General features: G+C 38.3%; 8 protein-coding genes and 1 long non-coding RNA gene across 15 annotated transcripts in view; 5 read left to right on the forward strand and 4 right to left on the reverse strand.

The window, feature by feature from the left end:
- The first annotated feature begins 3,455 nt into the window (after positions 1-3,455).
- On the forward strand, positions 3,456-45,686 carry kcnh7 (potassium voltage-gated channel subfamily H member 7). 4 transcript variants are annotated; one of them, XM_076875031.1, is made up of 15 exons: positions 3,456-3,941; positions 4,283-4,513; positions 14,604-14,759; positions 20,947-21,387; positions 22,171-22,382; positions 25,579-26,004; positions 30,549-30,948; positions 31,201-31,400; positions 32,937-33,189; positions 35,217-35,431; positions 35,569-35,656; positions 35,816-35,977; positions 38,335-38,491; positions 41,608-41,788; positions 42,068-45,686. In XM_076875031.1, the coding sequence occupies exons 1-15, from the start codon at positions 3,866-3,868 to the stop codon at positions 42,353-42,355; spliced, it is 3,486 nt and encodes a 1,161-aa protein (XP_076731146.1). In that variant the 5' UTR covers positions 3,456-3,865; the 3' UTR covers positions 42,356-45,686. The 4 variants fall into 4 exon arrangements, with proteins under 4 accessions (XP_076731146.1, XP_076731147.1, XP_076731148.1 ...); XM_076875032.1 differs by lacking the exon at positions 35,816-35,977; XM_076875033.1 differs by lacking the exons at positions 35,217-35,431; positions 35,569-35,656; positions 35,816-35,977; ... (1 more) ...; positions 41,608-41,788; positions 42,068-45,686 and having other exon boundaries at positions 32,947-33,125.
- A 1,797-nt stretch (positions 45,687-47,483) lies between these two features.
- Positions 47,484-60,205, forward strand: ifih1 (interferon induced with helicase C domain 1). Its single transcript, XM_014409036.4, has 17 exons — positions 47,484-48,048; positions 48,380-48,536; positions 50,429-50,560; positions 50,803-50,853; positions 52,045-52,095; positions 53,711-53,931; positions 54,415-54,625; positions 55,462-55,679; positions 56,111-56,212; positions 56,335-56,458; positions 56,557-56,772; positions 57,953-58,209; positions 58,294-58,443; positions 58,561-58,722; positions 58,807-59,000; positions 59,105-59,198; positions 59,593-60,205. The coding sequence occupies exons 1-17, from the start codon at positions 47,614-47,616 to the stop codon at positions 59,794-59,796; spliced, it is 2,979 nt and encodes a 992-aa protein (XP_014264522.3). The 5' UTR covers positions 47,484-47,613; the 3' UTR covers positions 59,797-60,205.
- Positions 48,621-58,642, reverse strand: LOC143412992 (uncharacterized). Its single transcript, XR_013093538.1, has 3 exons — positions 58,535-58,642; positions 51,232-51,331; positions 48,621-49,380 (listed from the first exon to the last, which is right to left on the reverse strand). It is a non-coding gene; the product is annotated as an uncharacterized LOC143412992 (long non-coding RNA).
- Positions 60,206-60,711: 506 nt separating the features above from the next.
- On the forward strand, positions 60,712-69,911 carry fap (fibroblast activation protein, alpha). Its single transcript, XM_004557648.4, has 26 exons — positions 60,712-60,994; positions 61,190-61,274; positions 61,509-61,598; positions 61,710-61,804; positions 61,936-62,010; positions 62,159-62,211; positions 62,343-62,415; positions 62,571-62,694; positions 62,768-62,922; positions 63,067-63,164; positions 63,270-63,399; positions 63,485-63,523; positions 63,610-63,708; positions 63,809-63,879; positions 63,977-64,030; positions 64,123-64,247; positions 64,413-64,457; positions 65,628-65,726; positions 66,031-66,100; positions 66,183-66,377; positions 66,553-66,607; positions 66,699-66,798; positions 68,781-68,839; positions 68,922-68,994; positions 69,172-69,245; positions 69,442-69,911. Exons 1-26 carry the CDS (start codon positions 60,992-60,994, stop codon positions 69,541-69,543), a joined length of 2,241 nt encoding a protein of 746 aa, XP_004557705.1. The 5' UTR covers positions 60,712-60,991; the 3' UTR covers positions 69,544-69,911.
- A 483-nt stretch (positions 69,912-70,394) lies between these two features.
- On the forward strand, positions 70,395-72,167 carry gcgb (glucagon b). The gene is made up of 4 exons (XM_004557647.4): positions 70,395-70,488; positions 70,594-70,699; positions 71,281-71,436; positions 71,698-72,167. Exons 1-4 carry the CDS (start codon positions 70,410-70,412, stop codon positions 71,807-71,809), a joined length of 453 nt encoding a protein of 150 aa, XP_004557704.2. The 5' UTR covers positions 70,395-70,409; the 3' UTR covers positions 71,810-72,167.
- Positions 72,168-74,793: 2,626 nt separating this feature from the next.
- On the reverse strand, positions 74,794-106,166 carry slc4a10b (solute carrier family 4 member 10b). 2 transcript variants are annotated; one of them, XM_004557646.4, is made up of 26 exons: positions 105,969-106,166; positions 104,891-104,932; positions 100,442-100,523; positions 92,087-92,242; positions 91,836-91,974; positions 91,243-91,403; positions 90,909-91,094; positions 88,070-88,158; positions 86,542-86,699; positions 86,351-86,438; positions 85,661-85,807; positions 84,686-84,789; positions 83,745-83,919; positions 83,455-83,588; positions 83,029-83,274; positions 82,787-82,892; positions 82,284-82,445; positions 81,878-81,991; positions 80,319-80,480; positions 79,959-80,210; positions 79,682-79,750; positions 78,669-78,842; positions 77,891-78,010; positions 77,722-77,789; positions 77,532-77,632; positions 74,794-75,532 (listed from the first exon to the last, which is right to left on the reverse strand). In XM_004557646.4, the coding sequence occupies exons 1-25, from the start codon at positions 106,014-106,016 to the stop codon at positions 77,557-77,559; spliced, it is 3,258 nt and encodes a 1,085-aa protein (XP_004557703.2). In that variant the 5' UTR covers positions 106,017-106,166; the 3' UTR covers positions 74,794-75,532; positions 77,532-77,556. The 2 variants fall into 2 exon arrangements, with proteins under 2 accessions (XP_004557703.2, XP_012776327.2); XM_012920873.3 differs by lacking the exons at positions 104,891-104,932; positions 105,969-106,166 and adding an exon at positions 104,084-104,236.
- A 2,936-nt stretch (positions 106,167-109,102) lies between these two features.
- Positions 109,103-114,227, reverse strand: tbr1b (T-box brain transcription factor 1b). The gene is made up of 6 exons (XM_004557645.3): positions 113,318-114,227; positions 112,859-113,013; positions 112,530-112,651; positions 112,077-112,235; positions 111,647-111,708; positions 109,103-110,761 (listed from the first exon to the last, which is right to left on the reverse strand). The coding sequence occupies exons 1-6, from the start codon at positions 114,007-114,009 to the stop codon at positions 109,918-109,920; spliced, it is 2,034 nt and encodes a 677-aa protein (XP_004557702.1). The 5' UTR covers positions 114,010-114,227; the 3' UTR covers positions 109,103-109,917.
- Positions 114,228-128,371: 14,144 nt separating this feature from the next.
- tank (TRAF family member-associated NFKB activator) lies at positions 128,372-133,241 on the reverse strand. 3 transcript variants are annotated; one of them, XM_004557643.5, is made up of 8 exons: positions 133,055-133,241; positions 131,962-132,103; positions 131,594-131,702; positions 131,316-131,386; positions 130,592-130,650; positions 130,382-130,500; positions 129,479-129,861; positions 128,372-128,800 (listed from the first exon to the last, which is right to left on the reverse strand). In XM_004557643.5, exons 2-8 carry the CDS (start codon positions 132,058-132,060, stop codon positions 128,633-128,635), a joined length of 1,008 nt encoding a protein of 335 aa, XP_004557700.1. In that variant the 5' UTR covers positions 132,061-132,103; positions 133,055-133,241; the 3' UTR covers positions 128,372-128,632. The 3 variants fall into 3 exon arrangements, with proteins under 3 accessions (XP_004557700.1, XP_004557701.1, XP_076731151.1); XM_004557644.6 differs by having other exon boundaries at positions 131,962-132,115; XM_076875036.1 differs by lacking the exon at positions 133,055-133,241 and adding an exon at positions 132,878-133,045.
- A 10,319-nt stretch (positions 133,242-143,560) lies between these two features.
- Positions 143,561-144,179, forward strand: part of rbms1b (RNA binding motif, single stranded interacting protein 1b) — a 20,167-nt gene continuing 19,548 nt past the window's right edge. The window contains exon 1 of the mRNA XM_004557640.3: positions 143,561-143,886. Within this exon, the coding sequence (XP_004557697.2) occupies positions 143,836-143,886 (51 nt within the window). The 5' untranslated portion in view covers positions 143,561-143,835. The remainder of the gene's footprint in view (positions 143,887-144,179) is intronic.

Here is a 144,179-nt window from a genome sequence, read left to right on the forward strand (position 1 = left end):
TGGCACAGCCTCTCAAGAAGTACAGTGCAAAGCAACAAAATAACACACCAGACAAGGTTCAAAGGCACTGTAAATACTAAACTGGAATATGATAATATTGTGATGAAAAAGATTAAATAGGCGCATAAACCACAAAGCAGGTAATTGCATGCTCGCTGGAATTGAAATAAACAGGTATAAATATTTAAGTCCTCACTGACAGTGATGAAGTACACCATGTATGATCTGTGAATGTGATCATGTCATGTGAAGTTATTCATTATGTTCTCTCACTCACAATTGGCCAGCTGTTTGAAGAAGTCAAGCTGAAATACTGGGACAGATGTTTCAAGACTGTAAGTGAGGTTTTGCATTATGCATACATTTTTTTAACCACCTGGTTGTTGTTTGTGTAGAATTGCCAAAGCTTAAGAGAGCGAATGACTGAGTGAGACAGAAAGAAAGAGAAACTGCAAGGATACAATAGCACATCATTATGCTCCATGTCATGTTCGCATGCAGGCAGTGGTACTGAAACTACAGCACCATGGACAGCACCTCAGTTAAAGGCACCTACCGCTAATCTGTGCTCAACTTTTCTGGACAGTTTTTTTTATGTTTGTTAGCTTTTTATGTTTTATGCTTGGTTTGCTTGTCATATATATAGATAAAGATATACACACATATACACATACATACATACGTATACATAACTAAAAGGGTAAAAAAATAAAGGTGAAAGAAAAAAAATTATATTTAACTGTCCAATCAGCATATTTTAAAAATACCTGTGAAATACGTCCCCAGCATAAAATGTGTCACAAGATATATACAGCATACTAAATGCTATTAATTAGTATTAAGTAGTACTTAATAAGCACATTTCTGTATAATTGTATAAAGTGTAATACATAAATTTAAATATTTTATATTAGATTTTACAATAACATCCAATTTGCACATTATATTGATTGATGAAGACCATACACGACTCAGGGATTATCAGGGATTGTAACATCTAGTCCTTTTACTGAATTTTCCTTGACTGGTTGGGCTGAAGGGAAAGCAAAGATAGAAAAAGAGAGCATAGTAAAGTGAAATGCTATATACAGTAACAATAAACACCGGGCAGGCTGGAGAGACAAGTAACTGCAAATCAGGAGCAAGCAGCCACAGAGCCTGAGGCACCTGCAGAAAGGTACAGGGAGAGAGAAAAAAGCTATAGGGGAGAGAAGGCACAATGATAATGACATGATATAGTGGCATATAAATGCATGGACAGCAAAAAAAGAATAAAGTAGAAGATAGATGCTCAGTGCATCGTGGGAAGTTATCCAGCAGTGTCAGCTTACAGCCGTATAGCTACAGGAAGGTTTTAATACTGATTTTGAAAGCAAATTCTGTGTTTACCTAGAAAAATACAATATCAGAGCTAGTTCCACAGAGGAATGTGTCTGCATAAGCTTTAAAAAGTGGTGTCTGAGAGCAACGTTCTCCATTGAGATAATATGGTGATTTTTAAGCTGAGATGGTCATTAAAGGATTTGTATGTAAAGAAAAGAGTTTAAAATTTCATTCTGGATTTTTTGGGACGAACCAAAGGAAAAACACTGAAAAACACTTTGAATCATGGGTTTGGAACATTCTGAAAATAAGAAATAACAATAACCCCTAAAAGTAGTGACCAACTTTTTTAACATCGCTCAAAATGAGAAAGGATTTTCCTCATTTTGACAATGTTTCACAAATGAAACAAATTCACAAAAGACTTGTTCTGTATGTAAGTTTAAGGAGATAGTCTCATTTAAGTAAAATAAATAAAATAAAAAGTACTTTACACTCACATATCCTCTTTTGTCAAGCCAAGCAGAAGCCTACAAACTCGGTCACTCAGTTTATGGCATAAACTGAGTGCAGACGAGCTGAAAAGTTGTCTAGATTCTGGGTTTACATTTATGTGCAGGCCACTGTAAATGTTTCTTGAGCTGATGTCACTGCTTTTTCAGTAAAATAGAATTTTGAAGGAGAAAGTTAAGAAAAACAGCTGTCACACAGCAAAAAGATATGGGGATTGAATGTCTTGGTCAGCAAGGTCTTTTCTGTGTGGTGCTTGCATGTTAGCTTAATTGGCTATTCTCAGTGGACTGTGGATGTATGAGCATTGGCAACCTGTCCAGAGTGTACCCTGCCTCTCGCCCTGCATTTTCACCATCACTTGAATCTATTAGTCTTTTTAACGCAATGGACAGATGTCCGAAGTGATTCTTAAGGGCTTAGCATACCTATAGGATTATTTTTTCCAGTTGCTCAAGCTATATGAATCTACTCAAGCTGCCGTTGATCCATACGGTACAAGAAAACTAACAGAAGAGTCAGGGAGGTCAGTCAAATGCAGCTTGCACAGACCCACTAACCCAAGAAAATGTAAAAAATATAAGAAACGCTGTATGGTTATGTCTGTGAAGATTCTCAGTCATCCAGGTCATCGTAGTCAAAGGAGCTTGCAAAGAAAAGCGTCTGGACTTCTTTAAGTTGCTTGAAGCTGTATGGTTATATATCGAATCTAATTATATGACTTTTGATTGATTTTTGTGTGCCTGTATGAAATATTTAAGCTCATGGTACATGGTGTTTCTGTATAACACGGTGTTTAACATAACTGTTGAAGTTTTACATAAGTTTTACATGTATAATATTTTACACATTAATAAGGTAAGTGCATTTTGTCGGCAAAATTATATGTTTGTTTGCTTGTTTGTTGGGTGGATTCTAGGAGACCACCAGATATCATGAATGCTAATTCTCCTCATTCAAAGAAAAACAGTTCTCCAGTTATAGAAATAAGTCTTTGTTTGTTTTTTCACTAAGGACTCGATGATTAAGATAGAATCCACTCTAATATCTGCCCATTCACTGTAAGGAGTTGCCTAGCTGTAGCCATATTTAGCATAATTCCCCTACCAGCGGTGGGGGTTCGGGTGATGAGACAGTACAGTAGATAGCCTCGGGTTAAAATGTCGCATGTGTTATAAAAAGTAATGATATATGTTAATTAGTGGGCTGCTCAACAAAGCACATAAACATATTTCACAAGCGGTTAGACTCTTTTTGAAATGTTTGCAAATGCTAAGGAACATTAATTCATTAATCAGCGGTCGCTGAGTTAGCTTACATATTCAAATCGGTGAAGTGGAAAAAAGCGCTAAGTAGATGTTGGACAGCAAACATTACAGCAGTCTAGAGTATCAAACATGTATAAACGGTTATTTAAGAGTTCAAAACAGCATGTCAGTTGCCAGTGTTAATATGTGTGCGTTTCAATTTTTATCAAACTGCTGTTAACTATCACCCTCCACTAAAAACTCTCCTGTCATTATGTGGACCCCCCTCCCCCTCAACCACAAACACACACGCACGCACGCACCCATACACACAAGGCAGTATGTAAGCACATACTGTAGTGTATTCCAGCAATGCTCATTGTTGCTCCGCAAGGCTGGGACTTATCCATACGCGGGCTAAGCCCCCTGAGAGCAACGTCATTCCCCTTGGCATATTAACCACTGTCCGCTGTGTCCGCTCAACACACCGCGACAGAGGACGTCAGGATCGCACCCAACCTCAACGCGAAATGCTTTGCGAACTAAACCTAACTCAAGCAATCCTCCCCGATTCCGCGCGTTTCGGAGATGAGCCATTTAGATGCTCAGTCATACAAGCGGGATAAATAACTACGGTAAAGTAGAAAGGTAATTTAAAGTGGAAAGAGTGTTTGCGTGTAGCGAATTTGGTAAAAGAAACCCCATAAACAGCGAACCTTTGCAACTTGGGGATTTACTGTGGAGGCACTTTTTACTGAAGATCTCGGGATATTCTTTGTCTAAATATGCCTATAAGAAGAGGTCACGTTGCACCACAGAACACATTCCTTGGAATAATAATTCGGAAATTCGAGGGACAGAGTAAGTATTTTGTTGATGTACAAATTCTGCTACCAGATGAAGAAATAGCACAAAGTAAACGTTATTGACAGAATAAGATATGTATATACGTGTGTGTGTGTGTGTGTGTGTGTGTGTGTGTGTGTAACTTTATGTTAAGATATTTCTTAAACAAAAGGATAAAACTGAAATGTTAGATTCTTGTTTTATTATTATTATTATTGTTATTATTATTATATAGACTCGGTTTGTTTAGTAGTTGCCATGCACTTCACTTGATTGCTGACTGTTAATATATGTGAGCCATGGTTTACACTGAGATCACATCAGATCATATATATTTGTTCCCCTCTTTCATACAGACCGGAAATTTGTGATAGCTAACGCCAGGGTGGAGAACTGTGCAATCATCTACTGCAATGATGGCTTCTGTGAGATGACAGGCTTCTCAAGATCAGACATCATGCAGAAGCCATGCACGTGTGACTTCCTCCATGGTGACCTCACTGACAAAGAGGCCATCAACCAGGTGACACAGGCAGTGTTTGGGTCTGAGGAGCGCAAGGTGGAGATCACCTACTACCGCAAGGATGGTAAGTAACTGATCTGGTAAAACAGAAGGGGGCTGGCACAGCATGCCCGTAAGCTGAGAGGTGTCTGGAGAGCACCTGGAGTTCTCCTCATTTCATGTTGTGTCAGTCAGTTGGTCACTAACCAACCAGAGGTGCATGTCCACAGTACCTCAGACAGAGGAAAACAGCAAGGCTAGTCTAGTCTAAAATTAGATCTTCCTGTAAGTTTATGCTGGTGTTATTTCATGTGTTCTGCAAAAAATAACTAGATGATGGTTATTAGAGATTTATGAAACGTGTTCTTACGAGAAACAAAAAATATTCTGATCATATAATACAACAGGAATGTTGTTGTTTTTTAATATTATTGGATTGTGTTTATTGTTTTGTTTTTTTCAAATAAAAACAGTGTTTCTGTAATATTGTTAGTCTTACATCTCAAATAATGCACTACACAAAGCAGCTCTGCAGGTGAATTTGTAGGACACAGGTCTTTGACATCAGCAGCTGTAAAGTTTATGTTTTGTCTTTTGAATCTTACCTTGCAGTAAATTCTTTGTCTACTTTACAAATTTCAAATATAGTAAAATACACTGATTGTGTGTTTGAATCTCTATGGTGCATTTATTGATGCGGTGGTTTGTACCAAAGGTTTTCAGTTGTTTCAGTAGACAGTGGATCAGTCCATTGACCTATAAAATTGCTGTACAGATTTGCTTGCAGTGAAAATGCTCTCCCTTAAGCGGTAGACTTTTGTCATTCATTTTTGGCCAGTCCTATTATGAATGGTGTACTGAGAGACAGCAATCCTGAGTCAGAGAGATTTAATACGACGTTACCACTCAGTGGCATAAATCCGCAGATTGACCACCTCCTGCCATGCTCTCACATGAGGCTTTTTTTTTATGGTCAGCGTGACATATCTGTACACAGTTAATCCCAAAGGTACTACTCTTGTGGAGCTGCACATTTTGATCATGCTTTATTGTTTTCATTTAGCACCCGTGTTTGTGCCATGTGAGACCTCTTCTGGTGAGACATTGTTGCTTTGCACTAATATTCTTTAGCATTTGATCACTTTAAATCATGGGCAAACAGCAGTTTTATATATGTGGATTCTAAAATAGAAGAAAAGTGTTAATATTTTATTTAATCCTAGGAGCCTAATTTTTAATCATGAGTTTAATTAGATTCTGTGCCATGGATACATGCTTAATCTTCCATCAGTAACCATCAGGCATGTTTTGGGTTTTTTTTTGCTAATCATGATCCAGCTGCTGCACTGTTAAATAGATTGTTGCAGAAACCTGCAAGACAATTTCACACCAAACTCTAGGGTCTAACTGGAAGTGCTTGGTGTATGGCAAACAGGATTTTAAAGAAACTTCATTTAGGTTCCCATCTTCCCATATTGCATGCTTGTTCTGCACTCTGTTCTAAAAGTCGTGAGCATTCAATGCTTAAAGCATTGTGGATGAGAGTCTGAAAACCTTCCAACGTAATCGTTTGTCCCAGTCCTATCACAATCCTCCCTAGTGTGCATTACGAATCCAAAACATAACTCTTAATACTCCTCAGAGGAATTTATAGTTAGCATGTGTGCTCATGAATAAAGATGTCAGGGCTGACAGTGCAGTGACTGGGAATGAGCAGCTTTCAGAGTAGATGCATTACACGGGTATGGAGGACACCATTCGCCTGCTTTAAGGGAATAAAAGATTCATGCCATCCTTGAGAGAAGTAGCCCTATTGATTCAAGACAGCTGACAAATTGAAGTTGATGGGCAGAAAGTGGTTGCATTTCATGTCTCCAAACTGCATTTGAAGTTATCAGTCCTAATGCAAATCAGTTAATCCTTTGTATTAAAGCCCGAGCACACACTGTTATGAAATTATGAAATAAACCAGTCTCAGCATCGGCAGGTTACCAATGTTCTGTTTCTCCCCTTTTTCATGCATATTTTTCTCCAAGTATTGGTTGATTTTTGATGTGTGCCTAAAATGCCAGAGGTTGAAGGAACTGAAGTGAGGCAGGTGTAGTTTGTTTTCCCCTTCCACCAATAACTGCGGTAAGAAAGTAAGGTTTGGATTTGAGGAAGCTGTGCGACATCAGGAGCAACAAAGCTTTATTTCTCTTTTCACTTAAAAAGCAAAAGTTAAGCAGCTTATGTGAATGCTTAGAAATTAAAAGTAGGGGAACAATAGCAACCATGGGAGCACAGCAAAGGCCTTTTGCACCAGACCATTTGCTTCTAATTTTTGTGCTTCCCTCTATGTGAAGAAGCATGACGTGCTGTTAGAAGAGATACCACATGTGCTGTGTTACACCAGCTATGATACATAATCAATGAGATAAATGCTTTCCCCTGAAGGCTTTGTAGAGCTATCCTATTCCACAGGGTGTAATAATACTTTGTACCTGAATGAGTATTAACAAAAGGAAGCTGACACCATGGAGCAGAGAGAAGTTAAATGGATAATGGCGACATAACAGCAGCAGCTTAGCTAACCATGCTGAATGATGTGGGACATGTGGTATGCTTGGGTGCAGAGTTTCATAGGTGGCACGCCACCAAGGGGACTGCAGGGCCATGTACCCCTGCTGAGGGTTTAGTGGCAGGGGAGTGAGGGGACAGGGAGTGCCTACAGTACATAAGGTGTGCTGCGAGACACTTGGATGACTTCTCTCTAAAATAGCACATCCATTTTTCATCACGCGAGCCTTCTTTGGTGTCTCGTAGTATGAGGTGAAGCAGATAAGGTTTTCTACATCTGGTTATTTTCAGCCCGTGCAAGCAGATGATTTCAAGTCCGGTAAAATGTTTGTTAAAACATGCTGTAGCACGAGCTCCTTTCAAACTCAACAAATCGAGATAAGCTTAATTAATAACTGGAAATTGATAGTGATAGTTACTGACATAACCCTAACAATATTTGCATTAGATAGCAGTAGTAAATCATGGACTATTTTTAATGTCATGAGATTCTTGTAGTGGAGTGTGAAATCCAATGTTCCTCTCTATACCATCTGTATTTTTCTCCTAATTAGCTACCGTACGTTAACCTACATTATATACCCTTCAGTTCATTTAACCTGCCAGCATCTGTACCAAATTAAACATAATTAAAAGATCACAAAGCAAATCTCACCAACTAATAAATATAAATTCAGTACGGCGTGTGCTGGAGCTGCTAGTTATCCCTGATGGCTCTGAAGACACTGATTGAAGATGAAATTAGGCCAGTCTATGTAGCTTACAGCGCTCTCATTGAGGCGAGATATTGCCACAGGGTCTAAGGACTCTAAACAACGGGTTAGCTTGCATGGCCTCTCTCTACATACACCAGTCCTGATGGGCTATGCCCCAGTAATGTTGTATATTGGCTTAAGCAGAATAGCCCTAAAAGAGGAACATGTCAGATTTCATTATACAAGACTCACTAGTAGTTGTGGGGCTGTGTTTAAAAGCTACAGTACAGTTGTGTAGAACATGGTTGGAAGGATACAAATAGAAAAATCTGCATTCAACAATGTTACTCATGCTTCTTCCCAAAGCAGATCAACTTACATAGGAGAATATGAATCCTTAATAAACACTACTGTGTACAAATATGAACACAGCTATGTGCATTTATGCGTCTTTAAGACATCTTAAAGTTGCACCACAGCTTTTTTTTCTTTGTTGCTCATCATTCCAATTGTGTTGAAAGGATCACTTGATTAAGCAGCAATGTTTTAATAATTGATGATGGAAACAGAATCTACAGTAATGAAATTTCCATCATGTATAGGGAGCTAGTCTTAATACAGTGTCCAGTCTTTCAAGCAGGTGTAAATAGCGTCTCTTGGCTCACAGGGAAAACAGTTTATATAAAGATCTCAAAATGAATGCACATTCAGTAAAAAAAAAAAAAAGAGTTTGCTTGTCAAAGATGTTAAATATGTTGATAAGCATTAAACACTTAAAAGGACTGTGACTTAAAACAATTGCATGAAAATGGACTAAATATATATAGAAGTAATAAAACACCCTTATTATTCCATCAACACTAAAAGCCTTTACTGACGTACATTGTGTGATATAAAAATTATCCAAAAAAAGTCAAAATTATTCAAGTATTTCCACAGTTTTTGAGCAGCATGACACATTCGCAATTTTTAACACCTAGAGTACTCCAAGTTCTACAGACATTAACAATTTCCAGGGACGCAGATGGCACGCTTAAACATGTGGAGCTTTCTTCTTTCTTCTTTCGGTATTGAGCAAAATGTGTAATGTATTTTAGAGTTACAGTGGCATTCTAGTCATGTAATACTGATATCAGTAGATATACTGTGGATGGCTGCATACACTAGTTTCATTAACTGACTCAAATTGGCTTTCTTTCCCACCTGTTTGGACTCAGTAATGTCAAAATGTATGTTTTTATCAGTGTGTTTAGAACCTTTGCTGCAGGACAAGTTACAGTCATTTGCATTCAATTGACTTTAATTATATTTTACACATACCTAGTGGAAGAAATTAAGTCATGAGACACTCTGCACACTGCCATGATAACATTTGGTGAGGCATACATCAGGGCAGGGCTTAACCACGACTTTATTCAGGAGGTCTGCTGAGCATGAGGGTGCATCTACTCTTGGCTGCACAAAACACACACAACACACACACACATATTGGCTTTCCTTGTCCCAGTGCTATCCAGTTGCCATGGTTACCATGGGTCATTAAGGGTGCAAACCCTTACTTGTTTGCATCCTTCGTAATTTCTAAAGCTTTGAGTGTTCCAAGGCACAAAATAATTGTGAAATGAATTAAATGTGAAACTGAAAGGGCCTTTCATAGTGCTGGTCATTTGGGCAAATTGAGTAATCAAGCACGTTGGTCTTTGGTAAGAGAATATACCACCAGTATTTTGAAGAAAGCTTCAGAAGCTCTCTGCAGAGAGAACAAAACCTGCAGCACAACCCTTTGGCAGCAGTCCATAAATCAGGACATAGAGATAGACAGAAGTAAAATCTATGAGAGGCTTCTTGGCTTTTGCAAAAAATTGCTTTTAAAGAACTGTGAAAGTCTAAAAATTGAATTATTTAGTCAGAACTGCAAGCAGTTTGTCTGGTGAAAACTCGCATCTGGCTAATACTATTCCCCCAGCAAAGCATGGTGGTGGCAGTATTCTTTAGAGGTGCAGGGTCAGGGACATGGAGCCTGGGTTGAGAGAAGAGTGAACACAACCAAAATTCAGAGTGGCTGGAACAAAAAAGGCCTTGGAGTTGAAATAGGGAGCGAGAATGAGGTTCAAGTTCAAGTTCAACTTTATTGTCACTTCAACCATATACAGTTTAAAAATACACAGTGAGGTGAAACAACGTTCCTCCAGGAACCAAGGTGCTACAAGACAAGACAGGTGAGGATTCAGATTCAGGACCACAGTGAACAAAACATAAAAACACATTAATTCTGCAATGGGTTTGAAAAGTCTCTGGCTGTCCTTGAGTGGACCTGTAAAAGCTCAGGCCTTAATTGCATAAAACATCAGTAAACAGACAAAAAGATGATATTTTATTGATTCTCCTAATAGAGTTTAACAAAATCCTTTTGAAAGAATTGATTTTTTTTTTTTCAGAAGGGCTATAGCTTTTACAAGGCAGTCACTTTATTATTTATTTATTAAAGCAAAAGTGTTTGCTCTGAACTATTTGCAGACATGTTCAGCTCAGGGGCTTCACGAATTTCATTTTGTGTTAAACCTCAGTTTTGTTTCTGACTTGTCGCATTTGTTTATGCAATGTATACTTTGTGCACTATATGCATTCTTCATTTGATTGATAAAAGTTGCAGCTGCTTGAAATAATCTCATTTTTAAGTGTCGCCTGACTGCATCTAAAGGCAAAAATGCTAATCCAAGACACGACAATAGAAAAGTATAAAAACATATACATCGGTAAGACTTGATGGGGCTCACACAGCTTTGATACTCAGTACACCTTGTTTTTAATGTCACTGAGCTTCTTACTCTACTGTTATATATTAATACTGCTTTTTTCTGTTATTTCCTTTCACTCTCTCCTAACTCTGTGATCCAAACATAAATGCTTGTAAATAGGTTAAGTTAGAAATCTGAAAACCTTTCTTGATGAGTTTGAAAAATACCTTAGCTTCATAAAAATTGTCTGGCAGTTTTATTCTAATGATACTTCAGCTGTGAAGTGATGTCTGCCAAGGCAATTTGTTACCCAGCAGGGGGTGGTGTCACATATAATGGGATCTTTTCATCTGAATTTCATTTTTATTCACATATTTTATGGCTTGCCTTTACTGTAACATTTAAATAACAAGCGCACATCCTCAGATAATAAGATTTGATTGAGGTCTGCTATTGTCTAAGTCCCCACTTAATTAACATGTTGGATATTCTAGAATATTAATTTGGTGATAAGCTAAAAAAACTGCTAAATTGATTTATGATTTAACAGTAACAGTTAGTTACAAATAAATTATAACTAATTTTAATTACAATTAATTCAGATTTGTGCCCCTGCAGTAATGTTTACTAAAATACCTTCAGTAGACTTAAACTGTGAATGACACTTCTGTTTTTTCTGGTAACAAATAACTCAGCTGATCACATGGCACACTGCCATTGGGGTTTTTTTGGTCAGAGAAACAAGAACTCCCTGTTCTTCTGACTGAATATGCTTGTTGTTTAACAGGAAGAAGCACTGTGTCCTTTGTTTGGTTCCAAAACAATTAAAATGAAAACGTGAATAAGAGCGTATTATGAGATTAAACTTGGTAACACACTGTCCGTGCTGATTCAACTCAAGAGTTAGAAGAAGCTTTGCTTTCATCCGTTTCGGTAAAGGTGACATTCAGCAGGAGACCAGATGAGAAGGGACCCCCATGGCTTAGCCTTTAAACATGACTATTGTTTCCCATCTGGTCAGGTAAAGCCCAGCCCAGAAATATTTTTTGCTGAATTTACAGTTTCATCCTGGCTGATCACGGAGCCTTCTCTGAAAAACAGACTACACCACTATTTCCACTATCAGCTATTAGTAGTAACTACTACTAATATAAATATTTAGTTATTCTTATTATTCAGGCTAGATTTTACAGCATTTAAGCTTAGCATTTAATTATTTTTTGCTGGTTAGTTATGCAGTTACATCACTCTTCTGTTAATTAGCTATAATGTAAATATAAATGTGCCTAACAGAATGAACACAATGTGTCTTTAACCATGCAAGCCATATGGTGTTTGTTTATTTATTTATTTATACTAGTGCATGCTAGTAGTTTTCCTTGTTCATGCTGTCGGCAAACTGATATGCTTATCACAATAAAAAAAATTTAAAAGAAAGAAAGAAAGGTAGTTAGTGTTCATATGCCAAAAATTGGTAATATTTAGCCTCAGTCACACAGGCCTAGACACCAATGGGCAAACCCCTGGGAAGCTCGGGTGTATTCAGTGTTTGCAAGTGGTTGGTAGAGGGTATTATCTGTTGCTAGGTGAAATAAAGTAGGCAGCTACACCAAAAACATTCATTGCAATTGCTTTGTACATTAGCACATTAACAATTAGCAATTGTAGTGGTCTTGATGCTTTTTCTGCAAACATTGGCCAAGTACTTACCAAGGGGGTAGTCTTCCATGCAAACTATCGCTAACTGTGCCAATCTGCTATAGTGATCAAAGTAATCGCAAGGAAGTTTTCATTGCAGCACTGTGTATCAATTTCACATAGTTACTGGCAGCATCTTCCCTTAACCCATTACGAGGTGGTTGCTCGACATGTATAATTCAGCTTTTGTGGATATAATTAGATATTATTGCTGTAAAATAATGACAGAAGGTATTGTCGGTGCACAGATGCTTAAAATGGGTCATTTTGGGCTGTCGGTGAGTGGTTGCTAGGCAATATGACGATGCCATAATATTTGATATAGATAAAAATCCTTGGATGTATCCTTTATGCCAATTTTGTTTATTTGATTATCTAGGAAGAGTTTGCGGACAAAAAAACACATAATCACACAGAAAGACAGAGATTGAATTAACTGGGTGACCTGATGGCTAAATAGTTCAGGCACATAGCACATGGGTGAAAACTGACCATTTCATTCCTCTTCTCTCTTTCCTCGGTCTTTTTTCCTGTTAATCTCTACTAGAGCTGTCAAATTAAATGAAAATTTAAAGTAAAATTTACAGAAGTCTATTCACGGCTGAGCAATAGAGCAAGGATGGTATCCACATCTGTTCAAGTAAGGAAGAGAAATGAGGAAGTCTTGGCCATATTTTTTCATTCGTCCATGCTAATAAACCACTTTGTCCCTTGTTCTTTGTCTAGGATATATCTTGAAATAACTACAACTAACAGTCTACACTCTACCTTACATATTCTTTATCTTATACTCACCTGCTCTGTACCAGGGTGGATCTTTTTACTTGACAAACTGGTCTACATACTTGATCCGAGTATAATTAAAAGTGAGTCTTAACAAAAACTGTTTTTTTATGTCCATAACACACATCAGAACTGTGACTACAGTTTTCCCACCTTTCTTCTTACTGGTGAACTTTGTTGCACTGTTTTTATATCCTGTAAGCTCACAATTTTTTACTCTTATTCTGTTTATCAGACAATCAGTTCTGAATAACTCTCATCCACTTACTTTCCCTTTCTGAACAAATGAACAGTGTTAACTCAAAGAGATCAAAGTCAATACCAAAGTGCTCCCTTTTACAGAAAGGACAATGCAGAATTAGGTGAAGGATTTCTGGGAAATGCAGGAAAAGTGCTTTTTATGAACAGGGGATTTAAATTGGGCAAGGACTCGAGGTTGCCCTGCTCTCTAAGCGCCACTTTCGACTTTATAACGTAACATGACCAGGAAGCCTTTACACGAGATGAGATTGCACACAGCACACCTTCTGTTCTTAGTAACACATCACATATGTAACTGTGTTTTGTTCCATTTACTCCATTAATTCACTCAGTACCTGTGAAACACTGAATTCCACTATTCTCTAACACCAGCTGGTGCATTTTCAATGTTTTCCATTTCATTTAGATTACATTATCATCACTTCTGGGGTTTCTGATGCTGAAATCTGTCCAAGAGAACTGTGGCATGTAGAGACAGACCAAGCTTGTTATATTTAGTCAGACAGCAAGTCTACTGCTAATGAATGCTGCTGGCAGGGTGTCTGTGAGCCCTGAGGAAATTGCAGCGAACACTGGTAATATGTGTCCTCTGTGAGTATGAGCACAACACAAACAGACAGACAAAATGACGGACAGATCCACACAGAGAGACAAAGGTGTAATTTTACTATGAAACAATTTGATTTTATAGCTCAGTTCAAAATGATGAATATATCTACACGTGTTAATTTTTTATTTTTATTTTTTTAAAAGGTTCAAATGGGGCTGTTTTTTTTTACTGGTTTTTATAATGTAATAATAACTGGAGTAGTTTCAGAGCAAACATTTTTCCTCATACGAGAAAAGGCCACTGATACTATATGTCCCCCAACTGTAAGTAGCTGTTGTGTTATTGCTTCAAGTCCAGTGGGTAGAGAGTTTTATTGGTGAGCACTTATGCCCACAAGCAAGAGTAGATTTTGCTAACGCAGCTTTAACCAGTGCAGTTGAGAAATTGTGATCTCGCTGGATTTTCTGCTCCGCTGCCTCACACAACGGATATTTTTAGTGATTATTTCTATGTGCACACTGCAGTTTCTGTGTTGGCTGTAATCTGTCTTGCTTGTTTGATCTGTTACACTAAATCGTGCTGTCTCAGCCATCGTATTGAAACTTGGTTATTTTATGTAATATATTTCTCATTAAAATATGCATGCAATATATGCATAAGAACAACAACATACAGACATGAACCAATCTAACCTCTGGATGTTTTTATTTTATCTCATCTATTTCATCTATTCTGGCATACAGCCATTGACCTTTAATATTAACGTCTTCTCTGTTTTTCCAAAGGTGTCGTAAGTCATTTTTACAGTTCTTTATAGTCCTCTCACAAGGACTTTTAACTGGCACGTTGTATGTTCAACTCTCTGACACTGATTCTTTGTTTCTCTTTCAGGGTCTGACTTTCAGTGTAACACTCATATAATCCCAGTGAAGAATGAAGAGGGCGTGGTGATGATGTTTATCTTAAATTTTGAGTATGTTGTGGATGAGGGAAGTGACAACTCCACAGAGAAGATAAGCCCCACATCCCCTACAAAGTCTGATCAAAGTAAGTATGTTAAATACTACTGGAATAATTAGTGATATAGCATGACATACCTCCCTAATGACACCAGTATCTAACAAATACTGTGGAGCTGTTTAACTTTGCTGCCATACAAACATCTGTGACAAAATTTCTGCATACCCGAATGAGTAACTGGTGCATTGCAGGATAAACGTTTAAAAAAAAAAATATCAAGAACTCCTGCATGTTTTCTCACTTTCTTATTTCAGTCCATCTGACCTTCATCAGGTATACAAGCAACATATGGACTAAACAAGCATGCACACATGGGAAATTCCTTAGTCATTCCAACATGCAATCAGGGAACTGTATGATCACATAAAACCAGGACAAACAGATTCAGGGATAGCTTCTTTCCCAGAGCTATCACCGTAGTAAATAAGCACAAAAACAATTGAACCTGCTTAGCTATACCATACCGTCACTGCCATTATATTATGCTGCTATTCATACTGTCATTATATTAATGCTGCTATCCTGTATATATCAGACTTACTATTGTTTGAGTACTTGCGATTGTTTTATTGTACTTTTTATATTTTACATTTAGATTTATTATTGAATCTTGCACCAAGGGAGTGGCACTCCAATTTCGTTGTACTCTGTACAATGACAATAAAGGCTATTCTATTCTATTCTATTCTATTCTATTAATCTGAAAAATGAACACTTTGTGTATGTGTGTCAGTAATGTTGAGTGTTTGAAGTGACATCCAGGTAAGTTCAAAACTGTTGAAGTTCAGAGTAAAACAACAGTAGGCTCTTAATACAAACTGTGTGCTTCATCAAAACATCATATTATCAGCCATAGTCCATTAAGAGTATACACAAATCACAAATAATCACAAACATCATACTAAGTAAATATTTCCTATGAAAATGAAAATGACTAGATACTACTTGTTATTACATTTATTCCATTCACTGACTTATGTTACCCGTTGGGTATTTTAATACATTCTGATTCCTATATGGCATATATGGTATATGAATGATACAATATTTTGATGTTTTGAAAGGTTTTCATTTACAGTCTGTCTTGTATTTTGAACTTGAGGAGTTTTGAATTCATTTGGATGTCACTTAAGGTTAGTATTATCACACAGGTGATCCTGCTAATGCTTTTGGTTGACTACTGACAGACATACATGCAAGGTGTTAATCAGTCAGATTAATTTCATTAGTCCTCTCACTGCATGTGATGACGATTGAGATACTTCGCGTGTATGTGGCAATGCAGGGATTGTGCTCATATACTACGAGGTCAAAAGAGAAAAAGAGTTTAATAAATGTAACAGCAGCAAGCAGATCAGTGTGTCTAAGTTCTATTTCTTTTTATGTCTTTGCTGTCATGATTTTTTCTAACACTAGAAATTCCATCTTAATTTTTTTCTGTCTATCAGTCGGCGATGTGGGGAGGCAAATAATAAGGGACCTTTTTTTTATTTGGCTGACAGCAAAGTTCGATCAATAAAGTCCAGAAGGATAACTCAAAACAAAAATCCAAAAACCCGGCATGGGGAGTAATCCAGGAAAACACTGAAGCAAGACAAAGAGCTACATTAGGGGGAGAAAACAGATGGTTTGACAAAGGACAAAGGAAAAAGAAGTCTGAATATACACAGGCTAAATGCTGAGATGAGATGGGAGGCAGGTGGAGAATGAAGAAATTAAACTCATAATTGACAAGATTTATAAGTGAACTAAAAGAAGAATCAAGAAATTCAGCAAGCAAACAAAACAAGCTTCAACCAATCGAACATCTTTTAATAAAATCAGAACCCAAACTCAGTTAACAAAAGAAGACTTGATTTTTTTTCATAAATATGCATCACTATTCATTTATGCATTGCATTTATCATGTAATAACACCATTCACAAAACAAAACCTTCCTCGCTTCTTTAAAGTATGTCAATACCAGAGCAGATGGCTAAAACTAAAATATCCCTCCACATTTGGTAGGCTCTAATTTAGTACTGTGTTCCTTTTCATGCACTGTGTAACTTCTAAACATATTGCTGGCTTTTATTGTTCTAAAAATGGTGCATTATTTAGTTTGCCAGTGTAATATAGTTTACACCAACAGCAATTAAATATACCATCTGCATGCAAGGAGGAAATGGTCGACTTACATAACGTAATCTTGTTAAAAATGTTTAAATATATCCATTTTACACCCTGGGGGAGAGCAGCATATAGCACACCTCTCTTTTTTTTGGTGTATTTCTAGAGGTGTTAATGTCAGTGAAACCTTCCTGCTCTTCTCTGTTTGGAAGCACTCAGCGTCTTTTCTCTTGACCTGAGTTAGGCTATTCGCTCAGGATGTATTCCTCCAGAGTACTGACATTCATCTTGTGCTGTGCTGTGTGTATTTAAGTGTGCATGTGCACGTGTGTATGTCTCTTTTGTTTGTTGCCAGCATTGTTAGTCAGACTTGATTGCTTGTGACTGTGCTTCAGCAGAGGAAACCTGTGGGTAAATTAGACAGATAAACATATGATGTGACATAAGATTAGGAGAGTCAGAGACAATGACTCTTGACTTCATGCACACTTTCACTTTATATATGATAGTAGTATTATTTATTTTTTTCTTTGAGCAGCTCTTAAGTAATAGCAGTGCATTAAAGTGTAATTTTATTCTAGTTGCTTGGTTGAAATGAGTTTTAAAAACTGATGCTAGTCATTTTGAACTGAATCTGCTGGCTATTGGAATGTATTATGTTCAGATATTGCTAAAAGTATTATTTCTCTAAATGAATATGTATTTAATAAGATTCACGTCATAAGTATAGAAGATAGAAAAAAAGAAATGCTTACTGATGAAATTAGTTTTAGGTTATCGGGCATTTAAAGCGCAGTGGCAGACACGTACCATTGGCTGAGAAATAACGTCACTGATTTCAAAATAGAAAGAGCCTTGGAGAAAATTTCCACCATGCCTATTCCTGTGATTTAATATAACAGTCTCTGAAAGGTGATTTTCGTTATACAGGGGTGTTAATTATCATCTGGTGCTGACAGCTGGTTATAGGCCAGCAGGTGTCAACTAGTACTGTACGGAGCTTGGCAGAGAGTAATCCCTCTCGCCTCAAGCTGCTATCTAAAAGGTATCCTCCACTAAATTCAACTGTTAAGGCCTAAAGCCAGAGATGGTACACTTATACTGTGTTATGCAAACCAGACTCTTGCTGCATAAAATGGAAATTGTGTTTTCAGTCAGCGACTTAACAAAAAATCGGTTATTATAGCACTCTATGAATACATAATTTTTACGACTTCTGATAATAGAGACTTTATGAGCTTTTTTCTGAAACTCTGAATCTATGAACTTTTAACTCAATTCTAAATGTTCATGCTTGCTCATATCTGCACTCTGGGAATGAGTCTGATGTTGGCCTCTTGTAACTGCAGTGTTATTCTCTGGAATATTGTCCACAGCTCTCGAACATAGCGTAGAGTCCTGGAAAATCAAACATAAATCCAGGCTCAGCCAGATTTTTTTCAACCAACAACAGTCCAGTACTTTGCTAATATGATTGCCAATGTTGCTTTAATCCAAATGTCAATCTCATACTGTATGTCTAAAGGACACCGGACTTTTATTTGAGGACATTAGTCTTTGATGTAGCCTTTTGCACGTTTACACTTGCATCCAAGCCATAATACTAGAAAGGCAAGGCAAGGTAATTCTAATTGTACAAGACCTTTAATCCACATAGATAGATTTAAGGTGTCTTAATAAATCATAATTTTGGTAATTACCTTTCAAATCTTATAGGCTATATTTTCAATTGCTTCAAATTAAAACCAATTGCTTTAGTAGGTTACATTTTTTTTCCTTTAAAAACTGTTTTAAATTTTGTAGCTGTAATTTTCTGAAAAAAGATTTGTTCTTTTTTATGGCCATCAAACCTTGACGTGGTTAGCTGGAGCAGGTATGACAGATTCAGTGAGAGGAACGCAGCAAATGAGAGAAGGTGCAAATTTAAAGAAGAGAACCAACTAAAAAACATCTCTTGAAATGTTGTGCATGCTGCCAAATGAATACAGCTCAATTATACACATAGGGATGTCCTTGTAAGCCACACTATCATAGTGTCATAAATATGCTAAAATAGATATTTTTTTAAATCCTCTTACTATGATACACAATAATATAATACACTGTCTGACTGAAAATTCCTCCCACATATTCAGAAGGTAAGCAATCTAACTTTGCACACAGGTACACATTAAGCCCCTAAAGTGACTTATCTTATTATGATGTCAGCATTTATGCACTAATAAAAACCTATAAAAGAATTGTATCATTTTGATTTCACAACAACTAATTAATGAATACTGAATACACTTGATATGATATGATATGATATGATATGATATGATATGCTAGACTTACACAATTTGTAGATATCCTTTTTGATATCTATAAATTGTGATCCTTACAGTACTAATATTATATTAATGATTGTTTATGAAGTCAAGCTTACTGTATTTAGGGACTAAATGAAAAGTTTAATGTAATGTATAGTTTAAAATAACTATACAGCATTTCAAGACATGTAAAAAAGTCCAGCCTACAAAATCATCTTTTTATGCATTTATCCAACAATAAGGCATGTAAATATGCCATATGGGTATGTCTTTGATTGATTTTGCATACCATTTTTTCATTATTTCTACTTAAAGGTAGTGGATAGTGCCTGGCTGATAAGTGACATTTTTTTATAGACCCAGTCCTTTAATCATTTTTCATAAAAGCTTTAAAAAGCTTTTGTCAATATAGCAGCATGATAGTAAAAAATATATCCAGCACAGCACACGGGCCAGAGGAGTAGAAATTTAATGTAACATCACAGGTAGTCTATAAAAGGATAGCGTGTCAAAGGAAGTGAGTAGGATCTTTCCAACCTAATAACCAAAGCAAACATTAGCACAACAACAATGATCTGCAGTCCAATTCGAGACTGGCGACATGGAGCATCCATAAAAATAAAAACTGAGGAAGGTGAACTGCATCATATGTTGTCAGTAATTTGCAGCATCATTGTGGTAAACATTTCAGCCTATATAACACTCCTTAACAGCACACCATACTAGACCCCTATGATAACTTTATTAATACTGTGACCTTACTTAATGTCATGTGACATCAAAGTGAGTAAAGTCAGTACACTCAGTTTAAAAGGTTTGGAAACTGCCTAAATCAATAGAACTGATGAAGCCTACTGAATGAGTACAGGCATGTCCTTAAGACTGATGTGTGTAGCTGTCCTTGATTTTTGTGCTTATGAAACAGCCCCCTAATGTCACTGTTACTGAATTTTGTTGTAATGAGATTCACTCTGTGATTAAACAAAGAATTGTTATTTTTCTGTTTCTCTTTTTAAACCTTGAATTAAGTTTTTTATTCATTCATTCTGCTTTCTTTCATACTAGCATTTATGCACCAAAGGAAAGACTCAAGTTAAAATCTAATTCAGAGAATAGTAAATTTACTTCTTTTTTTTTTGTCTTGTTTGTTTGTTTTTACAGACATTTATAAAAGTTATAAAGATAATTTGTCATTTGTATGTAGAGACTAGAGTGGAAAGATACCAAGATATCAAAAACCATTCAAGGAGACAGTTTTCATAGAATGCATGTTATGTGAATATTAACAATACAACAAAACAGAATAAACTATGGATAATGTTACTTTGTTTCACTATATCTAATTCAACTGAAACCATTAGAGTAAAATACCATTTTCCTTAGGCACAATGGATAGATGTATTCGACTGTAATCCTTCAAAGATATGCAGGATGCACCAAATAACAACAACAGACTGCTGCAGTACTGGGGACTTAGGAGATGAGTGCAGGACACAAAGACAGATATTTGCAACAAAAAGAAACCTGTTTATTATATTCTGGAAGGTTCATATATAAATCAACCAACCAAAATAAAGGTTTATTACACATTAAGGACTAGAACACATAAGGAACACAAAAAAAAAAATCACCAGCACTACAGCAATCAGTCAATGATGACACATACACAATAGAAAACTCACAATGGAAAACAATATCAGACATGCTCCTGGGGCTATTAAATATATTTATAGATATACATATTACTGTGCTGTACATTGAGGTCTTCTCTCAATGTCCTTTCTATTTTTAGGGAGGAGTAGATTCTTCCGTTTCCGCCAGGCTGCTTTGAGCCTGATGAATACCAACAAGCAATCTCTTCCGCAAGAGGACCCAGATGCTGTGATGGTGGACTTGCCCAAAGAGGATGAGGACTCAGTGGCCCTGGAGAGTTTCCCATCACCCACCAAGAGCATTTGCAGTCCCATTGAGGCCAATGACACACATGCCCTCATAGGCTCAAGCCACCACTCCTCCCAGGCTAGCATCGGTCCTGAACCACTTGACCATTCATCCCCTAAACTCCCCTGGGAGAAACTCTACCATTCGGAGCCACACCAGTCCTCTACCTCCCTGTCAAATACCTTCCCCAGAGGCAGCATCAGCAGCATGAGAAGGGCCTCATCTGTTCATGAAATTGAAGGCTATAGTTCCAATTCAAAAAACTTATTCAGGGATCGCCATACAAATGAAGGTATGTGCTACACTACGCTCTATAACTTGTAGCGTCTGTCTGTGTTATGTCGTATTAATATATTGGCCCAGCCAACACCTTACAATTGGCTGCTCATGTTTTAACTCTATTATGATAAGTAAAATCTGATCAATATATCAATAGGTTATATGGGCTTACTGCACTGAAATGATTGTAAACTAATGATTGAGACAGATGTCGTCATTTTGTCACAATGTAATCTTAACATCTGTAAAATCGTAGATAATAGCATTGCTTTTAAATAATTTGTCTCAATCCGTGTATAGCTATGAGAAAAACAGAAGGTGAAAACATTGCTTTTTAGGCATATGTAATTTAAAGGCTTGTGTATGAATAAATCAGTTTCCCCCCCGATTCCTAGTAGGCTTTAATTCACAGCCAACCGCAGCTCTAAAAGCACGTTAGATGTGTTGTAGCACATTTTTTCTTGGGTGAAAAAATACTAAAAATTCCCAGTAGTTCCTCCACTATCAGTTGATGTAAGATTACATTAGTCAATGGTGATGTGCATGTACAGTAAATGAGGCTGTTATTCTCTCTGGCTAGAAATAGATTTACAGTATACAAAGCTCAGCTTATTATGGTTATATTGCCATAATACCTAAAAATGGACAGGAGATTAAAAATTTTCTTGTTTAATCAGGGTGAAGCAGGTAATTTCTTAATATTTATTCAACAACAAAAAAACCCACCAAATACTGTGTTAACCTCTACATCTTGCCAAGGTTACTAATGTGGCTGCCATTTGCTCTTGAACACTAGGCCCTTTCAACCACGTGAAGTCCAGCCTTCTTGGCTCTACCTCTGATTCAAACATCAACAAATATAGCACTATCAACAAGATCCCCCTGATTGCACTCAACTTCTCAGAGGGGACAGAGAAGAAGACCCACTCTCCACCAACAAGTGAGAAACCCATCATAGCACCAAAGGTTAAAGAAAGAACTCACAATGTAACAGAAAAGGTCACACAGGTGAGTCTGAAAATTCCAATTTATTTTTACATTGAAGCATCTGTTATTGTTTGACTTGCAAAACTCTCTCAGCTACCATTTCTCTGACCTGGGTCCAACTCTTAGAAATCCATCCATCCACCTTTCCACACATATCCTTGGTTCTCTATTTCAAAGAACGTCACTGAGAGGGATGGATGGGAAGCTTGCCAGTGCACTAATCATTTCAAATGTAGTTCTGAAATTGGATGCCTCCATGAAGATGATGAGATATGATTCACTGACAGCTCATTATATTAAAGAAGAAATCATGTTGCAATCAGATCGCACCAGCCGCAATGCCAATAACTAAATATCATCTAAATTTTTCTCAACTCAACTGAGATAGCAAGACTTTTACATAGAGAGGCATTGAACCAGAGAAGTGTATACCAAAGTGGTCAAAATCATTTTTGCAGTAGTTTTCTCTTCCCCATTTTTCCCATGATGACAGATAGACTCAAAAGATGAAAACAATACAAGCCTTACTTTTGGAGACGCTAACAAACAGCTGACAGTCTATCATGCTGCAGAGATAACATATGGCTACTGCCCATCCACATTAATAGAGGAGTAGTGCCAGGAGTTGAAACAGATATTCAGTCTAGGAATTATTTTCCAGCCCAGCTACACTTTCTTCATGCAAACAAACATGCTGCTAATTTTGTAGGTTTACTCTATGTATTGATTTGGAATGACTCGATGATTTTATTGAATATCTAGTACAATAAGCTGAAAAATGAAACATTAGTATTGCCTATTTTGACAAATAACTTGCTGTCAAAATACAAGTGAATGGAGTTAGAGGAGTCTCAATCCCTAAGTCTAAGACAAAAATGTATGTTTTGTTTTAGTTTACAGTTATTCTGGTGATAAGTTCCAGTTTTGCAATTCTGTTTTGTTTCAAGTCTTACATCTGTACATGTGTGCATCTTTGGAGTGCACCTCTGGGAACCATGGACACAGTTGCACGAGGGCAAGAGTACAAGTGTATTTATTCTGATAGCTCTTTTCATTCCTTCTTGCTATAATATCACTATTCAAGTTGAATATTCACCTGAGCCCTAAACCACCCAGGATACCAGTACATGTCCCGAGTGATGAAAGTACTTTCATCTTGAAGCAAACTTAGTGGCAATATCAGAGAAAAAACATCTATTTCTGTTTCAGAACAACAAGAAGAACATTTCACTGACTCCCTATAGAACCTATTAATTCATTATGTTTACAAGTCACAAGTGGATGTTCTTAACACTTGAACAAACAGGGGTTCTAGGGCTAGCTAGACATGTCAATATTCATTGCGGTTTTATTTTTAAACTAATAAAAAAAACAATGTTTCATAAAATTAAGTGAGGGGAAAAACGTAAAATGTTTACTTGCTGGCCACTTTTTTATGAACACCTTACTAGTATGACCCCGCCCATTTTGCCTTCAGAATAGATTTTGGTCCATCCTGACTTGATAGCATCACAAAGGTGCTCTTTTGGATTGCAATCTGGTGACTGTGGAAGCCATTTGAGTCTAGTCGTGTTTTTCATGTTCAATAAACCAGTTTGAAAGGATCCGAGAGTTGTGGCATGGTGTATTTTATGGATAGAAGCAGCCACTGAAAGATATGTACACTGTAGTCATAAAGGTATGGACAGGGTCAGCAACAATACTCTAGCAGGCTGAAGAGAACATATCCCCCATTACCACCAGCCTGAAATGGTGATACAAGGCAGTGTGGATCCATGGTTTTTGTTGTTTATACCAAGTGCTTCTTCTACATACCTTGGTAAAAACACATGGTTAGTTGATTTACTGTCTTTCTGTCGGTCTGTCAGTCTGGCCTTTCATCTCGGCCTTTGCACATCAACTGCTGGATTGGATATATTCTCTTTTACTAGCCATTCTCTGTAAACCCTAGAGATGGTTGTGTGGGAAAATCCCAGTAGAGAAGCAGATTCTGAAATAGTGTGTATGCCTCCAACAACCATGCCACATTCAGAATCACTTAAAACCCATTTCTTCCCAATTCTCATGCTTTGTTTGGAATGCAGCATGGCATCTTGACCTTGTCTATATGCTTGAATGTATTGAGCTCCTGCTGTGTGATTGGCTGATTAGACATTTTTGTTCGCATGCAGGTGCACACTACCAAACAAAGTATACTTTAGGGATAACGTTGCAGTTATTCTGATAAATAACAAAATGTGTTTTGTTTTGGGATATTTCAGTAAATTAAGAACTCTGTGTAGGACACTATAAAATGCTTTGGGGCCCAGTAACCAAGCAAAAGAAAAGCTGAGAAACTTTATATTTAAACTTCTTTCACCACAGCTTTCTCATCTATAAATGAAAAAGAACCATCATCGTGATTAAATGTTCTCCCTCCCTGCTGATTTTAGTTTGGAGTTTGAAGACACTGCAGAGATGTGAACGCTGCATCTGCTTCCTGACTGCTAGCATGGGGAAATCTATAATTCATGTGCTGAAGATAAGGGAATGTGCTGAAAAGAATAGAAAGACCCATTGCCCTCATCCTCAATCGTACACCATTTTCTGCCATAAGAGAGCCCTTTCTGCTAGTCTGTCGCACATTGTGAAGCCAGAAACAGAGAACGGCTTTGCTTTCCTGACCACATTGAATAATTTACCATCTAACCAGAGCTCATTCATCTGGGGAAATTAAAACAAATATTTGGGTACCACATTGCATAGTAAATTCATATCTATCAGTTAAAATGTATGCAGACTTTACTTTTCTTCAGTCTATCAAGTGCTTTTTCCAAGAGTAATTCAATGTACCTTCTGCAAATGGAGAACAAGTGGTAGTAACATTTATTTATAGTGCCAGGTCAGAGGCAATCCACTTGTCATAATGGCTATCTTTGACTAACTCGGTTTGACTGTAGAGGACACATTGGGTGTCACAGTTGTTATCAATTCATTCCTTAAAGTCTGTGAGCTGATTAAATGACCCGTGGAATTGATATATGAAATGGGAAACTGTGTTTAATCAAATTATAGATTTAAAATATATTGTTTTATACCAAAAAAGCACCATAAGCTTAAAACCTATAGCTTGTAATATTATCAATTATTCTAAGAGGTTGACCCAAAATAAAAATTGACAGCGATGTAATCAAGTGATTTTTGTAGCTCTTCTGACCCTCTCTCACCATTCCTGCAGGTCCTGTCCCTCGGAGCAGATGTGCTGCCAGAGTACAAACTCCAAACACCTCGCATTGACAAATTCACGATCCTTCACTACAGCCCATTCAAAGCCGTCTGGGACTGGCTGATCCTGCTGCTGGTCATCTACACGGCGATCCTCACTCCGTACTCAGCTGCTTTTCTTCTCAATGACCAAGAGGAGCAGAAGAGACGAGAATGCGGATACTCCTGCAACCCTCTCAATGTAGTAGATTTAATTGTGGACATCATGTTCATCATTGACATCCTCATAAACTTCAGGACAACTTATGTAAACCAAAACGAGGAAGTGGTCAGCCACCCAGCCAAGATAGCAATCCATTATTTTAAAGGATGGTTCCTTATAGACATGGTGGCAGCAATTCCGTTTGATCTTCTAATATTTGGCTCAGGATCAGATGAGGTATGTAATCTTTTGTTAATTTTGTACATGTATTTAGTTTTTTTTCAGCTAGTTGTTTTTTTCTCCCAGGGAGCTTTACTGCACATCACCCCAGGGATGCTTGGACTGTTGTACTTGCCCCTGTTCCACTACTTAAAGCCTGAATATTTTGGCTTCATAGAGATTACTTTAAATTGCATGTTTTTTTCCTTTCATTCTTTCTTTCTTCTTTTTTTTTCCCTTTTTTTGAATGGTCCTCATTCTAGAATCCATTTACACGGATTAATGGCTTACCAAATGGCAATCAATGATGCATTTATGTGAGGAGCAGGCCAACAGGGCTGTGTGCACAGCTTACATGCAAATGTGAGATGTCCATTGGTAGGCTGGCTGCCAGGACTGCTGGCTTGTTTGTTGGTAGGATATGTCCCCTAAGGCTCTGGATCCACTTCAGGGCTTTATCGTGCTTTGTAGACACTCCATTACACCCGGAAAGCTCCTGATTATACAGTAAACCATAATAATCTTTTCCATCAATGCGGCTGCTGCTGAGTCAGTTCAGTAAATGACAACAAATCAAAAAGAACATGGACATCTGTTTCACTCATCAGACAGTGACAAACAAAACGAGACCATGATTTGAAACTAAAGCACATCCTCACTACGAGTATGTGACTATGTTTACTTAACTTCCACTTTTGCCAAAAATGAAAAACCAATTGACTCCTGTTCTATAAATAGATAGATAGAGTTATACAGTGAGAACATGTGCTTGCATGACTTCTATTTATAGCTTTCCATCTTGATGTTTATGTCAGATTGAACATGAAAATTCCCGCTCAGCAGCATTCTCATTCAGAAAACAAAACCAGCCGAGACAGTGGCAGATGGTTTTTCACAAGGCTCATTCAATTTAGCAGCTTAATAAGACGGTTTTAACCTACAATCGCTTAAGTAAACCTTTTGATTAGAGTAGGAAAAATATGTGAAATAGATTTCAGTGTCTGTTTGCTTTAAAAACAACTTCGTTTTACCATAGTATTGAACATATTGGGAAAGTTATCATGCAAAACTGGGCAATATGAAAAACTGAATGTTTTGAGAACGTTTATTATATAAACTACTGTCCAGTGTCCAGCAGTTTCATTGTGAATTTGGTTGCTTTGTCCTGACTTGAACCTGTAAATGTTGTTTCTGATAGAGATTAGTAGAATGACAGAGTGATGAGGCTGTGTAGCCCTGTGTAACCATAAAACCCAGCTACCTGTGAAGGTACAGTTAATGCTGTGATTTCATTCAGTTCACTTTGATTACGTTTCAGTTGTCTGTTTTTTTTTTCTTTTTGGATGAATCACATCTATCAGTAAAACAGGCGCTGTTAGCGGTTGAGAAGGAGACTAATGTTCATTTACCATCACACTGCAATTATACGCAAACATAAGCCTCACATTTTAAATCAGTTTAGGACTTTAGATTTAATGAAGATCTAACATACTTAAGGGGAAAAGGGACTTTGTAAGTGGAAAGTGAGTTTTAAGTAAGTAAATAAAACATAAAAAAGTAAACTGTAGCATAGATTTGCAATGTTTTCGACAATAAATTTTGAGTCAGTGTGACAAGCACAGGCTATCATTTTAAAACATCTAAGTGCTTTAAGCTTCAAAAAAAATCTTTGTGGAGCTGCCTATATATTTACATTAACATTACATTCAGCCTTACATCACACTTGGATATGAGGTTCAAATTCCTCCCTGAGTCTTCTTTTCCTTCTTTCTGGACCGGTGATGCTCTGATTTTCTCTTGCTGCCCTTTTTGTGTGTTGGCTTTTCTGTATATATCTCTGTTCAGATTTATCAGTGTAAAACTGGCCCTGTGATATTATTTCTGACTTTAAACACCTTGTCTAAATCTGACTGACATTCAGACTTTTAATTAAAGCACAGCCAAGAAATTCTTGACTTAACTGGAGAGATTGAACAAGAGAGTATAGACAGGGAATGAGAAAATGATCACCAATTGCTACAATACTTTAAGGCAATTAATGGTTCTGTCCTAGTGTTGGTTAGAAAAGGATGATTTGAATTCAACAAATACAGGCCACAGAGACACAAATTTAGTTAACCCATAGCCAATGCCCCATAAGTGTTTCACAAGAAACCATTTTGGTACATGCCAAGAATAACAATCATAAAATAGCTGACAGTAGAGGTGATAAAAGTAGACATATTCATTACATAGAAGTACACAAAGTAGTGATTCAACTTTGTTGCTCAAGTAACAGCAAAAAAGTGGAGGCTCTAAAGTAAAGAGGTATTATATTAAAAAAATAGCTGCTCCTCTACCAGCTGCTATACGCAAAGCTAACTGAAGCTCATGTCATATTAATATTATGATAAAATAATACCAATACAATGATATGAATGAAGGCTTTATTTCAGTTCTATTTCATCTGTCTATCTTCATTGCGGTTTGCGTCCACACAGGAAAATGAGGATAATCAAGGGTTAAAGTGGAATTCAACTGGTATGGGAACCCTAAGATCACTTATAGTGGAGCAGTGTGGGGGAAAGAATCACAAATAAGTCACAATAATTGTTGTTGTGAGCTTCAGTAGATTTTGTGAACAGGCTGTGATGAACTGACCTGTGCTGCTGCTCTTTGTGGATTTAGCCAACTCAATTTGACAAGATTTAAGCTGGGGTTACATGCTCTATCTCTGACTGATTTCCCACCCCAAACAGCATAAATCTAGTGTAAAGACAGAATTCAATGAGTGAATCTGATCAGCATCATCACCTTAAATTTGTCTGCTACACTTGATGTTAACCATGAACACTATAGCTGCTTTGCATTGGTCCAACATACTGCATTGTTTTAAAATGGACTGTTTTAAGTAGCCAGTGTTGCCTGATTTAAAACAACTAGTATATGAAGCAACCTTTAAAAAGCAAATGAAAATCATAATTTCAGCAACACATTGTGTACGATATATTTGTTTAACTGCTAGAAATGTGGCTTTTGAAATTAGCTGCCATGTAAAACAAAAAAAGAAAGAAGTGATTGGCTTTGTGCTTGCTGTGTAGCAATAGATCCGGAAGAACAGTAACTTCAACTTACAGATATCTGCACCTTCAATGCTTCTGGCTGACTTTAACGTCTAGGTGTAGTGATATTAATGATGCATAAATTATGTGTTTTTTGGCTCTTTCAACTCTTTGTGTATGATAAGCGCAAGTGGGGGATACACCAATAAGGTTGTGTTTTATATGTTATTGTTCCCTCCATTTAGATTCAAATTAGTTTGGTGTTTGAAGGCATGCTGTGGCAAGAAATAACTCCCCTCAAATGGTTTAAGCCTAAAGTAGTAGTAGAAGTAGTAGAAAGTAGATATTTGTTAAAAGGTATGTATTATAGATACATAAAAATTCTACTTAAGTATAGTATGTGTTTGTTACTGCCCATCTCTGGCTAACAGGAAATACGTGCATCTGGGGCTAAGAAACTTTAAATGTGCATGCCATTGTTCCTCATAAAGTATTTGGCATGTAAAAAAATAAATGTCATTTATTTTACGCTATGGCCACATACAATATGGCTATAGTGTATAGCGTCTCACGTACAATAAGTTATTGTATATATACAATAATTAGATATTGTAGCTTACCCTCATTCAGTGTTCTTAATCTACCAAAAATGCCTCAAAACTGCCATGAGTGGTTACTATAACAGATTGAAACTGAAGCTGCTGTATTTGAAGTTTGCAGAAATGCAAGATATTACCTTTTTCTTCTGCTTTGTGAGAAAATATTTTAAAGTACATTTTTGTTAATATTATAAATCAGTGATGGGGAGATATCGAACCCCTTTTTAAGTTTAAAGTCTCAGTTAGAAACTACTGTGGCGGTCCTATTTCCTCCAAAATTGCACCAATGGTAAACCTGTGCTGCAATGACTGTCAACATTTTGATAAAAGATAGAGAAATTCTGAAATATTTATAGAAGAATGATGTGGATTTTTGTTCATTTACCTTTAGATAACTAATGGTAAACGATATAAAGAAGTGATTATGAACGAAGTGTCATTGTTTCTTGTTGGACTTTTTCTTCTGTAATTGTCAGGTAAACAAATGGTCCTTTTAATAGGAATTGCAGTTACAGTTGTTAACACATTTCTTATTGACACATAGCAGCTACACAGCTCCCAGGGACCCATTAAATGAGTGTGCCTCTGTGTTCAGGATTGAACAAATGAAGATTTATCTATGGGCTGCTGGTGTCCTTACTTCTCACTTAATTTGCCTTTGACCAAAGAGCTCTGGGGTGTCTTATCCAGTTTTTTCTTTCAAGGAAGCTCATTAGTTTGTGAAGTGACTGTGAAACTGGCCCACAGCTTTAGACTTGTTGATAATATAAAGGAAATACACATGCAGACAAGTTTAGTAGATAAGTAGTAGATAACATGTCAGATCTTTTAGCATGATGAAGCAATATCTAAAACCGTTGATCTGGCATCCAAACTACTGTTGCTATTACTAATAATCTTCCTTATTGTATTTTTGTTTTAGACTACCACTCTCATTGGCCTGCTGAAGACAGCAAGGCTTCTGCGATTGGTGCGTGTAGCCAGGAAGCTGGATCGCTACTCTGAATACGGAGCTGCAGTCCTAATGTTGCTCATGTGCATCTTTGCCCTTATCGCCCACTGGTTAGCCTGTATATGGTATGCCATTGGCAATGTGGAGAAGCCTTACTTGGAACACAGGATTGGCTGGCTAGACAATCTGGGCGTGTCAATTGGAAAGCGATACAACTACAGTGATCCTAACTCTGGTCCCTCTATCAAGGACAAGTATGTCACAGCACTTTACTTCACATTCAGCAGTCTGACCAGTGTGGGATTTGGAAATGTTTCCCCCAACACCAACTCAGAGAAGGTCTTTTCTATATGTGTCATGCTGATTGGCTGTGAGTATTTTATATGCTTTTCAGGTTGTATTTCAATTTACCATTATTTCATTCTTTTTGTTATCACTTGAATGGGTTTTGAGCAAAAATCTATCTTTTTTCCAGGTCCTTCACAAAACATTGTATATGTTTTAAGCAGAATGTGTTGACATTTTATCAAATTACCTGTGTCTTCATGGGTAACAGCAGTAAATATGCTGACTGTAGTAAAAACAGTACCTTCTCTTCACTCATTGCGTTTTTTTATTTCAGCCCTGATGTATGCCAGCATTTTTGGAAATGTTTCTGCCATCATCCAGAGGCTCTACTCGGGTACGGCCCGCTATCATGCTCAAATGTTACGGGTCAAGGAATTCATCCGTTTTCATCAAATTCCCAACCCTCTGAGGCAAAGGCTGGAAGAGTACTTCCAGCACTCATGGACCTACACTAATGGCATTGATATGAATACGGTAAATAACTGAAGTCACTCATCCACCTGTCCCTGTAATGGATATGGATATCCAACAAAACAAGTGATTGCACTGATGACAATATAAATACATGCTACTAAAAGAGCTTTTTTTCTCTCCCTTGTCTGCTTTTCAATTGGATTAACATCTCTTCATTGGTAAGAGCAGGAGGTACATATTTAATTTCTTTAAATTTTTAAAATGGGTTTCTGTCTGATCACTGTTTAAAATAAGAACCTCATTATGCTGTCTACAGACTGTGGGTTAGAAGACCCAGATGCAGGACACAGGAGGTAGACTGAAGTTCAACATGATAGTCTCTAATCAAAGTTAAGGTCAGACACTGAAGGTCAGGCATTGTAGCAAATAAATCTAACTGGGGACAGGCGAGAAGGGAATGCCTTGGAAGATTAACAGCATAATACAAAAACATTCTGATAAATGGGAGGTAGACAACTGGTGCTGTACATACCAAAGTGACCGACTGGCTAATTGGACATGTGTGAGGAAATCCAACAGATACTGTGATGATGAGGAAGGAAGTAATATAATAAAATGAAGACATTAAACTTAGAGACATACAAAGATTTTTTTTTCACATTTGAGATTGTAATAGTACAAGTTTACCAGTAGACGTCTATTCCCAGGTACATTTTTGAAAATGACGGTTAAATAAATCCTTTATTTAAGAAAAAAAAAGGCAAATGTTACATTTTTTGTGAACCATTACATTCCCATGAATTAGCTCCTGGTAATTTTCTGAATACTTACCACATCTCTACTATTGTAATGTCTAAAGTTTGCTTTACATTATTCTTGTTCAGTGATTTAGTGCTATAAAACAAAAACCAACAATATTTTTTAAAAAACAACTTTTGTTTTATCTCAGCTTTAGTAAGTTATGTAAACGTAGTGTTTGATGGACTCACTCAGTACATTCTATATATCAGAGTATGAATTCAGTGCATAACTACACTAGATTAACAGGTGTAGATGCAAACGCATAGCACACTTTTGATTCTGATCTGCTTTGTTACCGGTTCAGCTTATAGTGTAGTTTATTCATATTAATCATTTCAATGTCATGACAGCCTATTTCTTTTGAAAAATATGCATAATATCTTCATATGTCTTATGCTCTCCTTTCTCTGTAATGGCAGCATCCATTCAAGCCTGCATGTACTTCACATTTCCTTGCATGCCTGTGTTTATGCTATTAATTAAATTCTTAAAATCAACAGGGGAGAGTATCCTTTTAGTGCCATCCTTTGCAAAATACTAGTATTTGTCAGCCCACCTCAAGTGTATGGCTGCTTTGTTTTCTTTAAAAACTCACAAGTTTAGAGGCCACCTCTATACAAAGTTCTTTTGAAAGTGCTTTTTTTTTTCTAACTTGTGTTCTTTTGTATCTGAGAGAACAAAGCTTGACAAACTGATCTGATGATGTGGTCACAATTATCTCTGAAACACATCTCTGTAAGGATATCAAACAAATGTTTTGAGCACTTTATTTACTGTTTTTTCTCCGCATCTTAGGTGTTAAAAGGGTTTCCCGAGTGCCTACAGGCAGACATCTGCCTTCACCTCAACAGTTGTCTTCTGGACAACTGCAAAGCTTTTCAAGGAGCCACCAAAGGATGCTTGAGGGCCTTGGCCATGCGCTTCAATTCCGCTCATGTGCCTCCCGGAGACACTCTGGTCCACGGTGGTGATGTGCTCACTGCTCTCTATTTTCTGTCGCGTGGTTCTATTGAGATCTTGAAAGATGACATTGTGGTAGCTATCCTGGGTAAATACAACCCCTTGTTGATCATTTTACTGATGTGTACTAACATCTAGTGTTTATTTGATATTTTGTCTCAATTACAATAAGTAGGTTGGGTGGATGGTGCTCAGTTGATTAAGAGCTTTTAAATTTAAGTCCTGTATGGAAATGTTTTATACCCAGAGTAAACTCTTTTGTGCTGTTTGACATTTTGCCAATGTCTATCAGGAGTTTTGTGCATATAATGTCAGTCTCTGCTACACATAAAATCCTCTGCCTCCACCTGGAAATGTGATGAACTGTAATAGTCAATGTCACCTCCCTGTTGTATTTAGATCGCTCAGCTGACTGTGTGTTAAATGTCAGCACCAAGCTAACTAAAACTTTAGGCAGGTCTAATTTAGTCTCATACTGTTTTGAGCTTATTGTTGATTTTGTAAAAAGATCTTTAAGATTTACCTTTTGTTTATATAGTCAGAGAGGAAGCACATACTGTACAAGAAACATTCTAGTACCCACATGTGAATTCAATGTGCACAGATGTTCTGGACCTTGGCGTATTTAGCATCAGAAAATTCAAAATAAAATGTGCCTTCATGTGGGTTTTCACATTTCGTTTTCTGTGAGTGTTCTGGGGTGTTTGTGTGACAGGTTTGACACTCTGGCATTTCTATTAAGTGGCCTCATGGAAGGTTGTCTGGCAGTTTCAAAGAACGCAGTGAAAATGGTGCCACTTTTTTGACAGCACTGGGAAATGAGTTAAAGCTGCAAAATAGAGAGTATTAAAATAATGTCAGTAAAAAGGAGATTTGGCTAAAACAACTAGCAGCTCTAAATTTGAAGCTATATTTTTCATTCTTTATGTATTGATACTGAGCTTGATGCATCAATGTTAAAATACCAATACTGGAAAAATGTCTATTTATTTTTTCTTCATGGGTAAACTTCATTCATGCACTCCAGACCGGGCCTGGATTAGATTTTATTCATTATTCATGAGATTAATTCTCACTAAAGCTGCACCTGAAAGAATGAGGTTTCAGCTTCGCAACGGTTGCTGCATCACACAAAACGTGTTATTAGTGATTATCGTGGAAAAGCCACTCAAGCATAATTATAATGCTCCATCGCCATAGTTTATTCTCACATGGGGAACTATACCAACCTCTAACATGGCAATGGTCAGCCCATGGTGTTAAAGTATTTTTCTCTTGTAATGATCATGACTCCAGCAAGGCTATTAGCATTGTTCTACAGGTGAGGAATTAATCTCTTATCCTAATCAATCGTTGTGGGGAGAGCTCTGTGTTTGTGTGCGGGGGAGAGACACACCAGTCTGTGTGAGGCTTTCCTCTGTGGCCGAAAGGTGTCCGGTGCATGCTGTGAAAGGCACACTGGCAGCCAGCATATCATATCTCTTTCTTCTGAACCCCTGCTTACACTGTTGGCATTTAGTGAACCCCCCACACCAACAAAGGGATTTTTCATGATGCCCTTTAAACCAGGCCTCTCGTCCTTTGGAAAATGGGCCCTTATTTCTGCAAAGGAAGCTCTTTTATTCTCCAGACTAAAAGCTAAGCTTACCGTAGATTTTTTTGTTTTTTTTCACTTTTTGCAAGTTCACTGAAGAGCTGGCTTAATTATGTGATAGCCAAAATCAGTGCAAAAATTGCCTTTGAAGTGCACAAGTAAAGTGTGTCAATTGCAATCAAGCCCTCCTTTACCCATCGCATCAAAGCTGCTGCGTGTTAGTAGTTACTCCTCAACATAAATAATGGATCAAAGATAGAAAGACAACTGATGTGCCGGCCCTGGGAGACGATCTACACAGAAATTAGAGGCTGTCTGATTTTGATTATCCACAAAAACAAACACCTCTGCGCCCCTTAGTGAAATCAGAGTGATAAATAAATTCCTATTGTAATCGCAGCAGAGATTTATGCCTGCGTCATGCCTTTTTTTGGAACTCACTGTAGCTCAAGTCAGCATTTTTACATCTTCCCACTAAAACTGTCAAGATTACCTGTTGTTTGTGTGTTTGTCACCTCCAGGTAAAAATGACATATTTGGAGAAATGATCCATCTCTATGCCAAGCCTGGAAAGTCTAACGCTGATGTGCGGGCTCTGAGTTACTGTGACCTGAGCACCATTCAGCGAGAAGATTTGCTGGAGGTGCTAGACATGTACCCGGAGTTTGCAGATCACTTCTTCAACAACCTGGAGCTTACTTTCAACCTGAGAGATGACTCCACCAAGGCAGATAATGTAAGAACATTTTGGACCTATGTGTTTAATGGGTGTTTTGATAACAAGTATTCATATTGTAATTTGCCTAAATTATGTTTTTTTGTTTATTCTTGGTAACTGACACATTTTCTGATTGAAGCATTTTAATTTTGCAGCCCTGTAGTGTCAAAGAAAGTGATTCAGATGGTGAGGGAAATAAAAATGTGAAAAGAAGAATCTCTTTCACAGCAGATCTGTCTAAAGGTCAGTAGAAACATACAGGAGAACCTTGTCAAGCATGCTTTGTGGCTGCAAATTTTTTTCTTTGTTATTATTCATGGATTGGTGCTCCGATATGCAAAAGTCTGTCCTCTATGGGATATGGTGTTATTCCACTGACTCCTGCTGATTGCCATTCTACAGGGGAAAGCAAAGAAATGGTTAAAGAAGTTCAAAGGGAGAGAGAGTCTAACTCGTGCCTAAAGAGATCTTCAGTAGTTCTGGGTCGCTCTTCACTCACAGTTCCAGGCCTAGACTCAGACGTTATTGTCAGAGACAGCTTGGACAGAAAACCACCTTTTGAAGGTAACAGATCTTGTCTTACAGATGAATTGTAAATATCTGGTGGATAAAATTGTAGCTTTTTTGGCAAGAACTTTCAAAGCAGTGTTGCAAATCGTGATGAATATTTGTAGGACAAACACTAATGTGAGTGGTGGGAAGACACTGAGGGACAATGTCTTTGACGCTGCATTAGCAGCTCTAAGAGGGTGACTGGTTGTGTGGAGAGTGTTGGGATGTTCCCAGGCTTCTAGAGTTGCTTTGAGCAAAAACTTGGGAATTTAAATATTTAGGTTGCCTTCTGCCAAAATGCTGCTCAGCTGATTATAATTCTAAGAGACAGGATGTCATCTGTCTCAAAAATCATAGACTTAAGACTGCATTATTCTCCCTTGCAGACATGCATATGAAGAGCTGCAGGGTCTTGCAGTTTTTCTTAATTTTTTTTTCTAGTCCAGTATCCAGACAAATGCCTTACATGCTGTAGATCACTATTGATATGATTCCATCCGCAAATTATTCTACATTTAATATTCTTTTGAAGACAATTTTATAAGTGCAGGTGGAAAAGGAACAGCATGCAACTGCAGTCCTTCAGACAAAAAATCATCAGCCCGTGCAAGTTATCTCTGTAGAAAATAACTTTTGACAGTTTGCTCGTTTCATCATCATCATCATCATTTATTTATTTATATAGCACTTTAAAAACACACCTGGTAGACCAAAGTGCTGTACAATACTAATATGCACATAGTAATAAAACCAGACATAGCAATAAAAAAGAACATTAAAAAAAATATCAGTTACCCACAGAGTTAAAAGCCAGAGAATAAAAATAGTTTTTTAATAAAGACTTAAAAACTGGCACTGATGTAGCCTGTCTAATATGGAGAGGAAGGTTATTCCAAAGCAGTGGCGCTGCAACAGAGAACGCTTGGCCATAGCCGTGACTTTGGGACCAAAAGCAGCAACTGCTCAGCTGAGGAGGGAAGACATCAGCAGTGGTCTCAGAACCAATTGCTGCAGTTTATTAGTCTGAAAGGGGTAATAAAGCCATTTCCAAAATACTTTACGTCCATCATTCTACAGTGACAAAGATTATTCATAAGTGGTAAACATTCAAGACAGTTGCCAGTCATTCCAGGAGTGGACACACTACTAAATCAGAGAAATTGTAAATTGCAAGGTTAAGTTTGTAGAGCTTCTTGTAAACAAACCATCATTTAAACCAGATAACAATGCACAACACCACATTTGGTGAAAACCAAACACAGTGTATTACCAACTGCCAAATCGAGGGTAGGAAGGTGAGGATTTGGGCTTATTTTGCAGCCACAGGACCTGAGTATCTTGCAGTCATTTAAACTCCTCTGCATACCAAAGTATTCTAGAGTCAAGTGTGAACTCATCTGTCCAACAGTTAAAGCAAAACTGAATCATGTAACAGGACAATGACCCCAAGCACAGCAGAAAATCTGCAACAGAATGGCTGAAAAAGAAAAGAATCAAGATGCAGTAATGGCCCAGTCAAAGTTCAGACCTCGGCCTGATTGAAATGCTGTGATATGACCTTAAGAGAGCTGTGTATAAACAAATGCCTGCAAAGCTCAGCAAATTGAAGCAATGATGTAAAGAAGAGTGGGCCAAAATTCCCCCGCAATGATATGAGAGACTGATAAGGTCATACAGAAAACAATTACTTCAAATTACTTTACGTTACTGCTGCTGTAAAAGTGCTGAATCATGGGATATACTTGGTTTTTCCACACACCATTTTTATATTTTGGCTTCTTTTTTTTTAAATAAATAATGGCATGATTCAATAGGCCATGTGCTGTTGTTTATATGTGCTATAATCAAATTTAAAATGACCTGATTTTCTATGTTTTATTGAAAATAAAATAAATTTACCCAGTTAAAATGTACCCAGTATCCCAACTGTTTTGGAGCTGGGGTTCTACGTGATACAAAGTCGGACCGAGAGAACGACTGTCAATGCACCCTCAGCCCAAACTCTAAACAAATCTATGCAACTCATTGTATTAGTGCAAAGCCACCTGCACAGTCTGTTCAGTGAGATAACTTAATCACCAAATTAACCACCCCTCTGTTTAAAACAACAAAAGAGGCTCCACACATATCACTAGACAGCAGGTTAAATACTACCATGTGCCAAACAGAGATAACAGGGTTAGTTTGCAACTGGAAAACACCGATATAATAATTCTCCTGGTATAGCAGTGTGATAAATTACAACAAAGGATCTACACACAGCTTTGCTGTAGAGATTAATTATATTCTATTTTAGTAATGTTTAGTGATGACGTTGCTCTGACCTGCAAGTGAGGATGTAAATCATGCATGTTGGTTTGGTCCTCCAGATCTGTGCTGTGATAAATGGGCCTGTAAGAAGCCTACAGACTACCTGGATGAGTCAGCGCAGTTCCAGGACCTGAGAGAGGATGATAATTCTGCCAGTGAAATCACATATGGAGAGGTGGAACAACGCTTAGGTCAGCTTCAGGACCATTTAAACAGGTACATATTTTTAGAGTCAGCATGCAGATGGTTGAGCTTCACTTTGCTGTCATAAACTATGAATTACCCGAAAATGTGAACTTTTCTAGTGTGAATAACAGTGCTTGTTTTTTTTCTTCTTCTTTTTTTTGACTAACCCTTTTTCTTTTACCAATGGTTTGCCATTTCAGCCACACAGCTCACGTGTGGCGCCACATGAAATTGCAGAAATTTCTCTTCTCATTTAAACTTACCAGTTGCGCTTAGCACATCTCTGTTTGGAAACAGTGCAGCATCTTATCAGATGGTGCAAAGAGTTGCTGTTTTGGACGGTATTTCTAGATTATTGTCTAAATTTACTTAAGTAAATGATGTTAAAACTTCTCTCCTTTAATTTTAATGTGAAAAGTTTAGGTTAACTTTGAAGTTAAAGTTGGAACTCTACTTGTTCTGAAGAAAATAGGATTACATTTTTTACATTTATCCAGGGGCATTCCTTTACTGAAGTTGTCTTTTTTGGCCTATGTTGACATGATAGCACTCAGTTGCTCCACATATCTCCCACACCATTACACCACCAGCAACCTGAAACATTTATACAACACAGGATGGATCAATGCTTTCATGTTTATGCCAAATTCTGACCCAACCATCCAGTTGTTGCTACAGAAATCGACACTTGTTAGATCAAGCAACATTTTTCTGATCTTCTGTTGTCAAATTTTGATGAACCTATGTGAATTGAGGCTTCAGTTCCCTGTCTTTATTTGACAGGAATGGCACATGATCTGGTCTTCAGCTCTTGTAACTCATCTGTTTCAAGGTTCAACACGGTTCTCATTCAGAGATACTCTTTTGCAAACCTTGGCTATAGTGAGTGGTTATTTGAGTCTCTGTTGCCATCCTATCAGCTCAAAGCAGCCAGGCGATTCTCCTCTGAACTCTGGCATTTCCATCTAGAGAAGTGCTGCTCACTGGATATTTTCTCTTTTTCATACCAGTCTCTGTAAAGAGATGGTTGTGTGAGAAAATGTCAATAGATTAGTAGAAATTCTGAAATACCAGCAGCCCATCTGTCACCAACAACCATACCATGTTCAAAGTCCCTTAAACCACCTTTTTTCCCCAACCGCTCAGTTTGAACTTCAGCCGGTCAACCTGACCATGTCTGCATGACTAAATGCATTGAGTTGCTGCTGTGTAATTTGCTAATTAGTTATTTTTGTTACCCAGCAGTTGAACTGGTAGATTCAACAGTCTGCCCATTAAAAATGCATGGAGTCATATGAGTGAACATTTCACTTAAAATGACTCAGAAGGAGCAGAGTGGAATATTTTTTCCAGTTTTAAGTGCAGGGTAAAGGCTCCTCTCTGTTCCCCTCACTTTCTCCATTCAACATCTAAATCTCATTTGTAAACCATAGCTACTGCTGATGTAACGTCTGACATTACAGCAACCGAGCGCACCATAAAAGTCACAAATTTTCACTTGTGACTCATGGTGGCTTTAAATGGAGCCTTTTCCATTTTTTCAAAACATTCTGTAAAACTGATTTGGGAGAGAAGCAGCCTTATCTAGAGGCATTATGTGTTTATGTATTTGTCTGTTTGTTCAATTGGTTGTTATTTTTTCTACTGTCTTCAAGTCTACATATATAACATTAATAGTAGTTCTTAAAAACAGAAAGAATGGATTTATCTATCAATTGCATTGTCTAATTTGAGCGGATATTGAATGTATGATGGATTTTCACTGTGCACAAAAATATTCGGGTAGTCTTTTAGTCTAGAGCATTTTCTGGTATGTTCTGTGGCGACAGCATCGGTATATTTGTCACTATTCTTATTTATCATTGCATTTTCAGATAAATGCTATTATTAATTTCAGTAAATGATAAGGCAGTGCTTTATTCTTTTAAGATGTCACCTCCCACACTGCTAAAAGTAGGCTACACCAAATGTGAAGGAGTAGGTGGAGGACGGCAACTAGCTGGCAGAAGTCGTTGTCGGACTTGGAGTGGGAGGTTGGATCTAATGGAAGCAGGATGCAACATTGTAGGACCGGTGCAAATCAAACTTGAGAATGACCTGGTACTAAAGTCTTTATATGGTAAAGGAGCGCTCAGAAAAAAATGTGCCTGAAACAATTTATAATGATAGAAACAAAATGGTGAGATTGATTTCTAGCAGCTACGTTGTACTTTACCTTCCCTAAAATGAATAGATTTTATTTTTGTCATTCCTGGAATGTAGAAACACATCTTTGGCAGTAGTTTCAGAATCACACCTACAGTCAGCAGCCACCTGAAACGGACATGCAAATGAACAGCAGATGGTATTTTTAGCTGGAATTATCACAGAGAATGAAAGATCGCATCAGGGTGCCTGAAATACTGGGCAAGCTCATTTTATTAAGCACAAATAAGGCATTTTATCCACTGCACTATACCTGACCTTGTTTTTTTAATGCTGGCTGGCTGCAGGATGAGCAGCACTTCTCTGTCATTTTGGTGTTTTTGTGGCTTAGACTAGTCTGAAAGCATATGTGGCAGGAAAAAAATGTCGGTGTGGCCTTTCTCTTTTACACATCTATGTAAATAGCCAAGAAAAATATTGTTTGGTACGCTGAAAAATACTGTGCGGCTGCTTTTACTTAGTGTCTCATGAGCCACAGCATATTAAATGAGGAAAACAAAAAGGCTGACAGTGTCTTTGTGCATTAGATGGAATACACGTTGGGTTTGGGGTTTTTTGCCTTAAGTCCTAAATATAGAACTTTGATCAAATCTAGACTTAATTAGATTTACCAGATGAGTATAATAGTTATTTGCACAGTAAATGCAGAATTCACATGTCCCACACAAAGCTCATTATCGCTCCTAGCAGGGGCAATGTCTTTCATCTATTGCTTTGACAGAATGTTTCCACACCGTTGCCGTCTCTTAATTTTGTCCAGAGCAACGGCTCCATCTAGTGCTCAGTGAAGCACATCTGAGTGTGCTTTCAGCCATTGTCACACACAGTTAGGTTCACACTGTCCGAGTTACGTAAATACTCTTTCTTTTCATACTTATCTTTTGCTAATATTATACAGTATATCTGTCTGTTTTTGCTCATCAGTCCTTTTTTTTTTTTAGGCTAGAATCTCAGCTGTTATCTGATATGCAGGCGATCCTGCAGCTGCTGCAGAGGCAACCAACTCTGGGACCGCCTGCCTACAGCACTGTGACTGCTAATCCAGACTATCACAGATCTGCAGTGAAGGTTCAGCCGGCTGCTCTGAATGCAAGCCATTTCTTTAGCTCTGCAGGAACTCAAGTAAGGATGCCATCACTTTAGTTGGTAGACATTATTTTACATAGAGCATTTGTTTTCCACTTATGTACACATTGAGACCTTTCCCTTCACTTTTTCATACTGTTAAACTAAATGTCACATCTGTTGGTTTGTTTGTTTTTCTACAAATACAGTTGTGTTTTAAGGGTAAATATAATTTCACATCTGAAACAGGATATTAAATGTATATATATATAATGAGATTATTTACCCCAGCACAGGCAACTAAGATCTTATTATTGTCAAAAACTGTTTTTTTAGGCCCCCAACCAAAAACTAGGGAGCACCATTCAGGAATCTAAAGACTCTGTGTTGAGCTTGGCCAGTGTGAATGCACCCACTGAGGACAGCCTTAAAGAATTTCTTGTGCAGAGACATACAGAGGCACAACAGCATCAACAACCATCCACAGGGCATCAACAGTCAGCACTGATCCTTCTTCCACCTGAAAACCCTGCTTCCTCTTCTTCCATGTCACCTTCAGACTCCAACCTCAATGCCACTGGACTCCATAAACCTGCCTCAGACCAAGAGTCTCCAAGGCCATAAATCTTTTCTGCAGCACGGTATTCTAATATTGAGGTTGTAATGCTGTAATTACTAAGTAGCAGTTTCTTTTATCAGCATGCTGGCACAGTCATCTGTGGCTTGGTATTAGAAATGAGATGTTCTTACATTGTGCATGAAGACAAAACACTGTTTTACGTGGTTGACACGGAATTAAGAAACTATTCCTGCAGCTGCCAGTATAATATGTAACAATAGTTACATATTTTAACAGTAGTTCTGTCAAAACAGGATTGAATCCATAATCATCCTCATTCATTTTTGCTCTTTAAACTTACATGGTGATGCCCACTTAATCTTGATGCACCTATTTAACCCATGAGGACAGCATTTCAGCATTTTTAATTAAATTCTTCTTACTCTGCAAGAATGCTGGTCTCCACTAGGTTGTGATAGAAATACACAACCAATGTGTTTTGCAAATGCTTTTCTAGTTAACGGACTTTGTGTTTTTTGCAGACACACTATTGCAGCATTTTATGTTCCCACACAGTTGGTCACACTAGCATGGGCTATGTGGCTTGGGCAAAATCGAAGGTGTGGATAGTGACACTAGCTCCAAGTGTAAGCAAGAAGAGCCGACTGACCTACCTCACAGTAGACAGGCTCCAGTCATCAGACAAATAGGGTTCCTCCTGCTGGTATCTGCAAAACCAGGGAAAGACTGGCATCTCCACCTCCCCACAGTGGATACAATAACTCACCAGGTTCTGCAGCAGAATTGCCAAAAACACCGGGAGGTGCAGTGCATAACAGCAGCCAGCTGTTCCTCAGTGAGGGGTCTGTGGATGATGAACATTCATGGAAAGTATTAAGAAAGATACAAAAAAATAGAGGAACTTGTGGAAAAAACATACTCTCAAAAAACAAGTTGAAGGTGATGGTGGCACCACGACTACTTACTGTACTAGCATTTCATAACATCTTATGAGCAATAGGTGTGAGTCATTTAAAAGTGACAAAAGTGGGTCATCTGGTGGATAAGGTGCTAGTTTTAAGCTAACTAACATACTACCAGTACTCAAGTGCAGAATCCACAGAGAGCGGAGGCTGTAGAAAGCCAGGACTAACACACACTGCCAAGCAAATTAAAAGTCTTTACACAAGAATTTGCCAACAACCCCATCGAGCCTTTTTTCAATCCTTTCATGCCTGTAGTCTGAAGAGGGAAAGGTTATCTCTCCAGACGCTGGGTGTCAACAGAGAGCCGCAACTGTATTACTCTCTGCCAAAGTTCAATGCAAGTGATCATTGTTGCTTGTTATACTTCAGAGCAGCAGACAAGAACACATGAAAACCTCAACTAAAATATTGTGAACGCTGAAAGGAGCCAACCCATTACTGTTACCAAGGCTGGCTGGCAGCAGCTGAATACAGACATGTTTGTTTAGGCAGTTAACCTGTCCAACCTGAGACTTGGAAACAAAGATGTGAGCGAGTCATAGGTACCTGCACTGCTATCAAAACACGTGAGCACCGGAAACGTGAGGAGGTGGCTTTTTCACAACAGAAAAATGACGGCACAGCTTTTCTTTCTCCATTTGCAGAATGCAGTTCCTAGCACCTGACGCTGAGGCACTGAGGACAGTGGAGGTTATCTTACATGATGCAACAGTCACGGATGAGCCTGGTCATTAATGTTAGAGCCCGTTTAGAGTGTAAAGTCTGTGTGGGCACATAAAAACATTCCAGGCTTTGGGAGTAATGAGTCTGTATATGAAAGAAATATAAGTCTTCTGTAGCCATTAGTGTAATACAGCATTATTACAAATAAGAGTTTTCTGATGTATGTTGTATGCCTGTCTTCTCTGAAGTGTGACTCAGGGGTTATGGACAATTGCACTGCAATATACTGTACAGTATCAAAAAAAAAGACTATGGTTTTCTTCTATAAACAATGTGCTTTATTACTGCAATGACTAATGTGCACCTGGTGTACAATGTTAAGCCAACAGAATACACTATACATACTTATCTGGAAAAATATAACATGCAGATTTGAGATTTTTTTTTTTCGCCGTTTGGAGAAGTATGATATAGACATTTCTACATTTAGAAAAGAAAAAGAAAAAAATCATATCAAATGTTTTGTGTCTTATAACTTACTTTCTCATTTTTCTCTTACAATATAATTATTCAAAAGTGTTAAAGGAACTCTGACTATGAAGACGTGCATACCTGATTATATTAAGATTAACAGCAATTTGAATGTTATTTAAAAAACGTTTGTGAATTAAAAAAGTGACACATTGTTGGAACAGTCTTGGTCTTAATGTCTAGATATTACAGCGCGTATTTTGTTCAACTTTTTTCAGGTCGACGGTGAAATAATACAGCCCCCCTTTCTTTTCGTTACCCAAGACTGTTTAGTCTTGGGTTTAGTCAGTTTAATAGTAACACACGTAAACATGGTCCATAACGACTAGCTCGCGCACATCTGCCAGCCACCTGCATCCGAAGTGTCTGATAAGCTCCATCAGTCTTTGTTGGAGAACAGAAGAACACTTACGGGCCATGTGGCATTTCATTGTAGTTGTTGCTTACAGCCAACAGCATGTTTTTCCTGTTTTGGTTGGCTAAATAGGGAACTATGCCATGTGTTTTTTTTAACACCGTGGTTTAGTATATGAGATCACACGAGCTGAAATAATCTGAGTTCCTTTTAAGTCAACATTATGTTGTATGGGAAAAATGTGAAAGTGGCCACTTAAATGAGTGCATCATGGTTTGAGATTTAAAGGGTTTGGGAAAACTTACCTATGAAATATAACATATACTATTGCAGCCTATGGGGAATTCTTATTAGTTTTGTAGTTATTTATTTATTTATTTTCATATGGATCTACAAAGCATGCATTTTTTTGAGTCTCTATATGCTTACCGTTTTGCACTGCCTGTCAGCCCAAAGTAGCACATTACAATATAAAATGATGTCAGCATACTTTACTCGGATGAGGTGTTGGGGGGAGAAGAGGAAGGGGCACTGCGGGACACAAGGACACATAGTACTTGTGCATAAACAGACCCCAGAGAGTATCTTGTGCCTATATGACAAATCCAAATGCTAAGACAGCATCTTTATGTATAAATAACCATACATAATGAATTATATAGTCCCTGTACAGTTTTTTTTTCTGTTGGCAATGAAGGTTGTTGTTGTTAGACATTTGTAGGAAATAAATACATCCCATTGCCAGAAATGTTTTTTTTGTTTTTTACTGAATAAATTACATTGAGTATTCTATAGAACATACAGTAGTGCATATGTTAGTTTTGAAACTGTGGGAGCAATAAATAAAAACGCACAGTTGGAGTTGTGTCGCTGGCTTTCTGTTATTCAGTCCATATATGTGTTTACAGTTGCTGTGTACATAACTGAAAGTAGAACATATACTATGAATTATGAAGTGTTCCAGGAGGATTGTGGGTCCTTGAGGAAGGTGAGTGATTATTTCACAGTATGTCAAATACTTTGTTGCAGTTGTTTGTTTTTAATGAGCATCTGCCAAACGTACAATGCATTTCTTTATATTGTTGCTCTTAGGAGCCATGACTTTCCTTTTTTAAAAAAAACAATCTTGACCAGTAGTTTGGACATTGATTGCTTTTTCATTCATTTTCAGTTCAGTCCTTGTAGCGGACCATTTTCACAGGAATGTGTTTTGTTTTGTGTGTGTGTGTGTGTGTGTGTGTGTGTGTGTGTGTGTGTGTGTGTGTGTGTCACTTAACACTGACCTATGAATCAATCAAGTACAATAACACACAGTTATATAAGACAATTTGCCATAAAGTAGTGTTTTTGCACCAAGAAAGTGATTTGCACAGAGCTAAAAGCTGAAAACTTGACACATCTTTGCATGATGTTTGGTGTCTTCTTAAAAAAATCTTAAGAAACTTGACAAGTGGAGGATAAAAGAAGAAGCCAGGCCTAAAAACTATCTACAGCATATGAACGATGAGCATTTGATGGGTGAGTTTTTGAAAGTAAATAAGAAAAAAAGCAAAGATCTGACCCAGGACATGAATCAGATGGGTGGCTGCCAATAAGCTATTCTTTATGAAGAGGAAAAGGATAAAATTAATGTAATTTGAAGACAGAAAAAAGTAAGGTCAGATTTTGACCTACCAGGCAATATCATCTGGAAAACATCTAGTTGGCTTCATTTTTCAACATCACAACACACAGCCAGTAAAGTAATAACATACCTGCATAGAAAAAACCCATAATGGAACACTGTCAGTCATTGATTGGCTTCCTCAGAGCCCGGACCTCAACGTTATTGAAGCAATGTGGGATCATCTTGAGAGAGAACAGAACAAAGGCGGCCAATATCCAAAGAATCATTGTTGTGAATGTCCTTCATGAAGCCTGGAAAACTATTCCTGAAGAATATTGCCTAGGAGACTTCTGCGCTTTTTTGCATACTACATTGTAACCCATCTACTCGTTTTGACCACTTAAAATATCTTTATAGAAATATTATTTAAATGTAACTGTGTTATGTTTGTTGAAATTTCTGTAACCCCCTTGTCTCTCTTTAAAAATGCATTTTTAACGTCAGTGGGCGTTTTACATTGATAAATAAATGCTATATAAAAGTTGTTTCGCCAAAAACTGATTGTAGCTTCTACCTCGTGACAGAAATATTCTCTCTGATATCGATATTTTTGACATATATTTCATAGTATAGGCAAACAAGACGATCACGTTTTGGCACAACTGGCTGGCTGGCTCTATCGCTACATTAAAGAACAATAACAGAGTTTTCAGGGTGGAGAAAAGAAACCGGGGATGGACCAAAATAACTCGTGACGTAGAGATGAGTTGCTTGGAAGTTTTCGCTTTTGAAATATTCGTTTTCCCTTTCTTTTCTGGTCTCTGTGCTTCAAAGTTTGAATTATATAAGGTCAGATTTTGGCCTACCAGGCAATAGTACTAGAAAGGTGTTGCTATGGTCGCCAATGCAGAAAGTTCACTACAATAATGTTACAATAATACTGTGTACGATAAACGATTTACAAAAAGTCAATTTAGGTCACTTTCTGATCTATTGGAACTACTGTGGTCCGTTAGTGACACCCAGTGGCCGTTTTAAATGTTGACTGCTTGGGAGAAACGAAAGTGAAAGAGCTCCATTTTCCTCGATAAAGGCACCGTGAATCAGCGCGTTTGCTGTGAATGTAGTTTTAGGCAACGCAGGAGCCAGTTTAGTGATCTGTTATCGGTTAAGTGAGTACCGATGGAGTCTGAAACGGATGAAATGCGCGAGTGCCTGATCGACTGCTTGAGGCCGAGGCTGAAGGAGCTTATTGTGGTGGATCGGGTCCTGGATCTTATAGACTTTATCGAAAACGAGCAAAAGGAACGGATCAGGCAGAAGGCCAGAAACGATGGTGATATTTCGGCTGCGGACTACCTTATTAACGCAGTAGTTCAGAAGCCACATACTCCCGGATGGTTCACTGCGTTCGTTGACGCACTGAATAACGGGGGCTGTAACTTCGCAGCTGACTACATGCAGTTAAATCTCCCAACTCCCGAAGCTGAGGCAGAGAATGAAAACTGTGTCCGACTTATTCACTTACTTATTCCCAGCCTTGCAGACATGGCTACAGAAACAGTGTGTGCACACTGTTTCAGTGAAAGACTGCTCACCGAAGATGAGCGCGACAGAGTAAGTACATTATAGTGCAACCAACCTTTCAAAACTACTACTGCTTTATCTGCATGCTGCTTAGCACATGAGCTTTGGTGGTAAGAGAGAAAATATTCAAGTGTCAAAGGTTCACTGTGTGTATTCACACTAATTTCACTGGTGTGAAAAACCTCGAAAGTATCAGTATAGCTTCAGTATTTACCTTTTCTTCCAACTGTTTCCCAAAACATGTCTTTTCTGTCTTTGACCACTAGATGGCAGACAAATGTAGGCCGCTCATCCTTTTGGTGGCAATGCCTTTCTCTGATTGCTTAGCAAACTGACTTTATTCATTACACTTGTCATCTAGATTACGGCTGAAATAGTCAACAGGGGACGCAGGAGTGGCGCAAGGGAACTTTTAAGAAGAATTATCAAATGTCCACCAGGATGGTATTCAACATTTCTTCAAGTTCTTAAAGACACTGAACACCATGTGCTCTATAATGAGTTGACTGGCAACGAAGGTAACTGAACTATGCTGGAAGACACACACCCAATACACCAAATACTATCAGGGAAGTTTGGGACACAGAAGTCTCAGTGGTGAGATATAGACAGATTGTATAAAACATGTGCACATAAGTGATTACAACTACAGAGGGAATTCAGTATCTTTAATCCAACTGCATTAGTAAATATACTGTGATCATTGCTTTGCAACAATCCCACTAATTAAAATTGGGATGATTAATTATGATTAAGAGTTTTAGTTATAGTCTTTATTACATTTAAAGCCATGTTCTTGGTGTAGACTAGTGTAACAATGGAAAATAACAAGTTATCATTTTACTAAACAGTTATCCAAATAACCTCAAATAATCCTGGAATAACCATATTTATGGAAAAAGATAATCATCATTAACTTAAAACATTCTAGAAGGCATTAGTATATACGCTCACTGGCCACTTTATTAGGTATACCTGTTTAACTCCCCATTAATGCAAATATCGTGTTGGCCAGTCACATGGCAGCAGCTCATGACATGGTTAATATAACCTGCTTCAAAACGAGCATCAGAATGAGGAAAGTAATCTCAATAGCTTTGAGTGTGTCATAGCTGTTAGTGCCAGGCAGACAGCTCTGACTATTTCACAGTCTGCTGATCTGCTGGGAATTTCCCATGTAACCATCTCTAGGGTTCACAGAGAATGACCAGAAAAAGACAAAAGAAATATCCAGTAAGTGGCAGCTTTCTGGGAGAAAATACTTTGTTTTCCAGACTGCTGATAGGAGGCAACAGCACCTCACTGTAACTCCTTGTTGAGCACATGGGCCACAGCAGCAGAAGACCATGGCGGATGTCATTCCTGCGAGATAAGAACAGGAAACTGAGACTGCAGTTTGCACAGGCTCACACATGGCCTGCCCTGTACCAGTGGTTTAGGCTGGTGTTGGTGGCATAATGGTTTGGGGCATATTTTCTTGACACCCTTTGGGCCCCTTACTACCAACAAACATCGATTAAATGCCACAGCCTGCATCCCATCCCACCCCTTCTTGACCACAGTGTACCCATGTTGCTCCCAGCAGGATACTGTGGTATGTCACAAAGCTCAGATCATCTCTTTTTTTTTTCTTAAACGTGACAATGAGTTCATCGTCCTCAAATGGCTTCCACAGTCACAAGATCTCAATCCAATAGAGCGCCTTTAGGATGTGATGGAGTGGGGCGTTTCAATCACATCGTGGATTTGCAGCCAACAAATCTGCAGCAACCACATGATCATCATGTTAATATGGAAAATCACAGAGAAATGTTTTCAGCATCTTACTGAATCCAATTATGTCAGTTCTGAAGACGAAAGGAGGCCGACTGTGTACTAGCAAGGTGTACTTAACAAAAAGGCCGGTGCGTGTATGAAGGCAATGATTAGTTCATAATTACTCAAAATAAGTCTAACTCTTCATCATTAACTCTGATGCAAACACAGAGCAGCACAAAATAGTAGCTACTCATTTATTAATAATTACTTCACCATTAGTTACTATTTTCCTGTTGCCTCATGCATCACACTAAGTAATTACTCAGTAGTTCCTTCTTACTGCAAAATTACTTTACCATTACTAACAAAGCAAAACAAAACATCATATTTAATTTCTGATCAGTTGTTTTCTTCTCAGTATTTTCACCAGTACCTTCTATTTCTCTGTCGGTTTAAGTAAAGTGAAATGTCAGATTTAATAGTTGTAAGGTAATTCCTTAATACTCAGGGACTGGTTTGCCATTACTGTTTACCTCCTCAAGTAAAGTGAAACATCTGTCTTTATGCAAATATTGATGTACTGTATTATAAAGTGTTACCTGGTAAATTGTTACTCCTCATTTCTAAAATGTTCCTTTTTTACATTTTTTAGGATCAGATAAGAAACCATCACTGAAAGACAAACCTATAGCTACAAGGGAGAGTCCAACATCAGCTGAAAGTTGTGATGGCACTGAATCCATGGAGATCACCGTGAACGAACAGCCTATGGATCAATCCACAGGTCACACAGAGCATGTCTGTTTAATGTCAGCATTAAGGAGAGCTGAGGAAGTGCGCTCACACGTGTCATTCTTACTGTTAATCTAACATATATCTAACATTTCTTTACTAGAAATTTAAACTTTTAATGCGTATACGGAAATATGTAAAAGGTTGAAGGAATACAAACAAAATTCAGTTTACTTAAAACTACAGCTAACACTGTAACTACCAATTTTTTAACTTTGGTTTATGTCCTTTCAGACTTGTATGCAGGCAATGAACTGCCCAGCAACTCGGAGCCCTCACAGCCAGGTGGGATGGGTTCACTTTTATTCACCCTGTTAAGGCAATTAAAGTATTTAAAGGGGTTTTTGGTAATTACAAATATTTTATTTGCTTCAGTAGGTCATGCACAATAACCAAACTAAGATCAGTGCAGCTGTAGCTGCCCTAAAGTATCCTGAGTATCCTAAAGGCAACATGAAGTACGGTAAAGGAAAAATGTTGTTGTAACATGTGGTTACATTAGTGGAACATTAACTCTGTCCTGCCAGGCAGACAGCTCTGACTATTTCAGAATCTGCTGATGTGCTGGGAATTTCCCATGTAACCATCTCTAGGGTTCACAGAGAATGGCCAGAAAAAAGACAAAAAATATCCAGTAAGTGGCAGCTTTCTGGGAGAAAATACCTTGTTTGCCAGACTGCTGATAGGAGGCAACAGCACCTCACTGTAACTCCTTGTTGAGCACATGGGCCACAGCAGCAGAAGACCATGGCGGATGTCATTCCTGCGAGATAAGAACAGGAAACTGAGACTGCAGTTTGCACAGGCTCACACATGGCCTGCCCTGTACCAGTGGTTTAGGCTGGTGTTGGTGGCATAATGGTTTGGGGCATATTTTCTTGACACCCTTTGGGCCCCTTACTACCAACGAGCATCGATTAAATGCCACAGCCTGCATCCCATCCCACCCCTTCTTGACCACAGTGTACCCATGTTGCTCCCAGCAGGATACTGTGGTATGTCACAAAGCTCAAATCATCTCAATTTTTTTTTCTTAAACGTGACAATGAGTTCATCGTCCTCAAATGGCTTCCACAGTCACAAGATCTCAATCCAATAGAGCGCCTTTAGGATGTGATGGAGTGGGGCATTTCAATCACATCGTGGATTTGCAGCCAACAAATCTGCAGCAACCACATGATCATCATGTTAATATGGAAAATCACAGAGAAATGTTTTCAGCATCTTACTGAATCCAATTATGTCAGTTCTGAAGACGAAAGGAGGCCGACTGTGTACTAGCAAGGTGTACTTAACAAAAAGGCCGGTGCGTGTATGAAGGCAATGATTAGTTCATAATTACTCAAAATAAGTCTAACTCTTCATCATTAACTCTGATGCAAACACAGAGCAGCACAAAAAAGTAGCTACTCACTTAAAACTACAGCTAACACTGTAACTACCAACTTTTTTAAACTTTGGTTTATGTCCTTTCAGACTTATATGCAAGCAGTGAACTGCCCAGCAACTCGGAGCCCTCACAGCCAGGTGGGATGGATTCACTTTTATTCACCCTGTTAAGGCAATTAAAGTATTTAAAGGGGTTTTTGGTAATTACAAATATTTTATTTTGCCTCAGTAGGTCATGCACAATAACCAAACTAAGATCAGTGCAGCTGTAGTTGCCCTAAAGTATCCTGAGTATCCTAAAGGCAACATGAAGTACGGTAAAGGAAAAATGTTGTTGTAACATGTGGTTACATTAGTGGAACATTAACTCTGTCCTGCCAGTTTCACACTAATAAACAAATTCCATGTGTGCATCATGATGAACTACACAGAGGTCAAAGAGGACAGCGCATAGCTAGCAGTTCAAATGAAAACCATATGCTGGAGTATAAGGAAATGTAAAGGAAAAGTTACATTCATGTGGCTCTGTAGTGTTTGGCTTATATGATGGATAAGTACATTTCTGCTTGGAATACTCTACCCTGAATAGCGAAGCAGGAAGAAAAGAGTTGAATCAGATTAGTTCTTTTGCAGTTTAGTCAGGTTATTTCAGTAGTAGAAAGGCCCCAAAGATGTCTGCAGCCTGCGAGTAAATGGGTTTAACAGAGTAGTTTACATGAAAGATTGTTCCTGCAAGGCGAGTCTCTAGCAGAATTGTTTTTTTAAATGTTTTCTAAAATGAGCAGAGCTCATACTCAGTCCTAATGAATCTGAAAACAGCTCTATGTTTATTTCTTGAATAATTCTATGGGAACTGCTTTCAGAAGTTCAGGAGGCCACATGGACCACTGTTTACTTATTAATATAATTAAAGCTCTTTTTTCTAATCATTAGAGACTTGCATTTGCTTGCATAAAGTTGCTTGAAACAACACCGTAACCTCTGGCATACCAAGTCATTAAAAATTGTCTGCACTGAGAAAAAAAAATAAGATTTGGGGGGTTTAAACTCTCACTGGGGGGGAAGAAGAACTTAGAGTTGAGTGGAAAGGGGAGCAGAGTAGGGGGTACATTCATATTGCTCCTGGTGTCTTAGCCATGTATTATCCCCTGCCTAGACAGAGCAAATAAGTAACAGCCTGCCAGCAACTTGGAGTCTAAGTGGATCATAGTAAGTCTATTGTACTTGTAGAGGAAATAAGGCAAATAGCAATGACTTGTAATGTCTCTCTCTAAGTAATCTGATTATTATAAAAACATATATAAGAAAACATAGTGCTTGATGTTAGTCCGCCTCAACCCATCCCTTTTTATTGTCACTTTCACCTTTAGATTAGTAGACTGGTGTGAAATATCAAATAGCACTCACTATATAGAGAGAAGCATTTGCTTTTAAGTCCTAGTGTTGTATGGTTTGCATTAAGTAGTGCCTCTCAGTGACATCATTTATAGAGCACAATGTTTTCTTGTAACACTGAAACATGATTTACATGCTCTACTCGGTGCCTTTGTTTGTGGTTTAACTATTGGAAGTGTTTTAAAGTTAGGTCATCTTACATGATATGGATGTACTGTACAGTGTACGTGTATGTTCTCTGTTTACCCAGGAACAAAAACAAAGAGAAGCAGGCATTTCCTGTTGGTCATGTCTGTAATTGTGGGTTGCTGACACAGACAGACGTTTTGTGATTCTGAACCTCTGCTCTCCTTTGCAGATGGAAGTGCCTTAGAAGTTGCCAGAAGCCCAGAAAAAGAAATTACTCTTCGAGATTATCAGATGGAAGTCGCTGGACCTGCCTTGGAGGGGAAAAACATCATCGTATGTCTCCCCACAGGAAGCGGTAAAACCAGAGTTGCAGTTTATATTACCAAAGAACATCTGGACAGAAGGAAGGCTGAAGGGAAACCAAGAAAAGTGATCGTCTTGGTGAACAAGGTACTACAATGTCTGTCTGGTATAGAATACTTCTGGGTTTGCACTATTATGCTAACCTACTTCTGTCCATTTCTCATTAAGCACTCCTGAACATTGTTATTTTTCAGCACATACTTCATGTGGTCTGTTGTAGGTTTTCCAGCTGTAAAACTATGTGGTTGCATTTGAAAACAATGCAACCACATAGAAAATCATCACAGTTTTTGATTCTTGATTTGTGCCTTTACTCTCTCTGCTCTAAAAACCAACATCAACAGAAGCTCCTAAATTACTGCACAGCTAATTTGAGACCATGCCTTAACCAAACAGTCTAGCATATATTTATGTGTTCTGGTTTACTAATGTTGGCACAAACACTTAAATCATCAGGAGCTCTCTGATCCTAAAAACAACAGTAAAGACTTTTTCTAATTTTGTCAGTTAAATCTCTTGACTTTTGTGGCATTGACTTCATGAAAGTTTCATGTGCTCTGATGCCCTCAGGTTCCTCTTGTTGAGCAGCACTACTCTGCAGAATTCCTGCCCTTTCTCAAGAACAAATATAAAGTGGAGCGAGTCAGCGGAGACTCCCAGCTCAAAATCTCTTTCACAGAAATCGTGAAGAAAAATGACATCATCATCTGCACTGCCCAGATTCTGGAAAACTACTTAGAGAGGGCTAACAGTGGAGAGGATGAGGGCGTGAACTTAAGTGGTATGATATTTCAACAAAATTTCACAAAATTTAATACATTATTCTTGTATTTTTTTTTTAAAAACACACTCTTTAACTAAAATCTATCCAGGCTTAAGCTTCAAACTCTGACAGCTTCTGGAATGGAAAGCCACCCAAAGGACAGAGCGGCATCTCCCCTGATAGTATCTTGTCAAAGTCTTCCGACTCTGCTGCTTACTCCTGTTGGCACTCACAAGTCCAAGGTGGAATAGCCACCTCAGTGGAACATATGCTGTTTGTTGAAACGCCTGAAAGCATGTACTTTTTTTTCCTCCTGGTTTCCAGGCCACACGTCTGTTCAAGCCATCAGTGTGTGGCTCATCAAATTCACATGAGAGCTTCTATCACCCAAAATACATCAAGCTGCCACTCTCCATTCTCTTTTTCCTCCAGGGAGGATTTTGCATTGCATCGTTTAAACTAGTACATGGGAATAATTAGAATTCACCCTGCTTACACTTTTGTAAAATCCAAACTATATAAAGTTTTTTTTGTTTTTTGTTCTTTGAAGTAGACAGTTTTCCAACATATGTTATTGTGTGGCATAAACTGCTGTGTCAAAGGTTCCTAGAAAAGTACTGGTTTGCGTGGGTAGGTTTGGGAGAGAGATGGCATCTGTGAGGGAAATCACCTCTGTTTACGTAACAAGCAAAATAAATGGGATAAAATTAGCTCTGCTGGTCGAGAAAATTACAGTCTTTTAAGATTTGAGCACTTTTGTCTCTTGGCAGTAATGTGGCAGCGAGAAATTGGGACACGTGCATGTTATTTTTGAAACAAAGCAACATTTATGTGTTTCTCTTTTGCACATATAGACCTGACACTCATTATAATAGATGAGTGTCACCACACTCAGAAGGGAGGCGTCTACAACCACATAATGATGCGATACCTGAAGCAGAAACACAAGAACAAAAGGCTCGTAAAGGAGCAGAAGGAGCCTGTGCCCCTCCCTCAGATCCTGGGCCTGACTGCCTCTCCAGGGGTTGGGGGAGCCACGAAAATGGAAAAAGCAGAGGAGCACATACTGCGTGTAAATACTGTTTCTCTGTCTTCACCTGTGTGGATAAAAGTGTTGCATGCATATTACTCTACTCATTCTTGGCACATTTAGTCATTATTTAAAGTTAGCTATAGTCTTTAAGGCTTCTGATTAATATATCTGACAGTCTGGGAAAGAAAACTAGTCATCAGTCATGCTTCTTTGTGTCCATACCAAGTAACTCACATGTCACAGTGAACAACATCTTTTTTTAATCAGAATCCTGCTCCAGTTCTTTCTGCTTCAGTCATAGAGAAACTTGTTGATTCAGCCAAGTTCTTTCCACTGTTCCACACTGACCATGCACACAAGGCAGCCATAAAGTTTCCACTGCAGCAGAAAATAAGCAGAAATACGCTCTATCATGAGATCAAGATGTGGGATTAATTTTAACACTATAAATCTTTGTATTTTTTTCACAGATCTGTGCAAACTTGGACGCTTCCAGAATAATGACAAGGCGCCAAGAGGAATTCAAAAAGGAGCAAAGAAAAATAGTTGTTTCTGTTGAAGATAGGAGGGAGGTATGGCTGTTTAACATGGCATGGTTTTGTGCCAAGCTTTTCTTTGACTCTAATTCATATGAGGGACTCCAGCTGATGTTAATGCAGGATTACATGTGTGTGAAACTAAATATCCTTTTTAGGATCCCTTTGGTGATGTAATCAAGAAAATTATGACCGCCATCCACAACCATGCCGAGCTGACCCCCACCTGTGACCTCGGCTCTCAGAATTACGAACAGTGGGTTGTTCAAAAAGAACGACAAGGTGAAAACAGATTTTTACGCTCATCTTTCACTAGTTATCGTTTGTTCAACCTCCCATGGTGTGTAGTGTCTAAAAGTACTTGTCTCGATCCATTTTAGCTGCAAAAGATGAAAATCAGAAAGTACGAGTTTGTGCAGAGCACCTCCGACAGTACAGCGAGAGCCTGAATCTCTGCAACACGATTCGCATGCAAGATGCCTTCAGTTTCCTGAACAAATACTACGAGGAGGAGATGAAGAAAAAAACTGCCCCGGAGGAGGAGCATAAGATACAAATCACAGATACTGAGAGGTTCCTCTTCAATCTGTTTAAAGGTATTGTGAAACTAAGCATTCGCCTGAAAATTCAAAGTAGTTGTTGACTTTATAATCTGAGATTTGGAAAATCTTTTTTTTTTTGGTAAATGTGAGGTAAGATATCGTTTGGCTTAGATTAGCTAATAGATGTGAAACTGGGATCTAGCTAAACAAGACTTGTCCACGGAAAATGAGGTCCACCTGTGAACATATGCAAATGAAAAGCAAAAAGGATTTTGAAGTCTGCAGTGGTTGCCAGCATTCAGAACAAAAAAGACAAATTATTTGGGCTGTATATAAAAGACAGACATGGCCACGCAACATCAGCCAATGGTCATTAGTCTACCATTTTGAAATACTGAGTTTGGCATCATAGCTGCCGTCATTTGACTTTGGATGCTGATGTGATCATATTTGAACGACAGTGTAAAGTAATAAGTTATCAGCTAATGGATGCAAGCTTGGATAGCAAGATCCAGCCAAAGACTGCACAGATATTAGTTAATATGTGCCTGCAATTATATTAAAATTTAAAACACAAAACCTCTTCAACAGTCTTTTATTATGATTGATACACATTGAGCCATTATTCATTTTCTGTGCCAGTCTCATGCATTAAAAAGGTTCCAGGACTCATCAAAATAATAAACTATTATCAGGAGTTCCAGTTAAGGCATTCAGATTAACTAAAAAGTGATTCTTAGCATAGAAATAGCAGTTTTTTGTTATCCAATTTCCTAATAATGCAATAAAGTTTAAGCCTTTGTACAATTTAAACAAGAACAATATCTAAAAATGAATGTGTCCTTCATCATCAGGGGTAAAGAAGCTATAGAGACCAAAATTATTTTTGTACTTTCTATATTACTGCCTATAAAATTAGCCATTTTACTTCTGGAATATGTGGAGATAGCCTAAAAGGGTAATTTGAGAACCTTCATGGTTTGGCAGTTGAGCCCTATGCGTTACAGATTTCTACCAGGCACAACTTAAACAAATTTATAGTCTACCTGTGAATTTTGTGGTAGATTTGAACCCTTCCCGCATTTCCGGTCCTGTTGTTTAGCTGAGCTAAGCTGCTTATCACTGTACTTACTAGAGGTATAAACCCTCATATTTAACTCATAAAAAGACACCATATCTTTGATGTCAGCGATAGAAAAGTGTAATTCAGTTCTTTGTAATCTGTGTCTGACAGACAACAAGAAGGAGCTGGAAACTCTAGCAAAGAATCCGGAGTATGAAAATGACAGCCTGTCAAAACTAAGAACTAAAATTCTGCATGAGTTCAGCTCTCGGGATGAAGCCAGAGGGATTGTTTTCATCAAAACACGACGCAGCGCCATTGCTCTAAATCAGTGGATACAGGAAAACTCCAAGTTTGCTGACATTGGAGTGAAATCAGCATATGTCATTGGAGGAGGAGACCAGAGTGTTGTTAAACCAATGACCTCGGTGAGTGCTACATTTCTCTCTATTTTCCTGCACAATTATTTGCGCCTTACACTTAACCTTCTCTTATAAATCTGTTTTAATCAGGCAGAGCAAAAGGATGTGTTGAAAAAATTTGGCAACGGTCAAGTCAACCTGCTGATTGCTACCACAGTAGCCGAGGAAGGCTTGGACATACCAGCCTGCAATTTCGTTATTCGATATGGCCTTGTGACAAACGAGATCGCTATGATTCAGGTCAGTAATGAGTTGAATAATGAGCATTGAATGTGGCATACCCAGTAATTGAAGGAATATTAGCCTGTGTAAAACAAACGTGGTTGCCTACCCTTCACTCACAATCGCCTTTCTCAGGCCCAAGGCAGAGGAAGAGCCGAGGACAGCAGTTACACGCTGGTCGAGGTGAAGAACTCCGGGGTGGCTGAAAAGGAGTGCGTCAATGAATACCGCAAGAACATGATGAACAAAGCCATTCAGAAAATTAAATCCTTAAATCAGGCAGCCTATGAAAAAAGAGTACGTTTACTTCAGAATTTTTAGTCTCAGTTAAATTGAAAACCCACATGGCTTTGAGACTTTTTTTGTTTGTTTGTTCATCAGATCACTGAGTTTCAGATTCAGGCTATAATGGAAGAGAAAGTAAGAATGACGAAGAAGAAGCAGAAGGACATAAAGAACGAGAGCCCATCTAATGTAAAGTTTAGCTGCCGAAGCTGCAGCGAGCCAATCTGCACGGGCGACGACATCCAGATCATCGAAAACATGCACAGAGTCAATGTGACGCCACAATTTAGGTACAGTTTACAATTCAGTTCTTAACCGTTTCTATGTGTTGAACTGTATTCCACTCGTGTAGTTGTGCTGTGATTATTATCAATTTTACTGCATCTTTTTACAGAAAACTTTACATTCAGAGAGAAAATACTACTCTTCAGGAGCGTCTTCTCGACTATGAGACCAACGGCTTCATTGCATGTAAAAACTGCGGACAGGTAGATTCAGTTTAGCTTTTTCAATTATTTGGAAATTCTCTTGTGAATCTTAAAAAGATAATCTTATTCAGAATGTTCAATTTAGTAGATAACTAAACACAGCATTGCTGCATTAACAAGGAGTCGTTCAGCATATGCACAAACATGATGCTTAAGCATAATTAGAAAAAGTAGGACATTTAATACTCTTGGTCATAAGCAATAAAGCTAGTTCAAAGAGAAATGTGAGTCTGTCATATGACATAAGACTGCAGCCCTTTAATTTGAGATCATGTTTCACCACAAATTTAGATTACAGGACAAAAGGGCATAAAAGCAAGCCTTTATTTAGTCTTGGTTAGGCCTGCATTGAGAATAAAATACTCATTGTATGTTGTGTTGCATTCTGTTACAGAGATGGGGTTCAATGATGATGTACAAGGGGATCGAGTGCCCCTGCCTTGATGTGAAAAACTTTGTGGTGAATTTAAATGGAAAGAAGATTAGCAAATGCACCAAGTGGAATGAAGTCCCCATCAAGTTTTCTGCCTTCGACTACGCTGAACATGCAATCAACATGACCATGTCCGATAACTCGGATGATGACGAAACAATGTGAATTATAACCACGTAGAATAACCAGCGACTGAGAAAGCCTTGATTTCTATTGTGTTGCCGTATGGCCGACACAGGATTAATAACCTTAGCAGAGTAGTGAATGTTATGTTTCCTTTGAATGTTTACTTGTTAACTGGAGAAATGAATGGTGATGGGACTGAAGTGTGTTCGTAAAGAAAAAGTGTGAATGTTTTACATCATTTTAATGGTTAAAGTATTATTGTGAATTGTGCAAAATTGCAGAATAAGGGTTTTACTCTTCAATTATGTTCGCATTTGATGGGATTTACTGTTGAAATAATGCATGATTACAGTGTATTAATTTCTATGTAAGGGTTTGTCACTGGTATTAAATGAACTGGAAAAGCAAAGCAAGAAAATAAAGTATATATATATTTTTCCCTTTCAAACTCTGGCTGTCTCATGAGATGGGAGTCACCGAGTCTGTGATAGCCCCTCAGAGCCCACCTGTCACACACGCACACAAACAGGTGCTGTGGATTTTCCATTAAATCCACAGGTTAGTGAGTCACTACGATTGAGACAGCACTGCTATTCCTAAAAGCCTCTTTTAAGCTTGTTTGCGCAAACATATATATTACCTGCTTGATCGTATTGTCTGGATACACAAGCAGGAAGCTTGTTTGATCCAAAAGTATTACAAAACTGACTGCCCTTCTCATTTTTATCTCATTTTTCCTCTTTATGCTCATATTTAAATAATAAATCAACAACATTTAAAAAAAAATACAGTTACTTCATTGTGTACGCTAAGTGAAAAGCCACGTAAATATTTTTTTACACTTCATGGTTAAGTATATTGATGTAGACACACAAAAAAAACCTGCTTTTCCAGCTGTCCTGTTTTGTTGCGTGAATACTTTACGCCCATAGTGAAAAAGCCACTTCCTAATACCAGCAACTTGTGCGCTCTTTCAAAGTTGGGCAGCAGACTTCGAGGAGGCATTTCTGTCGACTGGTCTCAGAAATGCAGCGAGGAGAGAAGGAAACCTTCGACTAAAGCGGGACGGAGCTCCGTTTTCTCATGCGGCTGCATTAGTTTAAAGTTACCTTTGCAAGCGTACGGTTATGTTAACTAAGCTGCATGTTCCAAGAAGTGACTGTAAACTTCACGCCAGCTGCCTTTGAGGAATATTTTAAAAAACCAAGAGCTTCACGGCGACTTCATCTGGACCATGGTCAGTAATCGATTCACCATCAGTACTGGGGGGGAAACAAAGAAAATCTGTGTAAAAGCATGGCTACTTACTGTGACAGTGTGAAGCTCACCGTGGGACTAATAAGTTACTAAAGGAGAGCCTGCAGCGTCAGCATCTTGTTGTGTGCTTTCAGAGGATTTTTATAGGCTGCCACTTTTGTGTCACCTTTCGCAGGGCTGCAGTAACAAGGTGATGTGGGGGGTGATAGGGGCGGCTGTCGTCATCACGTTAATAACCATTCCAGCAGTTATTTACAACAGTAAGTTACAGCCTTGGCCCGTGAGTCGCTTTTCTTTTCTTTCTTTTCAAAAAGCAGCTACAGAGGCTACTTCAAAGCAGACTTCTTTCTGTGTTTGCGCATTTCCTATTTGTTTGCTTTATTCAAGCAACGAAGTTGTAAATGCGCAAAAAAAATGGTCGTCACATATTTTGGAGTGTTGGTATCGTTACATGCAAGTTAAATAAATAATGCACCCCATGTGTATCATTTCAGAATCTGGTGGTAACAAAAGGCCTTTTTCTCTTGATGACTACTTTAATGACACCTTTAGATGGAGAGCCTACAATTTGTATTGGATATCAGGTATCACTGTCAGTCACTTAACCTCTGCTATACCTTCTGATTTTGGTAGCATTAATCGCCACCTTTGATACAAACTTCTTGGAAGCTTATCTATTATCCTTGTTCCTGCAGATAAGGAGTATTTGCATAAAGCAAGAGACGGGAATGTCTTTCTCCACAATGCTGAAACAAAGGAGGAGTCGCTGTATTTGAGCAATTCAACCTTTGTAATATATTTGTACTTAGACCAAATATTTTCCTAATATATACTGTCACGCATGTTAAATAGCCTACTATGTATATTAGTATATGAATTCTGCAACACATCCATAAGTTCATGCAGTCATTTTTATTTCAGGCCCAAGTTGAAGCCACAGATTATTTGCTGTCAGGTGATTATAAATATATCGCCTTTGAAAGCAACTACACAAAGGTGAGGTGTTAAATTTCACCTAGTTACGTTTCTATCTTTATTTGTATTTTTTTTTAAAGCATTATTTTTTTTTCTATTTATTATTATTTCTATAATTCTGCTAATGAAAAACCTGCAAATGAAAGTGTTTGTCGTTAAAATCCTACAGAAATGGAGACACTCATTCAATGCCTCATATTCGATCTATGACAGGGAGAGTTCGTAAGTAGCTGTTTTTTGTGAGTTTTATCAATGAATTTTGGTTCCCACCCCAAATGTATCATCTGTAAAAATGTTTATTCATCAGTTGGTACATTACTATTATGCCTGTATGTGTTCATATTTCATCGTAGAACTTTTGTCACGCCTGCAAATCTTCCACGTGTTGTGCAGTACTTTACCTGGGCACCAACCGGAAACAAATATGTAAGCGCTCACCATGTACTTTTTGTCTCCAGTGAATAATAAGTTGCAATTCGGTTTATCTGAATAAATATTTATTTATAATACTTGTGGCTTATTTTTGTTGCAATAAATTTGTAGCTGTATGTTTATGGTTGAAATCCACTTTTTTTTTTCAGGCCTACATTTCAGACTTCAACATTTTTTTCAAATCCAATGTCAGTGCTGATGAAGCTGTGCAACTGACACACAACGGGAAAAAGAATGAGATCCTTAACGGTGTCCCTGACTGGGTGTATGAGGGTTAGTGACATTATTATTTCTTTTTCAAAAGTGTGCATCTGTATGGGTTAATATTTTTCTCCAATAATTTCAGAGGAGGTGTTTGCATCGAATGGGGCAGTATGGTGGTCCTCAACCGGAAAGTTCTTGGCATATGCAGAGTTTAATAATACAGAAGTTCACAAAGTGGAGTTCTCTTGGTATGGATCTGAGCAATATCCTCAGACAGTGGCCATTCCATACCCAAAGGTGGGATTCTATAACTTTCAAACATGGAATTATGAGCAAAATATAACCTTCAATATCAATTTATCATTTTAAATTGTCAAAAATTGTCAGATCTCTTGTTATATATAATTATTTATCACAAATATTATATTTGTATTTGTATAGGCTGGATCACCCCTTACTAAGGTGAAACTTTTTGTTGTCGATACCACAAACCCATCCCACCGCACACAGGTGTTTGCGCCCGCTTCTGTTTCTTCTGGGTCTGTATATTATTTAGCACATGTGTAATCATTTACCGGAAAATGCGATGCCTTCATGGTCTGTCTTATGTGAAAACCTTTTCTCCTTCTGTCGCGTTTACTCAGTGATCACATCTTGTGCTCGGTGACCTGGGTTACAGATATACGCGTTGCAGTGCAGTGGCTCACAAGAAGACAGAATTATGTGGTTGTACAGATCTATGATTTTGATGGAAGTCGCTGGACAGAAAAACAGGTAGCTGTGACTTCTCTGCTGAGGAAATCGTCTTGATGGCCATGCTCTGCTAATTAACTGCAACTGATGTCTTTACTATCTATAGAAATTCGAGCAAACAAGCAAGACTGGATGGGTGGGCCATGTAAGTTTCCAAAAGATTACTGATATAGTTCTTTAAAACCTTACTTTGATGTATCACTATAACGTATTACTTTGTTTTTTCCTTAGTACGTGCCCTTGCCTCTTTTCTTTGCTGAAGATAAGCTTAGTTTCTACAAAGTGATGAGTGACACTAATGGCTACAAACACATTCATTATGTGAAAGATGTAAGTGTTACCAGTTTTCTTTATGCAGAATGTGTTGCACAGTCATATCAATCATGTGTTTAGATTTTAGTGAGTTACTAAAGGAAGCTCTTTAATTAAGGGCAAAGCAACCCCTGTTACCTCTGGGAAGTGGGAAGTTATCTACATAAGCAAATTAACCAAAGATGCCATGTGAGTGATGAATCCATACGTTTATGGGGAAACTGTATAAATCTTAAAAATGTAAGTAAGAATATAAAGACCTGGTGTGTGAAATTCCTTTCTACAGATATTTTGTGAGTAATGAGCATGGAGGAATACCTGTACAGAGAAACCTCTACAAGTAAGGAATTATTCTCATCTGTCCTCTTTTTTTACCAGTTAAAATCTATATGTAGATAATTATATAGGTGACGTGCTGTTTTTTTTCATCAGGGTTATGATTGGAAGCAGCCCCTCTGCCCCCCAGTGTCTCACCTGCAACCTGCGTAAGGACAGGTGCCAGTACAACTCAGGTTACTTCAGCTTTGACGCCTCTTACTACCGAATGGACTGCTACGGTCAGTTACCCATTCACATTTTCTCTTACTGTAAGCAATAACTCACCGATTTGGGGTAGTGAACATCTGTGAACACTAATCCTTGCTGAAGGCATGCAGACGATTTGATGTGTAATCCACTTCTATTTGTGTGTATCCTGTTTTGTTTTGTTTTTCTTGAACCAGGACCTGGATTCCCCCTGTACACACTCATGGACAGCAAGGGCTCAGGTGCAGATTCATATAACCCAAACACATTGTTAAATGACTCATTGCACTCACATGGTATACTATTAAAGGATAAAGCTACTGTTTTTGAAGGTGGTCAAATAAGAAGAACCCAGTAAATATTCCAGCAGAATTTTCTTGCTGTAGTTATTCCTTCTGTCCATACAAGCCATTCATATTTTGTGCTTCCAATGGAGTTGATATGGGATCAGATCTCAAGGTAAAAGCGAGGCTTTAATAGTCCAGAAAGTTTTTAAGTATTTAAGATCTCTGTGTTTTTATCTGCATTTGAAAATGTTCTATAAAACGTAGTTAATTTGGTACTGAAAAAGCTGATAGCTGAAAGCCGAAAAGCTCATTTTTAAAGTCCTTTGATTTGATACGTTGTACCACTGAAAGCATATATGTAACTTCACATTAACTTTAGGCTGCAATAAATCTGTAAACCAGCACTAGGTGCTGTTTTGGTTTCATACAGCCAGTAGATCGAATATAGTGGCCCAAGTTCAAGTACTTTTGGCTGCTCTTTTACTTCCCAAGGATTCATGGCAGTAGATGGATCCACATATTTGATTAGACACAGATTTTACACCAGATTCCCTTCCTGACATAATCCTCCCATTTATCGAGGCTTGGGACCAGAACTGGGGGTAAATGGTAAATGGTAAATGGCCTGTATTTGTATAGCGCTTTTACTAGTCCCGCCTAGAGACCCCAAAGCGCTTTACACACCCAGTCATCCACCCATTCACACACACACACTGGTGGAGGCAAGCTACAGTTGTAGCCACAGCTGCCCTGGGGCAGACTGACAGAGTACACTAGCTTTCGAAACTCTGAGGGTGGGTTTGTGTCTCATCTCAGTTTTGGGAAGCTGTTGCATGTACAGAGAATGTGGTAATCATTGCACCATAAATGCTCTGATGAAGAATGAGTTTTGAATATTTTGTAACGCATTTGCTACATTAAGTTAGACGCAGAGTGGTCTAAACGCGTCACCTCAAGTGCAAAATAAGGAAGGTAATTCACGAAGCTCCCAGAAAAAAGAATAAACAGCAAATCAAAATGTTTCAGAGAAGTTAAGGTTCCTCAATGATGAACACTTTGAAGTATGCACCTTTATATTTGTTTTATGGACACAACATTGCAGCTACTTTATTTATTTGTTTTCAGAGCTTGCCATTCTTCAAGACAATAAGGACCTGAAAAAGAGTTTGTCTGAATTCCAAATGCCAACAATGAAACATGGCACCTTAAAGATTGGAGGATTTGGTGAGAAATGCATGTTGAAAAATCCATCTCAGAAACTGTTGAAGACATATGGAAATCCTCTGCTTTGTGTTTGAATGTATGTCTAATGTGCTCTTTTTCACATGAGCACACACGATGGTTCTTAGTAACAGCAACATTTTCAGCATAAACAATGGTGAATTACAACTAAGGTTGTATTGCCTGTTTAATGATTGTAAGTCAGTAAGTATATCAGCCATTATATGTGCTGACCAGATGTTTTGTAATGACGTCCTAGTATGTGAAACATCGTTTTCCATCTTCTTTCCTGTGTTTTTGCCAACAGATCTTTGGTATCAAATGATGTTACCACCCAATTTCAAGAATTCTAAAAAATATCCTCTTCTTATTGATGTGTGAGTGAGCAATATTCCAAATTGCATGTGACACCACTAACGTTTACAGAAGTAAATTTACAGTCTTGCTCTCCTTGTGTAGTTATGGTGGTCCGTGCAGTCAGAGTGTGAACTATCGCTTCAAGCTGAACTGGGGCACGTACCTCTCCAGTTCACATGAGATCATCATTGCCAGCTTTGATGGAAGGGGAAGTGGTTACCAAGGGGATGAAATAATGCACTCAATCTATAGACGCCTAGGGACATTTGAAGTGGAAGATCAAATAGCTGCTGTGAGGTAGGTCTGTCTAAACGTTCAATCACCTCTGTGATGAGTGTTGTTCTTTAGCTGTTGTTTGAAGAAATTTAATCTTTTACATACATACAAAAGTCTTCATCTAGATAAATGCCTGGTGTAGTCTGGTTTAACAAATGTGTTTTGCCCCAGATAATAACTGATCTCCCTGTTACAGGAAATTCATTGACATGGGATTTATTGATGAAGGCAGAATAGCAATATGGGGCTGGGTAAGCTGTATTTTATCCTGCTTTTTCCTCTTTCTTTATCTTTATAATCACTTTACATGTTCTTACTAATGCAATCTGTTCTGATCTTCAGTCATATGGTGGTTATGTTTCCTCAATGGCCTTGGGTGCTGGAACTGGACTCTTTAAGTGTGGAATTGCAGTAGCCCCAGTAGCCAAGTGGGACTATTATGGTGGGTGAACATGCATACATAGCCTATCATATACATACTCACCCACCACTTCATTAGGTACACCTTGCCAGAGTAGCTTGGATTCCCTTTTGCTTTCAAAACTGCCTCACTTTTTTGTGGCAAAGATTCAACAAGGTGCTGAAAACATTCCTCAGAGATTTTGGTCCGTATTGATAGGACAGCTTCACACAGCTGCTGCAAAATTGTTGGCATCCATAATGCAATTTGTTGGCATCTCCTGTGCCACCACATCTCAAAGGTGCTCTATTGGATTGAGATCTGGTGACTGTGGAGTGCATCTGAGTGAACTCAGTTAAGTTTTTAAAGAACTATTGCTAACAACTGCTGAAATAATGCTTTATCCTGCTGGATGCAGCCATCAGAAGATGGGCACACTGTGAACATGGTCACCGACCATACTCAGGCAGGCAGTGGAATTTAAATGATGCCCAGTTGGTACTAAGAGGCCCAAAGTATGCCAAGAAAATATTTCCACCACATTACACTACTGCCTGAGCTGTTGATACAATGAAGGATCCAACTATGCTGCGTCAAATTCTGACCCTACCATCTGAATGTCAAACTACTAATCATGACTCACACCGGACCAAGCAGTATTTTCTTCTGTTGCCCACTTTTGTTGAGCCTTTGTGAATTATAGCCTCAGTTTCTTGTTCTCAGCTGACAAAACTTGTAACCAGTGTGGTCTTCTGCCACTGTAGCCCGTCTTCTTCAAGATTTGATTTGTTGTAAATTCAATGCTCTTCTGTATATGTTTGTTGTAACAAGTGGCTCTTTTAAAGCAGATTCTCATCAGATCTCTTTCATCAACAAGGCATTTTTTACCCTAAAAACTGCTGCTCACTGGATATTTTCTTTTTTAGACAGTGCTCTATAAACCCTAGAGGTGGCTTTATGGGAAAATCCCAGCAGATCAACAGTTTCTGAAACACTCAGACAAGACTGTATGGTATCAACAACCATGCCATGTTCGAAGTCACTTTCATTTACCATCAATATCAGCATGTCATCTTAACAATGTCTGTATGCCTAAATGCATGTGGTTGGGTTGAACGCAAGTGATGCGTCTGTGTTGATGAGCAGTTGAACACATTTAACTATCAAAGTAGCTGCTCAGTGTAATTTTACAGGCTGCTTATTTTCTTGTATGGCCTTCACTTTACATAAGCTGTATTGTAACAGTGTTAGTGACATGTTTAATCCATTACTTTTCTCCACAACTTCAGTGTGATTAATATTTTCGTGCTGAATATAAGAACCTGCCTTATGTGTACAGGGAAGGCAGGAAAGGGCATATTGATGCTGTATCCAAAATTGCTGGCTTGGGCAGTGAGTCACTGCCTTTTTTTTCACTGCAAAGCTACTCAAAAGTCTTGAATATTCTAAATCTTGTTTTCATTACGACTTTAGTGAAGTCATGATGAAAATGTTTGTAGAATAGTGCTTTCTCAACATCCTCCATCATGCACCAGATGATGCAGTATGCAAAGCAATCATTCTGATTATTCAGCTGACCCACCTAAAGACTGAAATATCATCTTAAGAAATATTTGGCGTGAAAATATATAAAGTCAGTAAAAGCCCAGAAAAAAGTAACAGCATTTGAATTGATTTCAGTGTACATTCAGCAGAATAAGAGAGATGTGTTGTTTTTCCTGCCAAAACCTAACTGTGGTTAACCTACATTACTCACAGTGCCTCCTTATTGCTGTTATTGAACCCTGAGCTTCTGGCCTCAAGTAGAGATAAAAACTAGGATGGTGATTACACCTCTTTGTAACTCTACACTAGTAATTTTGACACGTTCAGCCTTGAAAGTTGATGGAGTTCATCTTTAAGATTTCCTATAGCTTGTAATCATTCAATCTAAACTTTTCCTTCCCTATGTTAAATACGCATGATTTATTTTTGTGTTTCCATTGTATCCACCTTTGCGGTGTTAACTGAGTTTTCTTCCACAGATGCAGTTTACACTGAACGCTACATGGGAAAGCCAACTGAGAATTCCGACTCGTACAAAGTAAATATCATTCAGATTAGCTGTGTGGTGAAGTAAAGGCACATTTCTGCCTTGAGACTGTTGTAATTCTTTTATTTTCTAGAACTCCACAGTGACCTCCAGAGCAAAGAACTTCAAAAATGTTCAATATCTCTTGGTCCATGGCACAGCGGATGGTACGTTCTGTTATTTCTTTCAGTCATTTCTATTTCTGATAAGACCTGAACATGTGGTAGCCCGTTTTCTCAGAGGCGTTCCAGGTAACACAGTAAGCCATGCACAAATAGACTCTGTTTGCCTTGATAGAAACTTGAGCTTTCAGTCACGTAGTAAAAGCTCTGTCTTTCCCGTAGACAATGTCCATTTCCAGCAGGCTGCACAAATCTCCAAAGCTCTGGTGGATGCGCAAGTGGACTTCGAGGTGATGGTAAATATTAGCTTAGGGAAGTGAGGCTAATATTAGGAATGATGTTGTTGATGTAATGAAGATTTCAAATGGAAAAAAAACGTGGTCTATTATAAGCAAAATTAAATCTAAAATAAGTGTGATTTAAGATGTGCACGATGTTATCTGGAATTGACTTATAGTCTATGCACTAATCATATTCTGGTATTGCTTTCAGTGGTACACCGACAAGGACCATAGTCTCAGTGGATCAGCCTATCATCATATATACAGGCACATGAGTCACTTCCTGCAGAAATGCCTCCTTAGTCCCAAATAGATGTGAAGGATGTAACAGCATTTGTAGGCAACAGTTGTTACCACAGTTTCTTTGTCTAATGCATTTTTAATGTGCTTTTTTTAATTGTAATATTCTGAAAGCCAGGTTGAACTAATGCAACAAATGTTAGATTGCTCATTTAAATGAGCATCCGTATGTTGTGTGGAATTTTTGCAAAATATGTGATATGCAAAGATACAAGTCCTATCATGCATTTATAGTTTAAAAAATTTTATGTATGTGTGTGCGTGCGTGTGTATGTGTGATTATCATAGCATACATTAACTGCAATGCATTGCACTGATTTGTTGCAAAGTGGAGTCATTTGTGTTATAAGAATATTCAAATAAACTTTTTTCAACATTTAATTGATTCATTGCTTTTCTTTACAAATGGTTCTTTTAATAGGCCAAAAGATTATTACTGATCTCCTTACTGTTCAAACATGCAAATTAAGATTAAAATAAAAACACCCAGTACTAACAATATATAACATTAATGTGTGCTTTGAATTAGGTTTTATTATACAAATTATATAAATTGTGAAAAATATAAAAGAATAATAGGAAACATTATATATCCAAAATGGCCAGCTGTTGAATTCAATCAAACACATACATGGGCATGGATTTATTTGTCAGGGTAGAGGTCATGTTTGTTTTGGACTAAATAAAGCAACAGATTTCACCACCCAGCTGTTATTTTTTAAAAACCCAAAGTCAAATATATTCAGGGGAACAAGGCGGAAGCAGACTAATGGATTGAAAGTAACAGGTGATATGCTAAGGTTTCTGTGACGGTGAAGTCACCTGGGAGAGTGCTCCTCAGCTCCCCTATATAAACGCTGAGCAGATCAAGAGGGGACCATGAAACAGCTTAAGAAGCCAGAGAGAAGAAGAGAAAACTGCCATCCCTCTCTCAAACGCTCAGCAGAAAGAACCACAGGTGAGATGTTTTTGCAGCAATCTAAATGTAGAATATCTTGTTAAATTTTATTGAATGGATTTTTAACGTCACTTTTTCCATAAATTTCTTTTTGTATTTTTTCAGAGGCTCAAACAATGAATAGTGCTCATTCTTTAGCCGGACTCCTGCTCTTCATCATCATTCAAAGCAGCTGGCAGGTTCCTGACCAGGACACAGACCGACACTCTATGTAAGACCAACTTTCAGTCATTTTACACTGCCTCAGACATTAGTAGTAGTAGTAGTAGTATTACTATTAGTCTCATGTGCTGCATTAATGGAGGAGCTGTTGGCAAAATGAAAAAAATGATCCACAGTGTTGATCGCCCGTGTAATTTATAAAGTGTAATTTAAATCAAAATTTGATTAGCACACTTATTAATTAATAATAAATAATTATAAATTAATGTTTTTTGCTTGAATTTAATGCTAAACAATGTTATATTGTTATTATATACCTATATCTACTGATCTATTGATCTATCGATCTATTGATCTATCGTTCTATCAATCAGTTGATTGATTGATTGATTGATTGATTGATTGATTGATTGATTGATTGATTGATTGATTGATTGATTGATTGATTGATTGATATAACTCCAGATTTCTGAGAAGTATGAAGTATATATGAATAGTCATGGACAGATGAGAAGAATGATGCAGAATAAAGAATAAAGAGTTAACTTGTAAGAAGCAGGGGACTCCAGGCTATTGCAATGGTGAGCGTACATTAGCTCTGTTCACTTTCATAATGCATCACTTTTTTAGGCTATTGACTGAAAACTCCATCCTCAACGAACCCATTGAGATCCAAAACATGAAGAGACATTCAGAGGGAACATTTTCCAACGACTACAGCAAATACCTGGAGACAAGAAGAGCACAAGACTTTGTCCAGTGGCTGAAGAACTCAAAGAGGAATGGGTGAGTGTCACAGTTTTTTGGGGTTTTTTGTTTTTTTAAAGACACAAATTTGTAAGTTTGTGCCTTTAAATTTGTAAAAGACAGTCTAAAGTCTAAATATAACTGCATTCATTCTGTTGATTGCTTCTCTTGTTTCCGTTTGTGATTTTAACCTAAATCAAAATGATTCCAAGTCATGTTCAATGTACCCATGTGGATTTGGTTTTTTTTGGTCTGTTGCACCACAGTTACATATGCAGCTATTGTGACTTCTTCACACAGGAGACGCCATGCAGACGGCACTTACACCAGCGATGTGAGTTCCTACCTGCAAGACCAGGCAGCCAAGGAGTTTGTGTCCTGGCTGAAGACTGGCCGAGGGAGAAGAGATTGAAGAGATCCAGCTTTTGCCATTTCCCAAATTAATGCAACTATTCTCACTGACTCTGTGCCATTATATGTTTTGCAGTCTGTACTAGACTTTTTTCTCGGTAAGATATTAAATGCCCTCACAAGAAGCCCGGTTGGCCTTAAATTGCTAAAGGAAATTTTAAAATGTGTCAGATATGTGTCAGATGTCTGATCAAGCATTCATGACATGATTTATTCAGTTTTTTTTCCTTCATTTTTAAAATCACATTATTGGTTTAAACTTCAAGTTTATTAATTACATCTGTCAATAGTCTAATGCTTTTTTCTTATTATTCAGAAAAAAAATACATTTAGTTTTCAATAAAGAAATATGTACAATCCATGGCTTCCCTTTCTAAATACTTGAATCCAATGAGGTGGTTTAACAAGTCTTAGCATGAGGTCTAGAAGTCAGAGAATATATAAATATCATGCTTTAGACAAAAGATACACTCATTATTGGCCATCAAGAACAGAACAAAAGTTGTGTGGTCATTTGAATCAATATTCGCTGACTAGTGAATAAGTCATATATAAGCACGACATAACATTTTGGTCCAGTGATATAGTCACTGGCTTAAAAAAAATGTGATTTGATTGTTTGCACCACTGTCACCTTCCCTTAATCCTTGTGTTTATGGAGGTAGAAGAAAAATCAATGAACACGTTACTCCAGAGGGAGAAATAAGCTGTGGTATTTTTTACCAGGTAAAATGATGATATGTCACCTGTCAGCTGTTCACTGGAGGAGGATTTTCAAGCAATGCGCAGACTGCACACCAAGGATGGTTATGCTAAATGAAAGAAAATCATGTCAATCACATAAGTACCTCGTTGGGAGAAATGACTGGGTCGACACTCTTGAGTTCCTCCTGGCACTGAGACAAAACAGTAATTTGCATGAGCCAGCAGCTTGACACGCTTTGGGATAGGCCACCTCTCTAAGCTGTCATCTGTAGCACATCAAACCATCTGTTGATTACAATAATCCTCAGCCCATTCAAGTTTACTTGTGAGCCAAAATTTGTCAAGGTTAAAAACGGGCAAATGTTTTCGGCATCACTGACACTGGATATCTCTGCCCTATCCTTGATAACCTACACTGGTTTTTACGTTTTTATCTCTATGTAAAGCTCATTGTTAAGAGCGTTGTGTTAGCATACAATAAAATGCATTGTTTAACACTAATGATCAAATGTGTTATATAAGTAAAATTGCCAATGGCATTTCAAATGAAAGCATTATGTGCAGCAAACTAATATTATCTATCGCTCCTCTGACATCTTGTTAAATCAAGATATAGTATATATGTAAGTTTTGAGTGTGTGTATGTATGGATATACGAGTATGTTTGTGCCTGTATACATGTATAGTACACATCAATATATGTGTAAATGTGTTTATATTTTTATATATGTATGTAAACAGACATTTTATTTTATTCCATAATATTGCCTCACGTGTTAATAATATGCTTTATTAGTACACTATATCCTATAACCGAGGAAAAAGAGTTTTGACATTGAACTTTTTTGGTGATTTCCTTCCTCTGAAGAAGGCCACCCAAACACATGAGACATCAATGGAAAGCCCAGGATGCCCATCCATTCGCTTCCGCTTATCCTTTTCAGGGTCGCGGGGGGCGCTGGAGCCTATCCCAGCTGTCATAAGGCGAGAGGCAGGGTACACCCTGGACAGGTCGCCAGTCTGTCGCAGGGCCAACACATAGGGACAGACAACCATTCACACTCACATTCACTCGCACATTCACACCTAGTGGCAATTTGGATTATCCAATTAACCTATCCCCACAAGCTGCATGTCTTTGGACGGTGGGAGGAAGCCGGAGTACCCGGAGAGAACCACGCAAACACGGGGAGAACATGCAAAGTCCACACAGAAAGACCCCGGCCTGATGGTGGAATTGAACTCAGGACCTTCTTGCTGTGCGGCAACAGTGCTAACCACCGTGCCACCGTGCTGCCGCCCAGGATGCCCTGTATTTAATACATCAGGACTTACTAGGGTAGCTCAAATAAGTCAGAAGGCACAGACCAAATAAATCCATTACAAAGGACATAAATGAATAGACTGGTCCTCAGGAGGATATATAGGATATATATAACAATATTAGTCATCACAAGAATATATTAGCATATGCCCACAAATACAACAAGTACAACCCACTATATGCATGCATATATAAATCTGGGACATCTTTGCCCCTGGTATCTCCCAAGGGAAGTTGGTCCTAGGTGAACAGCCAGACTAGGTGCAATTTACAAAACCTTTATGGAAAAGTCAACAAGAGACCAAGTTACCTCACCTAGATTGGGGAGAGGCTCAGCAAGCATCTTGTGGTTGAGTCTTAGCTCATGAGGCCTGACTAGGTTCAGCCAAAATGAGCTACATGCAATGTAAGACTTCCAGGGATTAGAAGAAAGAGTGAGCATATTTTTTCCATATTGGCTTCTCTTGATTGGCTCATTGTTAAATCCAGAATCAAATTTAAATTTAAAATCCTTATCATGACATACAAGGTCTTTAATGATCAAGTCCCATTTTATCTTAAAGACCTCATGGTACTAAATCACCCCAATAGAGCAGTTGGATCTCAGACTGCTGGTTTATTTGTGGTTGCTAGGGTATTTAAATTCTAGTGTATCTACCATAGTTGTAGGTAAATATAATTACATTCTAATTACAGATAAAATTTTATTCAAAAATTAAATTAAATAATTATTTAAATCTAGAAAAATGAAAACTCTAGTCACCGACCTTATTATAAAATGCTATGAATGTTCTCAAAATTTCAAATTCTAAAATTCACTCAAAGCTTTTGCAGTTATTCAGTGTTTAGTGTATCAAGTTTTGCTAAATCAAAAATGATAAACAGAGAAACAGAATTGTTGACTTCCTTAAAAATTTTCATTTGAGCGTAAGTTTGACTTTGACAAGATAAACAAGAATGCTTATAGAAATTTATTTAGTGTAGCACACTGACAAGTTATACATAAAACTATTATTTGATTTTAAAAATCGAGTAACCCTCAATTCTTCATTGAAATGCAACAGTAGATGGCTAGATGCCTTTAAAATTCATGATTCATAACTTTATACAACCATTAAACACAGGATACTTTGAGTATAGTTTACATTTACAATAAAAACAATATGCACACACACACACACGTCTTTGTTAGACTACCATGTATTTTGTAGCAAACACAAAACAAATATAAAATAAATACCATAAAATAAATGACAATATAAATATTGCTAAATATTTTCTCATACAAATTATTACCATTTTGGTACAAAGAGCTATTGCTTTTGGTTCCACAGAATTAAAATCATTACGTAAAATTCAAAATGGTCCCATTCCAAAAACAGCAGAAATGTATGCTTCTGTGGTTTACATTCAATAAATCCAAACAGTATATAGGGTTAGATGTTAACAACAAGAGAAAATTAGATAGCAGGTTCTATTAGTTCATAATAACCGGGATACATCAGATAAAGCAGTTTTTTACTTACAGAGATCTGCAAAACTAAACTTGAAGGATTGATGATATGAAACACACAATGTAGATTTGTTTGAAAACACAGACGGAACAATGACAAAGACTCGTAATGCTGTCCACACTGACTTCCATCTTCTCCAGCTTTTATTTGTAGTTGTGGAGAAAAGCTGAGAGCGGTGTAACTATCAGAATCCAAAGAGAAAAGATATAAAAATGTGTAAAAGTAGTAAATATGTAAACATAACCATCTTTAAATCGACGGCTTACCTAAAGTGATTTTGTATATTCCTTTTCTCTGACTCATGGTGTTATTTATCCATCTGAATGTTAGTGATGTCATTCACCTATTTCCTTTCTGACTTTTGAATATGATAAAATAAAAGGTACTAGTCTCATGGAGCTACAAGAACAAAATAAATAAATAAAAACACTGTACCTAACCAACATCAGCTGTCTTTGGCGATGACAGTTTTGCCCACAGTGTGCTCATATTACAATCATGTAAGGCTCAAAAAATTTCTAACTTGATGGTCTTTTTGCAAAAAAGCCCCGAGGTGCCCCAGATCCATATACATTTTTTTGTTTGTTTTTCTGTCACAAAATAATCAGCTGTCATTCACAACATCTGGCGCCCTCTATCATCCACAACAGGCCATGATATTGTGTTAACCTTGGACAAAATTAATGAAAAATACAAGTATGCAAAGTAAAGGAACTTCAAAGGATTGTGGCTATTTAGCTCTTAGAGGTATTTATGGTTCAGGACGTGGAGTGGGCCGACTTTTAATCAGAGGTTCATGGTGAGATCCCTAGATCCTCCAGTCTGCATGGAAGAGTTACTAAAACCTGAGTTGTCCCTAATCCATTCATCAGTTTGGCTGTGTGTGAGAATAAATGTGTGTGTGATTGGGTGAATGAGGCTTGCAATAAAAAGCACTAAGAGTGCTCAATTAGAGTAGACAAATGTTATTTAAGAACCAGCCCATTTACCCTTAAGAAAAACACTTAACATGAAACTTCATCAGAAATGCTTCAATTTGCTAGAATGAAATAAAAAAGTGATGAAAAAAGGCCATGTGGTAAAAAGAGAGATGGATAAAGTGATGCACCCATCATGCCTAGTGTACACGACAAAAGCCTGTGGGTCATTGTTATGATCTGGTCTAGGTGAGGTCAGCTAATTATCTGGGCATATTCTAAGATGACACTGCCAGGATTCATCAACCAGAGTGAAAGGGTGTTTCAGGGAGCTTAAGACATCATTTTCACACATGGACCGGCCACCACAGAGTCCAGACCTTAACACCATTGAGAATCATTTGGGATTTGCCAGAGGAGACTTTACGCAGCGGTCTGACTTCCATCATCAATATGAGATCTTGGCGAGAAATTAATGCAACTCTGGACAGAAATAAATGTTGTAAAATTGCATGAGCTTATCGAAACAATGCCAGAGTGAAAGGCAGTCCAATAAAATATTAGAGTGAGAATTTTTTTTTGTTAGATTTTTTTAAGCCTGAGAACATATTTTGCAAAATTACTGTATTAAATCTTAAAATCCTGAAACATACATTATTCTATTTTTTGAATTTGGAATAAAAATTCGCAATAAAAAGTATTGCCATCACTGTCACTATAAAGGGTGGGTGGGATCATAGCATTAAGTCTAAACTTCATCCTGTTCCTTTTGAGCATCTAAACTGTGCCATGTATAGAAATATTCTTCTACGTGTAATTGCATGAAAACTGTCGTGAGTGCCAACATCTATGTGGCATATACAATGTAACGTATCATGGCATCATGCTAAAATAATAATTGTAGCATATATATATATATATATATATATATATATATATATATATATATATATATATATATATATATATATATATATATATTTGTGTATGTGTGTGGATGCACACACACACACATATATATATATATATATATATATATATATATATATATATATATATATATATATATATATATATATATATATATATATATATATATATATATATATATATATATGTGTGTGTGTGTGCATCCACACACATACACAAATATATATATATATATATATATATATATATATATATATATATATATATAACTAGTTCCTGCACTGGATTTACAAGTATGAAAATGTTGCAAATATGCAATGCAAATATTCTTACCATATTGTTTTCTTTTTGAAGTATCTCAACCACTGGCATTCCAAGTATTTCCAAAAGAACCTTTGGACATTTCATCTGTGATGTTGATGATGGGTATTCCTCTAAAAAATACAACACACAAATTGACTTATATAGTCCATATGAATATCAACATTTACAAAAGCATTTAAATGCTGCCCCGAAAACTTACTTATACCCTTCTAATGGCACTTGCTCTACTCCGTCATCTTCTGCCAATATACTCTGCTCCTCGTCCTCCTGAAGGTTTAATAAATGAAAGCAACTCATTTTAAAGCCATGTAAATAGTAACAAAATATTAGTACATTGCCATTTGTTTAGGAAGGAAGGGAAAAAACACCTCTTCAGCATCCTCTAGTTTCTTCTTCTTGCTTTCTGGCATGAGGTCATCCAACCAGCTTAGCTCTCTCTTGGTGAAGATACAGTCCATCAGTTTCCTGATAAACACCAAAGCCAACACCTACAGAAGTGCCACAGAAGAACAAACAGATGACTCAAGGAACCATTTTAATAACGAAGGACACTGTGCTGAGGAGCTAGATCTATTTATTTTAATATGAAGCAAAGTATGTAAGAAACTTAACATATACAGCATTTTTTATGTATGATCTGATATCCTTGTATTGGTGTTCCTACGTCATCATAACAGTGTTGGTCCAGAATCAACAATGAAACTGACCAGTCCCTGTCTGGGCTTTTAATAGCATTAGCCAAGAGGTTAGCCAATGCTATTGAAAGCTATTACAAGCAAACCGACATGAGTGACTTAAATTTGCTGTATATTTGTCATATTGGATAAATTAATAAAGAAAACACTTGGAACACTTGTTCCAGGAGAGAGGTTTATATAAACAAATGCATTTTTTTCTTCTTCAATTTTTCAACACTGTAACATCACAACAGCATGACTGGTTAACAGCAATGCTGAAACTGAAAACCAGTTTCATGATGATGGTGCAGGAACAACACCAACACAGGGATATCAGATACATCATCACAGATCATTTTCGACCATGTGCATCAATGCTTTCACGCGCTCTTTTTCCCTTCTGGTTTTCCTAAAGGTTGTAGCCCCAACCAATATATTTGAGTGTGAGGAAAATGCGCTGTTTACTGACCATCATAGGAAACACAATAGCAGCCCTGGATGTCTTGATGGTCCACAGAAGAACCAAACAGCTGAGCTGGATGATGGTGAAGAGGTGCACCTTCCTCAGGGGTACATGTCGTAGGTAGATGAAATCGGGCTGGTGCTTGGCTGGCATACCGAACAATCTGAGACGGTCATAAAACTGCAAAGGAAAGGTAATTATTCTTATTTACTATACTTATTTACTTCTTGATTAAAAATAGTCCAAATGTGAGCATTATTACTATAAAATCACAACACATGGAAGGTTAAGATTAATCACTCTCTGTCTACAATGCAATCTCATGATTTCGGTTTTAAAGTTAGACATTTTAGGTATGATGGAGTCTCACCCCAGAGGCCATAGACAGCTGTTTTAATCCTGATTAAACATACAATTTCCCCCTTTCCCACAAAGGAGCTTTAAGGTTATATAAATCTTCTTGAGAGCTTCTGAGAGCATCAGCTGTTTATAAAGCCTATACTTAGAAAATCAGAGTAAGGTTTAGATGTGCAGTATAAGTTTATAATGAACAACCTATAGATATAACACTGCTTTATTTTTTTTTAGGTCAAACAGCTAAGCTTTTATAAACCAAAAATAAATTGCCTTTTAAGCGTCAAAAGCCAAGCAGACTAGACTCCTGACAAGCTTGTGCAGAAAGTCTAACACTAAGGCAAGTGAAAAGTTTCTCTGTGAATGTGTAGCAACAATAAGTCAGACCACTGAAAAGAAGTTTAAAAAGGCAACTGTTAAAAATAGTGAAAATAAGCACTATTTTAGTGAGCTCCCATCATTTTAAGATGGGAACACGCTAGAGACCAATTAGCTCTTCTTATCTGGGCAGCCAGACAATATGGAGGCGATCCCCTATGATGGCTAAGCAAGAATGTAAAGCCTACACAGATTATCCTATAGGAAAAATAACACATGTTATTTTCTCACATGCATAATTTCAGCAAATAAATTACATATTACTGTGAAATTCCAACAACTTTTACCTGAATGCCTCTGAGAGAAGATGCTCCCATATACAGGAATACTCCATACAACACAGGCATGGGTATGAACTGAAAATCAACAATAGAGAAATATATTTCATACAGTTCCTGAGGGATACTTGGAAAAATTAAGTGTAAACACAAAAACCTGTGTATGTTTCAAATGCTTTAAGGCGTTGAAAATAGCGATATAAAACAGTAAGCATCTTTGTAACTCAAGTCACATTTAATAATACTGTGATCATAACTGCAGAATGAGTTCAAACGAGCGTCTCACCTTGAGCACTGATGTCATGAAGACCGAGCACCCCATAAGAGCAAAGATCATGAGCCCGGTAAAGCGCTGCTCTCTGATACCAAGGAACTTGGGCTGCTCCCCGGGAGCTGAGCACTCGGATTCAAGTTTCAGGCTGTTGACGTGGGTGATGGAGAGGACGGTGGCTGCTACAAACCATGGCAACCCCATCAAAGAGCAAACACCTAGCATAACCCCAACCATGAACAGATCTAGATGATATCCACAGCCTTTCTAGAGAGGGGAGATACCGGTTAATAAAGTTAAAGTTGAGCTGTTTTGATGCAGTTCAGCAAGATATTATGCAACTCATTTGCAGTCTGTAGGAAAGCAGGAAAGTACCTTGAGTTTGTGTTCCTTTCTGTTGATTATGACAGCCGTGATCTGCTGGTCCATGAAGATAAGGATGGTACAAAGCATAGCTGGCACCACCGTTATGACTGCTGTCCACCAGGGGTTAGGCCCCAATGGGGTGATGAACCAACCTCTATCATCTCTTGTTGGCTAATGAGAAAATATTGCGTTTGGTTAGGTGATTACATTAAAATAGCATGTCAAGAGTAATTTTAAAGGAATTCTCATAGCAAGTGATGGGGAGTCATAATCTCCATTCTCTGTCCTCGTGTATTTAAATTGTGTATTCACTGTGTATTGGGATGTGCATTCCCCCATCCCTTAAAGTCACCATAGATGGGTATCTTCTTCTGGCCAGTAAGGGCAGCAACATATGCAAACCCAGTTCTGAAAAAGTTGGGATGTAGTGTAAAATGTAAATAAAAAGAGAACAGAATAATTTTCAAATCTCATAAACCCACATTTCATTCACAATAGAAGATTAAAAACATATCTAGTGTTTAAACTAAGCAAATATTAGGTCATTCTGAACTTGAGACATGACCATGTTTATCAGTGTGTAGGATCCCCTCTTCTTTTAACATCAGTAAACATCTGGGAACTGAGGAGACCAGCTGCTGAACTTTATGGTAAATGACTGTTCCCCCATTCTAGTCTGATGTAGAGCTAGGTCAGACTAGATCAGTCCTGGGTCTTCTTTGTCATGTTTTTGCTTCATTATTTGTTTGTTTCATTTGTTTACATGCTCCGAATGTTTTCATATGGTGAAGGGTCTGGATTGCAAACAGGCCAGTTCAGCACCCAGACTCATCTACTGTGAAGCAATGCTGTTGTAATACCCGCAGTATGCACTTTAGCACTGTTTTGCTGAGATATGTCCTCCCTGAAAAAGATGTCCTCTAGATAGGAACATATGTTGCTACAAAACCTGTATACACTTTTCACCACTGATGGTGCTTTTCCACAGGTGGAAGCTGCCAGTTCCATAGGTGCCAATGCTCCCCTGTACCAGTATCAGAAATGCAGGCTTTTGGAAATGAGCACTGATAATAAGCTGGATGGTCCCTCTCCTCTTTAGTCTGCAGGATGCAAGGTCCATGTTTTCCTAAGACAATAATGATTTTCAGCCTTGACATGATTTTTCAAAATTCCTGGAGTCTTTTCATGGTGTTATACTGTAGATGTTGACATTTTAAGTTGGGAAACATGTTGGAGAATGGTGAACTCTGCCTGACTACATTGCTTTTTTTTTTTCTTTGTTTTTCAAGTCGTTTTGCTTTAGTACCGCTTGAACCCTTTTGTCACCCCCGCTGCAACTTTTTTTGAGATGTGCTTCCTACTTTACACATCGATGTGTTTCTTTTCTCTATTTTTAATTAAATAAGGGGCTTACGAGATTTGCAAATAGTTTTATTCTGTGTCCAAACGTTTTCAGAACAGGGGTTGTGTGTGTGGGTATGTGTGTGCTGTTTTGAGATAGACTTGTGTATATTTAATCTTTCATTTTGAAGGTTGAACTGAACAATTTATTGTATGCTCTGGCTCACCTTAAACACACTGGGAACTTTCAGTTTTGGAGATGGGACCCCTAAGGCATAGTCAACCAAGACCATGGTTAGGATAGTGATGAAAACAGCAAAGTCACTGATAACGGACCTGACCTAAATAAAACAAACCAAAAAAATAGAGGGGTGTTTGTTAAAAAAAAAAAAAAAACTTAAAACAATCCATAAATGTATGGGTTTCATTAATACTAATTAATAGAAACCAATCAATTGAGTCACTACTGCCTTTTAATCATGCTATACTTAAGTATGACCACTAGAGTGTGCCACTGCATTGTGCAACAAAAGTAAAGACATGCTAAGTTAGTGACAACTAGTACCTTTCTCTTGATGATTCAGTCATAATCTTGACACACTATCACAATTGATAACAGACTGTGGACAGTACCTTGGTGGGAAAGTAGTTACTGAACTTGAACTCCTTGAGGAAAGCTGACATGAAGACCGTGGAAAAGAAGAGAATGACACACCAGAAGAGAACGTCAGGAACGTAGGGTCCTTGAGGTCCACAGGCACTGCCCACAAACTCCCCACGATTTTCAATACAGCCCTGCAGAGAACAAGGCACAACTATTCGTTACAGGGTTTATGAACTCCCATGTCTACAAAAAACTTTCAAAATGTGCTTTTACAGTGATTTGCAGTGCAGTTTGAGTAATCCAATATAATCCAACACACATGCCCTTAATCTGCTCTATCTCTCCCATCTGGAAAAGGATGTCACTTTAAGGTGGAAAAACTAAATAAATGCTTTTCAAACTTGTCCCCATGTAAATCAGTATTTAAATATGTCTTATATGCATATAAAACTACCATAACTAACAGATTTGTTCATGCTTTGCTTTTTGGTTTTGTTTTGTTTTTTAATACTTTTTAGTGGTTCAGTAATACCTTGACCTCCAGTGCTTCCCAATAGATTTCTGAAGCAGTGATGTTGTTCATCTCCCAGTACTTCAGGGTGCCATTGGTGGGGTCAGAAGGCTCAACGCATGAACATCTGTGGTAGCACATGAGCATCTGGGTAAGTTAATAATCCGTCATCATGGATTTACTGTATGGCTAAGAAATGGTCTTCAAAATTATTCCTGCATTACTCTAAACAGCCCATGCTATGAGAATTAATGTCCACTTACGAGTACAAGGTGAGTTTGTCCAGGTTGTTGTTCTTATTAAAGGGATAGTGTTTCCCCAGGTGGACGAGTTTCTCCAAGGCCTCGTAGATGAAAATGATGCAGATGAGTGAGGCAAAGGCTTCCTCTGTAAAACGTGTGATGTAGCAAACGAGGGAACTGGCATCTGTGGCCACCAGCAGAATACAGAGGAAAGCTGTCCACAGGCCGATACAGGTCCTCAGTGACAGATAGGACAAGCCATACTCCCTATGTTGAGATTAACAAGAACAGTTGTCTTTGAAATATTGCGAATTAGAGGAAAATCAATATTAAAATAAAACTGCATGCTTTTTGTCCATGAGATCAATTCATGGCCAATACATTCATTTTCAAGTCAGACAATGTAACAAAACAAAATTCGACATTTGTCAAGGAAAAAAAACATACTTGCAGAATTTGAACAATATCTTTTCAAAAACAAGCACAGGCCCCGTGCTCCCCAGAATGGTAAGGGGCTGCCCGGCAAACAGGGAATAGGCAATTCCAGTCAGTGAGGCTCCAAACAGTGACTCAATTGCACTCTGGGGGATGGGAAAGGACAAAGAAATTACTAATGGATATATATGCTGAAAAGGGATTCATGATGTTGAACTACAAGTATTGTCTAGTGAAACTCTACTACAGTGTGAAGCTAGTCTTTACAGAACAGCGTGAACATTTATAGGAAGGTGATTTACTATGCGTCCTTCTGTTGCCTCGCCCAGAAGTCCTCCAAAGGTGATGACAGGGGACATGCAGGCACAGTAGAGGAATAAGAAAGAGGCGACACACTGTAAGCTACAAGCATCAGTGTAGTCAGACAGGTAGTGAGGGGCCTTGCGTTTGATGTCTAAAATGAGACCGCCAAACCACCTGGGAAGATAAATAAATGAATAAATATTAGCGTCAGCATTCTGAGCTTTTCATTTTGACAGTTTTATTAATTTAAATGAGCTAGTTTTTTTCCCCTAACTTGTTTTCCTTTCGCTGCCTTCCCAGTGCTCAGCTATTGGCTTAGTGTAATAGTTCCCCGTGACGGATAAAGTCTCTCTGCAAAAACTGAGATCTGGAGATAGAATGTTTCTATGGAAACCACTTTATCACTGCAACTGCAGACCAAGTTTCCCCAGGAATAGCCGATTAGCATCACAGTCTACATTTTGTAGAAGCACAGCTGATTCAACCTCAAACTCCTTTTATGTGTACAACACATGAGGAGAAAACACACCAAATAAAGTAGTGTGAATCATTAGACGCTTAGTAGAATTATCCTAAATTATCTCCAGCACATTTATGCTTAATAAGGTGGCTTAGTGAACATCTTAACTTCCTGGTGATCACGGTTCCCTTTGAGAAAAAAAAACAAAAAAAACTTCCTGGGTGACTCACAGGGGCGTAATTTCCAGGGGGGGTTGGGGGGTTATGACCCCCCCCTGGAAATAATCAGACCCAACCAATATAACCCCCCCAATAAAATTATGAATAATCTTGCATAAATAGGCTGTTGATTTTCTTTACTCATTTCAGGTATTACCAGCAAAATGGTTGCATGTTTAATCATCTGGAAATTTATCCATATCTATTTATTTATTTAGACAGAGATCTTGACCCCCCCAGTGTTCAGCACAAAGTGACTCACTTCCCAGTACGCTGCAGTTCTGGGCTGCCATGAGCATCGTGCTCTTCTTCTTCTTCCCCCTCAACTAATCCATTTGGTAAAATGTTACTTTTCTTTCTTTTCTCCTGTTTAACAAACAAGGCACAAATGATGCATAGCATTAGTTTAAGCAGGTCAAAAGTCAAGCTCAGCCGCAATCCCAGCACACAATCAGCTCATGCCTTACGTGATACTCTTCTATACATTCAAATGATAAATCTCATGTATGGCGCACTATCTAAGCTGCTTTAACCTGCTCACAGTGGCTGTGCATCTGCAAACCCTTCTTGTTCTGTCTGGCTTAATCAATGTCATATCTGTCATCACTGATGCTTGCTCTCTATCTGTGCTGGCATCTTGCAGCTGTTCTTCCTGGATGGATGGGGATGTCCCAGCACAGAGCCATAATGCCAAATGGATCATTCAGTCAAAAATAATTTGACTTCAGTTTCTCCAACCTAAAATCCCATAGTTTTCTAATGGATAGGCCTGGTGTCAAATTTTAGACTAAAAAAGAGACCCATCACATGGTGACTGTTTCAGAAAATCTAAAAACTATAAGCAACTATGAAAAAACAACAATATTGTCTTTATATTTAGAAACTCTAAGCAAGTGTAAAATTGGTTTTCTTGGAGTTTTTAACAGAGCTTGAATATGTTTTCCAGCCCTGGAATTTCTATGTGAATTTCTCCTGTAATTAAGAACTTAGGATAGAAAATATAGGCAAATTTTTTGATCCAGTCTGTATAATTCGAGAGCCTGTAACTTATAAAACAATTATTGAATGAAGGCTCAGTTTTGCATGGATTCTTGGAATGATCTGCATAGAAAGTATTGTCAGTGGAAATAATAATCTTGTTCTCACTACAGAGGCGCAGTTTTATCAAATATTAAAGAGTTCCTGAATTTGACTGAATTTAAAAAATCAGCAACTGATTAATAAAATTCCTACTGACCTGAGAAGGTACATTTTTTGGTGGCTCTATCCGTATAGACGGGTCCCATTCCCCAGGAGGCAGGACTGTCACTTGATCAAGGAATTCATCGATACCAGCAATTATATCATTTCGATCTTTAGCTTTATAGGCAACATCATGGAAAACCTGCAAGCAGAGACATATGTTTATATGCACTATATCAGTGTGGTGCAGTGTATATGCAACACTCTCTGAACAACAGCCATCACTTTTTATATCTGTTAAAAGAGGATTTACACTTAGGGACGGTTTACAGCAGCTTCACCTTTGGATTACCTGACAGGTGCTGCACAAACTAAATTTAACTGACTCATTTATGCTTATTCCAAACAGTGTGTTTGTAATTAAGTTCAGACTTTCTCTTTTCCACAGTTATGGTGGATGACAGCATAAGATCCAGACAGAAAAGGAGAGCACAGGGGCTGAGTAATCACCAAGAGCATGTCATTAAAGCTCTGAGCTGTACTTCACGCTGAGAAATGTTCCATCACTTTTGAAATTTGGTGAGTTCTGCTGGGCTGTGAATTTATGCAAAGTGCCCGCAGAAAGTCTGAGTATGACATCTGACTGACATTTACACCAATCTACCCACTTCTTCAAAACAGTAATGAATAAATACTCCCTTCAGAATGACAACTTGGTAATATTTCTCCCTTAGTGAATTCTTACCTCATCTGTCATCAGTGTTGCAATAGATCTCCCAATCTCATGATACTGAGGCCCTCTACCCAAGGGACCCAGGAGAATGAATAGAAACCTAGAGGCAAAATCACATCATTTTAATTTGATTTGTCAAATCAAATGTGGCTGACTTCTTTCTGTGATCTTGACCTAGTTTAGGCACATCATACTGTAGTGACCTTGTGGCAATCGGGACTTCAGCCAGTCCGTTGAGCAGAACCGCCGGTGAAAGGCGGACAAACGCCACCACTGGCTTGTTCAGGAATTCCAGCTCGCCAACTAACACATTGCAGGTCTCCGCTCCCGGTGGGATCTTCTTCATGAAATGAATGTCTATCTGAAAAAGGCCACAAAGAACAGTGCTTAATAATATCCTTCATGGTTAGCATAACATCCAAACAGGTCTCACAATAAGAATGGTTTAAAATAGTGGCACCACATTTTACACCTTACCTTCACAATAAGCCCCAAATGTAAGATATTAAATGACATTCAGACTAAATGCATTGAAATTGCCCAGGATTTATGTGTCAGAGGACATAACAGTCAAATTAGTTGCAGGTGAGTGAATGAAATATAACAAAACAGTGTTAAAAAAACAAATATTACTTTGATTTGTTGCATAATAACTCATAAGGCTAGGTTATTTTTCATTTCCAAGCAAATAAGATGCCTAATAGCATATAAAACCTGCTCCTGATGATAAAAATAATCCTCTTTCAGTCACTTTATCCTTTGTTGTTGGTAGTTTGTATTTTTAGTTAGTTAGTTTTTTTTAGTTTTTCTGTATTACTGGGCAGTTGCTAGTGCCAACACAAATAATATTCACAACATACACAGTAATGCATGTGCTGCAACCATTCAGATACCAAACAAATTCCTATTTCTATATGTGTTGACTTTCAAAAATAGTGCAATATTGAGAATTTTTAGAAGTTTTATACTAGAGAAATAATTATTCTTTGTATTTAAAGTAAATTATAACCTGCAGTTGGAAAACATATGTGTATTATTTTATAAGAAAAATTCTACTGTGAATGATTTTTGTTTGTTTATCTCAACCATTATAAAAGCACAGTGCATTTTATAACTGTCCCAGTGTTCCTGGCAAAGCACATGAAGCAGTTAATTCACTGACCTAGACAACAGGCTAAACTCATAAACATTATGCAAATGGTTTCAGTGAGGATTTTATTTCGATCATTGGTGTGTGTGGTTGTGGTTATTATCTGTGGTGACAGTCTTTTTTTATATACTTAACAGGGTTATAATCCTAATCCCTTACTAGATGACCTTTCCATTAAAATGCCAACAATGACACACAATAAAGTAATAGTCTGCTCAGAGTCTGGTATGACACACTCTTTTTCTCATATCTGATAGTGTTATGTATATGCTTATATTCACACTTGATTTCCAAGAAGTATCTTTTTATTGTTATTTTTATTGTCATTGTTATTTGCAATTACTATTTCAAGCATTAAATACATTTATGATGCAAACATTTTACTGGCACACTAATGCGTGTTTTTATTCTTTATATGTTGAGTAGTCTACATATGAAAATGTATAATATTTTGAAGAATTGGCATTTTTTTATATAAATGTATTGTATATAGCATACATAGAGCAATATATATACCTTCTAGGCTTTTGCACATATACTACACACACTATGCCTGCACCTGTATAAATTGTGTACCATACCTTGCTGAAGTCCACAGAGCTGTTATCTCTACTGATATCCCCTTTTCCATCTTGAACTGCTAACTGAGACTGGGAGGCGGTCAGCTGACCTGAACAGTCCAGACCAGATATTTAATTAGCTCAAAATACACATGAATTAATTTTATCTATAAGTGTCATAGATTTGGGGGGGTTTTGGGGGGGGGGGGTTTGTTTTTTTTGGGGGGGGGGGGGAATAAAAGCAGAAGCTAACAATTTGCATTCTCTTCATTAGGTACACCTTGCTAGTACTAGACAGGATCCCATCCATCCATCCATTCGCGTCCACTTATCCTTTTCAGGGTCGCTGGAGCCTATCCCAGCTGTTATAGGGCGAGAGGCGGGGTACACCCTGGACAGGTCGCCAGTCTGTCGCAGGGCCAACACACAGAGACAGACAACCATTCGCACTCACATTCACTCGCACATTCACACCTAGTGGCAATTTGGATTGACCAATTAACCTATCCCCACTAAGTGCATGTCTTTGGACGGTGGGAGGAAGCCGGAGTACCCGGAGAGAACCACGCAAACACGGGGAGAACATGCAAACTCCACACAGAAAGACCCTGGCATGATGGTGGAATTAAACTCAGGACCTTCTTGCTGTGCGGCAACAGTGCTAACCACCGTGCCACCGTGCTTAGACAGGATCCCATTTTGCCTTAAATACTACAGTATCGTGGCATAGTTTCAACAAATTGCTGGTAATATTATGCCAAGATTTTGGTTGATATTGATATGATATCGTCACACAGTTACTGTTGTCCATCCATGATGAGATTCTCCTGTTCCACCACATTCAAAAAGGTTCTCTGTTGGATTGTGATTAGTGACTGTGGAGGTCATTTGAGTACAATAAACTCTGTGTCATCTTCAAGAACCCAATTTAAGTTTATTTTAGCTTGGTGACATAGTGACCAACCGTCACCATGTCATAAAGACAATGGACACAGTCAGTAACAATACTCAGGTAGTCTGTGGCATTTAACAATGACCAGATACCAGAGGGCATAAAGTCAAAACCAGAAAATATCCTCCACACCATTACACCACCAACAGCAGCGATTTTTGAACCACTGATAAAAAGCAGGATGGAGCTATGCTTTCATATTGTTAATGTCAAATTCTCCCTCTGCCATCTGTATGTCGCAGCAGAGGTCAAAGTCCTCATAGCAGACCATTTTCCAGTCTTCTATTGTCTAATTTTGGTGAGTATGTGTAAATTCTGGCCCTGCTTTCCTGTTTTTAGATAACAGGAGTGGCACTCGATGTGGTTTTCTGCTGCTGCAGTTTATCTGCTTCAAGGGCTGACATATTTTTTGTATTCAGACATGCTCTTCTGCATACCTGGTTGTAACAAGTGATCATTTGACTTACTGTTGCCTTCAGAGCAACTCAGAGCAGCTCAACAAGAAGACAGGATATGGATATTTTCTCTCTTTCACACTCTGTAAAGGCGTTAGATATTTGTGTGGGAAAATCCCAGTACATCAGCAGTTTCAGAAACACTCAGACCAGCCCATCTGGTATCAATCTTATTATTGTCACATTCAAAGTCACTTAAATTGTCTTTCTCTCTCATTCTGATGCTTGTTTTGAACTTCAACATGTCAATCATGTCTGTTGCTGCCACATGTTAACGAAAAACTGAACAGCTAATGATGGCGACCATCTGAGTTTATACTTTAACTGAAAACATAAAATCTGAACAAAACTTAGTAAATGATGAAGTATTTGAATGCAAATATTAATTATTCAATAAATTGTTAAAAGCTGAATTACTTCTGTTTTATTGTTCAGTTGGATATCTATTAATGAACTGCTTTGTAACTAGTTTCATTACGCTCCGTGGTCACCTACACTTAGTAGCTGATTAATTTCATTAAATAAAGGCAAATGAGGATGATCACACAGAGATAAGTACAACTTTCTGGAGCAATTATTGATTTAAAAAATGAATTTCAGCAGTGTTGCTGTCTAAAAAAATCCATGCTCATCAACGTGATCACTGCCAAGCTGCCTGACAGGTTTGGCCTAATTTCTGTATTCATTAAACAGCAGGGTCAAAAATTAACACTAATTATAGTGTCTAATACACTCACAATACATGACGTGGAGCTTATCTCAGATTGTTGCTTTAAAACGGCCTGTTAAAATAAAACAACACTGAGAACACCCTCAAATGAGAAAATCTTTGAACAAACAGTTTGGTTTGTTCTGTAACTAATTTAGTGATCTGGGATTCTGGCAAACCTTAAGCTTATAAAATGTAGCTGGCAAAGATAGTGGAAAATAGAGCTTCCAGTTACTAAATTCAGCCCAAAATTCAATCAAATAGTTTTTGCACCATGAAGACCAATATTAACATTTTTTATACAGCCTATTAAACATTTTCTTTTCAATCTTCTCTTTAACTTAACTGTTTCTGTCTACCAAAATTATCTATTTTGAGTTGCCAGTCATGAGAGTTGCCAACATAAATCACAAGAAGCCTCTCTGCAATGTGTTTTTTGAGTAAAAGCTAGTAAAGGGGCAAGGGCATAGTGTATAAACCAGCACCTGTTCACTTGAGTGGGGCTGTGGCAGGTGGGTGGGCAGATTGTGGACAGAAGACGAATGAGCAAAAGATGGAAATATGCACAAGTTAAGACCATATGTATTAAAGACACATACACATATTGCGCATTCACAAATTATACACACTAGAACACTTCCAACAGTTGGTATAAGGCAACATGTTGTGACCACTTTAACTAAAGAGTGATTCTTTCTTTTTAGAATATTATTTTATAGGAGACAGACGCTTAGGTTTTCTCACCATTTTTATCCAGATGAAGCTCAGATGTTTTCCGGCCAATGTCAGCGATGGAGCGTACAAGTGGCAGGCGATTAGCCAGCTTCTTCTGGTTCTGGTGATGGTGCTGCTTCAGTAGTGTTTCACGCACTTTCTTTCTGAGCTCATCTCCCAGTGGTGAGTACAACTCCTGGTGGTCTAAGACCATGTCTAAGATAGACAAACGCAAGCTGATGCATTCAGTTTCTTGCACTTAAATCTTGAGCAAATGATTAATAAACCCATATTTATACATTGAAAATAGTTACAAATTTTCCCAAAAAGTAAAATTTCTTGAAAACAGAATTCAAGTCATTACCTGCAATCTCTTCAATGGTACTTGCCCTCATATCGAGCAGCACGGTGCTGTTGATAATGCAGCAGCGCAGCTCAAACAAACTGTGAAGAGACAGCGTTGCTACGTAGGGCTTGCTCCATCGTTCCCCTCCATCCTCAACATCCTCCTCAAACTTCAGCCACCTGCAACAGGAATTTGAGTTCCTGTCAGGAGAGGCCAACAGACCACAAACTGGCAGGCCATCTGTTCTAGCTGCAGTAACAACACTTATTCATTCTAGGTCCCTCTCTGCTCACGTATAAGTCATATATTTCTCTCTAAAATGTACTTTTTTAGTCTCCTTCTTTACTGCTTTTCTTTAGTGTATATCTCTTTAAATAACATGTCAGATTTACCATGTCAACAGAGATCCATAATCTTTGATACATACAAGAAAAGACATCTTAACATCAACAACCATTGCAGACATAAATGAATTTAAAAATGCGCCACAATTGCAGCTATGAATTGCAGTTACTTAATTTAGTGAACACAAAAACATCAGTGTAAGTGGATATTTTTAATCAGAGCTTTCAGCGAGGACCTTGTAGATAATGTGTCCATGTTGACAGTACCTGGCACTTTCCCTCCACTCCGAATCCTCTCCTTCCCTCACACAGATCTCATCCATCTCCGTGAAGAGATCATGAGGAATGTGCTCCTCATCATCATCCTCTGTACCCAGCAAGAACTGCACTCTTTGGGACGGAGTATCTAGAAACGCAGTGGATTCAAATAATTGGTACAAACTGAGATTAACTGTAGCCAAGATCCTATGGTTATTACAAAGTCATAACTAGCTGCTTTAAAGCAATAATGTCTGTACCATAAATCGGAGACTCTCTACCCTCCACCAAGGTGCGGACTCGCTCCTTGCTTCGCCTCCTGCTGTACTTGTTTCCATGGTGGCGGTGCCGGCGATGGCTGCGGTGTCTGGTACTGCCCAAAGGGACGTGGACCCCAATGTAGAGAGTCCTGTGACCTGGGGACAAACATGATTAAAGACTATAAAATACACTCACTCTGCCCAGGTTAAATGCTACTTCTGTGTGTTAATCCATTCATCCTGCGTATTTTTATTTTATTCGAACGCATGGCTCAGACAGATAAGATGTAATCACGTAATGGCTACTGCCGCCAGGCCACACTGAGCATTAACTCGGGGTCAGCAAGGGGCAACTTCTAAGCCTGAAAAATGAAAAATGAAGCACCAAAAAGGTCAACGGCGACTCGTAGCTTCCATCCTAAATAGTCTAAATTTAAAAGCATGTTTACAGTCTGATGTTTTGAGTTGTGTGAGTCCTTGTGTTTTGTTTCCCCTCATTGTGTTTTATTCCATCATGTTTCCCCAGCCCGTCACGTCTGTGCTCTCCCTCGTGTTCCCTCGTGTTCCCTCGTGTTCCCTCGCTCCCTCTCGTCTGCCTCTCCTCCACTCCCACATCATCTTTCGTGTTTTATCGTGAAGGTCCCATGTTTTCATGTTCATTCTGTTCAGTATAGCTTCCCCTATCTCGTTATGATTATTCGTGTCAGCCGTGTTCCCCGTGTGCTCCCAGGTCCCTCTTTATCTTTCTGTGTATTCATGTCAGAGTCTCCCTCAGTGCTGTGTGACCTCACTGTGTTTCCTGTGTGAATTAGTATTTCCCGGTTTAGTTTTGTATTGTTGTGTATCGCCTTTTTCCCACTCAGCAAATAAAGCTGTATTTTGAGTTTAAGCTCTGTTTCCAATAGTTTGCTTTTGGGTCCTTCTCCTGCCTGCACACAGCCGGTTGACTACCAGAATACTAAAAAGCACAACCAGACGCACTTCCACAGATTGGACACAATTGCTACATTGGTGTAAAACTGCAATCAGCAGTGTCTGTTTGTGTTTAACAATTTTTAAAAAGAAACTGTGGTTTGAGAAGATTATTTTTCTTTGACCTTTTTGCTCAAACATTTAGTCATCAGATATTTAACAGCAGATAGTTCTTTTCATCCACAGATTGCAGAAAAACCACAATAATCCAGTGACACTTAAATGGAAAAGCCTTCTTTATCTGATGTATTATTAATTATTATTTCAGCCCAGTTCATCGTGATCTCTTCAGGCGCCTGCAGATTTCTGTGTAACTATTATGTAATGCGCTAATGTCATACTTGGTACATAAAAACGTTACCTAACTCGACAAGCAGTTAAGTCATTAATGATACATGAACCAGAATGAATCTGTGTCCAAATTAGCTTAAACAGAGTTGTGAATATTAAAGCAAGTATACTGTATGCCTGTTACTTCTTATTTCTTCTGCTTCTGCTTTAGTATATATTTTTTCCAGGTGTACTGTAAAAATGTATTCCCTTTACTCCTTAATGACAGATGGGAAGGTATCGACTGTTTGCTCCTCCTGTAACATGTCAGCATGCCCCTGATCATAGCAGGAGGCAAACTGAGTGCTAGAACTGAATCTTGTGTCTGATTAGCTTCACCTGTTTTTAGTGGTTTCTAGTATCTGTATAACTGCAGTAAGATTTTGGTTTGCATTGAGTCGAGGCGTGGAGGGTTAAAGGTTTGGCGGCCTAAGGATCTGGTTTTGTTGACTTCAATGAGTGATGACTTCCAGCTTGCACTGGCGTGATTTGAAGCTGGGTGTGAAGCAGATGGGTTGAGAATTAGCACCTGAGTCGATGTCTGAGGCAATGGTTCTCAGTTGGAAAAGGGTGGAGTGCCCATTTCAAGTTAGTCAAACAATAATGTAGACTGTATTTTGGATAAAAGCTGCAGGTTTTGCCTTTTTCACTTTCATTTTGTAAAATGCAAAAATTAAATGTAACTTTGCAAAACAATAACAAAAATAAATACTAAAAATTATTTAAATGGCATTATACTTTAAGAAGAAATGTTAGGCTGTCGTTATTATTATTTTGTTTATATATTTGTTACTTACAGTGAATTATCAGGGAACACAGAGAGCATGAGGTAGTATGAGAGTCTTCTAAATCAGTTAAATGTATTTCTATAACTTTCTGACTTTGTGTTATATGTTTTCTTGCAGTTACCTAGTAATGAGGTAATACCTGGTGATACTGGGCCCTCTGTGAATTTGTGATGCCTCACTGTTGATTCATGTCTGCTTTCTTTTTTATCTTTTAAATGCTAACCAAGCCTGAGTGGTAGCAGGTTATATAATCAGATTTCAAACTAGACAGGATTATATAATCAGATTATTTTTAAGTGATAATAGGCCCTTCTTAGATTTGAGGGGGAAAATGTGCATCAAAATTATAACTACACTGTCAAAGATTATTCAGCTACATGTTCATTATGGAAACAATTTGCCAGGTTGCCAATTTTCTTAGTTAAACAAAGGAAGAAGAAACAAGGGTTACATTAAAATAATAATAATAATAATAATAATAATAATAATAATAATAATAATGACCATTTTAAAAAACAAAACAATAAAACTGTAATAAATTAATGGAAAAGTTTTTTTGGTTGGTGGATTTGTAATACTCTAGTACGTAAAATGCATATTAATTCCACTGATAAATATAGATGACTATAAATATTGTGACCTGGTCCATTTTAGCATACGGTGCAATATATTGCATTATTTATTTTGCGATAAAATTACAACAGTACATTTCAAAGTAATCCAATGATTGTACTGTACAGTATATGTACCGTCCTGCTTACAGCTACACCTCTTTTCTTTATAGTTTGCTGTGAAAATTGTACCATGTAACCATAAATGGACAGTATATAAAACAAAAACAGAATTTTGTTTCTAACAAGCTTGAAGTTCAATCATTTTACAGCCACCTTTGTTGTATTTTATTTAAATAGTCTTCAGGAATCGTTCATCAGGCTACCTGTAGGTCAAATGTATTTATATAGCACTTTTTTTAAGTTGGTGAAATCCAATATATACAAAAGATAATAAATTAAAATAATAATAAGATTTACATGTGGGTGCCAGTTTAGTTCAGTGGGTGAGCAGGTTGCATGCTACAGTGGGATGCAAAAGTTTGGGCAACCTTGTTAATAGTCATTATTTTCCTGTATAAATTGTTGGTTGTTACATTAAAAAATGTCCATTAAATATATCATATAGGAGACACACACAGTGATATTTGAGAAGTGAAACTAAGTTTATTGGATTTACAGAAAGTGTGCAATAATTATTTAAACAAAATCAGGCAGGTGCATAAATTTGGGCACCACAAAAAAAGAAATATTTGGTAGATCCGCCTTTTGCAGAAATTACAGCCTCTAAACGCTTCCTGTAGGTTCCAATGAGAGTCTGGATTGTGGTTGAAGGTATTTTGGACCTTTCTTATTTACAAAACATCTCCGGTTCATTCAGGTTGGATGGCTTCCGAGCATGGACAGCTCTCTTTAACTCACACCACAGATCTTCAGTAATATTCAGGTCTGGGGACTGAGATGGCCATTCCAGAACGTTGAACTTGTTCCTCTGCATGAATGCCTTAGTGGATTTTGAGCAGTGTTTCGGGGCGTTGTCTTGTTGAAAGATCCAGACCCAGCGCAGCTTCAGCTTTGTCACTGATTCCTGGACATTGGTCTCCAGAATCTGCTGATACTGAGTGGAATCCATGTGTCCCTCAACTTTGACAAGATTCCCAGTCCCTGCACTGGCCACACAGCCCCACAGCATATACACTGAACAAAAATATAAACGCAACACTTTTGTTTTTGCTCCCATTCCCCATGGGATGGACGTAGAGACCTAAAATTCATTCCAGATACACAATATAACCATCCCTCCCAAACAGTGGTCACAAATCAGTCCAAATGTGTGGTAGTGGGCACATCTGCCATATTGAGATAATCCATCCCACCTCACAGGTGTGCCACATCAGGATGCTGATCTGACATCATGAGTAGTGCACAGGTGTACCTCAGACTGCCCACAACAAAAGGCCACCCTGGAATGTGCAGTTTTGTCTCACAGCAAAATGCCACAGATGCCACAAGCAATGAGGGAGCGTGCAACTGGCATGCTGACAGCAGGAATGTCAACCAGATCTGTCGCCCGTGCATTGAATGTTCATTTCTCAACCATAAGCCGTCTCCACAGGCGTTTCAGAGAATATGGCAGCACATCCAACCGGCCTCACAACCGCAGACCTCGTGTAACCACACCAGCCCAGGACCTCCACATCCAGCAGGTTCACCTCCAAGATCGTCTGAGACCAGCCACCCAGACAGCTGCTGGAACAATTGGTTTGCACAACCAAACAATTTCTGCAAAAACTGTCAGAAACCGTCTCAGGGACGCTCAACTGCATGCCCGTCGTCCTCATCGGGGTCTTGACCTGACTCCAGCTTGTCGCCGTAACAGATTTGTGTGGGCAAATGCTCACATTCGATGGCGTCTGGCACGTTGGAGAGGTGTGCGCTTCACGGATGAATCATGGTTCACATTGTTCAGGGCAGATGGCAGCTGAGTCCCAGTTCTTGCATGGCCAGCACACTCACCGGACATGTCACCCATTGAGCATGTTCGGGATGTGCTTGACCGGCGTATACGACAGCGTGTACCAGTTCCCACGAATATCCAACAACCTTGCACAGCCATTGAAGTGGAGTGGACCAACATTCCACAGGCCACAATTGACAATCTGATAGACTCCATGCGACGATGTGTTGCACTGCATGAGGCAAATGGTGGTCACACCAGATACTGACCGGTTCTGGGTCCCCAGACCCCCAATAGCGCAAAAAACTGCACATTCCAGGGTGGCCTTTTGTTGTGGGCAGTCTGAGGTACACCTGTGCACTACTCATGATGTCAGATCAACATCCTGATGTGGCACACCTGTGAGGTGGGATTATCTCAATATAGCAGATGTGCCCACTACCACACATTTGGACTGATTTGTGACCACTGTTTGGGAGGGATGGTTATATTGTGTATCTGGAATGAATTTTAGGTCTCTACGTCCATCCCATGGGGAATGGGAGCAAAAACAAAAGTGTTGCGTTTATATTTTTGTTCAGTGTAGAACCACCACCATATTTTACTGTAGGTAGCAGGTGTTTTTCTTGGAATGCTGTGGTCTTTTTCCTCCATGCATAACGCCCCTTGTTATGCCCAAATAACTCAATTTTCGCTTCATCAGTCCACAGCACCTTATTCCAGAATAAAGCTGGCTTGTCCAAATGTGCTTTAGCATACCTCAAGCGACTCTGTTTGTGCTGTGGGCGGAGAAAGGGCTTCCTCTGCATCACTCTCTGTGTAAAGTGCGCCGAATGGTTGAACGATGCACAGTGACTCCATCTGCTGCAAGAGGATGTTGTAGGTCTTTGGTGCTGATCTGTGGGTTGACTCTGACTGTTCTCACCATTCGTCGCTTCTGTCTATCCGAGATTTTTCTTGGTCTGTCACTTCGAGCCTTAACTTGAACTGAGCCTGTGGTCTTCCATTTTCTCAATATGTTCCTAACTGTGGAAACAGACAGCTTACATCTCTGAGACGGCTTTCTGTATCCTTCCCCTAAACCATGATGGTGAACAATCTTTGTCTTCAGTTTATTTGAGAGTTGTTTTGAAACCCCCATGTTGCTACTCTTCAGAGAAAATTAAAAGAGCAGGGAAACTTACAATTGACCCCCTTAAATACTCTTTCTCATTATTGGATTCACCTGTGTATGTAGGTCAGGGGTCACTGAGCTTACCAAGCCGATTTGAGTTCCAATAATTAGTTCTAAAGGTTTTGGAATCAATAAAATGACAACAGTGCCCAAATTTATGCCCGTGCCTGATTTTGTTTAAATAATTATTGCGCACTTTCTGTAAATCCAATAAACTTCATTTCACTTCTCAAATATCACTGTGTGTGTCTCCTATATGATATATTTAACTGACATTTTTATTGTAACAACCAACGATTTATACAGGAAAATAATGACTATTAACAAGTTTGCCCAAACTTTTGCATCCCACTGTATATGTCCCGAGTGCAGCCGCAGGGAGTCATGTCCGACTCGTGGCCCTTCGTAGTGTGTCTTTCCCCAGTGTTCTGTCTATTTTCACTGCTACACTATCCAATAAAGTCACAAATGCTAAAAAATTAATTAATTAATTAATTAATTAATTAATTAAAAAGATTTAAATGTGTCTGAGCAGTGCAGATGTGTAGTGTAGTGGTAGATTATTCCATAGATGTAGTGCTGTGCTGCAAAAGCGTGATCACCTCTCTGTTTTAATCTAAGAGAGCAACTGGTTAGATAACCTCAGAACTCTTCCAGGTGTTTAAGTGTGAAGTATTTCAACAGACATTTCAAAGCTTTTCTTTCAATGTTGATTGCCATTGGTTCTGTTCTCTGTCAAGATGATCCTACACTGCTTCAGCAATATTGAGGTTCAGGCTCTGGGGAGGCCAATCCATGACTGATGGTGTTCCACAGTGTTTTTCTGTCCAGTTATGCTTGTACTGTACTGGCAGTGCGTTTGAGACCATTTTCATGCTGTTAATCAGATGCTTTCCTGATGTTGCTGCATGGTGGATCAAAGTCTGCAGACTTTGACAGCACTTTTCCACATTTATAATTTCAGTATTTTTAACGAGATCCCCAACTCAACTGGCTGAAAATGTAGCTCTAAACTTTGAGAGTGCCTTCAACATGTTTTACAGATGCCTATTATGACCTCCCCTGCACATACTAATGATGATTTGAACCAAAAATTCAATTCACAAGACCTGTTACACTGATTTTAAGACCAATTCTTGTGTAATTTAACATTCCTTGGTCTTTTCTGCCTGTTTCTCTTCCTTAAGAATGGATTCTTGACAGCTATACCCTTCCAGTGAGACCACTTCTGAACATTAAATGGACCAACTGAAAGGCCAGATCAGTCTCTGAGGTCTGTTGTCGGTCTTTGCTGCATTTTTTGGTCATGATTCTCAGATACGGCTCTAGATCATTTTTAGGCCTCCCCCTGTTGTCTTCCATTTCTCCAGTTTTTTCAGATTTTTTAAAGAAACACTGCAAACTATCCCAAGATATGCCAAGTTTTTTATGTTTTATAGCTTTAATAGTATTTGGGGAATCATGCACAAAAACACTATTTTATATGTCAAACTTTGTTATCTTTGGCACTTTTTATAGATTCAGCTAAAGAAATTTAAACAACTGATTTGTTTTTGTGACAAAATGCCTAAAGATACTATTTCAAACTGGTTCTTTACTAAGTTGTCTATTATGTGTAGACACAACATTGGTTCACCCCCAGAGTTAGGTACCAATTTTACTTAGGTTCCTTTTTTTAATGTTTCTGAAAATTGTCAGGCATAAACACTGAAAATAAGTGTAAATGCAGTAAATGTTGTATCTCCTTGTGGAAGTATAAAACAGCAATCATGGAGAGCGAGACAGTAGAGGAGAGAAAGAGATAGAGAGAGTCTGTGTTTGTACTCGAGTCAGCCCACTCAGTTCACTGCAGAACAACACAGGGTTGCATGTATATACAGTGTGCTCTGGAATGACTGTTGAAGCTATTCCTAGATGCTACATATATGAAAAACACAAGTAATTAATTAAGCTATTCTGTTATGAATATTGTTGTTCTGAAGCACTTTACAGTAACATCAAACTGTTTTTCAGTTCAGTTTATTTTTGATTTTATATTCCACTTTGGTTTCATAGAAATGTATATTTAAAGAAAGAGTGTAATTATTTTTACTATTATTTATATATTGAAAGAATACTTCTACATTAAGTATGTATGTGCTGTTTTAACATAAAACACACAAATAAAAGAGAATACTCCCGTTTACCAATATATATATGTCAAAAATAACTGTGATAACGTGCTAAACAAAATAGATTTTTAAGCTCCAACCTGCTAATTGTAATTCACTTTCACAGAAAAGAGAATCTGTAACGTTTTGATCATCTGTTTCTGCAGATATAGACGGTGCTTGCTCCTGGCCTTTAGTGGCCCAGAGATCCCACAGTTTTTGTCTTTGTTTCGATTGTCCGTGTTTTTGGGCAATTGTGAAATTTCTGATGCAAACTCAGCTCACCCACAGTTTCTGCCTCCCACTCTGCTCTTATCTTTTAACTGTAAAAAAGCTGTCAAGAGGAAAGCAGCAGTTGGGAGGACAGAGTAGGCGGTCTCAGCTGCAGAAGCCTTTTCACTCTTTGACACTTTTGGTATTTCCCAGCACGTACCTTCAAGATCTTCTTGCTCAAAGTTGGTTCTCTGCTCGGACCGCGTTCCTCCTCTGTCCACCACCGCTTCATCGTCATTTCTCTGTTAGACACGCAAATGCATGCACAAATACAAATTCAGCATTATGAACATCATTCTAAAGCACACTCATACAGTGTTACACCAACAACTGGAAGAAACATCATCCTGCAATATGCCGGCGTATCCCGACTCAACATAGCATGAAATAAAATGTTTGTTGACCTGGTGCTCCCTTGCAGAACATTATGAACAAACACATTATCCAACTGAACGGTGCAGCTGCCATGGAAACTAATTGCACTTTTTTATCTTGGAAAGGAAAGAGTATGATCTTAGTCCAAACAGAAAGCTTCTCACAATGCGAACAATAATTTACCCACCCACAAAGAAAGTTTTACTTTTGTTCAAGATGTCTCCTTTGTGGTGACTTGGAACTGAGTTCAAAGGGAGAATCACTGTTTGATTTAATTTGATCAAGTAAGCATTCCTCCTAACTGGTTGTTTATGTTAACGAAGCACATTACAGTTCATAGTTTATCCGTTGTTCAATGTCTTATAACAATACTTCGCACATTCCAAATAAATTACCCTCTCTTTGTTAAGATATTATATTTGTTTGTTTGTTTTTTTATTGCAGCAAGAACAGTTTTATGAGTAGATACAAGTTTAAAAACCCCGAGTCCTGCAATAACAATTACAAATGAAGAGGTTAGGTAACTTAAGGACTGCTCAAAAATTAAATTATGCTCAATTACACTTTTAGTCTTATACCTTACTAAAGTAGCTTTACATAGTTCCCTGTTGACCCTCAGTTCCTCCTCCTCTGAATCAAGCTACACTCTCCCTCACCTTTCCCTTCAATCCGGCTTTTCTTTTAATTGGCTGCCACTTGAAAATTTAAGTCTTGAACAGCAGATGGGTGGGGATGTTTCTGCCATAGCTGAGTGCTTCAGATGACTGTTTAAGGAATATCGCCTCTTCCTGACATCATACAGAGTTAAATGTAAACAGAAAATGGTGCAACTGAGCATTTAGAGGAGTCTGAAACCCAAGAATTTACCTCACTGTGATTACTTGAATATCCATTATTATTTCAAACTTTTAATATGAGCAAAAACCTTAGCAACAATTTAAATATTAAAATTATGAAAGAAAACACAAAATAGCATATTAAGACCCTTTCAAGACTGAGCATTTCCTACATCCTCCTGTCTTATTAACCTGCAGGTTTAAAACCATTCATACTGGACATGGATTTAGATGATTAGATTCAGATCTCAGAGAAAACCGGCAGTCTGTGGTGTGAAAGCTTATGTAATACTTGTGAAAGATAATGGAAGTGAGGAGGTGGTAAAAGGGATTCAGAAAACCTTCAAAAATCATTATTTGTCATATGAGAACAGATAGAAACCCAGTGCTTTTACCTTTTCTTTAAAAAATATTATTTGAATTTGGATTTATAAAAAAATTCAAAGCGTTGAAGGATTACACAGATGAACACCAACAGCATGAGCACTTACAGCTGAACTCTGTGTGCTCATCTGATGGATGCATAACCACGGTACAACATAAACAAGGCGCAGGACAGAAAGGGCAAGTTTGATGTAGAGTAGGCTGAGGTCACTGACTACAACAAAACACAAAGCCCGCTCACTCCAGCTTCATGGTGGGTGGAGAGATAAAACGGTATTTCTGTCCCTGTGCTTCATGCAGATTTGTACAGGAAGTTGGCAGTACACATATTTCCTGACATGTGTCAATGTGCCAAATAAACTAAATACATGCACAAATCTGTGAAGTATTATAATGAATCTTAAAAAAATGAATTTGCACTTAAAAGATTGTTACATTTCTCAAACTCGTTCATCCAGAAACTACAACAAGAATGGGTATCTTAACAAAAAATACCAGAATCAATAGAGCCATGTAACAGGTAACAGAAGTCTACAACACCCTAAAAACTCAATAATTATTGTGTTTATAAGCATAAAGGCCAAAGTTTAGCACAAAGGTTTTTTGCAGGTTATTCATTCAGTGGGCTTAGACACATTAAACTAAAATCTAAATAGACAGATTTCTTTAAAGCAATTTTTTTGATTGAAGCACTAAAAAAAATACATTTATACATAAAATAATGAGGAATGCAACAATTTCACTGCCATTCATGGGTCTGATATTTAAATATGCTGACTTATCAGAAGTAGGCACTTTGCTACGTTGGTGTTTCTTAGTCCTGTCACAGTATTGACCAAAAGATTGAAACTCCTTTACATGCTTTGAATCTCTTGATTTAAAAAAAACCCACCAATATTAACACAGTCAATATTTTTGTCTTGATAGCTTAATACCAGCTTTTTCCGTGAGCCATCTTAACCTCCAGTAGACCGTCAGAGCATTACGATAATGAAGGGCACTGCTGTTTACAGCTGCAGAGCCACATGGGCATGCCAAGCCACGAGGCTGATGCTGTTAATCTGTCTACAAATGCGCAGCTACGGATCAACATCCTGCTCAGATTAAAAGCCGGCATTTATTACTAAAACACCAGCCACATTAGTCTGTGAGATGGTATTAATGTGCATCATGTTAATGATAAATGGCAATATATGTTATTCATTGTAGGAATGTTGTATACACTGAAGCAGTGCACTATGATGTGTCTATAACCTCTATTTTGTATGGTTTGTATGGGTTTACTGACTGTTGTCACCTTTTAAGGAAGCTGGGCTCACATGAGAAAAAGATCTGATCAATAAATACTATGTCAATGTGACAATCTGAAGTTTTAAAGGTGGCTATTTGAGCTTGCTTTGTTTCTTATGTGAAGCACCTTGTAAAATAAGGTTAAAAAGTCCTATATAACTAAAGGTTATTATTCATATTATTACTATTGTTATCACTTCAATTTCAGTTATAAACTGACTGGTTCCTATAAGCACATTTTACACCTGAAGCATTTAGCTCTTAAGAACAGATGCAAATATTAAAAAAACAAAAATAGTTACAATGTTGTATAGTAGTCTGATTACTTTCCAGAAACCACACCCAATGCACGCACAAAGACAGCTACTTTCAAGACTAATGATCAGCATCCACCCAGTAAAATCATGTTAAAGGCTGCTGGCACACCACACAGCTGAAGTGATATCACAGGATGTGGCACATACTTGGATCTGATCCCTACAGATGGCTGTGGCAATTTTGAATCCATCAGTGGCAGCGATATCATTAACCGCACAGGCTTTCATGTGGCACAAAATGTACTGTAATCCTTAAATGTTTTTGCTTCGAACTTCAACATCCTGTAAGAGGACACATTAGCGCCAAATCACTTTTTAACCAGAGCTGCTACGTAAGGTGTTTTGCAGCTCTGACCCCTTATTTTTGGCAGACTTTAGGTCTGCATCCATCCCCCAGCTGCAAAAAATGTTGCACTTGCCAGTTTTTAATCGGGCTTTTCCACTGATTCTGGACACACTGAAAAATCTCTTCGCTAACCAAACACTTTTTCCCTTGTTAAACATGCAGCAAACTTGGGTTTTCAGCAGAGAGAAACTTCACATCAATAAAACAGTTCACATCATCAACATAAATGCCTGGCGTCATGAGCTGTAGCCTACCTGATTGTTGAAAAACCAAGGTGCCTGTTCGTTTTCAGACTGCATGAGCTCTCCCTTAGTGTCCTCTGCTATTTAATCAGTAGTGACTGAATGAAAGACAGTGTAGAAGCTGAGCTCCTGCTGCCCAGCTTCACACCATGTCTGATAAATGCTGATGCCCTTCTGCTGTGTCAAACAACTGTAATTTGTGATCGAGCATCTATCGACAGTGCCGCCACTCTGTCATCATGAGATTATCGCTGTGACATCATCAATGCTGCACAGCAGATAAACCTTGGTTTATATAGTGTCTCCTCTCTGCTTTGTATGTATATAAAGTAAAACCACAAGGTCATTGTGTTACACTCAATCCTCTTGGAGTGTTCTGCTGATCCAAGAATGAACCTGTTATCTTCTTTCACTTATGATATAGTGATAATCAAATGCAAATGATAATCAATGTAACTTTTAATAATAATGGATTGGATTTATATAGCGCTTTTCAAGGCACCCAAAGCGCTTTACAATGCCACTATTCATTCACTCTCGCACGCTGGTGGAGCTTGGAGGCAAGCTACGGTTGTAGCCACAGCTGCCCTGGGGCAGACTGACATATCGTGCCATCGGCCCCTCTGGCCAACACCAGTACGCAGTAGGGTAAAGTATCTTGCCCAAGAACACAACGACCAGGACAGAGAGCCCGGGGATCAAACCGGCGACCTTCCAGTTACAGATACGCTTCCTAACCCCCTGAGCCACGGTCATTTTTATTGGCAAGTTCACCCTAACGGCATCCATCTAAGGTGTAAAACCCAAGGAACAACTCACCAGACTTCTTCGCCCAACTGAGGATCCAATGGGAGAACTGGCCTGAAAAGACATAAAGTTGCAAATAAAGTTTATTTAATAAAACACCAAATCAAATTTTTAAAGTTGAACATTTCCAAAAGCTCAACTCAGTCCTTAAATTCTTAAAACTCACTGAGTTCTGTTCAATTCTTAACTGCTGAGTGACTTTTAAGGTGAGGTTGTGACCTTACGTTTCAAAGCCAAATCTATATTTGGCTCTAAAAGTCATATTAGAGGGTCGCAACTCCCAGCATTCAGAGAAATGGAAAAATCTGTTTTCATAATAACAGCCAGCAGATAATGACAACAAATCTCCACTAAAACGATCAGAAGAGACCAATGAACACGGGTCCTCCTCCCTCTGTGAACATCCTCTATGAGATGACTTCTCCAAATGACATGCTCAAGCAGAATTTGAATGTGTGAAGACTACCTGCTTTTATTAGTGCAACTTGTAGCTATGCCTGATTTTACATTAACAAGATGAAAGTTATAATATATTTACATAATATGATGATAAAAAGTCACTTCTGTCAGAATTATGATGTATTAATAGCAACACAGCTGTCACAGCAGGGATTTACCTTACATTTGCAAAATGTTATAGCATGTTACAGCATCACTGAATTAACACAGCATCATACTGAAATTTAAAGGAGTAGCAATGAAAGCCTCCCAATGTCTGTTTCAATTCAGAAATTTTACCATCATGCCTCTGGAGATGAAGTTACATTTTGGCTCACTAAAAGGATGGATTCAATAAAATATTACGAGCTGACATACTGCCATTCCTCTTGATTGGAGTGGCAGCGTGCTTTCAGTAGATCCCTGCAGGTGAACCACAGCTCCTCAAAACTCCACAGTTAACTTAATTATTTAACCATCTGAGAGCCAAACGTTTTGAATCTGCTTCCCGATTTCTTTTTTTTTCCTGCCTCTTTTAGCAACATCTTTTTTACCAGTACTCCACGCAGTACACGCACTAAACTTGACACTAGTCCTGAAATATTAATGTACATTAGTAAATATTTTTCCCAAGACATCAGTTTCTGTTTACCGATGGCAGCAGCGGCTCTATCTGAGCACCCTGATCCGCAGTATCCATGTTCCTCTCTCAGCAGAGCAGCGTATCAGAGAGACGGAGCAGAGACCTCCGGTGCGTGTAATCCTGTCAGGTGTAGCGGTAACTGAGCTACTATCACATGTTTATATCATCGCCGCTCTGCAGCTCGCTGATGATTAGCGCTTCTCTGACGCGCTGCCTGTTCATAAAAACCACGCGCATCTCTGCCAGCTGACGCGGACGCGTCACTCTTAATATGTTTTGTCTTTTTTTTTTCAGGCACAGAGGAAAGACACCAATTGTCAGGAGATATCAAACTGTTTCCCTCCAGTTTGTTTCCAGTTTATGTCCAATTATTAGGCTACATATTCCTGTTTCAGTGTGGCTTCCAGTACTTTATGGATAAATACGAATAGCTTCATTTTTAGGCTGCAGCAGAACTCTGAGCTCTGTCTGGCCCCCTCCCCCATGCGCTACACAATATCTTACTTAAGACCAAAAAACGGGCATGAAACTGATTTAGGCCTACACACTGAAACTAGTCGCAAGTTGATTTAAATATTTAAAATAACGTTGATGATCATTTATATTTAACATTTTGAGAGTTACTTTTTCTTCTCGCCGGAGAGATCGTCGTACAAGCAGACGTGTCTTCTGGGGGATCCTGAAATGTGCGTAAGAAAAAGGAAAAGCTGTGAGTCTGTTTAGGTCTGTTAAAATTGGTGGCACTCGGGTCAAAGTCCTACCTTGATAAATACAAGATATTATGTTATTTTGTAATTTAATATGTTTGTCCATATGCTGCTAGGACAAGTGGAAGAGCAACAAAAACATACACGACAGTTTCCATTGGGGCTTGTGGTTTTGTGCCCGGTGTTGTGCCAAAAAGGGATTTCCGATGTTTCTCCGCTTTTTCATATTCGTTTTACTTATATAGGCGAATAGACTTTAGTGAACACGATATACAGAGGAGTTAGATGTAAAATAAAGAAATTACTTGTGCTGTTGTGTTACTGTTAGAACCAATCCAGTCCTTTTTGGTCACTTGAAAAATCTTCTTTTTTAATATGTCATATTTGTTTCAATTTCTGCTACCTTCTGGCCAAATCACTGTAAAAAAAAATATATATATATATAATAATTAAAAAAAGACATTTGTAATGTCCATGACACATTTTAATTGGATAAATAAAGGATATGTAAAAGTCACTTTGCCAAAAAAAATAAAATAAAATATATATATATATATATATATATATATATATATATATATATATATATATATATATATATATATATATATATATATATATATATTTGCACTTTCTGCTGCAAGAAGAATATTGTTTGTGGCTCAAGCTGACTTGATATCATTCATGAGGGATACATTTCACATATATTTTACATATTTAAGCCAATAAGTAATTTACAGCAGTTTAAACCCAAGCAATCACGTTTTGGCAAATACTGAAAATCGCTTTTTGGCATAAAAGTACCCATCATGCCCCACCCCTTCTTAGAGGACGGGGTCATCTCAGCCGTGGGTCATCCTCCAACAGAGTAAATGATTTAAAAGAAACAAAACTGCTGCTTTGTATTAAAGTAGACGACATGTGGAGATGAACAGGCTTTCGCAGAGAGCGCGTTTTCTCCAGTGCCAACAGATACAGTTTGCATGTGATTTTTGTTGTACTTTCTTCAGCTTGTGTTCGGGGCCAGTGTTTACAAGACTGTTTGTCAAGTTTGTCAGAGCTTGCAGAAAACATTTGAGTCTTTTGAACAGCATGGGTTCTTTTAACTGCTACAAAAAATAGTAAAGCACCACCATCTGGTGTAGATCACCATCCACGTGTAGTTGAATCCAGGGGAAACTCACAGGATGCCCTTACTTAACTCATAAATAACGAATCAATCTTTTTTTTTTTAATGAAAAAAAATGAAGAGGAAAAAAAGAGAGAGTTTTCTTACAGGTTTTGTTGCCTCTGTGGTGACCTAAAAGCTCTGGACCACATATTGGAGGAGTTGTTTGATTATAAAACCTGTATTCAGTTATCGCCATCTGCTGTTTATCCCAGGGAAGGCCTATAGCTGACAGTATGAGGAGCTAAATGCCACATCTCATATTGACAGCTGTGAGCGTCTCCTTCACACGACAAATTCCAATTAAGTGCACACTGAGTTTGTTCAGCATCCGTTTTAATTAGTATCTGTTCTTATATAAATTTGAAAAAATGGATATTAATGTTTAATAATTCCAATAAAATCCCATGATTAAGCATGGTGGGTCATTTACACGGGAATTTAACGAAAAATGTGCTATTTATTGTTTATTGAAAAAACAATAAATAGAAAAATGTTACCTCATTATTAAGCCTGTTTGCCTGTCTTCTGTTTTCTCTTGGTGTCTTCTGCTCCTCTGCACACTTTCACATATAGTCAAGACTCTTTTAACGTGTCATTTCCTTTGGGTGCCAAACAGAGAATTTGTCAACCTCACAGTTTTTCAGTGTTTGAAACTATGACCAAAAAACAACAAAAGTTTTCACTCTACAATCTTTGGCAAACATGCTGCAAAACGAATCCAACCAAATGTTGTAGGAACAACTCTTACTGTTGAGTCAGACAATGAATAGGCCAACGAAACAAATGAATACCGATGAAGTCTATAGCGCCAATCAAAGACTCACATTTTGTTCCGTTGTATTTAATTTTAATTTATTATTCTTTTTTTTATAATTTTACTTGGCTGTAAAGTTTGTGCCGTGAAAGTCTCATCATATCCCGAGCCGATCAATGGATCCAGAAGAGGACACGATGTCCATCTGAAAATAAATATCTTTGGAAGCTTCCTGTGGCTTCCATCTTGGGGAGGGAATGCCGATGAGGGAAAGGACTGCCTACCTAAAGCCTGATGTAATTGGAGGTGTTCTGGTCTGGTTCTGGCTGATCACAGTGGGATTTAAATATTCGAGAACTGCCTTGACTGTTTGAAGCCCTCTCAGCGACGAGATACTTCACGGTGCACTGCGCTTTGAAATTCTGGAAAGATGATCCACATGACGCCTTTGTGGAAAATAGCAGATTATAATAAACCCTTTCGTATGTGATGTGATCAAATAAAACATGACTTGATGATATCATCATTTATTACGTTTCAGTCACATTACAGCAGATACGAAGAATTTCACAACAGCATAGCATGGAGGCTACGAAAAAAAATGACCGGTTAAATTAAGTACAAATAAAACATACGTAAATAAAAGACCCTAAGTCTACATTATCAACATTTATAATTTCTTTCACCACATGTATTATGAATGTAGCAGTGATCGGTAACGTCATTTAAACCTCTGGTAGCCTACTGCTTTGATAAAGTACAAAATACACATTTTTTGTCACTGACAGGGATTATTGTGCCAGTATATGCTACACAAGAACATTATTTATGTACAGATGCTCAATATCTTTAATTCTAACAGTGTAGGCTACTTAACAGAAGAGGCTCTGCTTTCCTTTTTTTTTAAACAACTACTTTTGAATCATTTATCTGTTCTGTGTACATTCAGTCACTATCACCAAAATGTTCAGTATTATGTACATTATATTCATAATTACAGTGTTTTCTGACGTAACAGTGTGGAAACAAGGCGCCAGAATTATGGCAAAACTGTAGTTGAAGAATTTACACTTTGGCCATTAACTGTGAATGTCAGTCCTTTTATACTTTTTATTGATTAACCTGTGGATAGATAGATAGATAGATAGATAGATAGATAGATAGATAGATAGATAGATAGATAGATAGATAGATAGATAGATAGATAGATAGATAGATAGATAGATAGATAGATAGATAGATAGATAGATAGATAGATAGATAGATAGATAGATAGATAGATAGATAGATAGATAGATAGATAGATTGGCTTTGCTTTGCTTCGTTTTAACTGTGAGGATAGAAACTGTAATAACCAATGTCCTTTGTGCAGTTTTTCTCACACTCTCTAGGTGTCAGCAGCTCAGACTTTAACGGGGACACTGTCTCTGAAACCGGTGTTGCAGAAGGTGAGATCCTTCTCCGCTTGGCCTGTTCAAAGATACCAGAATCGCTCGAATCGATGGATTTGATGGAGGACGGCGTCTCAATCCAGCTCGACTCAGACGTCATGTCTTTAGGTTTGGTCTCCTCCGAGCCGCCGATGGGTGATCTCTCTGTGGTGATGGAGTCTCCCTCCTCGGACAGGTAGCTAGTGCCTGTTCTGCCACCGATGGTGTTAGTAGGCCAGCAGGAAAAGACCGAGCTGGATTTACTATTTACACCACAATACTGCGGCGGCGTGCGTCCTCCCCAGCCAGACGGGTCTGCGTAATAGCCAAGAGGCCGATTGGAGCAGCCTGCAGTCGGCAGGGGAAGAGCCTTCACTCCGGCCGCTGCGTAGGACAGTAAGGTGGCCGCGTTACCGGCAAAATCAGCGGCGTCGTATGCCGAGGCAGCAAAGTCCAGTCGGTTGTTGGCAGGGGTGACAAACCATCGCTGCGGGGGGGTGGCAACACTGGGCTCCTCGGTTTGCTGCGGGGATAGCAAGCTGTTGCCGAGTGGGACGCTGCGCTCCGTGCCAGGCCCAGTCCCCACGCCAGGGTGAAAGCGAGATTTGGCATAAGTGCTGACAAATTGGTCCTGCAGGAAAGAGCTAGGCATGGCATATCTCGCACCCGGCACGATCTGTGAACGCGGAGAGTCACCCGGTGATGGAGTTAGGCGGTCAATGTCGCAGCCTGTGTAGACACTGAAAAGATGGAGAGAAAAACAGAGAAGCAATTCAGAAACTAAACAGTGTGTTGTAGTCTGTTCTCAGAACATTAAACAAATTAAGGTCAACGGGGCCTCTCTGTTTCAGTAATGTAGCAGTTTAGTAGACATGAGGAAAGTTTGTTTTCCATTACTATTCTTTCTGAAGGTGAGATAACTGCAGGGTTCGAAAACATCTGCAAAACCATCCCAGTCTAGATCCAAGCTCGAAATACGCCGGGTGCCTTACACAGTACGAAGAAAACGTCGTCAAATAGATCCGACTTGCTTTCTCAGTTATCGTGTAGTTATTTCCTTGTTTCGAGTATGATTTTCATTTTCTCGTCACTCATTAGTACGCCTTTCATTTACAATGAAAAACAAGCTCGAATCAAATAAAGGAGGAACCTTGTCATACATACAGTGAATCGGTACAGTTACGAGCTCTGGACGCAATTGCGCACATTTATTACACGCAAACAAGTGCATATGTGTGTGTTATGGTGTGTGTTATGATAAAAGAAAAGCGCATTGCTTCATTTGCAGTCAGAAATGTTATTATTAATCCAATGTTCAATTAATTTTCCCTGTAAAAGTACATATTTTATTTATCATGCGAACTCCTTCCAACTTCAAAAGCAATACAACGAATTTTCAACAGATTTATCAATACATAAATTAAATTTTTGCAAAGAAAAAAACCCAAGCTAAGTGGCTATTATAGTTTCTAATTAAAACTACAGAAGCATAAAAAGATACACACACACACACACACACACACACACACACACACACACACACACACACACACACACACACACACAAATTACAACCAAATACAAAGAAAATATTTTGAAGGAAGGAAAAAGAGAGACGATCTTACGTGTCATAGTTGTCCCGAAATCCTTTAGCGAACGGATTGTGGTCAATTTTCAGTTGCGTAATCTGTGGGGGAAAATGCATAGAAGGATCCATACGGTGTGTTCCAGACGTTTAGCGCAGTGCAGCATAAATGCAAATAATAATAACAATTCGTTTAATTTAGTTCTTTGTTTTTACGCGAAAATGTGTTTGTCAACAGGAAATGATTAATCCCAGTGTGCGTCTTGCTTTAAGATTTAGGTTAAAAAATTGTATTCGTATTAAAACTTTATTGTTCTGCTTTGTTTTTTAAGTATATATATATATATATTGTAGAATTCCCGATATTTTGAATCGTCTTTCAACAGGCTAATGTTCAAAGTATAAATGCTGCTGTGCTATTGGTGTCTGGTGACATTTCCAGTGTTGTGTCAGATATTAAGTGGTCTTACATCGGTATTCTGGTAAGCTGTGACAGCGATGAATTGCGTTTCTGAGAAGGTGAAAGTCTGGACTCTTCCTGGCTGGTTGGTGTCTTCTGTCCCATCCTCGTTTACTTCCACCACATGGAGCCTGGGCTGGTACTTGTGGAGAGACTGAAGAACCACCATCTGGAGATCCAATTAAAGACGTTTGTCAGACTTTGAATTTCAAAGTTTGGAAAGATGATTTGAGAAGAAAAATAAACTAATTTAGCACAATTGTGTATTCATATTTCGTGTTTATTATAATGACACACGCGACTATTGTTTCGAATTAAATGACACAGAGAAAGCAATACGACACATCTAAAAATAATAATCAGGAGATGAATAAAAAGGAAAAAATAAACACTTCAGTTTCCAGCTCGTATTACATATAAATATATATTTATATCATTCAGACATTTCTTATCACATTGTTACCTGCCCCGTGTTGTTGGAGGCACCTTTGTTGTTTGTGAGCTTTAGCTTTCCAAATGATATTTCTTGACGCATCCAGTGCGCACCGGTATTTGGCGAATCCGGGTGCATGTAAACTCTATTGCCTATTGAAAAGAAGAAGAAAAAATAGGCAAAGAAAAGAAGTAAAAATATATATCACTATTTAGAAACAAATTCCTCACAAATTTTCATTCACAATTTTTACCACATATTTTAGTTATAGGTATAAAAACAAAACACTTTTTTTTTACCATGTTCTCAAAATCAAACTGTCGAGTAAATGTAATCGTTACAAAGCGCAGATGTGATACCTATGACATTCGTGTCTGCTTTTCCACAAGGCACCCACTTTCCTCCTTGAAATCGCCAGTGATTTGGATCGGCGAGTATTACATCCACAAATATATTGTAGTGGGCAGTTGGGTCAAGGCCAGAAATGTTGAAGCTTAAAAATGGAAACATTCGTCTGCGGGGAAAAAAGAAACACAGGCTTAGAAAATGTCTCTATTTTTTTCTAGTTTTTCATTTTGCGTCTTTATTTAGTTTTTGTTTTATTTCTTTGTTTGTTATTAATGAGCTTGCCTTGGTGTTATACAAAGTTCATTATCGCTTTTATTATTTTTTAGTTTTTTCAGGGAAATAATCTTAAATGATCTTAATACGCGCCCATTTAAACTTCGATCTAAAAATGTTCCAGTAACGCAAACAATTATCGAATATTGTTGCATGCCTCTAAAAAAAAAAAAAAAAAAGCGAGTGCGCGTACTTACCGTCCTTGCTTTGTGATGATCATCTCTGTTTGGTGTCTGTGAAACTTCAGCCACAGGGCCCTGTTGCACAGATACACCTGCGCTTTCCCCGGAACCAGTCCTGCTTGCGCTGAGGAGAACTGGTAAAAAGCACCTCCTTGGTATGTGTGTCCATACTGTTGCGCGTAAGGGTAACCCGCTGTCGGGTAGCCTTGAGGAGAAGTGTTGGTTAAAAGGCTGTTGTAAGCTCCATTGGTTATGACCGGATGATGTGCCATGTATCGGCTGGGACTTCCAATAGAAAAAGCCGGGTGCGCTGGTCCATGCTGGCTCGGGTAAGGGAACATGGCACTGGGAGCTGCTGAGACTGACTGCGGCTGGGTAGATGGAGAAAAGATGCACCTTTCTCCTGCAGATCCATCGAAATTATGACGGATGTCAGAGACTCCGTGAAGATCAGGAGAGAGTTTGCCCCTCTGGACGTCCCCTGATGCGTCCTTGGAGTCGGGAAAATTGTCTGCCTCTGACTGATTCGTCATCTCCCTGGAGTTTTTTTTCAGAGGTGAACTTCTCTCCAGGTTGTCACTTGCAGATATAATAGGATGGTCCTGCAACGAAAGCTCTGATCCATTGGAGCTCGAAAAGCCACTGCCCACATTCATAAATTTCTTGGAGAGATCACTCGCCGGCGAGATGCAATTCTCGACCTGCATAGCTCAATAGGAAGCTACTATTAGCTCAACCTATATCACAAGCTTTTGCACACGCCTTTCCTAATCTAACACTACGAAACGCCTTAAGATGACTTGAGTTACGGAAGGCAGCAAATTAGCCAATTGACACCATCCAGCAATCAGGAAGGATTTTCTTTCCATCACTCTCGCTGCTTTGCTAATGAAACAAGTACTGCGATTGGTTAACTCAGGGCTGTAATTTAATTAGACAGCTCTTAATTAGGACGATAAGAAGAGCGCTATGAGCAAAGTGATTTGTTTGTAGTGTGACATGGGCCTATATTTGAATAAAACATATGGAGACAGACTCTTTTTTAGCAGTATATGAAATAAACAAAAAACAAACCAAAAAAAAAAATAGAAAAAAGATATATCATAGTTATGAAGATTGTTTTTGCTGTCAGCTGTGACGACAGCGGCGTTATTTACCTTTATCCACGTTATTTACCTATTTATGTGCCATGAGTGCCAAAGTATGTCTGCCGAAGAAACCAAGATATATTATTAACACGCCAAAAATGACAGTCCATGACAGGCGGTGCATCTGATGCCTTAAAATGTTTGTGATATAGCGTGAAATCATGGCGTCCCACTGAAGATGTGTTTATGAGTCCCAGTCCTGGTAAATATTTTATGCACTAAAGTTATGAACCCGTGCACTGGTAACAGGGGCTGCTGTGCCAAACACAGCTCACTGCCAGAGAGACACAAAGTAGGACTCGGAGTTTTGAGTAGAAATTAGCATTATGCAGTTTAGTTAATTTAATTTTTGTCCGTTTGAGAAAGCAAGCGTAAGAAGGAGATGGGAAAAACATTAAGTCCGAGTTGTAAAATCTAATTACTCGGGAAATATATTTAAAGACAGAATAAATTTGATCTCAGGAGGGTGCAGGTCTCTGAGATAACTGACAGTAAGTTTGAGAATATCGACAGCAGATGGAGAATAAATAAACTCTAAAATAGAAATGATTGTTAATCAGACCACTTCGAAAATGCACCAAGCCCCCCGGCGCAGTAAAATAAATCAGTCCTGATTGAGAAGATGGAACTAAGTGTTAGGATAGCCGCAAGTTACAGTGGCTCAGTCCCCGGTGCAAAGAGAGCAGCTGCAGCATGGCTCCCAGCTTAACTTACTAACAAGGTTATTACCAAGTTAACACTAGCACTGTTCAAAGGGAGTGGTTTGATATACATTTCCTCGCATATACATTTCCTATGATTGCGAGGCCTTTGTAAATTGTCCTGAATTTCAAACTTTCCACTTCACTGTTCACCAGAGCCACGGTGTGTCATTGTGAAGGTTATCCTCTGTCCGAAAGGCATCGATTCAACACTGGCAACTTTTACACTTCCGTTTAATCGCATTATTATTACCAGGTGATTCTCATAGATGATAAGAAACACCACTAACTATCAAGAAACCCATTACAATATCACTAACTGCCTCAGTTGATCATTTCTACTTCACTGAGTAACTTCTGGTTTAGTTACACTGCAGTGTTGTGTGGAAGCTAAAGGGAAGACCAATAAAGGTCCATTGCATTGGTGAACACAGCCACCAGTTTGTATCTCTAATGAAGAGCTATGAATTTCTGAAGCTAACAAGAGGGGTCATTACAGAAAGGCTACTGGTTCCAACAATCTATTCCTGTGAAACATGCAAGCACGGGCTTGCCTGTGCCCAAGGAAAAGAGGCCACTCTCTGCTCTACTCATTACAGGATTATGGTTCACTTCCATCGCTGATCTTTAATAAGCAAAGTGGGCTTCCTTCCCCCCCCCTCAACAAGCCAATTGTTGAATCACCCATGCAGCAACTCTGTGTTTCCCTAGGTAATGCACTGCCTGTTTATCAGATTAAGTCATCTATTTATTGGCTCAGCTAGCTAGTGGACATAACCAAAGAGGAGGGGGCTGATTTGTCATGCCCATAGCCAGCATTGTCCCTCAGGGAGATGTAGAGCAGGTTAGGATCTCGGCTCCCTGCCTTGTACACACCCTCCATTGACCAGCTGAGCATAATCTAGTGTGAACAGCAGTTATGCCTTTTCAATTTTCAAATAATATTATAACGGCTGTATCTGTATTATATCACCCATATAAAATAAATCAAAGACAAAAAAAACCCTCAAACACAAACTGCCTTCAATACAATGAAAAAAAAATTTTAAAAAAAGAAGAAGAAGAAGAAGAAGAAGTATATATCCATTTAATTCTAAAGAGCATATGTTTTCCACATAACAATATTAATTTCAGCAAAATAAAAAAACAATATCCGTGTGTTTTTCAGCCACTACATCACCATTTTTTTTATTGTTGTGCCAAAAGAATCTGCTTGCCACCTGGGTCTAATCCAATCAATGTGAATGACAAGGAGAGAAAAAGCCTGAAAGTGAGCACCAGCTTAGGGACTTTACCTAATGCCCAGCACTGTCACTTCAATGATATGACCACAGCACACAAAATGACAACAAAATTATTGCCAGCAAGGATATGGGGACATAGTGTGCTACTCCAGTCAGGTGAAATTGCTTTTTCTGACTATGAAATGGCTTGTCTCTTGTCGGATGGGTAAACATTTCCTTGTCAGGCCAGTAATAAGGAATGAGGCACACTGGGATGAACTAAGAGGATAGAGCCAAGGTTATTTGGGATTCATGACAGGTAGTGGCTTATATTACAGCAGCACTAAAAATTTCATGGGAATGCATTTAAGATGGACTTTAAGTTATTTATATGTTGTTTGCTAGACGTCACGTTGCAGTTTCCATCAATAAATCAAAGTCAAAGACTTCGTTTATTATTTTTACTGTGGTTTTTTGGCTTTGTTTGTTTAACCAGGAAACGTGCATTTACCTTAACTCTGTAATTAACCAGCGCCACTAACCCGATCAAGTGTGGCGATGCTTTGTGCTATGCTAACATAACTATTGCCCCCTGTGGTTTCTTGCCATCAGTGATCTGCTCTGTCAGAGGGAATCAGGGTGCTTTCTGGCAGAAAAGACAGCTGGGGGGGCTGCTAAGGGGCGGAGTGGACAGTTGTGGCTTTTAAACCCTTATTAGTCGTCCTCCCTGGACACACAGAGACACGCGTCTACGCAGAAGTGCACTCCTACACCTGCTCATTATTGATGTCCTTTAAGGGTCGCCCAGTCAGACCAGACTCAAACGCGATTCTTTACCGCAAAGCTCACAGCAAATTAACCTCAGGACAGGTGATCAGGATGTTCAGTGTGGAGTAATAATACCATAACAGAACTGCACTGTAGGGATTTTTCACCTTAAACCAAATGCACATATCCTTCTATCGTTCTAACTTATTAAAATCCTGCAGCAGCATTTCCCATTTTAAATGCCCATTTTGTTATTGGGTTACACCGTTTATTCCTTCAGCTTCAATCTATGTTACCTAGTTTCTTACATTTAATACTATTTAATACAGTGTATTTATTTATTTATAGTTATTAATTTGCAGTTTTATTTTTTTATTGCAAACAACTAATCCAGATTTATTATTTAACATGTATATTTTGCAAGGTCATAAGAATATGAACCGTCCCACGTGGCAGACAATTAATATGTCATCTCACACAGTTACTTACCATTTACTCATCTCTTAAAGGCACACATTTTTTGTGAATTTTTCCTAACTTTGGCATGAGTTTTTATTTATTTATTTATCTATTACTTTCTTTTTCGTGTGTGTGTCACAGGACAATGACAGTGTGGCACACCACTGAAATAACAATCTGATTCATAAACTGAGCTTCCCCTTTACAAAACCTATACAGGAAAAAGTATGTCATAATAATATGCTTAATTATAAATGTGTGAATTTCGTCTAATACCAATTCTGCAGCAAAGTAGCACTTGTGAAACACTGCACTCCTCAGGGTACTGCAATCCCTGAGAGTAATGCCCACAGCTCCTTCATGCTCTCGGATGTGTATTATTTGGCTAAGCAAATTGCATGGATCTAATGTCAGGAAACACAAAGTTAGCGGAAGGGCTAATGTCCCTACCAAAACTTCTTTTATCACCTGCTACTGACCTGTTATCAACTGTTTGGTTTCCTGCTAGTCTCTTTAAATTTTAAAGAGCCGGTGTGACCCAGGGAGTGCAGTTGGGGTTTGTGACCATTTTGTTATTTCTGCTGCCATGCACTGTCAGACGTCTGCAAGTGAAGAACATGGCCACTGTCCCCACTAAGCCCATAGCATAAAAAATTCACACTAACTCTACTTTTTAAGCCATTTCTGATGAAGAGCACAGAGAAATGAAACTGACTTATGCCAAATGAATATCATTGAATCGCTGTGATTGTGAGGCTGATGTTTGTAACTTTGAAATTATTTATAAAACAGCAGTTCCATCTTAAGAGTGGCCATGCCATGAAGTGTGCACTTGCTCCTCAGAGAATACTCTGAGGTTTTTTCGAGCACTATAAACCTATATCTGAACAAAAGAAAACAGAGGGCTTCAATCCAGCTTAAGCTTTGGCTTTTTACAGTACAGTTCTGCTTAGACAGGAAGAAAATACCTACTAATTACCCAGTCACAGCTGTCTGCCAGTGAATTGTTTAATCGATAAGTGCGCTGACATGATGATGAATGTTTAATCCAAAAACAACAGCCAGGTATGTGATTTGGTGCCTAAATATTTTAATTACATCCGTGACAAACTGATGATTTTGACCCGCAACATAAATACTTTTAAAATAAAGCGCAAATGTTGCACAGATCACTTGAAAGAAAGCAAAATTCTCGGTTTGAAGAGAAAATATTTGGGGAGGACTAGGAGCAAACAGGCGACTGTCGTGTTACAAGAATAATCTTCATTAAAATCACAGGCAACAACACCAGGCCAACACACAGCTCATTGGGAATGCAGTGTGAAAAGAGAGGCCCACAGATTATCACTCTACGTAACTCATGTTTAATTTATCCAGGAGCAATATTGTCAAGAGCCCTACCATTCCAAAGAACTAGGCACAGATAAAAGCTGGAATAAGACTTAGGGAAGCCCAAAAATAACACAGGCTTCGAGTAAAATGCTGCAAAATGTAGCGAACACACTTGAGAGTGAAAGCATTAGAGACATCTTCGATATCTTTAGCACAGCTTCACAGTAGTGGAATATAAATGCTTCGGGATTGTTAATATTTCAAAAGATGACTTCTCAATGGAGTTGACGATAAATTGTTCACACAATAACCTGACATGATAGCCGGCACTTAACCTTTGCTCTGATTTAAAACTATACAACAAAAACCCTGCACATTCACTGCGGGCTCTTCATGGTAGGGTCTCTAAATCTAAGAAATCCAACAAGACAAAGCAAAATAGTCTTACATTCAGCTACGAGAAGTAACCTAAACCAATTTCTCTGTGCTCTATGGCGTGTTTTTTTTTTCTTCCTCCTCCTCCTCATCCTCCTCCTCCTCCCCATGGCTGAGTGAAATGGAATTGCCTCTCACATTCAAAGACAGCTCTAGGAAGGTGATAATAGAGCTACTCCCTGCTGTCTGCAGGCAGGAAATAGGAAAGTGGCATATGGGGCCAGGAACCAAATAAAGAGGAAATGTGACCAGGCAAGGGAAAGAACTAAAGGAAAGGTTAATGATCAGTTCTGAATTCTACGGGGAAGAGAACTATGTTCCAAGTTGAGAGGAAAAATAAATCCGACATGATTTATGTCTCCACCACTCACATCTAGGCTGTCACAAACAAACACATGGAAACCAGTTGGTTTTCTTGTCAAACTTTGCCGATGTTCAGAAAGAAAGAACTGTAGTGATCAATTAGATTTTCCCTTTTGTTGTTTACACCATACACCTGCATCTCCGCAGATCACTGCATGGTGCGGGAATGGTATGTAGAGAAGAGAAAAGGATGCAGCGTGAATATTTCACACTGATTAAAAGATGAGAAATACAAACAGTACCTTATAATCAAGACCGAATCCATCTTCACAGCCTCACCAGTGTGCTCCAACAAGTGTGAACTACTGGCCGATGTCCTACTGTTGCCTTTATAGCAGCCCAACACACTCACTGGCCTGCAGCATCTCCAAAAGCTTTTTAGGAACTGATCCACTCCTTAAATGACCGGCAAACTAAGCCACTACACAGGGACTAAATTAGAAATTGGACACTGAACACCGATTCATATATGAGGAGGGGGGAGGAAAAGATAAATCATAGAACAGAGGAAAAACATTTGCAGCGTATGTGAGTGAAAACAAGGAAATTAGTGCTGTGAGCACAATACAGTGGGTGTGCTATCATTAGTGGGATGTAGGATACATTATCAGTGAGGGAATTTACTTTCAAATTTTCACCCTGTTACCACACCTTGGTTGAAAGAGTTTGTGCCCTTTCACCAAGAAGCTAGGCTCCCACCCTTTAACTATCAGTTACATCTGCTGGGGGGAAAGGGGAATCAATTTTGAAGCAATTTACACTTAGTTTTTGCTGCTAGGGAGCTTCTTATAACATTCACTGTAAGTTGTCTGTTTAATTATCTGAGAGAATGGGTGACGCTAGGAAAGGAAATGGAAACTGAATGAAACGGTGGCTGTAAGAATCAACTGTCACACATTATGTGGAATTTGATGGCATTACACAAACGCACGTTGCACGGTGACACAGGTGCACAGACACACAACCTGGAAAATTATAAAGACGTGACTAAGTCGTTGCATATGAGCAGATTAGGCAAATCAACATTTAAAAACAGAATAAACATGGGATTCAAATATTCTTTCCTGGCACAGACCGGCACAGCAACAGCTGGACATTAGAGACAAAGCAACATCACGCAGGCCAGCTTTCTCCAGATCTGACAGCTAGATCATTTGAAGCTGACAAGATAACACTTAAATGCAAAGGTGACATGACAGTGTCTTCAGAGCCAGATGGATCAATACTCGGCTTGGCTCGTCAGGATCTGAGCAGTGGTTCTGCAGCCATGTTGTTGTTTTTTTGGTTGTTGTTTTTTTTTTTCCTTTACGCTGCCGTTTTGAAAATAGGCTATCACTGTCTGGCACAATGTCTGGTACGTTATCAATGAGCAGATTTCCTTTCTTATGTTACAACTGAAATATTGATTCATTCAATTTATCAAAACAGCCCAGAATTCCAGGGGAGACCAGGAGCCTTTTTTCGCTTTCAAATTTTAGGACTTCAAAACTGCTTTGCAAGGTGCGACGACAGAAGCCACGAGCACAGCCACAAAACAGATATATGAAATTCTCAACTAACTAGTAGACATATTTGTGAAACTAAAATGATCAATGATCTGTCAATTCGTAGTTGCAGTCAAAAGGCCCTCGAAGTAGCGCACTTTTCCAAAACGTCCCCAAGTGATACAGCCAAGAAGTCCCGTAGATCAGTAAGAAAAACTCGGCAACTTGCCTTGGTGGCCTTCCAGGCTGCACCGACTGGCACTATTTCTATTTTTCCCCCTTCTCCCTTCCACATCTATACACTTAAATAAAAAATCAAATCCATTTTTCAAATATTCAACAGTCCTTTTTTTTTCCCTGGGAGAGGTACGGAGTATTGTTGAATAATGCAGCCAGACAGGGATCTCCCTGAGCTGGTCTCTACAGGCATCACTGAGCAGGTCTGATCCCACTTGAGTAGCATCTATCATGGTGACATCATCATTCACACAAGGAGATATGATAAGACAGTAGTACACTACTCTACTACTTGAGCCAACTCTAAAGCAGGCAGTGGTGTTACTCATTTAAACCAATCTACTGGCCATCTGTTGATGCTAAAATCACGGTCTGACTGCCATTTCCAAATCAAACACCATCAGTATGCCTTTATTGCTTTCTACTGAACGTGAACATGTTTTTGAGGGAAAAAAAATGTTAGCTTGTGAGACACTCGCATATTTTCTTTTACCTTGTGTGATTCTCGTGGGTGTGTAAATGTAAAAACCACAGGGACAAGAATCTACGGAAAAAGAAAACAACATCTACATGCAGCAGCAGCAGGTCTCTACCTTGCAGATTAGGGCACTGGGAGCACTTTGCAGGTTGTTGTCACAGGTATGACGAGGGAGGATTGCGCTTGCTATCCCCCAGTTACACAAGGTGTGAACAAAATATGCAGCCAATTTGTTTTGTGCAGAATTAGAAGAGGAAAAAAAAAACATCACAGGATTATATTTTGGTTTATCTGTTTCCCATTTGCTTTGGACCCCTATTTACTATGTGCAATTCAGGAAAAAAAAATTTTAGTATTATTATTTCCGTTTTATCAGTAGCTCGGAGGTACAACCGAACACGTATGTTCTGGTTCAAATGGTTATTTTAAACGGACTGCAAGTGACATCAAATCAACAACTAAACACCAGACACAGCATCAAAAGAAACCAATCCAATCCAACAAGCTCAATCAAATCACAAGGACAAAGAGAGAGTGCGAGCATTGGCACAGGAATTACCAATCTTGGGGGAATTGGCAAGACCAACAGCAAGCAAGTGTATTACATATGGCGTGCCATTTTCACAGCTTCCACAAAGAGAACACAAAAAGTGTTATATCTCACTATCTAAGACTAATAAACAACAAGATATGCTGAATCTGTTCATTGCTGTAACAAAGACTCAAGGTAACTGGAGCTTGCGGAGGACTTTTCAGTTCATATCTGAGCTTAGAATGCGGCAAGATGATAAACCGTGTTGTCTGAGCTGAGCAAAGACGGTAAATTAAGCCGTCCTCCCACTAATTCTATGAGGTGTCAGTCAGTAAAGTGGCCTGCCAGGATGACTTTCAGTTCTGATCAAGCCAGATGGTTTCTTAACACTGAATAAATGAATTGATTTGTATGTAGCATCTCTAACAAGGTTCATATTCTTCTACACACGACACAAAGGTGGTCAGAATGAAAATAAGAGCTATGATCTGCTAACCTCAAGGAGGTACATTGTGAATCTCTTCGGTGCTAATGGCATGAATATGACTAACATCTTCACGGTGTTGGTGTCTGTTATGTTGACAAAGTCTCAGTGTGAGGCCTTTCTCATCACAAATGTACATAGCTCACACTTCAAGCGGTATTATCTTCATCCCATCTTTCTACACTTTATTACTATCATTAGATGGATCACTGCACTTTCCCTATGGTGTGAACTGCTATCAATTATGCAGCCATCTTTCAATTATTGTATATTGTGAAAGTACCTGCTAATGAATTGCGAAACAACTGTGTTATGGTGTGATTGTACCGGGCAACAACCAGCTACTGTACACTTAGGCACCTTTTTTCAATTAGATAAGTGTGGTTGGTTTTTTTTTCTTTTAGTCATTAAGCACATTTGGTGTAAGGAGGTCCACCTTACACTTAGCCAAAGGTGTTTTTGCAGTTGCTGTTAGCCAGCAGCATCCCAGCCCCGATGCATAGCCACTGCTGTATGTAATAGGACTCCGAAGACCACATGAGAGAATCTACTGTGATTTTCACTGGGGATTTTGATATTCACACCTGTACTAGGTGTTGTTTGGGAGTCTGATAAGCATGTGTGAAACCAGAGGGGTGACTAGAATGGGGACCTTATTTGAAGGGAAAGATCTTTTCCTGAAACATCTATCAAGGACAGCACTGTTGTCTCGTATTTTCATGTGCAACAATAAGAAGGGAAAAAGCTAATCAAGCACGGTGTATCTTAGATACCAGCCATGTGTCTAACTGAAGCTCTACTTGGCCATATGGCTGTGTGCGAAAAATAGAATGCCCAATAACTACGTAAGGATTCAAGTAGCATGAGGAAAAATAAAATATTTCCAACTTTGCCAGCCTGATAATTAGTGAAAACACAGCTCTTGAACTAAGGGTTTCTCTCAGAGCTACTGGAACAATAGAGAATTCTGCTATGATAGGTTTAACCAAATGGTGTATAAGGCAAAATCATTTTCTGCATATGAAGAAATCACAGACCTTATCATTACGAGATCAGAGGCTGAAAAACAAAGCATGAGAGTTGCTCCTCCTTTCTCTACACTAGTGATGTTCAGAGGCAGCCTGTTATTGGAGGTGTTAATTGGCAAATTCAGTACAAGTCAAGAGCATGTTCCCTGTCGTCCTCGCCCAGCAAGGCTAGGTCATTAAACCGAGAATGGATTCTTTCATGCTGCCTTAACCCTTGAGTTGCAAGTTACCATTCCGCAAACATCCCCATGCTCAATCCCACCCCCATGTGTCAAGAAGAAAAACAACCTACACTGATTTAACGGCGACAATAAAATAACAGGAGGATGACATCTTGAGAGCCAGACTTTCAGTTGTAATTTTTTTTTTCAAGTTGGCAGCTAAATGTCTTCAAAAAGTTCAGAAGTTTGCAAATACCCAACACTTCAGCCCTCCCCAAATAAAAAAATAAAATAAAAGTTGTCTTTACTGTAGTGGCTGAACAGTGAGGTTTCAGAACAATAGCATCATCAAACTCCACTGATCAGTGCTTTTGTGTTCTGTGTATTGAATGGACCTCTCATCCGCCTGAAATGTGAGCCTCCTTTGGGGTTCCGGGTGCGATCTCACCACTGCCTCTGTCATCACTTGCTGTGACTGCCAAATCTCTGCTCCAGAAATCAGGGCTCTCAGACCAGCACTGAAACAAACACAATGGAGAGGGGCCGTTCTGAGACTTTGCACAGGCAGCGATGGCTTCAACACATTTAATCGAACACAAAGTCAGCTCCACCACTTCTGCACAGGGAGCACAAGGAGCCCAACGCATGGCAAGACAACTGTGAGGTGATACTCTCAGCTCACAACGCCATGAGAGTTGGCAGTCTCTCATGCCAACGGTGACCAGTGCACAGACAGTTGAATATGCTTCTCTCCTAAGTTGTTAATTATCTAAATGACATTGATGTGAAGAGGGCACTCTAGCCATGTGACCTTAATCCACTTGCTATCTCTCTGTTTTGTTTCCATTTGATTAAACCCTTTAACAATCTATTTTTTCCATTTGTGTTATATTTCCTTAGCAATTGCACAATTTAATAAACATTGTTTAAATATTTAAAAGAGTAATTGTTGAAAATAATGATTTAGGGCAATGGTGACTCTTCGCTCTATTGTCTATTGCCGTTATAATCCAATTAATGGCCAATAAAGAAAAGGGTATGTTTCTTTTATAGAGTTGAGATATTTTAATCATTATTGTTGTTTGAATGTATTACAACACTAATTGCTTTGTATCAATTATTGTCAGAAACCAAACATAAACAAATGTTATGTCTATAGGGAAATATTACATATAGTCAATTGTAACAACAAAACTAGAAGAAAAGGAAATGTCATAGATATTTACTACTTATTAAAATACATTTTTACAATTTTTGATTTATTTTTTATTAAAGTAGTTTTACTATATGACTGAAAAACCACAAATGAAAATCTCCCTTTGCACTCTTTTGCACCTGACTGGTCTTCTTTAAATATTGGTCACAGAAGAATCAGTTATCTAGTTAGTTAGTTATATAATAAATATTCACACAGTGATGTTTGAATTTTTAAACTTATATCCATCTCAAGAGAGGTGGTGCATTAATTTCATAACAGTTTCATAACACTCAAACTATAACTCAGACTTTTAATGGCATTGGCATGAATATAGCCATTAAACTGCCTAGTATATTCCCTACATAACTATTACTCTTAAATGCATGTGAAACACTCATTGTACAATTATTTCAACTTGGATAGACGTAAGATAGCCTAAAAAAGACAATAACAAATTGCACGCAGCTATACTGTGCATGCTTCTTCCCTCTCTTCCCTACTTAGGAATGACTATAGTCCCCTGAAGCTGGTGACTTCCCTGTCTCCCCGAACTTGCTGCAGCACCGACTGATGGTGCAGAAGCACTGCTGATTAGCATGCAGTAATGATGGTGAGCTGGGCTCCATTGTTCTAACACCTCCCCTCTCCTCCGCACCAATCTGTCACCATTCAGTGGGCTAGAGCTGCCTCAAATGCTTCTCTCCACAAATGAGATGGATAATTAGTTGCCCCTCACGAATGCTGCACTCTTCTCACCCCTGATTGCTTTCACCTTCTTGCTCCTGGCAATTTTGACACCTTGTAATCAGCCTGCTACTTCTCCGTCTCAATCCATATCCTTCTCTCTTTTTTTTTCATCCTCTTCCATTTTTTTTTATAGCTCTTAAATATATTTCAGATCTACCAGCTCCGCTAGCAAATGCCCCAAGGAGAAAGATGGATCTCGTATTTTTCTGAAAATGATGACAACAACAGTCATTACAGCTAAAGCGAACTTTTCACAAACAGTTCACATTGCTGTATACACCCGTGAGTAAATATAGTGTATGGAATTATCAAAAAAAATAAATAAAAAATTATAGCTGTCGGTACGAGTTTCCTCTTCCAAATAACAATGAATGACAACATAATTATGAGCAAGCAGCTGTTCATGATCCCAGAGAGAAAAGCATGCAGGCAGCACAATGTTCGACTGTTCACAGATTAACCAGAGAGGATCATTAGGGATATGTATTTGCCAAAAAAAAAGGAGAGAATAAATTCTCTTCTCGGCTCGCATGATGTGATGTGAGAAGAATTATGCGGTTTATATCACTCCAAAAGAAACATGCATTATGTCTGACACATTACGTCAGATCAATATGTAGGTAATATTCACGTTTGTAATACTCCAGTTGGCTGGTCTTTTCATTATTTCCCTCTACAGAAAGGTTGCATTGTGTGAGAATATTGCATTAGTCTAATGACTCATTAGTTCAGGGTAGTTAATAGCATTATAACATCACTTACTTACACCCTTTGGAGCTATTTATATAATACAAAGACAGGCTCAGCAGCAGATATCATTTAACCTCCTAGGACCTGGCGTCCACATTTGTGGACATCACATTTTGGGTTATTTAGACCAAAATACTAAATTTTGCTCTACAAGGGCCTGATATCCACTTATGAGGACATTATACTGCTACTGTTCTATCACAATTTTACATGAATATCCTCATATGTGGCTCTTATTTTTATTAAAAACAAAAATAAGGTAAAAAAAAAAAATCTGGTAATTCTTTGTTTTTACATTCATCGGGCCCCAATGTGACCAAATATCAAAGATAAATGAAAAATGCATGCCGTGGAAGAGTTCGGGTCTTAGGAGGTTAAATCTGAACTAACAAATCAGTCGGTCTTTTAGGGGTACTTGATTGTTGTAAGTGAGTTCTAATATTCAGCACTTGTAAAAAGAGAAAAAAATGTTGTTTGCAGTCTTCACACCAGCTCATCTATCCAGCACAAGTGTTACCAACCCAAAGCTGAAGGTCTGCAAAGGCCTCACTGCACAACAAAGTGTTCCAACACAGTGTCCCCGTTTTCTCAAACATCATCACACTGAATGGTGAAAATCACTGCAATCTTTGCAAAGGTGTGAATAAATGCTGCGGTAGTCATGAAATGATGCTGCTGTTTAAAAATGATTCAGGTTTAGTCAAATGATCGCTACACACTGTAAAAAATAAACGTGTATTTATAAAACACCTGTGTTTCCTTGTTCGGTCTCTTTTAACGTATCAAAGGGAAAAAAAACTGCCGTTGTTTTCCAGTCACATGACAGCGTAGCGGTGTAGCAGTGTAACGTAATTTAAAACTGGCACATCTTCAGTCACTTTATTACTTTGAATAGCACAGTTGAAATGAAAGAAGACTCATATCACGTTCCTATAATCATTAAAATAAATGCGCCCATATAAACAGTTAAATATTGCCTGTGATAAAACAATAAGTAGCAGATAGCAGGGTAATTTGCCATCTAATGAGTGAGAGTATCTCTGTGGACAATCTTAATGAACATATGGTCATAAAAGTATCTGAAAGTTGGAAATGTTTCTACACCGAGATAAACAGCTGCTTTATATTATTCTGGCTTAAGTGGAAAATGGGGAGGAATGACGAGAATTACTACGTTAATCATTCCAGATATAATTTATGTTTGATTAATTTAATACAGATGATGGGCATTTCTAATACATAATATATTATTATTCCTTGAGATCCAAAACCCACCATAAAGTGAGAGAGGTGTCTTGTTTCAGAAAAAAAAAGTGTGTGTGTGTGTGTGTGTATGAAATATTATAGCTTTAGAAATGTGATATATCTTTGAAAGTTCATTATTTTTAAAATAAAAATGTATAAACGTGCTAAAGATATAATATGAAGTAATATCACACGCACTCTTTGTTATGAATGGATGCATATACCAATCTATATATTATATATTCATACTGTATTATATATTTGCAAGTTGAAAACAAATCAAGTAATAAAAAATGTTACGAGTCTAAATGTGTTTATTTGCTCACATATACCATACGCATCACTGTAAAATCTCAGTGGGGTTTTAGAAAAATATAATGGGCAAAGAAATGTACCATTTAATTCTTCAGTATTAAATAAATGAATTCAAGTCTTATTGCAGTGTCATTTGAAGTCCAGTACAGCGCTTGTACTTCATGGCAGGCACGGCTACACCATGAAAACAGTAAAGTCTTGAAATAGTTGTGGCTTCTTCCCATCAGTCTCTGCTTCTACCGTCACTTGTCTGCTTCATTCTTATGAGAGAAATGCAAGTAGAGGTGGCTGTTCATTTGGTCTGGAGGAACCACAGCATTGCAGAAAGCACATTCAGGAGTGCTGCTCTGAGGTGTCTCCAGCTCTGTCCCCACAGCAGCTGCATCACACAGATCCGGTATCCAGACAGACTGCAGAGCAAGATGAATCAAAGGGAACAAATGTATTATTTATGCTCTAAACTGTCCTTACAGTCACTCTACGCAGCCTACTACTAAAGTAGGCTGGACCACTTGGCCTCAAAATTGCGGTATCTGTTGCTTTAAAGAACACATGTCCCCTGTTAACTCAATAGTTAGAACAAATACTAGGCAGAAAAGTAAAGGCAAAATGCTATTCTCAAGTGTTTAATTAACTTACTATTTATGAATACTGTGTTCAAACTATCCAAATAGTCATACCTATTATTAATGCCTGTGTTGGTGTAATCCAGCGACTGAATCATATAATGAAAACTGGACCAACTTGCAGCCGTTAATGCACGTCATTCACTTTTTTTTACCCTATTAGGCATTTAGACACATCAGCAATAAAATCCCACTTAACCATCGTACTTGTTTCAAATCACATTCAGACACTGTAATGTGCTTCCATCTGGCTCACACTTTCCAGCAAAGATGCCAAATATAACTAGAGCATCCATGCTTAAGTAAAAAAAGAATCAGCACACATTACACAGTAATACGTTTCAAGTTTAGCCAAGGGGATATTTTTGGACTTCACACTGTTTCACTCCTCCATTAGTAAAGACCAATCAGAAACTGATAATTTGCTACTAGTTTTCTCAGACCTTCTCCTGTGATTCTCACCTGCTGGGGTCCCCGCACGCTCTCCTGGGAGAGTGTAGATGATGTTGTGTGGGAGGGGGAGTTAGGGTAGACAAAAGGCACGGACTCCTTCTCTGTCAGTGTGGAGGAGACATTACTGAGAGGTCGCGGGACAGCCATGGGTAGACCAATCTGTCTATCCGGAGCACTGTTCAGGAAGTCATATTCACTGTCCGCAGAGGGCGGGAATTTGACGCTCAGTTTGGTGAGAGATTCTACCAAGTCCTTGTCTTCCTGGCTGGTGCCACGGGATGCCAGAGAGGTAGACATGGGAGAGGTATCCACTGTCCTTAGAGCTGAGGAAAATGGTCCCTCTGAATCTGCGGTACGGTCTGTGCATTGGATGGGCATGGAGAACCGCTGATCTGTTGAGAAGGCAGAAAAATAAAGATTATTATTTATTTCCGAGTCAACTCGCGGACATAGATGTGGTTCAAGGACATTTGAAATTGGCAACGATTTCACAAGTTACACACATTTTAAAAAATGCCTAGTTTGTTTTTGCATTCCCATTCCCAAGTTGGCCTTTCAGTACTTAGAGGTATATGTTTAATATAACCACTTTTTTTTTTTTTATGTAGCATTATGTAGAACTGGCATTAAGCATTTTGTCAGTGGAATTATTAAATGTGTTTATCCACCTTTTTTCAGAGGTGGCCAGCTAAGGTTCGTAGGGCAATCAGGCATTCATGTACAGTCCGTGTCATGGTGTCGCTATCCAATTAAACAACAAGACAAAAAGCTAGTAAACTCGTAAGCTGTTATAAACTACACAAGCCTATTTAAATTAAACACGCTTTTTATGTGACCAATTAGAGAAAACAATTGCTTTCAGATTCAGACACTGAAAAACAGAAGGTAATAGTCAGTAAATATTAATATTACCATTTGATGCATCACTTCCTCCATGGAATCTTTTTAAGTAATCTTTTTGTCTTTTGGTTAAAGACCGGATCTGTCGAAATTTCCCTTCAATGGCTTCAAATGCTTCCCGCATTTCCTGACTGACAAACAGATAAAGCAGGAGTAAGGAACAAAAGAAAAACCATTCTTTTACCATAATGTTCATGGCTTTAAAAAAAGATTGACACATACTAGTCAACGCTGCTGTTGATTGGCATATTAGGAGCAACGGCAACAGAGCCCATAATCTCCTGAAAAAGACACATTAAATTTATAGTGATCATTTACAGCAATTATACAAGGGAATATTGTTCATACATCTGCAGCTTTATTTAAACATCACACATTTATATTTCCCAGCGAAAAATAATAATAACTGTAAAACTCAAGCTGCTGAACTGTGCAGCGATATTATCCTCTAGCACCATCTGGTGAAGTAAAAGTGGATACACTGAGTGAGGAGAGCAACAGAGAGTAAATACTATTACAGTAGCAAAGCAGGCCTGAATGCCTGAACGACAGGAAAACAAATAATCAGAACTATGTAAAATTACTAAAACATCATTTTGATAGGGTTTATAGAATATCACTTAGCTTTCTTTAAAGTACATGTAAACTTGACACATAAACACTGTCACACAACTAGAGTGACAAATCTGAATAAGCAATAGTTTAAGCTTTACAGTTAATACTGTATTCACTGAGTACTAGCACAAAGTGTTCTTTTAACATCCCTTTACCTTAACACACATGCAACATAGTAAAGCAGAAGTACCATCAACTTCTACATATGCGAGAGGAAGCCGTATGCGATCACATTTCTGATTTCCTAACGGGAAAGCTGTTTTGGAAATACAATATTGTAGTTTTCATAAAGCCTAAATGCAGAAAGAGCATGTTATAACTATAAACATACCGGGTACTGTAATTTCCTATAAGTGCTGGCCCCGTCAAGAAGATGACTACATGGCTCGCATTTCATTTCTCCTGAAAATGAAAACAATGAAAATGACCAGTTTATAAAAGAGGAAATTCAAATGAATTCTCAATATAGTCTGATAGTCCATCGCTTTGTTTACATCTCAATCCACAGAATTGAAAGCAATGTGTAAAGTAAATCCCTACTCGGTACACCAGCTGGGGAAAAAAAGCAGTAAAACTAACACGTCAATAACAAACTAACACATCACTAACCTGATGGTTGCCTTGTTGCTGACAACTTTGCTTCAAGTTCTGAAATCAGTTGCTGTTGATCTTCTATCTGCTTTTGAAGGTCTCGAGTATATTGCTCATAATACTCAGTCTGTAAAATGGAGGTACTGTTATTTGTCTAGAACCAGCATATTCACTGTGGTCTAAGCACTGTGTTGTAGTTTCATATCTGGAAGCAACCTAACTAATAATAATGCTATTCTATATATGCCATTTAATAACATAATTAGAATAAACATTATTTGTTTGAAAAGCTAGCAATGTAATTTGCTCTGGGATGTGTTGTGGTATATTGTTAATTCTTGGTCCATTCTGCACAAAGTTTTTAAAAAGTTGCTCTTCATCATTACCACTTTCTGCAGCTCCTTTTTAGCAATGTCCTTTTCAATGGAGACCTGACGATAAGCTTCAAATGCTTTATTGAGCTGGTCTCCGATGTTCCTTTCCATGCCTTGTGCTCCACAATCATCACTGACACAGCACACATGAGCCCTACGAGTGAAACTACAAAATGTTGTAAAACATGCCAACAAAAGGAAAAACACTCTCAAAAGACCCCGTGAACACTATTAGACCGGTTATAAAACTAAAAAGATTTCCTTTTTTATCCCCATCCCGGCCATTTTTATAACATTTTTACAAACAACTGTCAACTAGTCTTCGTGCACTTTAAAAATATTTTTTGAAAAAGTCAAGAAATCCTTAACGTGCTGCCAAATTGTTTTGGCTGCTTTAAATGAGCTACTGATCCAAATGACAAAACCATGCCAAAACTGAGTAAACAATCTTCAAAATATTTGCTTATTACCAATGAATGTTGGCAGGTCTGGTAGAATTAAAAATTCCCTTCATATTTCAACCATTAAAGCCTTGTTCTAGTTCTGTAAGGAATTATAAGAGCTAAAGATGAAGATCAAGTATTGTAAAGTAATGACAAATAAAGTTACTCAGTGCATGTGTAATATATGAGTATAACACTGGTGAAACAGACACTCCTTCTTGTTAGTACTGATCATCAGACAGCATTAAGCAATTCTGGGACGACTGCACTTCTGTCAGAAAGCTAAAGTGATGCCTATCATTATCTTAACTCCTGACAGCAGTCTCATAAAGAGCCGCTCAATTACGGAACAGCCTTCCTAATAAATGCCATAGTAACGCAGTACCTGTGAGCGATACTACACTCCAACAGCTCCTGGATAAGTAGTAGCCTGTAGCCACAGACTCAGTAAGTAAAAGGAGAGTAACGCTAATGTTGAAGCCTACCGGGACACAGCCGTGGGTCATTTTAAAAGAGTCGCTCAAAATCTTCTTTAAACAGTTCCGTATTCTTTAAAGTGTAAGTGTCTGACAAGCCGTAGCTTCAGCCGGCGTCGGATAAAGCGACTGAGCGAGAAGTCCTGAGATGAGTTTACCTCGCTGCCAGTGCGAGTGTCCTCTTACCTTCATTCGAGTAACTGTTGAAGTCGAATTTATTGTTTTGACACTACCGCAGCGTCGTCGCCTAATCTTGAGATGCAAAGTTACCAAGCGCTGGAGAGGATATGGCAATGTATGTTTTACATAGCCTAGTTGAGTTGGGAACTTCCCTCGGGGAATCCCCTCATACTGTAGACTTCCGCCTTTACTCGATTTTAGCCAATCAGCGCGGAGCTCACGGGAGAGCTGGGTGGTTAGCTGGTTGAGGGTTCTTCCAGCCTACGCGTCTGCAAACCGACTGTTGTGCATGTGAAAACTGTGCCCAAACTCGAGTTAAGTTGTGCTCATTTTGCTTTTCACATATATATATATATATATATATATATATATATATATATATATATATATATATATATATATATATATATATATATATATATATATATACATACATATATATATATATATACATACATATATAAACTGAATGTTACTGAATATTCAACAGGTTCTGTCAAATGAACTGAGCCTGTTTTGTTTTGTTTTTAAGTCTATAACTAGAACAAAGTTCTGAAGGGACTGCTTGCAACGAATACTGATGGGCCTCTATTGTAAGCTTCCATTTTCTTTATAGGCTACAGTGTCAAATGACACTGTAAGCAGGATATGGATTAAATAAAACATTTAGAGACCCCAGTCCTTTAATAAATGAGTACATAATTGATTCAGTAAACTGGGAAGCAGTGGGTTTAGGGTTTGGTTGACCTCTGGGAATCCTGAGCAGTTGCCTGCTCGGCCTGCTTAGTTGGTTATTCTGGCCTGAAAACATGCAATGCATGTGTGTACCACTTCAAACTACAGGCTGTTTCAAAATGTACTGCATAACACTGAGAAGGAAATGAGGCATTGCAACAACAACAGCAACAAAAATGCACATTATAATAGTCCTGGAGTACTACCTGGGTTTAAACAATGTTCAAGCAGCAGTGCTTGTGAAAAAATACATAAACTGGATGTGCTATGAGATATGTAAAGACCTTCTGATCCTTCACCAGGCCCAAAATTAATGCATGCTGGTTATTTTCTAATTAAATTACTGTGTAATGTGATGCAAAATTATAGCAAAATCATTAACACATTGTTGAGCCTTGGATAAGAGTTATTCAATCAGGAGTCAAGCTCATTGCTATTTTAACAGTCACTAAAACTATCAAATTCAATTCAATATGTATATATGACATATTTTCAAGTAGGTTCTCAGCAAAATATGACTGTAGCTATACTATTTATAGTACTTCCTGCTGTCTTAAAGTCCCTCCTGTTTGAAAAAAGTACATCCTATAACATTTCCTATTATTTTGTGTAAACTGCATATGACTGCAGTGACATGTTTTTGGAGTAAATGTTCTGACCTACATTACTTCTAGCCTTGACAAAACGCTCCCAGGCTGGCCAAAGGAAAGTGAAGCCAAACAAATACAAGAACAACCAGTAGATGGCAGCTGAGAGTGAATTACTGAGATGACGCTCTTAATTTCTTGCTCTGACAATATAAAGTAATTAAGTGAAAATTCTCGGGAGATGAAAGTTCAGTATATTTTGTAACCCAGTGAAGCTGTATACGTACAGTTTTTCTTCTATACCAATGGATACAAGTCCGTAAACTGTCCCCGGGAGCACCAAGGCATTTCCCGTTGTTCTGATTGGCCCACAGTGAACAATTCATTTAAGCAGCGATACTATGAAAAAACAAAACACAGCAATTTAGTTAGCAGGGCTCTCAGAAGTCACGCACTCGTCGCCTACAAACTATATATGCCTGTGATGCGCAGGTACTCTCCCCAAAGACGCACACAGACACGGGCACGCAGCCTTCCTCTGTCAAACGAAAGGTGAAGCAGGGAAAGAGAGAGAATAAATAAGATAAATACATGTGCCAGTGAAGTCGGATAGTTTTTTTTGTTTGTTTGCTTGTTTTTTTCTGTTTGTTTTTTGATTTTTAATGAGTTAATATAAAGATAAGGCTAATTGTGTTGTCTATCTGGCCTGGTCCATTTGTATGCTTTGAGTTTTTGTATTGTTATCGTTTGGAAGGAACACCTATAACGTTACCTTGAAAACTGGTTCAGAACAGGCAGATTTTGTTTCCTTTTCTAATAGAGATACTAATAATAATAGTAGTAGTAGTAATAATCTCTTTTTAAAATAGTAAACAGGTTTGTTGTCACTACTGAAGATAACCATGATATTTACACATAAAATATCATGATAATAGCACACATGAGGTCTTAAAAATTGTACAATTTTTATTTCCTTTTAGTTTTCATAAAGTGAAGGATGACTCTCTTCATCTTGCCTTACTTGTATTTTGGGTGTATTTCATTGGCCAAAGTGATAGAAAACATAGCCGGTCATTTTTTTAAATTATTTACTTATTTCATTTTATTTTATTTATTCATTTATTTATTTATTTGTTTGTTTGTTTTGGGGTGGGGGTGGGGGGTTCTGATATAATTTTAGCAAATAAAGCTAAGCAGTCTGTTGTTAGTTGAACAGTGTGGTCAGTTCTCAGGTTGACCTTTTTTGAATCTACTGAAGTATCTCTTCAGATATTTTATCTTTATCTCTCAAGTTTTGCCATAGGTCTAACTGTTTTACTCAAAAGTTATATGTTATTTGACAAAGGGAGGTATATCTTGTCCTAAATGAGCCGTCAAAGTTTTCTCCATCTTGGTCTGTAATGTCTACAAATGACAAAGCAGGGTGACTGTATGAGCATGTCTGCGTATGAACTGGTGGAGACCTCCACGTGACCTGTCCATCACAGCTGGGGTTCCAGTGAATGGACTCCTGACTCATCCAAAAGGTCATTTCCCCGTGACCTTCTCTGACCCTCACTGACATTCCAACCTCCACCTTTGCTCCTGCTGAGTTGCCTTACAGACCCAGACGGCCACAAACAACCTCAATTCATAGCACCAACTTCCTCTAAGAAAACATCATGTCTTTTTGGTTTTCACATATTTTTTTTTCATGGTTGCATTGAACTCATAGTAATCTGACATAACCCTAGTCTTGTGGTTCTGGTAAAGAAAATTTTCACTGAGACTGTGGTATACTGATAAGCAGTGTAGCTACAACGAAATACTGAAAAAAAGCATATGACTCATTTCATTGACCACACAATCATTCACCTCAAGTACCATTTTCTCTTTCTGTTCAGGCCTCAATTCACTCTTTGTTCATAATTCCCATTGAGGAAATTGTATTACTTGATTGGCTGCTCAGGACATGATACCAAAAACATCACAAAATGAAATTAAGTAAGAAGCATTTGTACTCTTCATGACCTGTCTGGGGGTGAAAGTAAACCACGCTTAAAGTGAGAAAACTGTAGACGCCGGTTCATGAGCAGTCAGTTCTCTTTCACATTGCAATTTGCTCTCTTTGCTTCTCTGTTCCTCCAAAGTACTGAATGCACATTCTTCCCTCTCCCTTGTGTGTCCCATAAATCATAATTGCCTCTAAAGGAGCTTCACTGTGCATTTCTGATGGATAGGATGAAAGGCGTGTGCACCATAATTTATTTCAAATTTCACAGGAAGAATTTCTGTCAACAAGATATGCATTTCCTGGATGGTGAGACCACAGTATTTGCACGTACTTCACTAACCCCACAGCTACTGATGGAAAAGTTTTAAAAGAAGTAAAAGAGGAAAACGCTAGTGTTGCTACCTTCATATCTGTAATCCATTTTAATTGCATGCAGCTATTTAATACAGACATACAATGCATGTGCTTCCTAAGGCTATTTTTACCTAATACCCTGACCTCAGCACTTACACTGTGGTGTCAGTGGTGAAGAGTAACCTCATAAATTTTAGCAGAAATGATCTCCGGGGAAATGTTTTGTCCTTCTCCACCATCACTAGGGTATATAGATTTTTCTGCCCTTTGTCCAAAATAGGATGATGGTATGTGTGCTTCAATGAATTATAAATGACCTCAGCGAGCAGGATTAGTAGACTGTTGTCTACCCAGTGCTATGTTGTATCAAATGATGTAATCCCCTAGCATTACATTACCCAAGCAGACAATCCCATTGTCCTTAGTAATGTGCCATTTTTGCAAAGGATAAAGAGCTTGCTGTTAAAGGGAGTCTTGTTCTAAATACAGATCACACGGGAGCCTGGCTTAACAGTAAATCTTGAGCCAGTGAAGGGTCCATCCGTGTTTCCTCCATGTCCAGCAAAATAAACAATCTGCTGTAGGTCTGCAGAAACTTGAGACCAGACTGAGGGCAGAGCCAAGTACTCTGGCATGCAGGAGGTTGGGAAAAGGGGGGTGGGGAGAAACACCCAGATCAGATTTCAGAAGTCTGAGAAGAGGTGAAGAGAATTTAAAAAAAAACCTGTCTTTCAAGAAAACCACAACATTAAAAAAACAATAATAATAACAATGATGAAACTCTGCAGGCAGTACTCTTCTAACTCCAGGTGGATCCTTGCTATTTAACATGACAATGCAAGCTGAAAATATGAGATGTCCTAAACGTCCTGGACTAACCTAGGAATGTGATCTAATTTATGTAAAAATCACAGTACTTATTTCTGCACACACTGTGGTCCATAGAACAGAGCAAAACTCTTGAGCAAATAAGGAAATGGCAGGTGGCTCGAGACCTTTTGCACAGTATAGTATAGAAGGCATTGGCACCATGCAGAAATGCTGCAACAATACTTTCCTGTATGCTGATAGAATTTCCTGATTGATAGTGAGAGGAAGTTCTCTCCTTGTTCCTGTATACTTCAGAGCAAGACCGCAAAGCTCTCATTGAACAAAATGCAGTTTGCATTATGGGCAAGTCCTGCCATCCCTGAATATTTTCATTTTAGAGACTTTACCAACTTTAAATATCGTTCAATCTGTTAGATCTGGAGTTTTGTTTTACTTTGGATGATAGATTTTGACACCACTGTGGTAAACCCAAACAATTATCATATTTTACTTTTATCTATTACTTTTACCTTTTTATTTAACTTTATCCTAAAATAAGTGATCCTGAACAGTCAAGATGAGCCAATAACTTATTGTTGGCTGTGCTCAGACATGTGCATTGATTTCTAATTTGTCAGGTTGAGATAAAGCAATCTGGAAACCCACAATCAATAGTCACGTGGAAAGGAAGAGTCACTTTGGTTTGTGAGAGGGAGCTGTGAATGATATTGATGCAGTGGGAATATTTGAATAACTTTCTTCATGGGAAAACATTCTCAAATTTCTGGGATTTCTGGTCACAGTATTTGGTTGCATGTACTGTATGTTTTCAAAGGATTTTTTTGCCTCTGATGAGGCATGTGGAACATCCCTGAAAACTATCTGCATGAATTCAAAAAGCTGGGTTTTGATGTTACAGCTGTGATATAAATATAGCATGTCCTTTCATAACATCTTCAAAGGCACAAATCGGTATGATTCATTTTCAGAAGTGAAAACATTAAAGAAACCGACTGAATATTAAGAATCCTGGTGGGAAGCATACAGCTTGTAGCATAAAATAGTACAAAGAGTCAGTGTGCATGGAGTAAAACTAAATAAATGAAAGGGTATATGAGGTTAGAATGGCTAGGAAAGTCCCTTGTTGACCTGTGGGCATCTCGGCTCACATAAAGAGCCCTCTAGTGCTCCTCATTACTCAGGCTCATGAAAATTTTATCAGAGACTTAGATTCCAGATGGATATCTACGAGCAAGAGGAAACACAGCATGTATTCACTCTGCTAGTTATCATATTATGAAAGCTGTGAAAATCATGCTTTTAGGTGTATTTCTACATCCTCAAACACATGGATGGCTGGTAGGACTGGTATCTGAGATCACCAGAGTGTTTAATAAAACAAAGAACAATGAGTGTGTAAAGTGCGAAAAGGCTATGGTGACATGCAATTGATGTGCAAAATAATCTCTTACTGTGATCTTGATAGAACTGCACCTGCCATCTGTATCCAAGTCTTTGAATTTCCCTAAATTTCATTTGTTGCTTCTCATTTTTTATTGTTAATAATTATTGTAAATGTCTCTTAGACTCCACCAGCCTAAATTTTAATTATCAAACTTTAATGTCAAGGCGAATGCATGAGGTGGAACCGCAGACAACAGTATTATGCAAAGACTGAACAGCACCACACAATGTTTACAATATAGTTTTGAGAGTTGCCTGGCAGCAGAATGCACACAATGGAGCAGCCCAATGGTTATATGAGTATCAGGCATGAAAGAACTTCCTTTTGCACGCTTACTACTGCAGGACATTTGACATTAACAAAATGAAGTTCAAACTCCACAATTTAACCTCACTTGCAGTTACTTCCTCTTAGAAATTTTTAAGCATTAAGAAAAGCTTCGCATATATATGGAAATGTGGCAAACGTGAACACACAAACCCTTTATGTGACGACACATATAAAGAGATGATGTGTGGTCTTTAGGAGGCATGTATTTACAATTCTATCTTTATGATGCTTTTACATCACTTCATTGTGGCTTCTAAGGAAAAGGTCACACCAGAAAAAAATTCAACTAAACTATAATTTATTTGCAAACGCTATCATTTTTATGCTATAATTTTTAAGTTATCATGACCTATTAGTACTTTAGATTTAACACTGAATATTTCCCTGGATTCTTGATTCATCCATTGCATTGCCATGCATTGTACGTGCAATAAATGTTAAACAACTGTGTCCTTAATCTGTCTCTTTCATACATAAACAGATATGTTCTATGACAACTAAAGGATCACCTAACCAAAGGACCTGACAAATAATGGCACTGCTGCAAACTGTGTAATAATCCAAGTCCTTTATAATGCTGTAAGTCAAACACAGATATGTACCATATGGTGAGGGTCACTGAGGAGTGGGGAAGACATTTCAAACATCTTAATGTATGATCTACTGAACCATAATGTATGATGTCATTCTTAGCCGCTAAAAAGGATCATCCTCAATTTTTCATTACCGAGCGGGTGACTCAGTCATTTTGGGATAACTGATAGGAGTTGTCAGGAATGCCACCCCTGCCAGCACCTGAATTAAAGACAAACACACATAGGCATTGTCAGCTTTTCTTTCTTTTTTTCCCTGTGGCTAATTTATAGCCAAGAGTCAGGGGAAATGACTCTGTTGCTACCAAAGAGAGTTTGTGCACCCCCACCTCAACCCAAGCCATGCATCCAGGCAGGAAGGTACAGAGCTGTTACTAACAGCTTCCTGGAGCTGCTAAAACTCCATGCAACCCTGATTTGTGCAGTGCCACTTGTCAGGAGTCTAACGCCGAGGGGGAAGTGAGAACAAACGTGTCTCTGGCTTTCACAGGTCGAGTTGTGAGGCTGTAATTATTGTTAGAATTTGTGAGGGCAAAACACTTTTTCTTATATCCCCCTTGTTTGCTGGTACAGACTGTTTTCATGAGTTCAGGGAAGAGCGAGAACAAGTAGCCAAGTAGCACAATGTCCTAAAATAACCTCACTCTCTTATTTCCCTTGGAAATACCCAGAGTGAGTGTGAGTGTGTGTCTCTGCGTGTGTATGAGAGAGAGAAAGAGTCAGAGAGAGAGAGTTTGAGCTTGTCTATCTGTGCGGATAAAGGTTTGTATGTGATCTTTTAATCTTTGCTCATATGCAAGTTTGAGCCTGTTTGAGTGAATCTGCATGTGCAGTCTAGACTGCCCCATGGCTAATGGTGTGACATGCACTCTGGGCAACTGTTACCCTACCCCAGCCGTCTTTAACCAATAGATTGGTATAAATAAATTCAGAATAGTTTTCTTATAAATAATGGAGTTGAAGATACAGAGTTAATTTAGTTTTTTTGTTTGTTTGTTTGTTTGTTTTTAGTTCTACTCACAAGGAGGAAGCTGCATTAACCTTTCCTTTCACCGTTTCATAAAAAGTGGTATTCAGTTGACTTTCTGTCCACCCCACCCCCCTCCAGTGTCCTGAGTAGACTGCTGAATCAGACCTCTCTCTCTGTTTCTTTTACTGCTGAACCATTGACTTCTGTTGGCCTGGCGAGCCTCTCTACATTACCGGTGACCTTTGGTTGGTCTCATTAAGGAATATTTACCGCACATTACATTTATCAATATAGATGCCTTCATTAAAAGGACAGTGATATCATAGATTCAGGATCGCTTCAGTGACTTCAGGCCCTGGGGACCTTTTTCAATATACTCCACCACAGTATGTCTCTCGTTTTTGCAAATTTGCATTTTGATGAGATACTGGTAAAGAATACCATGCGCACCTAATACAAAACAGCTGCTAGCCTAACCAACTGAAATCCAGACCATGAAAGAAAGCTGTTTAAGCAGCCTATAAAGGCATATCTGTACAACGGCTGTAGCATAACACTTTCTCCCAAAAGCATTGTGTTTTCCAATCAGAAGCTGGTGACAGTTAGGTGGATTGATTTGATTTTATACCAAAGCCTGCCCTTCTTACCTCAAAGAAGGGCAGGCTTCTTGTTTTTTATTTTTGTTTTGATTAGTACCTTTTAAAAATACACAGTTTTGGCGTTCCACAGGATCTGTGTGAAAATACCCAATTCCACCTATGCAGTTTTAATAAATGGAACTATTTATTCACCTAATGTGTACAATTAGTCTTAAATTAAAGTACAAACTAAAGGAACACATAGTATCCAGGAGATGTAGGTGCACTCTTTCATTAAAGAAAAACTCAGATGCCATTGCTGCTTTCATCATCTGAATGGGGACCTTCCCAAGCTCAGTGTTATCAGAATGTTGGAGATGTTGCTGGATCTACTGTACCTTTGAGAGCTTAGACATGACCTGGTTACGTCGCACACAAAATAGGAGAGCTGATAGTGCTACAACACGCACCCCAATCTGCACAGCAATGGCCCTCCTGGAAGTGAGGAAAACCACCTGCTGGTGTGACTGTCCAATGCTCAGCTGGATGATCTGCTGGAAAAAGTTGCTACCTTTGGTCCTGAATCACAGACAGGAAAGTATCAATGCAGTCCATCTGCAGCTTCATACTGACCATCAACCTGCAGAAAATGTCTGTTGCCAGATGGGCTAAAATATCAAAAAATAAGTGGTACAACCAGTCTGTGGGCTACTCCTGCTTTGCTGCTGTTTGTGCATCAGGCAACCTGGGAGGAGAGTTAAGTTCTGAAACCAAGTGTTAAACAATGAAAAGTATCCACTGCAGCCACTGTTTATCCATTTTGTATTTTTGTATTTTTTTATGCTTGCTGGGACTTTGGAGAACTGCAGAGGAGCATTTTTGTGGTGGCTGAAAACCCCTTTCCGTAGGCGAATACTTCTCCAAATGGACACTACCACGTTAGCATAAATTAAGCATAATGGAGGCCCCGGAGCAGACCAGGAACATGCGGTAGAGATTACATCTCTGGGCGGGCTGGTTGCATGTTTATTTAAATTACACTGAGGTCAAAAAAGATGGATTGATTTCCCCCTTTAAATACGACACTTGAAATTACTGAAAACGAATTTATACCAGAATCAAAAGTGATGCCAGAATCAAAGAATGGTAAATAAGCTTTTATTTAATAGTATGGATTGCACTTTGCATAAAAGCTGCAAGCTATATAAAAAATTTTTTTAAAAAGTACAGATTTTAGTTTTAAGAAACTTGCAAATTGATTGTACTTGTAAAAAAAAAAGAAAAATAATCTTTAGATTTCATTATTTGCATATGTGATAATACTTTTATTATTTCTTTTTTTGTTAATTTTGTTTGCATTTTTTTGCTCTTATATTTTTGGTTTTAATAGTAAATTCTTCTTGGGTCCCCCAGGGTCCCAGTGTTATTCCATGTATGCAAAAAATGTGGTTAGGTTGAGGGTTAAAGGGTCAGTTTGCCAACATGAGAGAAAACATATTATCTTTAGTATTTTCAAGCCAGATATGTAGCTACAGTGTTTGAGAGACCTTATAAGCTATGATTGTAGGTAGACACAGTATTTTGTTTTCAGGTTTTTATTAGTGTATCCCAATTTCTTCACCGTGACTTGTAGAGTTGGCTAATGGCTAATAAATGTGCTGCTTAAGGTAGGGTGACGCATGACCCATAAACACTGGATTTCACCTTGATGACAGGTGGCTGCACCTAAACAATTAATAGCACAGATCTTGTTTTGCCCTTTTGTTTTTCACGTAGAACAACACCAAGGTAACACATCCAGGACGGTGGATGTGCACAGTGGAACGTTTGGTATGTAGCCTTGAATACGTATAACGACAACAGAGGGAGAAACAGCGCCTTGGTTTTATGTGTTTAGATAACGAGGAAATTACAGACAGTCTCGCACACATGAAGAACAGTTCAGCTATAATACATGACATATATTTAATACTCATTAAACAAAAGATGTGGTAGCTGGAATTAATTGTGGCTACCTTTCATGAACGCCAACCCCCCTACGCCCAAAAGCATAAATGGTCTCTCCCACCGTAGCGGCGTCTGTCCTGTGCGGCGCTGACTGCAAATCAATGAAGCCCGTATAGTCGCTAAGTAGAAAAGAGACGGGGCTGGGCGACTGAAGTTGGGACAATTTGCGGAGGTTTCTGTTGCCGGATAGTCGACGACAACAAGGATATGTATACAGCGAATATGCGCAGAAACCAGTTTTCTTGTCTTTTAGCGGAGTAAGGAGGATATCTATCAACATATATTCTACTTGTACGTGGAGTTTGGTGCATTTCACCTGAAATCTGTAGCTTTAGCAACAACTAACACCCACTGTCCAGTTGAGGATGATTTTTGCCAATACTGGAAACCCGATAAGGACTCCTCATCGCAAACAGGTAAATAAACAAATATTTACTAAAGACCAGGCTTACGACGTAAAGTTGCCTCGTCGGCAGCCTTATGGAATAAGTCTGTATGACAGAATCGCACAGCGCACATAAACCGAATGTGAACCGAGAAAACTTTTTTACTTGTTATTTAAAGTGGCAGCGTTCACGTTTTGTGATGTAATCGCCACATAGGCTACTTATGAATAATGAGAATACCTGCTGCTCCTGGGCTGCGGTCCAGGTCCTGTAGTAGGGACAACATGAACTGGCCATCGACACCACTTTACATAAACTAAACC

This window comes from Maylandia zebra, linkage group LG16 (assembly GCF_041146795.1).
Source record: "Maylandia zebra isolate NMK-2024a linkage group LG16, Mzebra_GT3a, whole genome shotgun sequence".
Classification (NCBI taxonomy): Eukaryota; Metazoa; Chordata; class Actinopteri; order Cichliformes; family Cichlidae; genus Maylandia; species Maylandia zebra.

Coding starts and splice junctions, on each gene's coding strand:
- kcnh7 (XM_076875031.1), top strand. CDS start 3,866: ATGCCTATAAGAAGAGGTCACGTTGCACCACAGAACACATTCCTTGGA. Junction 21,388..22,170: donor GGATCGCCATACAAATGAAG/GTATGTGCTACA, acceptor CTTGAACACTAG/GCCCTTTCAACCACGTGAAG. Junction 26,005..30,548: donor TTGGCTCAGGATCAGATGAG/GTATGTAATCTT, acceptor TTTTTGTTTTAG/ACTACCACTCTCATTGGCCT.
- ifih1 (XM_014409036.4), top strand. CDS start 47,614: ATGGAGTCTGAAACGGATGAAATGCGCGAGTGCCTGATCGACTGCTTG. Junction 50,561..50,802: donor GCCTATGGATCAATCCACAG/GTCACACAGAGC, acceptor ATGTCCTTTCAG/ACTTGTATGCAGGCAATGAA. Junction 54,626..55,461: donor TGAGGGCGTGAACTTAAGTG/GTATGATATTTC, acceptor TTGCACATATAG/ACCTGACACTCATTATAATA.
- fap (XM_004557648.4), top strand. Junction 63,524..63,609: donor AGACTGGATGGGTGGGCCAT/GTAAGTTTCCAA, acceptor TTTTTTCCTTAG/TACGTGCCCTTGCCTCTTTT. Junction 65,727..66,030: donor CTTAAAGATTGGAGGATTTG/GTGAGAAATGCA, acceptor TTTTGCCAACAG/ATCTTTGGTATCAAATGATG.
- gcgb (XM_004557647.4), top strand. CDS start 70,410: ATGAAACAGCTTAAGAAGCCAGAGAGAAGAAGAGAAAACTGCCATCCC. Junction 70,700..71,280: donor GACACAGACCGACACTCTAT/GTAAGACCAACT, acceptor TCACTTTTTTAG/GCTATTGACTGAAAACTCCA. Junction 71,437..71,697: donor AAGAACTCAAAGAGGAATGG/GTGAGTGTCACA, acceptor TTCTTCACACAG/GAGACGCCATGCAGACGGCA.
- slc4a10b (XM_004557646.4), bottom strand. CDS start 106,016: ATGGATACTGCGGATCAGGGTGCTCAGATAGAGCCGCTGCTGCCATCG. Junction 92,243..100,441: donor TGAGCAAGAAGATCTTGAAG/GTACGTGCTGGG, acceptor GTTTGTCCCCAG/GTCACAGGACTCTCTACATT. Junction 78,843..79,681: donor CTTCTCTCAGAGGCATTCAG/GTAAAAGTTGTT, acceptor TTTCCTTTGCAG/TTTTATGACCGTCTCAGATT.
- tbr1b (XM_004557645.3), bottom strand. CDS start 114,009: ATGCAGGTCGAGAATTGCATCTCGCCGGCGAGTGATCTCTCCAAGAAA. Junction 112,652..112,858: donor AGCAGACACGAATGTCATAG/GTATCACATCTG, acceptor TCTTTTCAATAG/GCAATAGAGTTTACATGCAC. Junction 111,709..112,076: donor CAGCTTACCAGAATACCGAT/GTAAGACCACTT, acceptor TTTCCCCCACAG/ATTACGCAACTGAAAATTGA.
- tank (XM_004557643.5), bottom strand. CDS start 132,060: ATGGAAAGGAACATCGGAGACCAGCTCAATAAAGCATTTGAAGCTTAT. Junction 130,501..130,591: donor ATCAACAGCAGCGTTGACTA/GTATGTGTCAAT, acceptor TCTGTTTGTCAG/TCAGGAAATGCGGGAAGCAT. Junction 129,862..130,381: donor AGGAAGTGATGCATCAAATG/GTAATATTAATA, acceptor CCTTCTCAACAG/ATCAGCGGTTCTCCATGCCC.